General features: G+C 38.7%; 1 protein-coding gene and 1 non-coding gene across 2 annotated transcripts; both read left to right on the forward strand.

Moving 5' to 3' along the window:
* The first annotated feature begins 23,335 nt into the window (after window positions 1–23,335).
* GMPS (guanine monophosphate synthase) lies at window positions 23,336–91,466 on the forward strand. The gene is made up of 16 exons (XM_034997612.1): window positions 23,336–23,845; window positions 43,998–44,179; window positions 48,072–48,186; window positions 53,163–53,260; window positions 56,774–56,877; window positions 63,130–63,323; window positions 63,579–63,744; window positions 66,837–66,988; window positions 67,468–67,641; window positions 69,142–69,247; window positions 71,727–71,842; window positions 74,110–74,235; window positions 79,795–79,910; window positions 83,663–83,793; window positions 84,746–84,918; window positions 86,507–91,466. The coding sequence occupies exons 1-16, from the start codon at window positions 23,819–23,821 to the stop codon at window positions 86,606–86,608; spliced, it is 2,082 nt and encodes a 693-aa protein (XP_034853503.1). The 5' UTR covers window positions 23,336–23,818; the 3' UTR covers window positions 86,609–91,466.
* On the forward strand, window positions 37,757–37,860 carry LOC118007174. The gene has a single exon (XR_004678306.1). It is a non-coding gene; the product is annotated as a U6 spliceosomal RNA (small nuclear RNA).
* Window positions 91,467–113,436: the final 21,970 nt, after the last annotated feature.

Genomic DNA, 113,436 nt, shown 5'->3' on the forward strand with positions numbered 1-113,436 from the left:
GCCCAAACTCGGGGCCGGGAATTGTGTGATGCCCCTGCTTGCGTGGGCCAGACAGAAACGGGGAGGAGAAGGGTTGAAGTTTACGCAGTGTCTTTATCAGCAGGCAAGGGTGCCCCCAAAAGGGTAGGAAGAGACCTGGTTAAATGGAGAAATACGTGTCTCAACAGTGCCTGCTTTTTTATGGCATGATTGAAACTGCTCAGAGGTGCTAGATTTCTCTGTAGTCCGTGTTTTCCAGTGTGGTGGAAGAAATGTAGTGGAACTGGGATCTGGGTAACTAACTCGTTACATTGGGTCGATTGGAATCATAAGATTCCTTCCCTCCCTCTTACTGTTGATAAAAGGTCTTGTAAGAGCCAAATATTAAAGTTTTGTTTCATGTTAACTCGATATATATGCAGTATTGAAATGATAAGAGAAAATAACCTTGGGGAACCAATAGCATTAATTGTATAGGAAATACCTATAAAGTTTTAAATATAATGTTTATTTATATTACATACTATTTTCCATTGGATAACGAATACTGAAAACAACGTATGCTTAAAAGTTAAACATACCAAACCTCACACCATTTAAAAGATAAAACATGTTATTGCTGGCCTCTCCCAAATAGTCAAATGTTGCAATAACTTCTCCATCTCAAAATTTAAGAAGGAAAAGGTTGGTTTCCTGAAGATGGACATTAAAATTTGAATACAAAAAGTTACACATTTATGGGGCACCTGGGTAGGTGAGTGGTTTAGCATCCAACTCTTGATTCCTGCTGTGGTCATGATCTCAGGGTAGTGAGATCAAGTCCCCTGTGGGGCTCCACAGTCAGTGGGGGGGGTCTGCTCAAGATTCTCTCCCTCTCCCTCTCCTCCCCTACTGGTGTGCACACTGTCTCAAATAAATAAATCTCGAAAAAAGTTACACATTAGTTAATTCTCTTTCTTTCTTTTTCTTTCTTTCTCTTTCTTTCTTTCTTTCTTTCTTTCTTTCTTTCTTTCTTTCTTTCTTTCTTTCTTTTTGAGAGAGAGCAAGTGGTGGGGAGGGGCAGAGAGAGAATTTTAAGCTGGCTCAAGGCCAGCAGGGCTTGATTTCATGACCCTGAGATCATGACCTGAGCTGAAATTAAGAATCTGGTGCTTAACTGACTGAGCCACCCCGATGGCCTGAAACTTCATTCTTTAAAGAATGGCTTCAAAGTCCACAAACTTGCTGAAATGTTTTTTTAAAGTACATAGGCATGGTAAGTTTTAGTAAATACTTGTTGAATGATGTATTATATATTAGAAAGTTTACTACTGAGCTATGTAAGTGGGAATTATTTTTATTTCAAAACTCATTACAAATTATTCATACTGTCTCATCCACTTAAATATTGTAAAATAGATTTTTCTGTATTCTTTATCTTGCCCTAGTATCTTTGGGTTAGTCACGATTAAATTCTATTCCATTTTTATATAATTAGAGAATTAGAGAAGAAAAATAAGTTCCATTATTTTTGTAAATAGGATGTATTGGCAAACTGAATCTTTGCTTGTCCAAATGTTGTTGTTGACTTACAGCTTTCATTTTTACTATTATTTTTTTAAGATTTTATTTATTTATTTGAGAGAGAGAAAGAGATAGAGAGAGAGAGCATGAGAGAGGGGAGGGTCAGAGGGAGAAGCAGACTCCCTGCTGAGCAGGGAGCCCGATGCGGGACTCGATCCTGGGACTCCAGGATCGTGACCTGAGCCGAAGGCAGTCGCTTAACCAACTGAGCCACCCAGGTGCCCCTCATTTTTACTATTAAGTTTTCATCAGATTTTATTTATTTGTAAGTAGCTTGTTCTGTCTGGTGTTTGTAAGGTTTTTTTTTTTCCTCTAACTTCTAGATATGTCCTTATTTTTTAAAATCTTAATCCTTCTTGGGTATATTTATCATCTATTGTTGGGTTACATATTATTCCAAATTTTAGCACCTTAAAACAATGATCATTTTATCTCATAATTGCTGCTGGTTAGCTGGATGGTTCTGGCTAAGTATCTCCAATGAGGTTGCAGTAAAGATGTGAGCTGGGGCTTTAGTCATCTGAATGCTTGGCTGGAGCTGGAGGATCCACTTCCAACATGGCTCAATCACATGGATGTTGGCAGGAGGCCTCAGTTCCTTGTTATGTGAGTCTCTGTAGAGCTGCTTAGGTGTCTTTCTGAAATGGCAACTGGCTTCCCTCAGAGCAAGTGATTTATGGGAAAGAACAAGGAAGAAGTTACAATGCTTTTAAGACACAGTGTAAAGAGTCACATACTTCATCATATTCTATCAATCACAAGCAAGTCACTAAGCCCATCATACCCTCAAGGGAAGGAGAATAAAGTTTTACTTCTTGAAGGGAGGAATATCAAAGAACTTGTAGATATACTTTAAAATTGTCATACTGGGAATCAGTGAATTATTTCAATCTGAATATAAAAATCTTTTCTCAAGGTCAGGGAAGTATTCTATTATTTTAAGAATTACATGTAATTTTTATTTCTATATGCAGATTTTAAAGGGTTTTTAAATTGAGAAGTTCTTATGAAGGAAATAGTGCAGCTCTGGCTAAACTCAGGTGGAGGTGCCAATGGAAGGGTATTGGTGTATTATAAATCTCATATATGTACCACACCAACCATGACTGTACTTTGGTCATCCTGCCTTTCCGATATTCAAAACAAACCTCAGTAACTCATCTTTTTTTTTTTTTTAAAGATTTTATTTATTTATTTGAGAGAGAGAATGAGATAGAGAGCATGAGAAGGGGGAAGGTCAGAAGGAGAAGCAGACTCCCTGCTGAGCAGGGAGCCCGATGTGGGACTCGATCCCGGGACTCCAGGATCATGACCTGAGCCGAAGGCAGTCGCTTAACCAACTGAGCCACCCAGGCGCCCCAGTAACTCATCATTTTTAAAAGCCCAGTTAACTTACCAGGAGTCCAGGACACAGGAGTCAACACTGGCTAAAAGTTTCTAAACTAAAACTTGTGATCATACTGACTATGACACAACTAAGAAAATCAACAGACTAATAAAAATTTGTTATCTAAAATCACTCAAAATAAAACAATTGCCCTTGACTTTTTACAGGCCAGACGAGAGAGTCCATACACTAGCTAATATATCTTATACCCATCAAAAGAAGGTGAAACAATTAGTCAATTTTTTAAAAGGCCATTTGGTTAAAGTTGATCAAATTGATCCTTGATATTTATTCTCAAGTTAGGTGCAGAATGACTAAAAAATTAAATACAAAATAGTTTCCAAATGTCTCATGATATTTATGATTGTCTTCATTCTTTATGCCTTTCCCCATCATCTGCCAGAGTTTTGTTTTTGATTTTGTTTTTGTTTTTTTTAAGTAAGCTTTACACCCAACATGGGGCTTGAACTTAGAACTCTGAGATCAAGAGTTGCATGCTCTACCGACTGAGCTAGTTAGGTGCCCCATGCCAGACATGTAAATATTGCTACATGTCTACCCAGAGCTGACATTCAAAAAGAGACCATCTCCTTTTCAGTCAAGTGCTCTCCTATCCTATTTCGACCAAAAGGAGGTTGGAGGTGAGGGACGGGTCAGGAAATTCTGATATGGAATATGGGGTAATCTTGGTTTAACTAACGTGTAAGTAACAATGTAATGCTGGTCATACATAATATATTCTCCATATTTAAACTCTCAAGGCTTTCTGGAGGATCCATAAATAACTGAAATTGATTTCCTTAAACCTGATGTGGCAGTTTTAAAACATAGCTTCCAAAGTCTTTATCACTTTATCACTTCTCCCTTTGAGAGGTGGAGACTGTGTCCCTTCCCTGGAATCTAGGCTCTCCCATTGACCAACAGAATACAGCTGAGATGATGCTGAACTAATTTCCAGGTCCAGGTCTTAAGAATCTGGCAGTTTCCACTTACTGTCTCTTGAGACAATCTCTTTTGGAACTGAGTACTATGCACTAAGGGTAGAACTATTTGGAAAGGAACTAAGGCCCATGGCTCTCATTGCTGGCTGAGCTGCCAGTCAGCAGCACCAACTTGGTTGCCCTGTGTGAGCTACATTGGAAGTGAATCCTCCAGTCGCAAGTTAAGCTCTGCTTGCTGATGCCACATGGAGCAGAAATAAGTCTTCACTGCTAAGCCATGCCCAGGTCGTTGTTTCTTTCTCAGAAGACCTCATGGTAGTCTCATGGGACAGACTGAAACACTTCCCTGCCAACTGAGGCATGCTCTCCCACTAGGCTCTCAGGGTACCTCAGCAAATGTGGAGCAACTCTCACCGTGAAAACAAGACTGGCACTGCATGGGACCTTTAGCCACTACTATTACGAACAGCTGTTCCTTTTGAATACTCAATGCCCTTTACTCACTTCTGGTAATATCATTCTTTTTCCTGGTCTTCTCTGATTGAGGTGTTCTGGTGAAGCTGGTGAAGCTGCCAAACACAAACCCTTCCTGGTGGTAGCTACAATCCCTTCTTGCTTTCAATTGCTCCACTCCATACTTTCCCATTCTCCATTGCAGATGCCTGAATGACCAGAAGGGTGAACACAGGGTCGGTTCTAGGCCTATCAGAGTCCACTGTATGGATTTGCTAAAATTTACCAACCAGTCTCATATTGATGATACGGTCCATTTAGGTTCTTTCTAGTTTGATGGTTTGTTTTCACTATCCCTCTCCATATATATATATATATATATATATATATATATATATATAACATACACACATATATTTTAGAAATAAAATTTCTGGGTGAAATGTATATTTAAAATGTGATAATAGGGGCACCTGGGCGGCTCAGTCCTTAAGCGTCTGCCTTCAGCTCAGGTCCTGATTCCAGGGTCCTGGGATAGAGCTCCACGGGAAGCCTGCTTCTCCCTGTCCCGCTCCTGCTTGTGTTTCCTCTCTGGCTGTTTCTCTCTCTGTCAAATAAAATCTTAAAAAAAAATTTAAAAAAAAAAGTGATAATATTGTCAATAGCCCTACAAAAATTTTTTGTGCCAGTTTACACTGTTTAACTGTGATTAATCATGTCTGCTTGCCCGCATTAACCCTTTACGTGTCAAATTTGTCAGTCTACACCAATATGACAAGTACAAATATGTGATGTTATTTTAGTTTGTATTCTTTTAATGATAAAAGCATATGTTCACATTTATTATATGTATACATATTTTTAAAAATTTCATTTTTAAAATTTCATTTATTTTTCCTGCAATTTGAGGCTGAAGCTCTCAAAAATAAGATATGAATTACATCAGAAAAGTTCTGAATGGATAAAGAAGATGTGGTTCATATATACAATGGAATATTATTCAGCTATCAGGATGAATACCATTTACACTGACATGGAGGAACTCTAGGGTATTATGCTGAGTGAAGTAAGTCAGTCAGAGAAAGACAATTATTATATGGTTTCACTCATGTGGAATATAAGAAATAGCGCAGAGGATCATAGAGGAAGGTAGGGAAAACAGAATGGGAAGAAATCAGAGAAGGAGATAAACCATGAGAGACTCTTGACTCTGGGAAACAAACTGAGGGTTGCAGAAGGGGAGGTGGGTGGGGGGATGGGGTAACTGGGTGATGGGCATGAAGGAGAGCACGTGATGTGATGAGCACAGTATTATACATAACTAATGAATCAATGAACACTGCATCAAAAACTTATGATGTACTGTATGTTGGCTAATTGAATTCAAATGTAAAAAAAGTTCTTATCACATATGATTATATTATTGTTAATATCAACCCAGTTTTTGTTCCTTTGCTGGTATCTTGTTTTTCCATTTGGAAGCTTATGGGATTTTCCTTTTCTTAGAGTTCAGAATTTTCACCACGACTGGATTTCTCTCTTAAGTTTTCTCTCATAACTTTCTTTTTTCTTTTTGTTCTACATTATTGGGAACTTCCAAACTAAGTCTTTCAAAGACAAATTGGAATTTTTTTTTTTTAATTTTTAAGTCATCTCTACACCCAACATGGGGCTCAAACTCACAACCCAAAATCAAGAGTCGCGTGCTCTACCAACTGAGCTAGCCAGGTGCCCTGATAAATTGGAATTGTACAGTTAAAATTTGTGTACTTTGGTAGGGCTCAGGGGAAGGTAGGGATGAATAGGTGGAGCACAGAGGATGTTTAGGGGACTGAAACTGCTCTGTATACGAAAATGGTAATTACTTGTCATAATATATTTGTCCAAACCCAAGAGTCAGCCCTGATGTAAACTATGGACTTTGGGTGGTAATGATGTGTCAGTGTAGGTTCATCAGTTGTAACAAATGTACCACTCTGGTGGGGGATGTTGTTAATGGGTGAGGCTATGCATGAGTGGGGACAAGAATATATGGGTAATCTCTGTACTTTCTGCTCAATTTTGCTATGAACCTAAAATAAATTTTAAAAATAAGGCTATTTTAAAATATGTGAATTTTATCTCATTAAAAAGAAGGACTGTAGAAAATTATTTGCATGGGGATTGGGGGTGGTGGAAGCTTGCTGAATTAAGAACATCAGATTATCAATGACTCAAAACTGATGGGTTTATTGGGGGATCATCTTACCAGTCTTGTTTATTTTGTATATATTCAAAATTCTCCGTAACGAAGAAAAACAAACAAAAAATAAATTGGTTAATAACCATTAATACTTCTATTCGGTCCGTTTCAGAAAACAAAAACAAAAGCAGAGAGAGAAACAGAGTTTTACTGGAAGGATATTGATGGCCTCCCAGAATCAGTAAATGGATGGAGGAACTGGCCTAGCAAAAACACAGGAACTATAGCTCAAGGCTAGACAGAAGGTGTTACAGCTATGGGTTATAGGAAATTTGCCAAAAAAAACTGCTCCTCTGGCAGGCCTTTGATCTCTGAACTTGAAGTTTTTCCTGGGCTCCGTTACAAAAATGAACACCACCATCTAGTGGCCCTTTCCTACACCTATGTGTGGTTGCAGATTTCTTGACTGGTTTTCCAGCTCACTATCATCTGAATTATATCTTCTATATATCCCTCAGAATTTTTTCATTGCTTTTTTTGGGGGGTGGGGAAACAATCAGGTTTATTGTATAATTTATAGAAGTAAAATTTTACTTTACAGATCTGTAAGTTTTGATAAATACAAACTGTTTTGACAAATATTTATGTAACCACCACCACAATCAAAATATGGAAGTTTCATCACTCCAAAAAGTCTTTTGCGCTCATTTGAAGACAATCTCTCCACCCATCCTCCAGTCCCCAAGCCCCCACTGATCTGTTTTCTCTCCCTAGTTTTGCTTTTCTAAAATGTCATATAAATAGAATCATATAATATGTAGCCTTTTGAGTCTGACCTCTTTCAGTTAGCAAAGTGCATTGAAATTGTCGCTTGTATTGATAGTTCTCCCCTCTCCTCACCCCCTTTTTGTGTTTTGACTGAGTAGTATTTTGTTGTATGGATGTACCAGCATGTGTTTATTATCCATTCACTAGTCCAAGGACATATGGATTATTTCCAGTTTTGGCAGTTATGAATGAAGTCACTATAAATACTGTGTACAGGTGTTTGTGTAAACATGTTTTCATTTCTCTTGGGCAATTACCTAGAATAGGATTGCTGAGTTGTGTGATATGTGTATGTTTTAACTTTCTACGAAACTGCCAGAATGTTTTCTAAAGTGGTTGTGCCATTTTATACTCCAACCAGCAACACTTTTTTTTCTCCTCATGACATCTTACATGGTTTTCCAATATTGCCATGTTTTACTCCTAAGTTTTTTCTTCTGTGATTTTGTGGGATTTTTAGAAGATTGGGAAGATGATACCAAAATATTTTAAGTAACATACTATGTTTATTAATTATTTGTAGTGACTAATTTTTGAATTTTTTTTTTTTAAGATTTTATTTATTTATTTGACAGAGACACATAGAGAGCAGGAACACAAACATGGGGAGTGGGAGAGGAGAAGCAGGCCTCCCACGGAGCAGGGAGCCCGATGTGGAGCTCGATCCCAGGACTCTGGGATCATGACCTAAGCCGAAGGCAGACGCTTAACAACTGAGCCACCCAGGTGCCCCTAATTTTTGAATTTTATCTCTCCCTTTCATGATTGGGGTCTTGATGTTGTTTGTTTTCATTTTAATTCTGTTTTAGAGAGTCACATATCTGTTATTTTTCTGTAAAAATTTCCCCATATCTTGTCATGTTTTAATGTACATGGTTTTCAAAATAAGGACAGAGTACATAATGCTTTAGTGAATCATTTCACAATCATATATTGGGTACTCACAATGTGCTAGTCATGGGACCATATTCTGAAAATAACCAATATTTTTTTATGGTGCTTTAACATTTAAAAAGTGCTTTCATACATATTATTTAATTCTATGAAGGTAAAAAGAAATACAACCACCCACAACCAAACATTCTTTGTGTGTGTGTGTGTGTGTGTGTGTGTGTGTGTGTACAGAGAGAAATATGAGAATGAATGATAGGACAGACAAAAGATGAGTTTAACTGGCTAAGAGATGGAGAAAGTTGGAGAAAGAGGTAACAAATGTGTGAGGGGGAGGTTGGGAAGTGGAGAAAGGAAGGACATTCAGTGAGTACTAGATTGGGTTACCATGTTTGTCCCACCCTGAAATTCCCTTGGGTATCCTTGCAATGTCTCTTCACATTTTTTATGGTCTTTGGAAATGCTAATTAACTGGTTACCTACCTTTTCCGACAAGTTATTCCCAGAGAGAGAATTTTACTTTGGGCAACTAACACTACCAATAAGGCAAGAAATCTTAGATAAAACGGGAGTAGGTATGGAAAGGCAAACTTGGTGAAGTCTCTCATTTCAGGAAAAGTGTCTATTCTTGTAACATGTCCTAAGTAAAGTGGGGTCATGCTGCTTTTTTCTAGTCACCTCAAATTTGTGGTATCTTGGTTGAACTGAGGCTCTGAATGCAGAGCTGATTCCTAGGAAGAGGTCAAAATAAAAACATAAAACTATTGGTTACAAATTGAGCTTTGCATTTGTATAAGTATTATTTTTTTTAAGATTATTTATTTATTTATTTGACAGAGAGCGAGCACAAATAGGCAGAGTAGCAGGCAGAGGGAGAGGGAGAAGCAGGCTCCCCGTTGAGCAAGGAGCCCGATGCGGGGCTTGATGCAGGGCTTGATCCCAGGACCCTGGGATCATGACCCGAGCCGAAGGCAGTTGCTTAACCAACTGAGCCACCCAGGCACCCCGCATTTGTATAAGTATTATGATGCCTGTTGCCAGAATACTAAATTCATGGATGTTATGTGAATATAGGTAAAATTAATATATGCAATTTTAATATATTAATATATGAAATATATGAAAACAGCTTAAAATCCTAAACTTAAAAATTCCATGGAGGGGTGCCTGGTGGCTCAGTCAATTAATCATCTGCTTTCAGCTCAGGTCATGATCCCAGGGTCCTGGGACCCAGCCCTGCACTGGGCTCCCTGCTTAGCATGAAGTCTTCTCCCTCTCCCTTTGCTCCTTCCCCCACTCATCCTCTCTCTGTCTCTCTCATTAAATAAGTAAAATCTTTTAAAGAAATTAAAAAATTAAAAACTCCATGGAAAGTGTTATCATTACTTGTGCAAAAACAGAAAGCATACCGCATTCAAAACCCGGAGGACTTCATTTTCTTCACCCTCACTGCAAGCTGTTTTATGAGTTACTGTGTTTCATTCTTTTATTTTTTATTTTTAATACACAAATACTCCAACAGCAATATTACTCACAACAGCCAAAAGGTGGCAGCCACCCAAATGTCCATGGACAGATGGATGGATAAATAAAATGTGATACATACACACAATAGAGTATTATTCAGGCTTAAAAAGGAAGGAAATCCTGTCTCAGGTTATAGCATGGATGAACCTTGAGGACATTATGCTAAGTGAAATAAACCAGTTATAAAAAGACAAATACTGTATGATTTCACTTATATGAGGTATCTAAAGCTGTCACATTCATAGAAATAGAAAATGGAATGGTGGCCACCAGGGTTGAGAGAAGGGGAAATGATCAAGTTTTGCAAGATGAAATATAGAGATCTGCTGTATACAATGTGAATATACTTAGCACTACTGAACTGTTCACTTAAAAATGGCTAAGATGGTAAATTTTCCATCACATGTTTTTACCACAATTAAATACATTACATAAACACCCAGTGAATTTATACCCATGAATTTTGTAAAGGAATACCAGTTAAAAAAATCCATCAAAATTATAGCACTGCAAACAGATGGAAGAAACAGTGGTAATAGGGCCATTACTGTTTTAATATATACCCAGTGATAATTGTGGCTTTAAAGATTATTTGGCAAAGTGTATTTTGAATGCTTAATGAACAATGAAAAGGCTAGAGCCAGTTGGCCTGGTTTGAATCTCAGTCCTCTGGTTTACTGGCTGTATAACCTTATGCTAGTTAATTTCTCTCTCAGTTTTCTCAATCATGAAAAGATGCCAAGGGGATAATGATAGTACCCATGTCATAAGACCATTGTATTAAATGTGCTCATATATGTAATAATTTACAATAGTGCCTTGGCACATGAAGTGTTCTATCAGGTTTATTCAATGGTCTTCTGCTTCAATAAAACAGGATATTTAAAAATAGGAATGTATCATATATGGGTGGTTATTTTTATCATATAATTATTCTTTTATGAAAGGATTAACTGCAAGATTTTTAAAGAAGATTTATTAATTTATTTGAGAGAGAGTGAGAGAGCAAGAGAGAGCACACAGAGGGAGAGGGAGAAACAGACGCCCCGCTGAGCAGGGAGCCTGATGCAGGGCCCGATACCATGCCCCTGAGATCATGACCTGAGCTGAAGGCAGAGGCTTAACTGACTAAGCCACCCAGGCACCTCTAACTGCAAGATTTTTAAACAATGAGATTTTATGGTGTATATTATCTTTTAAAATTTTGACGTGATTTCAAACTTATAGCAAAGTTGCAATAACTATACAAAGAGCTCCCATATACCCTTCACTTACAGAGGGCCTTCAAGTTTTTCCCATTATCCTATGATACCCTTTATAGCAAGAGGATTCAATCCAGGAGGATGTATTTACTCAGCTATCATATCTCTACTCTCCTTCAATCTCAAACAGTTCCTTAGCCCTCCTGTGACCTTCATTTTCTAAGATTACTGTGCTAATTGTATTTTTCTGAGCATTGCACCACATTTCCAGTTCCACATGCTCTTCTAGAATTCTGTCATCTAATCTAGACAAACCCTGTGCCTCGGTTCATGAACAGAATATAGAGAAGTGGACCTGTGTAACTTATGAGGCTAGGTTAGAAAGGCCATACAACTTCTACCTGGCTCTCTTTCACACCCAGACACATATACACACTCCCTGGGATTCCTGAGCTGACATATAGAAAAATCCAGTTACCCTGAGGCTGTGGTGATGAAGAGACCATAGAGAAGTAGACATGTCAAAGGAGCTGCAGCTGTTCCAACCCTCAGCTGTGTGAGTCTTCCAGATCAGGTGTCATTCATGTGAGTGCAAAAGTCTTCACATGATTCTAGCTCCCAGCCTTTGAGCCACTCTAGGTGAGGCCTAGTGGAGCCAGGCTCTGGGCTGGACCAGCTGACAGCTTAGAACTGAGAAGAGCTATCCCCGCTGAACCTTGTCCAAATTGTAGCAAAATAGTGTTGTTTTAAGCCACTAGGTTTTAGGGTGTTTGTTACAAACCAGTAGATAACTGGAACAATTGTAGACCTGTTATTTTGTGGAATGTTCCTCCATTTGGGTTTGCCTGATGTTTACTCACAGTTGGGTTATATATTAGGCAAGACCACTGAAGTAATTCTGTGCTTGGCTCACTGCATCCATCAGATAATGTATGATGTTGATTTGTTCCACTACTGTTGATGTTAACTTGGATCACTTGAATAAGGATGTGCCTTCAGGTTTCTCCACAATAAAATTACTCTTTTTTTCATGTATGATTATTTTGTAGAGAGATACTCTGAGACAATGTAAATAAAACCTGTTCTTGATCTATCTTTCATGTAAGTTTTGCCATCCATTGATGTTTCTTGCCTGAATTTATTATTTCTATGAGGGTTGCAAAATGATGATTTTATAATTCAATTATTCCTTTGACTTTTATTAGTTGACATTGTATTACAAGGAAGGGTTTTCTATTTAATCATCCATTTATTTATATCATCAAAGATTGATGGGCCCCTAATCTAATCAGTGGATGTGATTTGTTTACCATCACTTTTATTTTGATATATTATCCCAGATTTGGCTAGTAAAAGTCCTTTCAAACTGACTTCTGTATCCCTCTGACATGTCCCCATTCTTCTCTGAATACTTCCTTACTTCCTGGCCCAAAAAGATGTTCCTGGTCATCCTGTCCCTGCTTTGCCCCCGAAATCAGCCTTTTCTCCAAGAAAACATGGTTCCTCTTGTTGGAGAATAGTATTTAGAAACAGTATCTGGTGGCTTCTCGGGCTTTTCTGTGGACAGAGACAAGTAAATACAGTAGAGGGTAGTGAGTACTAATGAAAGGGAAAGGGATGTGGGAGGGAGCACAAAAAAGGAAAAGACATCTAACCTAAGGCTTAAGAATTTTGGGGAGGGGAACAGAAATATTCTAGACAGGAGATATTTATGTGCAAAAGGCCTGAGTCAAGAGAGAATATGTCATGTTTAAGGAACTAAAGCAGTATGGCTAGAGTAGAGTGAGGGGGCAGCAGTAAGAGAGCAGGAAACAAGGTAAACAGGGGATAGCCAAATCTCAAGACAAGGACCAAATGAACAATGTTAAAAGTTTTAACTTTATCCTGAGAGCAACGGAGAATTATTAAGAAGATTCCAAGCAAGAGATATATGATCAAAAATCATTTTTTAAAAGATTTTATTTATTTATTTGAGAAAGAGTGAGACAGCATGAGCAGGAGGGGCAGAGAGGGAGGGAGAGAGAGAATCTTAAGGAGACTCCACACAGCATGGAGCCCAATGCAGGGCTTGATCCCATGACCCTGAGATCATGACCTGAGCCGAAACAAAGACTCAGATGCTTAACTGACTGAGCCACCCAGGCGCCCCCCAAAATCATTTTAGAACAGTTGTCTTCAATTAAAAAAGAAACAATTCACATACCATCCTAAAAGGATTTTGAAATACTATATACTTCCTCCCACATTGGGATTAAGTTGGCATCTAATATTTTTTATAAGCTTTAAAGTTAATTTTTTTAATGGGAAGTTTAAAATATTTTACAGTTTGAAAGATGAAATGACCTTTGATTATACCTGAAGTATTTTATGATATGATACTCACCAAATCTGAAAAGTCATGTGAAATTTCTATCTGTGGATTTTATCAAATGTTATCTAAAAAATGTGTTGGTCTCAGAAACCACAAAATTACATTAATAAATATCAACATCACTAGTCTATATTGCCTAAGTTGTTCTGAATTTAGGGCAATTTTCACCCTTAACAAAACTGCGTATGAGACAGGTAAAGGACTTACAGGTTTAAGATTATTCAACTACTCATTAAGAGAGGTTTCCAGACTTCCCCTTTTGCCAAAGATGCAGTAACAGGAACTGGATTTACCCTCTTGCTGAAACAACAACAATAACAACAACAAAAATCAGACAAAATATATGAAACAATGGTTTTGAAATACTGAATATCAAGCATTAAAGGACAGAGATGAGCCCTTCAATTGCCCCAGCTTACTGCCTTGAGAATCTCTATAGACATAAACTTAACAGTATTAATAAACACATTAAATATAAATGGTCTAAATACTCCAATTAAAGGAAATTGGCAGATCAGACAAAAAAGCAAGATCCAATTATTTGCTGCCTGTAGAAAAACACTTTAAGACATAACATAAATGCAGAAACAGGTTAAATAGTTGCAAAAGCTATATCATTCGAATAACCAGTCAAGAAAGCAGACATACTATTTTATTTTATTTTTATTTCTTTTTTAAAGTAAGTTCTAGGCCCAACGTGACACTTGAACTCCAGACCTTGAGATCAAGAGTCGCATGCTCTACCAACTGAGCCAGCCAGGCACCCCAGGCGTGCTATTTTAATATTGGACAAATGTCAGAGTAAAGAATATTACCAGGGATACAAAATGTCATTTCATAATGAGAAAGTGATCAATAACAATTCTAAACATGTATGACCCTAATAACAGAGTTTCAAAATACAAGAAACAAAAACTGATAGAACTGTAAGAAGTTGATAAAATCACAATTAAAGAGATTTTAGAACCCCTCTCTCAATAACTGATAGAATAAATGAACAGAAAATCATCAAGAATATAATAGTCTTGAACAATATTATCAATCAACTTGACCTATTTGCCATATATAGAACACTCCACACAACAGCAGAATACACATTCTCCTTTTCAAGTACACACAGAACATTCACCGAGATCGACTATATTCTAAGCCATAAAACAAACCTCAATACATTTAAAAGGATTCAAATCATACAAAATATATTCTCTGATCACAATGGAATTAACTTAGAAACCAATAACAGGTTTTTGGAGGCGGAGAGTGAAAATGGCGGCCTCCCAATCTCTGCCCCGGAGGAGCCGAGAACTCGGGGCCCCGCTCCTCAGTGAGCCCCCAGAGAAAAGCCGTCAGTCACTCCCGTCTCCCCAGTCTCCGGCCACACTCCGTGCTCACCCGGCCTGCGACCACGCGCCTCTATCTCTGGCACCCGACCCCGGGTGGAGTCTCCAAACCCAGCAGATCCCTGCGGTGCACTCCCGCGCGGCTCCTCCCGGGGGAGGAAGGCAATCACATAAATACTGAGTTATTTCTGTGGAACTGTAACCCTAGTCCTAGAGCACAGAAATGGTCTTGTTTGAAAGTCTCTGTCTATGTCCACAATAGAGGATGTCTTCAGTCCCAGTGGCATTAATTTAAATCCGACCACCATACCTACAGCAGAGAGTTCTAAAGCGTCCAGCGGGGAAGCTGTGTATTCATGACAATGTGGATGAAGCTCTAGTTACACAGTCCGTGATGGGGTTCCACCGCTATCCTGCAGAGAGTCACTGTGGCGTCAGTTCCAAAATAGTAGCCGTTTCACTAGAGAGAGAGCCATCAGACGTTCTTCACGGAGCTCCGCGCAGATGCTGAGCCGGGCTTTGGCTGCTCAGAGCTCAGCTGCCCTGAGCCCGGTCACCCTTGCAGGCGACTCCGGGTCCCGGGGCCCTCACGGTGGGCCTTCCATCCCCCCTGGGGGCCCGATGACCCCGGGGACCCCCTGACACTTCCCAGCCTGCGTGGGCTGTGGGCGGAGCAGCAGGACCAAGAGGGTCCCTCAGGACAGGCCGGCAGCTGGACTCCACACCGGCTAGCATCCGCCTCAAGTGATCATTCTCTTTCCTTAGCTCCTGGAACTCCCTCTCTCTGGATGCAGCTCCCACCCAGCTCTTTGCGACTCTGTCCTGATGGAAGAGGACCAGCTTGCGATAGTAGGAGGTGGTTCTCTCCAGCTCCTTGCCCAGGTCTTGGGCCATCTTCTTGTAGAGGTTGCGAATCTGGCACGTGAAGTTCATTTCTCTGTGCACGCTGGCCAGTTTCTTTTTCATTTCCAAGCACTGAGCTTCCGCTTGAAACACTTTTCGGTCAAGTTGCAGGATGTATTGGTCCTGTTCATCCAGGGGGTTCTGAAGTTTCAGCTTCAGCGGCTGAATTTCCTTGTCCAGCTGTGAAGTTTCCTTCTGCAAAGAGGCTTCCTGGGTTTGCAGGCTGTGGATTTGTCGTGTCAGCTCCACGATCTCTTGCCTTTCTGCCCACAGTCTGGCTCTGTGTTGCTGTTCCCCTTCGGGACTTGGAGGGGACCCAGGGCAGCCAGCATCCTCAGGGACGCCCTTCAGATCCACTGCTGCCCGATGGGCGGGCTGATCACCATTTCCTGCTCCCCTCTTTGGCTGGACTCCCCGGGTCCCGGCAGCGTCGTGCTCTGCAGGGAGGTCAGGCGGGGGGATGGCCTGCAGCCCGGGTCCGGCCCTGGACGGGGACTGGCTGGCTTGATCTTTCGGGACCAGCTCCATGCATGCCTTCGACGGCTCCAGCCTTTCTTCCCCCTCCTTCTCCTGCCCTTTCTGCCTCCATCTCGAAACTTCTTGGTTGAGCGGTTTGGGTCCTTCTGGAAAAGGAGTGTTTTCACTCTGATCCTTCGTTCTTTTCGTCAGAAGCTGTTCTCCATCCTTCTCCGATGTTCTGAGCATGGGTTTTTCCCCAGGGACCTGGGGCAGGTCGGGAGGCTGGTCCAGTTCCTTCAGTGCCTTCCTCAGAAAGTTGACAGTGTCCCTATCCACCAGCCTGCTCAGTTCTGTGTTCATTGCCGACAAGCACAGGGCTTGTAACAAGGGAGGACTGGCCACCACCGCGGGCAGCCTGAGGGTGGCCTCGGCTTGTGTGGTTGGGCCACTCTCCTCACGGCGGGCTCCACACACTTCGTGGCGGGCAGAGCCCCTGTGGCCCAGCGCCTTCACGCTTCTTCGAGTGAGTTGTGTCTTCACTAGGAGAACCAGCAGCACAGTCCATATGAGCACCACGCAGGGCAACACGGGGAGACTCGGGCTGTGTCCCCAGCTTTCAGAAATCAGCTGCAGCGCCCCCCACAGGTGCTCCAACACCAGCTGGCAAGTGGATCTGGCGGCCAAGAGGGGGCCCTCCATGGCTACATCGGGCTCCACAGCTCTGTCTCCAAGTGCCAGAGTCCTGTGGCCGCAACGGACCACTCAGAACCCTGTGGAGAGTTCCACCTATGAGGTCAACGGTGCCCGGCAACCAGGGCAAAGCAGTTGGGCTGGGGGAGGGGAGGCCAGCCAGGTTCCAGAAAACAGTTGCCCCTGACTTTGCCGTGAAGTAGAAAGTTGTCTCAATCACACAAGCCCTGGGGTAGGTGGGAAGGGCTGATCCCGGCCCGGAGCTCAGCCACTCAGGCCCACCTGGCCCTACAGCAAACCTAGGGGCTCAAGGCAGGGCCAGGTCACGTCCGTCCGTGTGCACAAGACAATCAGGGCAGAGTGTTCAGGCCTCCTTCCCGGGCAAGGCCCGTTCTCCTGATCTGAAGTTTCCCTTGGCTTCAGGGACTCCTGGTCCTGTCTGCAAATGTCCCAGGGATCTCCCTCCATTTTTAATTGCATCACGTTAATAGCCTTTTTGATTTCAACACGAGCAGATTTTAGTTCTTTTATTTCTCCAGAAAGAGATTCTGTAGTGTCTTCTATGCTTTTTTCAAGCCCATCTATTATCTTTATAATCATTATTCTGAACTCTAGTTCTGACATCTTACCCCCATACTGATTAGGCCCTTGGAAGTCAGTACTGCCTCTTGTTCTCTTTTTTTGAGGTGAGTTTTTCTGTCTTAGACCATTTTGTCCAGGAAGAATAGATGAATGAAAGAACAAAATACCACAATGACAGCAATGACCCCAGAGAAATATACACTAAACAAATCAGAAGAGATCTTAAACTAAAAAAAAAAAATTGAAATTAAAGAATCAAAAGGAGAATATAACCAGAGGTGAACAGAATAGAGCAATACACTGGATCCTGTGTGTATTTTGGTCTGTTTGTTAGAAAACTAGATCCCAAAATTGTAAAGTAAGAAAAACTTATGTGTGTACAATAATAAAATTAAATACAGTGAAAGGATAGAATGTAACTGTAGAAATGAAAATTAAAAAAAAAAATGAAAAAAAGAAGACAGGAATATAAACAGGTGAACAGAACAGAGCTATACATTATATCCTGAGCGTATTTTGTTCAGTTTGTTTGAAGAAACTACATCTCAAAATTATAAAGAAAGAATAACATATATATACAAAAATAACATTAAATACATTGAAAGGATAGAATGTAAGTGTAAAGATGAAAGTAAAAAAATGACTTTAAGAAAACAAAACAAAACAAAGACAAAAAAGAGAGAGAATACGATCAGATAAGTGAAGAGAACAGAACCATATGCTAGATTCTGGGTGTATTTTGGTCTGTTTGTTAGAAGAAAGTGCATTCCAAAATTGTAAAGAAAGAAAAACTTATAGATATACAAAAATAAAATTAAATACAATGAAAGGATAAAATGTAAGTGTAAAAATGAAAAAAAGATTTAAAAAAAAGAGTTGATAAAGTAAGAAATTGGTTGAATAACGAAAGAGAAAAAAATTAAAATAAAAGACTTCTCAATTTCCTATGGCTGCTATAATAAATTATTACAAACACGGTGGCTTGAACACAGTTCTGGAGGCCAAGAGCATGAAGTCAAGGAGTCAGCAGGGCCATGCTCCTTCCAGCCATTCTAGGAGGGAATCCTTCTTTGCCTCTTCAGTTCTGGTGTCTGTTCTCATTCTTTGGCTTGTGACATTGTCACTCTAATCTCTGCCTCTGTTGTCCCATAGTCTTCCCTTCTGTGTGTCCATCTTCTTCTGTTTGTTAGAAGGACACCTATCATTGGATTTAGTGTGCACCTGGGCAATCTACGATGATCTCTCAAGATCCTTAACTTAATTACATCTGTGTACTCTATATCTAAATATGATCACATTCACAGGCTCCAGGAGTTAAGATGTTGACATATCATTTTGCGGGCCACCATTCAATGCACTACAGAAGTAATACATTCACTTACTATTCTTTTAGTAATTACAATCAAAGGTAAAAAGTATGCCTTTGACTTACTACAGACAAATATAAATTAGAGCCTCTGATCTTTTCCCAGAAAATATGAGGACACTAGAATAACTTCATTTCCTACTCCCACAATCTACATATCATTGCTGAACTATATTTTATTGTATTCATTGTAAGCCTAAGAAGGCAGTGGAATATAAGGAACAATGCAGAGGATCATAGGGGAAGGGAGGGAAGATCAGAGAGGGAGACAAACTGTGAGAGACTCTTGACTCCAGGAAAAAACTGAGGGTTGTGGAAAGGGAGGTGGGTGGGGGGATGGGGTAATTGGGTGATGGGATTTTTAAGGAGGGCACGTGTTGTGATATGCATTGGGTGTTATGCAACTAATGAGTCATTGAACACTACACCCAAAACTAATGATGTACTCTATGTTGGCTAATTGAATTTAAATTTTAAAAAAAAGAAGGCATTATCACTCTGGAAAACTGTATGGAGGTTCCTCAAAGAGTTGAAAATAGAGCTACCCTATGATCCAGCAATTGCACTACTGGGTATTTACCCCAAAGATACAAAAGTAGGGATCCGAAGGGGTACGTGCACCCCGATGTTTACAGCAGCAATGTCCACAATAGCCAAACTGTGGAAAGAGCCAAGATGTCCATCAACAGATGAATGGATAAAGAAGAGGTGGTATATATATACAATGGAATATTATGCAGCCATCAAAAGGAATGAGATCTTGCCATTTGCAACGACATGGATGGAACTGGAGGGTATTATGTTGAGTGAAATAAGTCAAACAGAGAAAGACATGTATCATATGATCTCACTGATATGAGGAATTCTTAATCGCAGGAAACAAACTGAGGGTTGTTGGAGTGGGGGGTGGGTTGGGAGGGATGGGGTGACTGGGTGATAGACACTGGGGTGGGTATGTGCTCTGGTAAGCGCTGTGAATTGTGCAAGACTGTTGAATCTCAGATCTGTACCTCTGAAACAAATGCAATATATGTTAAGAAAAAAAAAAGAAGAAGAAGAAGAAGATAGCGGGAGGGGAAGAATGAAGCGGGGGAAATCAGAGGGGTAGATGAACCATGAGAGACGATGGACTCTGAAAAACAAACAGGGTTCTAGAGGGGAGGGGGATGGGAGGATGGGTTAGCCTGGTGGTGGGTATTGAGGAGGGCACATTCTGCATGGAGCACTGGGTGTTATGCACAAACAATGAATCATGGAACACTTCATCTAAAACTAATGATGTAATGTATGGGGATTAACATAAGAATAAAAAAAATAAATTAAAAAAAAAAAAGAAACCAATAACAGAAAGAGCTCTGAAAAATCCTCAAATATTTGGAAATGGAATAACATGCTTTTACATAACTCATCGGTCAAAGAAGAAATCAAAAAGAGAAATTAGACACTGTTTAGAACCAAATGGAAATGAAAATATGATATATCAGAATTTGTGGGATATCAGTAAAGTAGTTCTTAGGGGGAAGTTTATAGAGCTAAATACCTATATTAGAAAAGAAGAAAGATCTCAAATTGATGATCTCAGATTCCAACTTAAAAAACTAGAAAAAGAGCAAACTAAACACAAAGTAAGAAGAAAGGAAATAAAAAAGACTAAAGTGGAAATCAATGAAACAGCAGAAAAGCAATAAATTAAACTAAGAGCTGTTCTTTGAGAGGATCAATAAAATTGGCAAACTTTTTTCTAGCCAGACTGTTGAGGAAAAACAGAAAACAAAATTACCAATATCAGGAATGAGAAATTTGATATCACTACAGAGTCTAGATTTTAAAATGATAAGAGAATATTATGAATAACACTCTATGAATTTGACAACTCAGACAAAACTGAAAAATTCTTTGAAAGACACAAATTGCCAAAGCTCAGTCAAGAAAAAATAGATAACCTGAAGGGCCCTATATCTTTTAAAAATTTACTTTGTAGTTAAAAACCTTATTACAAAGATAACTTTAGGCTCAGATGTCCTCACTGGTGAATTGTACCTGACATTTAAGAAAGAAATAACACCAATTCTATACCAACTCTTCTGGAAAGAATAATTCTACACAAACTTTCAACTTTATTCTCTGAGGCCAGCATTACCCTGATACCAAATCCAGTTAAAGACATTACAAGAAAATGGCCAGTTAATATTCCTCATTAATAGAGATGCAAAAATTTGAAAGCAAGAGTTAACAAATCACATCCAATATATAAAAAGGAAAATGTATGGGGGTGCCTGGGTGGCTCAGTTGGTTGAGCATCTGACTCTTGGTTTTGGTTCAGGTCATGATCTCAGGGCTATGACACTGGACCATGTCAGGCTCCACACTCAGTAGGGAGTCTGCTTGAGGATTCTCTCCCTCTGCCCTTCCCCCCACTCACTTGCGCACATGCTCTTGCTTGCATGCAGGTCCTCTCTTCCTCTCTCTAAAATAAATACATCTTAAAAAACGAAGAGGAAAATATATCATGATTACTTGAAGCTTATTCCAAGAATATAGGGCTGGTTTGACATTTAAAAATTAACCAATCAATGTAATCTACCACATTAACAAACTGAAAAAAGAAAAACCATATAATAATGTCAACAGACACATCATAAAAAGCATTTGACAACATCCATTCCTGATCAAAACTCTCAGCAAAACGGGGATAGAGGAGAACTTCCTCAACTTGATGAAGGGAATCTATGAAAAACCTACAGCTTATGGATGAAAGACTGAATGTTTTCTCTCTAATATCATGGTTTCAGTGATATTGGGCACAGAAATTTGGGAAGTTTTGTTTTGGACTTGTTGAGTTTAGGGCCCAACATACCACTGAATATCTAACTGGGGATGTGCAGAGCGATATGGATCTGGAGCTCAGAGGAAAGAGCTGTCATAGAGCCTATTAAAGGACATTTTAAAACTAGTTTTGATTTTTTTTAAAGATTGTATTTATTTATTTGACAGAGAGAGACACAGCGAGAGAGGGAACACAAGCTGGGGGGGGGGGAGAGGGAGAAGCAGAAGGCAGACGCTTAACAACTGAGCCACCCAGGCGCCCCAAAACTAGTTTTGATTTTTAAACAAGTACCCCAAAGAAACACAAGTGAAGAGTAAGAAGAGGAGAGGGTAGGGAACGGAAATATTGAAGAAAAGCAACACTTAAGCTTCCTCCTGTAGGATAGATACAGAAAGAGTGGCAAGAAAAGGTGACTGAAACAGTGTCAACTATCATAGGAAAAAAAAGACCAAGAACAATCTTACAGGTGAAAAGACACCTCTATGATACACTGTAAGAGAAATCCAGTTTCAAGAATGAGGGAGGGGTCAATAGAGTCAAAATTTGCAGAAGAACTTTAGATATAAGGATCCTGGTACCTTAGCCATAAGCACAGGTGACCACTAGAATATATTTAATATAGGTATTATCTAGTACAGATGGGCTTTAGCCAATCCTAACGCTGGGACATCACATTCCATTCCATTTCATTCTGGGTAGATAATGATGTAAGCTGAGACTCTCCTATTGGTTACTACACTGTTCTCTTGATTGCTCATACAGACCTACCAAGAGAGCACAGTATCCATGGCTTTAGAAAGTTCAAGTATCCGTTTTTCAACCCCAAAAAGGGTAAGTGAAATACTTTCATTGACTCAGGGGTCCGCTAGGATTTTGGGCCTTTTGTTCCTGATAGTAATAAACTGTCTATCTTTTCCCAGATCAGGTACCCCCTACCTCCTATTCCGAGAGGCAGAGAGGCACATTACCTCACTGAGCCTCACTTTTCTTTATTAGTAAAAAGTGGGTAAGAACATAAATCCTACCTCACTACTTTCGTGAAATAGCTTAGAATAAAATGAGTTTTTGTAAGTCAGGGTTGTCTTACTCTGGCTCCTTGATACCCGGAGCCTGACACATAGCATGAGCTCAGCAAATGGCTGTATCGTAGTAACTGAATATTTGTTAAAAGGCTTTGTGAATCTGGAAGCAGTTCCAAGTGTTATTTATTCTCCAACCGCGATTTAGGTTCCCAGGTCACCAAAGTAATACCTCATCTTGCCGGCTGTCAAGGAGTAGCTGGAAGAACTGTAGCCCCTTCCCCACAAACCATCTAAATAAAAACATAGGGTGCTGTGCAAACAGAGCTTCATGGCCAGTGCCCTGGCCCAGCATCCCACCAGACTGCCGCTCCCAAACCTCCTCCTTATGGAAATTCTGGACCCGCTGTAGAACTTTTGCGGACCTATGTGATCAAATCTCACTTGGACGTCCCTTGAGATGTCACGACGAAACTCTTCACAGTAGCCTTGGCTGACCCCGTGTCCCACAACCTGACATGAGACCGCGCCAATGGCTAGGACCCAGCTCTCCGGAGACTTCCTACTCCGCTCCCCCAGCCTCTCACAGTGGTTGAAGGCCGCCGGCCGGCAAGCCTCCTGCAAGCTCTCGGAGGCTCGGGTTTTTCTCAGAGGTGGGCCTTCACGGCGAGGAGGGGCCGACCGCCTCGGGCTCCTCCTCCTCCCAAGGCCGGTTGCCCGGTGCGGGGGCGGGACGGGAGCCGGGCTGTTAGTTGCGGGCTCCTCCCCCCCAGGGGAGGACCAGAGGGGGCGGAGGCGGGTCAGGTTCCTACTGGGGGGCGGGCTTTGGCGGCGGAGGCGGGGCCGGGCGCCGCAGTCCCTTCTTCCCGTGGACCCGCGGGCCGGAGAAGCTGCGGGTTCCTTTTCCCGGAGGCGGACCTGGGCGGCGGGAACGGACCTGGGGGGCGGGGCCGGACACCGAAGGCCCCTCCTCCCCAGGCGGGCTTATTTGGCGGCGGGGGCATCTGCCAGGTGTCCGCGGTTTGGCTGCCTAGCCGAACGGGCTCTGGCTCCTCCCAGTGGCCGGCCGGGGCGGAAGCAGGAGGCGGGGGCAGCGTGCGCGCTGCTGGTCTCCTCTCCCGCGGCGCTGGGGCCCGCGCTCCGCGGCTGCTGCTACATTCGGCGCCTCGCAGTCGGCCAGCTCCTCTCCGCGCCCGCCCGCTTCTAGACCAGGCCTCCTCCTCAAGCCCCAGCCCGCGGCGTCGACCCCGCCGGCCCTCTCCCGCCCCGTCTCATACCGTGGCCGCCGCTGCCGCGGCCCCGGCCCCGATGGCTCTGTGCAACGGAGACTCCAAGGTCAGTCTTTGGCTTCTGGGAGCAGGCGAGGCTCCGGGGCCAGGGAACCACCGCTCGACCCTCCTCCCCCCAGCCCGTCTGCGCAGCCCTGCGGCCCGGGCAGCTGCGCGTCGGAGAGTCCCCGGTCGGGGCCTGTGGCATGTTTTCTCCTCGGGAGCGGCAGGTGCTTTGTTGATTTTTGTCTTCGTGTCGGGGTTCCTGCGCCCGCCGGTCTCCGGGCGTCGGGGAGGGCGTCAGCTCCCCGCGGCCACGCCGCTGGCCCTCGCCTCCCCCGCTCCGCTGTGGGGCTCGGAGCCCGAGGAGCGTGGCCGGAGGGTGGCCGGAGGGTGGAGGTAGGGAGGCAAGCGGGTGTGTGTGTTTGCTTCCTCAGCCTCACCCCCGTCCCTTCGGGAGGCTGGGGGCCTTTTGTGGACCTCCTGGGGCCCGCGGAAGGCAAGGCAGGGTCGGGGCCTCGCGTGCGGCGTTCAAGCTGTGCTGGCCTGCAGTCTTCCCGCCTCCCCATTTCCCGCCTGTCCTCGGTGAGGCCCTCCCCGTTCCCCAGCGCCGGCCTTGGGGTCCGCGGCGGCGAGGCCGGCCCTCCGCGAGGCCGCGTGATTGCAGTCCCCCGTCCTCCCCACCCCCCGTCCCCGGTCAGGGCCGGTGACCCGAGGGTCGTTCGCTCCGCTGCCCTCCCCCCCATCCTTCTCCGAGGGCTGGAGCGTGGGTCTAACCCCGCCCCTAGTCGCTGGCTGCTGCTTTTGCACGTTTGTTTGCGGTGGATCCGCTCCCCGCGGCGGGGAGCCCTCTCCGGGACGCGAGCCGCGGCCACCGCGTCCGAGGGCTGGGGAAGTGGGGAATCCCGGGGTGTTGGAGAAGTTGCTAACTTGATGTGGGGAGAGCACGTTTGGGTCGCCGCTGCGCTTCTCGTCGCCTCCAACTCACTTTTTTTTTAGACCCTCCTCTTTCGTCTCGCTTCTGAATTGAGCACCTTCGCGTTCACTTCTGTATTAAAATTTTCGTTGGCTTGGAGTTTTCAGACCCTCACAAAGTCGCTTTTGTCAGCGATAAAGTGCATAGTTTTGAATTGGCGATTAACTTGAGCAAGATGTATCTCCTGTACACTGTTTAGAGCCTGGCTTTAAGAAGTTACTTCATTAAATTTTATTCATGTGTATGGGATTTTAAAAGTCAGGTGGGAATTGGTGTTCTAAGTCAGATAGTAGTGCCTCATGCAGGTGGTATTCTCTTTCAAAGGTGGTGTCTAAGTGTCACATATTAGTAGTAGATCCTCTCCTACTAATGATTGCCTAGTACCTCCTAAACATTAAAATACTATTTGTTGAACAAATGAGGAAAGATGATAAGGTAGCGATATGTTCTTTTAAACCGAGAAAACTAATGCGTAGACAATGTGAAACTCTTTTCTCGGGACTCTAAAGGGGAATGAAGACAGTCGAACTTGTTTTTGACCTCAGAAGCTAATGTAAACCTCATTGTGCAGCTCTTTTCTGTACATTAGCTCACTTGCAAAGCATTTTTCTGTTTTGAGACTGATAACTTATCTTTGTGCGGGTAGAGGAAATGACCACTAATAGGAGGACTTAAACCTAATTTCAGACTTTGAAAGATATGTGGTGATTTGAGAAGAGTATTTTCACAAAATTAACTGGCAGCAGAAAGTTCAAGACTCAGTTTCCAAATTTGTGTGTCTTAGGTGTATAGAGCATATATATATATATTTTAAGATTTTATTTATTTATTTGAGAGAGAGAGAATGAGAGAGAGCACATGAGAGGGGGGAGGGGAGGGTCAGAGGGAGAAGCAGACTCCCTGCGGAGCAGGGAGCCCGATGCGGGACTCGATCCCGGGACTCCAGGATCACGACCTGAGACGAAGGCAGTCGCTTAACCAACTGAGCCACCCAGGCGCCCGAGCCTACATTTTTTTTTTCCTAGTTGATATTTTTGTTTTGTTTAACTTGCATTTTAAGGAGAGTCTCAATCAATTTGATATATTTTTGAATATTGCTGATTCAATATTCAATTAATCAGCAGTGAATTGCTGATTAATTTTATTTCAAGGTCCTTTAAAAACATACTCAAAGATGTGTGTTTGTGTGTGTGTGTGTGTGTGTGTGTGTTTGGAGTAACAATTAGATGTGAACTGAATTGGAAGCACTTTCAGGAGGAACCATCAGGGAAATAACATATTTCATCAAATCTATTATTATTTCATGTACTCTTAAGGAGGAAAAAACTCCCTACAGTTAAATGGTGATATGTCATTGATCATAAGAAACATTTCAAGTAAAGAGATGTGTAAACTTGGGATAATATGCATAATAAATTAGGTGAAATAAGGTATGTCTAAGAGGTCCACCTGGAAATCTGATAGGCATCTCTTTTCCATAGTTTACCACTGAACCACCCTTCCCTCTGGAGTGAAATACAAGTACTGTACCCAAGCTTACTTTGTTACACCTATTGTGACTCTTGACAGTTTTGTGTAAATCCTGGTTCATAAATTAAAGTGGGAGGAAAGAGCTGATTTTGATTCCTATTCTGGTACATTTCAGTTTGTATCAGGATTTTCTAAAATGACATTTTTGCATGATAGAAATTAGGGAGAGACCTAACATCTATAAAAACATTTGGGCTGATTAACTATCCAAAGCAGAGGTTATTGTTTTCTTATTTAAGGAGTTGATATAATGTCTTTAAGAAGTTAAGATCTTATATAATGGTTTATTTAAAAGCTTTTTTTTACCGCTACTCAATGTTATATATGAATACTATAAAGGTCAAGTATCAGACATAGTAACTATTTTCTGTTTTATTAAGGCAGGATTATCAGAATATTGTTCTTTGGGCTACTTGTGAAATTTCCCACTTTTTGGCCTTATCTAACCCTCACATTCTTGGTTGGAGCAGAAGTGGGACCTGCTTCATCACCTTACCTAGATGTTGACTAGGGTAAATCATATTTGAATTAAAGGTGTTTTATAAATTGATTGTGATATAGAATCTTTAATGACCTCTACTGTTAAAATTTTAAATTTGGCATTTTTAAATTTAAGGTTTTTGGGGGGCACCTGGGTGGCTCAGTCGTTAAGGGTCTGCCTTCAGCTCAGGCCATGGTCCCAGGGTCCTGGGATCGAGTCCCGCATCGGGCCCCCTGCTCAGCGGGAAGCCTGCTTCTCCCTCTCCCACTACCCCTGCTTGTGTTCCCTCTCTTGCTGTCTCTCTCTGTCAAATAAATAAATAAAATCTTAAAAAAAAAATAAGGTTTTTTTAATAAAACAAGCCAAATTTTATTTTTTTAAAGGTTTTATTTATTTGAGAAAGAGAGACAGAGAAAGTAAGAGAGAGCACGAATGGGGTGAGGGGCAGGGCTGGATCCCAGGATTCTGGGATCATGAGCTGAAGGCAGATGCTTAACCAACTGAGCCACCCAGGTGCCCCTTTAAATTTAAGTTTTTGAATCAGGTTGAAAGATAACAAGATTTTTTTCCTGGGTTGCACTGAGTATTAAACAACTGTCCTTTTATGATAACTCTATAGAACACTTTTTTAAAGGTCAAAGATTTTTTTTTCCTGCTTCAGATTTTGTTCAGATAATAAGATATTCATCTAGGGCTAGGTTGATTAAGTGTCTGACTCTTGATTTTGGCTCAGGTCATGATCTCAGGGTTGTGAGATTGAGCTCACATTGGGCTCTGTGCTGGGGGTGGAGCCTGCTTAAGATTTTCTCTCTTTCTTCCTCACTCCTACCTCCCTCTCTTTCTCCCTCTGCCCCTCAAAAAAGAATCTTCATCTAGAATGAAAGAGCTGTTACAAAAGGAATAGTTTTTATTGTTTCCTGTTCTTAGACTTGGAAGGTTCTGAAATTCCTCCAGGAGCTTCAGATAGCCTTGTCTTTTAGCTGGACCAAATGTAGACTTGTCCTATACTTTTCAAATGTATTTGATACTTTTAAAAGGCCGTTTAATGATTGCTATTCCAAAGGATGCTGTTTAACGTAATGAATACTTCTTTGCTATCCAGAAGAATAAAATTTACCTCTGTTAATGGTGCTTACAATGTCTTCATGTTTCCTTCTAACCTAGACTCTGTTTAGATGCTCAAAATGAATGAAGTCCTCAGGGCTAAAGCATAATTCTGAAGCACTTTGTGAATCAACAGAAAAGTAATCGTTTCATAGGAATTTGACTCTTTGTATAACATGTATAATTCTGAGTTGTGTAGAATACTTTTCTCATGCTTATTGTGGAATAGAGACGTTTCTGTATTTGCTTAAGAATCACAGTGGTTTAAAAAAATAGTTTTACTATAGTAGTAATGTGGTATTACTTGGTTTTCTAGTGGTGGATCCTTGCCATGTTTTGAGGACCAAGGAGATGGTTTATATAGTTATGTCCGTACATTCCCTAATACAATACATTATAATGTGATAGGGAGTGAGGTGTTTGGTTATAGTAGTGTGACCTTATAGTCTTTGTCTAAACTGGGGCACTTAAACATAAAAGGAATTGGTAAAAATAAATTGTAATTTTCTCTAAAATAAAACATTACCAAACAAAATAAGAAATTTTGGTTTTATACAATATAGTAAATAAATGGCAAAACTCCTGTAGCAAGAATGCTCAAATTACTCTCTTTGGAAATCATGCACGGGAACACACAACATCTCTTTCCTGCATATACTTTACAGATACCTTATTCACATTTCCCACTGACGCAGATGATGATGGTCTAGAGGTTTGGTGCATCTTGCAAGCTGAGCAATGGCTGTGGCACTCAAGACTGGATAGAGTTAGCTACCCTTAGATGTCCCTGTCCAGGTGTACTTCATTTTATTAGGAAAGGATGTGGAAAAAGAAATGGTATATGAGTGGTTGGCTTGCAGATTGAACCTAAAGTTAGAAGTGAGAACTCTGTGTTCATTGCACCTGTACTCCACAGAACTAGACAAAACCATGGCAGAAGGTGGAAGTATAAAGTGAAAGTGTAACAAACCCATCCTATGTTACTTTAATGCAGTTATTCATAAGAATGTTAAAAAATGAAGACTATGAGATAAATGGGTGGGTGTGGGAATAACAGGTGTAAATTAGGACAGTCCTGGCAAACTGGGCCATATGGTCACTCTAGTTATAGAGCACGTATTGCCCTGAGTTTGGATCTTGATTTCAACAGTGACATCTATTTAAAATTTGGCTAACATTTAATCCTAATGTGTATATTAGAATAATTATTTCTGAGTTAGTAACTATGCTAAGAGTTTATGAAATTCTTAAAAACTGAGTGTCACATTACTTGTTTTCTAAAAGGTGAGAACCAGCAGTGTTGAAACTGACCAACAGATAAAATCTGCTCTACTCTACCATAACGTTTTCAGGGGATGTTTCCCAAACTTTTAAAGCTGCCTGGACATGCAAAATTCTGATATTCTTGTTTGTCACAGGAGAACAGAATCCATTTTGTCTCTTAAAACTTACTGAGATCTGTGTAAATTTAAGTCACCTTCACATTGTCTGTAATTTGGAAAATTAGTTTTAGTAATTCTTATCCTCTGAGTCTCATTATGAATATAAATCTAAGACTCTGGAATTCTAAAATGCTGCTTTGAACAAATTTTGGATGAACAATTCCTAACTAATTTGGGAAAATTTAGATGAATTATAGATAAATCATTGTTTTGATACATTTATTGGTAATAGTGAACTTTTTATGCTGTAATTTTTTTCCCCCTTTAACATTTTATGAAGCATTTCAAACTGACAAGCAAGTTGAATATTTAGTCAGCATTTAGGTGTAAAACCTAGATTCTACTCTTTATTTTTCTTAAAAAAAATATATATATATTTTTAGGGGCGCCTGGGTGGCTCAGTCATTAAGCATCTGCATTAGGCTCTTGGGATCGAGCCCCGCATCGGGCTCCCTGCTCAGCGGGAAGCCTGCTTCTCCCTCTCCCACTCCCCCCTGCTTGTGTTCCTTCTCTCACTTTGTCTCTCTCTGTCAAATAAATAAAATCTTTAAAAAATATATTTTTATAACCACTTTATTGAGATATTCGTATACCATAAGATTGTGCCATATAAAGGGTTCAGTAGTTTTTAGTATACTCACAGATTTGTACAACCATCACCACAGTTAATTTTAGAACATTCTCATCACCCCCAAAAGAAATCCTCTACCTTCTAGCAATCAGTCCTCCTTTCTCCTGGTCTGCCTTTCTCTCCCAACCCTAGACAACTACTAATCTGTTTTGTCTCTATAGATTTGCCCATTCTAAACATTTTATATGACTAGAATCTTACAGTATATAGTCTTTTGGGACTGGCTTCTTTTATTTAGTGTAATGCTTTCAAAGTTCATCTGTCTTGTGGCATGTGTTAAGTACCTTATTCTTTATTACCAAATAATATTCTGTTGTATGGATATACCACCTTTTACTTACCAGTTCATCAGCTGATGGACATTGGTTTTTTTATACCCTTTGGATATTATGGATAATGCTGCTATGAAGATTCTTGTACAAGTTTTTGCGTAGACATAAGTTTTCATTTCTTTTGGGTATATACATGAGGGTGGAATTGCTGGGTCATGTAGTAATTCTGTATTTAACCTTTTGGTGAATGGTCAGACTGTTTTCCAAAGTGGCTGCAGTATTTCTGTCAGTATTTCTGCAGCATTTCTGTCAGTAGTGCATGAGGTTCTAATTTCTCCACGTTTTTGCCAGCACTTGTCTTTTGGATTATAGCCATCATAGTGGATATGAAGTAGTATCTCATGGTGATTTTGATTTGCATTTCCCTAACGACCGATGACGTTGGACATCTTTTCACGTGCTTATTGTCCATTTGTATATTTTCTTGGGGGAAATGTCCATTCAAATCATTTGCTGATTTTTAAAAGTAGGTTACTTGTCTTTTTATTGAGTTGTAAGAGTTCTTTATTCTAGTTTGACAAGTTTCTTATCAGAAATATGTTTTGCAAATATTTTCTGCCATTCTGTGGGTTTTTACTTTCTTAATGGTGTCCTCTGATGCATAAAAGCTTATAATTTTGATGAAGTTCAACTTATTTTCTTTTGTCACTTGTCTTTTGGTGTTTCATCTAAAGAGCATTTCCTTTTTATTATTATTATTATTATTATTATTATTTAAATTCCAGTTAACATCCAGTGTAATATTAGTTTTAGGAGTAGAATTTAGTGATTTGTCACTTATATATAATTCCCAGTGCTCATCACAAAAGTTCCCTCCTTAATACCCATCACCCATTTAGCCCATCCCTCCTCCTCCCCTCTAGCAACCCTCAGTTTGTTCTCTATATTTAAGAGTCTGTTTTATGGTTTGCCTCCTAAGGGGCATTTCCTAATGACCTTGAATCTTGTATAATTGCCTATGTTTTCTTCTGAAAGCTTTGTAGCTTTAGCTCTTATATTTAGGTCTTTGATCCATTTTTGTTGTGAGATCCTAAGTTATAATTTGGTGGAACATTTTCATATTGTTGCATTATTGTCATGAACTGTGAGATATGGTCCTCCCAACTCCCGACATCTGATTGGGTGAAATAAGGCACCAGATTTACAGCATTAGACTGAGGAGATAACTTTTTAAAAGGTAATTAAAGGTAATTAGGAATAAAAGTACAAACTTTTAATGGATGGTTAATTGGATGCTTAATCCACTTAAGTGGATTTAACCTGATTTTGGTTTTGTAATGGAGGGGCTCTTAGATTTGAGTGAATGTTGGCCTTGTTTTTGACACCATGGCAGAGCTTGACCATCTGGTGCCCCTGAAGGCTGAGGGTAAACAATTGCTTATTGTAACATTGTCAGTTTGTGGAGACACATGGTTTGAAAAAGGTCACTAATAAGTATTTTGTTTTGCTTGTTTTTATTGAGGTAAAATGTACATAGGTGAAGTGTATAGATCTTTTAAGTGTACAGTTTGAATTTTGACAAATGTATATACCTGTGTAACCACTACCCCAATCAAGATATAAAACATTTCTATCACTCCCAAGTTCTTGCATGTCCCTTGGTTCCTCCAGCAGCAACCACTGTTCCCATTTCTATAGCCAGACATTAGTTTTGTCTGCTTTGAACTTTATATAAATGGAATCGTATGGTGATGTTTGGCTTCTTTCATTCAGCATAATGTTTTTGAGGTTTATCTATGTTGTATTACTAGTTCATTTTTATTGTTGTGTAGTATTCCACCGTAGGATATACTAGAATTTATCCATTCACGTGTTGATGGTCATGTGGACTGTTTCCAGATTTTGTGGACATAGATGTTCATTACTCTTGGATAAATACCTAGGAGTGGAATTACTGGGTCAGAGGATACCTTAATAGGTTTTGGTATTTTCTATTTTGTACAGTTTAGAATATTTAGGTTATAATAATCTACTTGATACCTGGAAGAGATAAACACTGGTAGAGTAAAATAAACTTAAAAAAATTGCATCATGGGGCGCCTGGGTGGCTCAGTTGTTAAGTGTGTGCCTTTGGCTCAGGTCATGATCCCAGGGTCCTGGGATCGAGGCCCACATTGGGCTCTCTGCTCAGCGGGAAGCATGCTTCTCCTTCTCCACTCCCCCAGCTTGTGTTCCCTCTCTTGCTGTGTCTCTCTCTGTCAAATAAATAAATAAATAAATAAAGTCTTTAAAAAAAATTGCATCATAATATTTTGTCCTTAAGGGTATTTTAAAAAGTACCTTGTTGAGCTGTATTTTAATGGGAATAGGATATGGTTTGTTGGTAAACAGGCTACTTTTAGATTGGCTTTATAAACATGTACCAGTAGAAATGAACAACTTCTTTATTTGATAATAGCAATCTGAATTTTAAATTCAAAAATAATTTGAGGGCTTCTGGGTGGCTCAGTCAGTTAAGCATCTGACTCTTGATTTCTGCTCAGGTCATGATCTCAAGGTCGTGAGATTGAGTTCTGTGTTGGACTCCACGCTTAGCAGGTAGTCTGCTTGGGATTCTCTCTCTCTTTCTCTGTCCCTCCCCCTGCTTGCATGTGTGCCCATGCACTCTCTCTCTCTAAAATAAATAAAATAAAAAAATAATTTGACAATAAAGCTGATGAAAAAGGATTTGGAAGCACTCGGGATTTTTTTTTTTTTAAAGATTTTATTTATTTATTTGAGACAGAGAGAATGAGAGACAGAGAGCATGAGAGGGAGGAGGGTCAGAGGGAGAAGCAGACTCCCTGCCGAGCAGGGAGCCCGATGCGGGACTCGATCCAGGGACTCCAGGATCATGACCTGAGCCGAAGGCAGTCACTCAACCAACTGAGCCACCCAGGCGCCCAGCACTCGGGATTTAATAAGGCTGGGTTTCTATTTCTTTTTTTTTAAAAAAATGCAACCTTGGCATTGGTGCAGTATTTGCATATAAAAAACTATTTTCAGGTGTTTGATAAGAACTTTTCTATCAGTTTGTGAGGCATATTATCCTGGTATGGTAAATCTTGGGTTCACCAGGCCTACCTCTCCAGAGGTTAATTAATAGTGCCTCTACGTGGTTCCTTTTCCCTTATGTCTTTCCTTCATTAGTTACCCCCTTAAAAAAAAAGATAAGTATGTATTTATTTTTTAAATTTCCAAAGCTAGAGAATCAGTGTAATGTGTATCTTAAGGACAAGGTCACAGAGAGCTAAGCATGATTACAGCCATTTTGAATAATTTTGCCCTGTATTCTTATGCATTTCTGCTATATATGGCCAGGGAAAGCAGAATCATAGTATGTTACCGATTGAGAACCTGCCGTGGGTGCTTTGGTGTTAAACAGTTTTTGTAAAATTTCACCTTAGGTGGTATTAAACATTCAGGACATGTGAACTAATTTTTTGCTGACAAGTTTGTGGGTCAGCTCAGCATTGCTGAGCTCCACTACTTTCATCCTTCTCTTGGGACTACTAGGTTGATGGTGTTTTCATGATGGCAGAAGGACAGGATGGAAGTAGAATCATTAAGATGGCTTGGCACTCTACCATTTCAGCCCTCATTACCTTGGCCAAAACAAGTCTCATGGTTGAGCCCAATGTCAAGAGTGAGGAAATATATTCTGCCTAAAACAGGATGAACTGCAAAGTCATATGAGAAATGGCATGGATATAGGGAATAGTGAAGAATTAGGGCCAATAATACAGTCTGTTACATATAGAATATTAAAAACATGCATAAGTAGAGCAAAGAGTATAAAGTACTAACCAGCTAAACAGATATAAGCATATGGTCAGACTTCTTTCATATACGTGTACATAGAATGAACTACTGTATAACTGTCAACTGTATTCAATAATTGCACCTAGAGGGCGCCTGGGTGGCTCAGTTGGTTAAGCGACTGCTTTCAGCTCAGGTCATGATCCTTGAGTCCCTGGATCAAGTCCCGCATCAGGCTCCCTGCTCTGCAGGGAGTCTGCTTCTCCCTCTGACCCTCCCCCCTCTCATGTGCTCTCTCTCTCTCATTCTGTCTCAAATAAATAAATAAAATCTTAAAAAAAAAAAATAATTGCACCTAGAATTTTTTATATATATCTTAAGAGACTTAGACTTTTTTGAGAATCATATACCACTTACAATTAAAAAAATGTGAACTAAATTAGTTTTGGTATTTTTAAAACTTTCTTCATGTTTAGTCTGATACTTCTAAGTTATTTTTTGACCTGAGTTGTCCAAGAACTGTTTTTCCACACATCTTCCATGCCATCAAGAATTTTGATGATTCAGCAATTCTTGAGAGTGCTCACTTACTTCTGGAATTTTTTTCCAGGCCATTGATGACTCATTCTGCAAGTTTTTTTTTTTTTTAAGATTTTATTTATTTGAGAGAGAGAGAGAGACAGCGAGAGAGGAAACACAAGCAGGGGGAGTGGGAGAGGGAGAAGCAGGCTCCCCGCTCAGCAGGGAGCCCGATGCGGGACTCGATCCCAGGACCCTGAGATCATGACCTGAGCCGAAGGCAGACGCTTAACGACTGAGCCACCCAGGCCTCCCTCATTCTGCAAGTTTTGATGCTAGTACTTCCTTGATCTTACCAGAAGATATCAATGGAAGTTTTTCAGGTAGTATCCAGAATTCAGCCCTTCTTCAAGTAGTTTTTAAATGTTAAGGGGTTGCACTTGTCCAGTGATACTACTAGTAGTAACAAGCCACTGCACTCTCCAGGGGTCTTGCTCAAGTGTTTGTAGAATACATAGAGAAATGACATAGAGAAATGAAATAGAGTTATATAAAGTTTCATAATGTCTATCCTAGGTGAATTTCAGCCAAGCTCAGCTATATTTCTTTTGCTCAAACCTTGGGACATCTTTCTGCTCTAAGGGAAATTTTCTGAGAGACTCCAGGGAATCTCTTTCCCTTGAGGGATTTTATATCAAATTGTACATAACTATGGCCATGGCAGTGACAGCTGTGTCACTGAGCTAATGGAAAATTTAAGATACAGTGTGATTTTAGAGGTGTCTGGCTTCTTTCAGTTGGCATGTCTGAGATTGATTTATCCATGTTGGGATTTTTCAGCCAAAGAGGACATTACCCTCTGTGGGATCATGGGGTGTTTAAACAGCAGTTTAGGTTAAAGATTAGGTCAAGACCTTTTAGGGCTTGGACGGTATTTTGGACTTAATTGAACTTTATTCTGAGGGGAAATAATTGAAGAATTTTAAGCAGGGGGAGGACTTGAAGTCCGATTTCTTTTTTCTTTTTTTAACATAGGCTTGTTAACCAACTGATCAAAGTCAGGATCACCAATAGTGGAATAAAATGACATCGTATCCTTGCCATCGTGTTTTATTAGGAAGAAGCATAATTACATCATCAGTGTAAGATTGTTGCCAAAAAAATGTTTATTTGGAATCTAATCATAAGGCAGCAAATAGATTCTGGTTGAGGCATATTCTACAGAAAGCTGGTCTGAACTTTCAAAAAAATGGCTGTGTCCTAAAAGACCGTAAAAAGGTGAATAGGTAGTTCTGGATTAAAGGAGACAGTGACATGACAGTGTGAGTACAGAGTCTGTGGTTTTTGATAGGGTTCTGGAATTAAAAACAAAACAAAACAAAAAAGCCAGGGGCACCTGGATGGTTCAGTTGGTTGAATGGCGGACTCTTGATTTTTGGCTTAGGTCATGATCTCAAGGTCCTGGGATCAGGCTCCACCCTCAGTGGGTTTGGGGGGGATCTGCTTCAGGATTCTCTCTCTCTCCCTCTGCTCCTCCCCCCACTTGCTCATGCTCTCTCTCTCTCAAATCTGGAAAAGAAAAAAAGCCATAAAGGACATTAGTGGTGACATTTGAGGAAATTTGTGTGTAGATACTATTAGGACTAAGTTTCTTGGGTGTGATTATGTATTGTAGTTATATAGAGGAATGTCCCTGTTGGTAGGAAGTAAGTACATGCTGAAAAGTTTTTTGGGAGAGAAATATCTATAATTTATTTTCCAATAGTTCAGAGGAAGAAGTATATATAGATAGAAATAATGCAAATGTGGCAAAATGTTACTAATTGTTAAATTTAGGTGGACAGTGGGGTTTATCGTGCTATAGATTTTTTTTAAGTTTATTTAAATTTAAAATTTTTTTAAAGTTTATTTATTTGTTTTTAGTAATCTCTACAACTAGTGTGGGGCTTGAACTCACAACACCGAGATCGAGAGTTAACATGCTCCTTTGACTGAGCCAGCCAGGCACCCTATGCCATATTTTCAACCTTTCTGTAGGTTTCTGTAGGTTTAAAATTTTTCAAAAATAAAAAAAGGAGGGTAGAACACAAGCATATGATAAGATCAAGAGCTAGAGAGTCTCTTCCATTTAACCCTTTAATTGTAGGCTCAAACTTCATTCAGTGTTGTATGTGAGGTGATGGTTTCTTAAGAAAAACCTTCAGTTAAGTTTGTTGACATTTCTAAAGTACCTAAGATGTTAGATAATTTTGTGAAGAAAATGTACAATTTTTCCCAAGTTATAGGTATGGTGAGATTAAATAAGTTAATATGCTACTTCAGTAGCCTTTTGGTAATGAAAGGATTATTCTGGGTAGTTGAGTATTTCAGATGACTAAAATGTCTGTGTGTGTGGGTGGGGGGTGGTTCTTAAAATCTCTTTTAACCCTAAGACTTTTATTTTGGCAACTGAAGTCTACTAAAGTGTTTTTTGAAGAGCAACTACCTGAATAAGTTTAGTACTGATGAAATTCAACTTCCAAAATCATTTATATAGCATACTACTACTTTTCTCAGACATCAGCAGAACATTATTTCACTCATGTAAGCAAACTTTCTAAAGTAATAAAGCTTACCTTGTAAGTACCAAAATATTAAAAATTAAAATAGGGCGCCTAGGTGGCTCAGTTGGTTAAGCGACTGCCTTCGGCTCAGGTCATGATCCTGGAGTCCCTGGATCGAGTCCCGCATCGGGCTCCCTGCTCGGCAAGGAGCCTGCTTCTCCCTCTGACCCTCCCCTCTCTCATGTGCTCTCTGTCTCTCTCATTCTCTCTCTGTCTCAAATAAATAAGTAAAATCTTTAAAAAAAAAAAATTAAAATAACTTTGAAGTCTTCCAAAAATATAATGCATATTTACCCACCTCTATAGTGCTACTTGTTTTGGGGTTTGAAAAGGCCTACATTTACCTTCTTCTGCCAGTGTGTCTCTAGGCAGGTGATATAGTATCGGAGTCTCATTTTCTTCATCTGCAAAATAGAAGTACATACCATTATGAATAAGAAAATATGTAAAGCACATGAAATACTAGGTATGAAGTAAATATTAGTTCCCTTTTTTTTAACTGTAAAAATCTTTTTATTGTAAAATAAAACATGGATAAAGAAAAGTACACACAACAAATGTATAGTTGAGTGAATTATAAGTCATGTGTGCTTTTTATCCAAAATATTGAAAGGTTTTTTTCTTTAAAGCCCAGTAATTTGTTAAGCATATGTGTTGGTACAGAGAAGATTAGCATGGCCCCTGTGGAGGGATGACATGCAAATTTGTGAAGCGGTCCATATTTTTCCATTTGCAGCGATGTGGATGGAGCTCTATAGAGAGTATGATGCTAAGCAAAATAAGTCAGTCAGAGAAAGACAAATACCATATGATTTCACTCATATGTGGAATTTAAGAAACATAACAAATGAGCAAAAGGGGAAAAAAGAGAGAAAGGCAAACCAAGATACAGACTCTTAACTCTAGAGAACAAACAGATGGTTACCAGAGGGGATGTGGGTGGGGGGGATGGGTGAAATAGGTGATGGGATTAAGGAGGGCACATGTCCTGATGAGCACTGCATGTTGTATGGAAGTGTTGAATCATTATATTGTACACCTGAAACCAATATTACATTGTATGTTAACTGAGTGGAATTTAAATAAAAATGTAAACACAAGTATATGTTGAGATTGGTCATTCTGGGTTCATAGTCTAATTTTGATTCATAATCTTTTATGCCTTACATAATTTTCTTAATATCTTTTAGTTCATTTAAAATTGTACTTTCCAGTTTTGATCTCTTCTTTTTGGCTTGCTCTTGTAGGATGTTTTTATTCCTTATTCTCTCTTTTTTACTTTGAGTAACTTTGTATAGGATTTGACTTCTATAATTTGTTTCTCTTATATGTGAATATAGTTTTCCTGAGTTTTTAGAAGGAATCTTGATTCAGATAACTTTTATAACTTTATAGAGCCCCCTCTTCTGTTAAAATTATGGCAGCTTGTTCTCTGAGGATTCCTTGCTCTGATTCTTCCCTCTATTTTAGTTTGACACTTCTATTTTCCTTCTTCCTTGCCCTTGTCCTGCTTAATTTTGATTCTGCTCCCAGCAGTTGCTTCTCATTTGTGAGCCTTGTTCTAGAAGGGAGCCCTGGCCCATTAGTTGAGAAAGTTCATGGGGATTAAACTCCTTCCACCTGTTTAAGCCTTACCTTGGGTCTCCTGCTACCCATGTTACTGTTGGAGTATGCATACCTTCTCCCGGTGCAACTGCTGTAGTCGAATTGGCCCCTGTACTTTCTTTTCTTTTAAATAAAGATTTATTTATTTATTTGAGAGAGTGTGCTTTTGTAGGGGGAGGGGCAGAGAGAGAAAATCTTCAAGCAGACTCCCCCCCCGAGCATGGATCCCAACCTGGGGCTTAATCTCACGACCCTGAGATCATGACCTGAGCTGAAACCAAAAATCAGGCATTCAAGTGACTGAGCCACCCACGCGCTCCTGACCCCTGTGGTTTCTAGCGAGTACCTTTTTGGCTATCTTGGAATTCTGTTCTCAAGTTATTCAGTGAAACTCGGTTGTTTCCCCCACAAATGCTGTTACACTAGAGTTTGTGACTATGGTAGTTTGTTCCTACCAGCTTCTATTTGGGGAGATAACTTGTCATTTAGTTTTTGGTTTTGCTGTTCAGTGATACATGGAAATTCAGGAAGATCCAAAAATGATACCATCTTCATCTTATGAGAATCTGTCAGATTATTTTGCTTTATTGTTAAATTAGGGTACTGATATGGTTTGATTGTTTCCTTAATATCATTTATTGATGTCTTAAAAGATATCTTTATGAACATCATTTACTTTATTATGATGACCTCAAGTCAGTTGAGAGGGATGTGAACCTTTTAGGCATTTGTGTTTCTTTTTCTTTTTCTTTTAAGGATTTTATTTTTAGGTAGCCTCTACACCCTAAGATTAAGAGTCACACGCCCTAAGACTGAGCCAGCCAGGCGTCTCTGTGTTTACTTTTTAATTGTATAAATAGATATAATAGATTTTTCTGTTGTGTACTGTTGAGTTTTATTTGTCTCTACTATTGATGTGACTAACAGCTTCTTTTCTCATTAGGGTCCTTTTTCTAATCTGTTAAGGTTTGGAAGTCTATCAAACTTTATAACTCTGTGAAGTAGGAGTAAATAGAGTCTAGGTTTTGAGGGAAAGGAACTTTTGCTTACGTTACTGGTGACCTTTTTGCTTTCCCCTGAGTTGTTGAAGTTTGTGCTGGATAGGCAAGTTGATAGCTGAGGTAGAAAGAATGAGTCAAGGATTCAGTATTTCCTCAATGACCTCTGATATCATATGATTGAACATTTTCAAAAGCTGATAAGAAAACAGTATACATTTTTCTTTTAAAATTCAATTAAGTAAAAATGAGTTGATTTAAAGAAATACAGACAGTCCTCACTATATAATAGTAGGACGACCATAAAAATGATTGTGCAAGCTGAAACCATGCGAAGTAATTTATTTCTTTTTTTTTTTTTTAGAGAGAATGCATGCATGTGCACACATACAGAAGAGTTGGGGGAGGGGTAGAGGGAGAGAATCTTTAGGAGACTCCTCCCTGAGTATGGAGCCTGACACAAGCTTGATCTCAAGACCCATGAGATAATGACCTGCGCGGACACCAGGAGTCCGATGTGTAATGGACTGAGCCATCCAGGCACCCCGAAAATCTCAGGCAGGCTCCATGCCCAGCGCAGAGCCTGTTGCGGGATTCATTCTCACCACCCTGACATCATGACCTGAGCTGAAATCAAGATTTGGATGCTTAGAGGCACCTGGGTGGCTCAGTCAGTTAAGCGTCTGCCTTTGGCTCAGGTCATGATCCTAGGGTCCTAGGATCAAGCCCCACATCGGGCTCCCTGCTCTACAGGGATCCTGCTTCTCCCTCTCTCTCTGCTGCTTCCCCTGCTTGTGCATACTCTCTCTCTCTCTGTCAAATAAATAAATAAATAAATAATAAAATCTTAAAAAAAAAAAAGAATCTGATGCCTAACTGACTGAGGTACCCAGGTGGTCCTTATGCAAAGCAGTTTTATTCAGTGTGAAGATTACAGTGGTTTGGGGACCTTTAAAATATTTTGTTAAAACATTAAATCTTACTGTTAATTATACAAGTATAAGAAATAAAATACTATAACTGTTTAGTATAAGTTAAAACATTAGACACAATGAGAATTGTTTTCTTTGTGAAATATGAATCAAGAGTAGTTTAAACAGTCTTTCCCTTTGCATCTTTTCTATGCCTTAAAACAGTGTTTCCCTTTGCATCTTTTCTGTGCCTCCTTGGCTTTTGACATTTTATCCTTTACAATTGAAATGTCATGAAATACCTCCAAGAGTTTCTTTCTTTTTTTAAAAGATTTTGTTTATTTACTTTTGAGAGAGAGAGAGAGCATGAGTGGGATAAGGAGCAGAGGGAGAAGCAGGCTCCCTGTAAAATGTCATGTGGATTTATTACTGGGCAATAAGGAGGTAACACAACTGTACTCTAGCTATTTGTTTTGCACTGTCCAGTTGCAATAAACTTTAAAAGAAGGGACACATCGGTCAGTGATCATCATATTTGTTATTAATGTGATTTATGGATTGAAGAGCTGACAGAGAAGTTTGTACTTAATGTAATTTCTCACAGCTAATTATGGTAACTGAAATTTGAGCCATGTTATTGCAGACTGATGTTAGTTAACTAAACCTTGGTATAAACCATGATAACTGAAATTTATGCTTGTCAGAATCATGGAAAGTGAGAACTCTGCCTGCAGTGTTAAAAAAAACAAAACAGGTTGTACTGGATTTGGTAAAAATTTTGACAGTGATAAGGGGACACAATAACAAAGTAGTCCTTCAAAACACTTTTTTAAAAAGATTTTTATTTTTAAGTAATCTCTACAGCCAACATGGAGCTCAAACTCACAACCAAGAGATTAAGAGTCATGCGCTCCATCGACCAAACCAGCTAGGTGCCCCAAAACTTTTCTTTCTCTTCTTTCTTTGCTCTGCTCCCCTCCCCCCTCCCCCCCTTCTTTTTTTAAGTAGGCTTCCCACTGGGCTTGGAGCTCCATGCAGGACTTGAACTCACGACCCTGAAATGAAGACCTGAGCTGAGATTAAGAGTCGGTTGCTTAACTGACTGAGCCATCCAGGCGCCCCAACACTTTCTATTCTTTACAAAAAAATAGATTAAGATTAAAGAATTTTAGATAAATTCTTTAAAGAGTAGTATGTATGTTTGTGTGTGGACTAAGGGCAAAGGTCTAAAAGGAAAAAGTTTTAGTATTTCTTGCACTCTAATATATTTTATAAACTTTCTGTATTCTGCTTTTTCTACATTGTTCAGTATTCATATGATTAAAATCTTCATTTTTATGATCTGAGTAATTCTTTCTGGCCTGTGGTCAGTCCTTCTCACAAATCCTCCTCTGTAGATGGCTGTGATTGTTGGCTTTTTTCATTACTGTAGCAGAAGTGTTTGTTAGTGATGTTGTGAAGTCTTTTGTTTTTTCATATAAAGGGAAAAGGAAGAGGCATGGAAAGAATTACATAAGTGTCTGAAGGACTGGCTTATGCTTTTTTATGTGCAAATTTTACAGCTGGAGGGGGGAAAACTCCAAAAATGTTTATTGTAAACATTTAAAACATACTGAAGAAGACATGTATCATATGATCTCACTGATATGAGGAATTCTTAATCTCAGGAAACAAACTGAGGGTTGCTGGAGTGGTGGGGGGTAGGAGGGATGGGGTGGCTGGGTGATAGACATCGGGGAGTGTATGTGCTATGGTGAGCGCTGTGAATTGTGTAAGACTGATGAATCACAGACCAGTACCTCTGAAACAAATAATACATTATATGTTAAGAAAAAAAAAAAAAAGGAAGAAGATAGCAGGAAGGGAAAAATGAAGAGGGTGAAATCGGAGGGGGAGACGAACCATGAGAGACTATGGACTCTGAGAAACAAACTGAGGGTTCTAGAGGGGAGGGGGCTGGTGGGATGGGTTGGCCTGGTGATGGGTATTAAAGAGGGCACGTATTGAATGGAGCACTGGGTGTTATATGCAAACAATGAATCATGGAACACTACATCAAAAACTAATGATGTAATGTATGGTGATTAACATAACATAATAAAATAAAATTAAAAAAAAAAGAAACAAAAAAAAACCATACTGAAGAGTATGAGAAAAATTGTAAATCACCTGTAGCTCATTACTTGGATACAACCTCTGTTAGTATTTTTGTGTGTATCTGTCTCTGTGTTTCTTCTTCATACATGTATATACATTCTTGATGAAATATTTTAAAATGGGATTATATGCATCCTACAAGTGTTTTTCCAGAGTACACACATGTTTTTAAAGTTTTTTTCTTTTTTTAGATTTTATTTATTTACTTCACAGAGAGAGACAGCGAGAGAGGGAACACAAGCAGGGAGAGTGGGAGAGGGAGAAGCAGGCTTCCCGCCGAGCAGGGAGCCCGATGTGGGGCCTGATCCCAGGACCCTGGGATCATGACCTGAGCCGAAGGCAGACGCTTAACGACTGAGCCACCCAGGCACCCCTAAAGTTTTTTTCTTATATAAAATGTACAAAAACAGAATAGAGACTAGACTAAAATGAAGACTGTGTATCATTCAACTGAAGTGATTTCAGTGCATAGGCAAGCAATCTTGTTTCATCCATACCCACCTACTCTTACATTAATCTGAAGCCAGTTCCAAGTAACTATTCCAGCATACATAGTTAAAAATTTTACATTTTGTCAAATTGCTTTCCAGAAAAGTATTATCAATATATAGGTGACAGAAATAAGATTAAAAAACCTTTTTAAAATTCTAATGTTATGGGTTGGATGCATCTGTATATAACCGTTTCCTCATGTAATACAAAAAATCCTAATGAAATGAATTTGAGCATGCTTATACTCTGGCAGCAAACTTTAAGTTCTTCATCAGTATATCCCTCATAGGAATACTGTGACTGTTAGATAGGGTGACCATATAATTTATTGTTCAAGCTAGGATGCTTTTGAGATTCACAGGAGGCCCTCTTAGTAATAATGCCAGTATAACAGGCATAAACTAGGACTATATTTTGGCACAGCTGGGTTGTATGTCCACCATGTTAGATAATATATATAAGATGCATTTATATGTAAAGTGACTATATTACATAGTCAGTAAATGCTGGCTTTTATTAAAGTGTTTATGTATGCCCACGTATGGATATGTATAAAAATCTTCCTTTTAAAAGAAGTGCTTTTGAATTGGCAAGTTAACAGTTTTTGTTTCTGTATGTTTTTGGAGCTGACAGTGACCACTCTTTTTTAAAGGAGCTCTAATTTTTATAACTAAGAGGACATTTGCCTTAATATTTGCAGCTGGAGAATGCTGGAGGAGACCTTAAGGATGGCCGCCACCACTATGAAGGAGCTGTTGTCATTCTGGATGCTGGTGCCCAGTACGGGAAAGTCATAGATCGAAGAGTGAGAGAACTGTTCGTGCAGTCGGAAATCTTTCCCTTGGAAACACCAGCATTTGCCATAAAAGAGCAAGGATTCCGGTAGACCTTACACTTGTATTTTCTATGAGATTGAGCTTAGATTGTGGAATTTTTTATTAATTTGCTTGCGCACTAAATTTTTTTTTTTAAAAGATATATTTTGAGAGAGCGAGGGAGTGTTCGGGGTTAGGGGAGAGGTGGTGGGGCAGAGAGGGAGAGAGAGTCTTAAGCTGACTCCATGCTGAGTGCGGAGCCCGACCTGGGGCTCTGTCTCAGGACCATTAGATCACTACCTGAGCTGAAACCAAGAGTCAGACACTTAAACGACTACACCACCCAGGTGCCCTGGGCACTGAATTTTTTTAAGTGAATATAAGACATGCAGTGGTTTTACAAAAAGTTTTCTTCTGTGGTTCTGATTTTTAAAGATTTTATTTTTATTTATTTATTTGACAGAGAGAGACACAGAGAGGGAACACAAGCAGCAGGAGAGGGAGAGGGAGAAGCAGGCCCCCCACGGAGCAGGGAGCCCGATGCCGGGCTCAATCCCAGGACCCTGGGATTATGACCTGACCCGAAGGCAGATGCTTAACGACTGAGCCACCCAGGCGCCCCTGGTTCTGATTTTTAAAAAATTAAAGGAAAAATAATTTTTAGTTAAAAAGATTGCCTTAATTTTATGCCTTAATTTTAATTGCACAGTTACAAGAATTTTTCATTTGAATATTTTATTTTTTTTTAGGATTTTGGGTCAGACTTGAATTTGGCTATTATGGTCATTCATTCATCCCCGAGTGTTTGATCAAAGGAATATATACAGTGGCTAGAATACCTAAATGAGAAGAATTCTGTGTCCAATGAGTCTCTTTTGCCTCCTATCCCAAGAGACTGAGTTTCTAAAATATGAAGGTTTCTCAAGTCTAATATAAGGTCTAATTCAACAGCTTTTATGCTCAGAACTAGTCAAAATGACAGCCAACTTATATTGTTTCTTCCTTTAACAATTTCTGGTTAATGCTATGCCTTTTCTCATGGAATTGATGGTCTTTGTATATTAAGAGTGTTACCAAAAGCAAACAACTGCAGTTTGTAACTTTAATTGGGTCTTAAACATTAATGCTATATTTCTTTCAAAATACAATATGTTTAATTTTTCTCAAAAGCATAATTTTTTTCCATTAGAGAAATGGTTAACTTTTAAAGTCTTCATAGACCTGTTTATCCTGTGATTCTTGTTTCTGAAATAGAGTGAATTGGAAAGCAGAAAAGACAGGTTGAAATTTAACTGTCCTAGTCTTAGGATACAGTTAAAAACAGTCATCTCTTTTTATTTATTTATTTAAAAAAAGATTTTATTTATTTATTTGACAGAGAAAGACACAGCGAGAGAGGGAATGCAAGCAGGGGGAGTGGGAGAGGGAGAAGCAGGCTTCCCACTGAGCAGGGAGCCCGATGCGGGGCTCAATCCCAGGACTCTGGGATCATGACCTGAGCCGAACGCAGATGCCCAACGACTGAGCCACCCAGGCGCCCCAGTCATCTCTTTTCAAACTGTAGAATTTTTAGAATAAGAAGGGACCCTTGAGTTTCTCTAACGTGACTGTGTCAGTTTGCCAGTGAGAACCAGTTTTAGGGAATCAAAAAACTGTGTGAGAATTCTAAATGTCTCTCTGTCATAACTAAGCTCCTTCATTCCCTTCACCCCAAACAAACAAAAAATCTCCAGCAGACTAACCCAGGCTAAATGTTTAAGAATAGGGTAGCTGGGGGCGCCTGGGTGGCTCAGTCGTTAAGTGTCTGCCTTCGGCTCAGGTCATGATCCCAGGGTCCTGGGATCGAGTCCCGCATCAGGCTCCTGGCTCGGCGGGAAGCCTGCTTTTCCCTGTCCCACTCCCCCTGCTTGTGTTCCCTCTCTCACTGTGTCTCTCTCTGTCAAATAAATAAATAAAATCTTAAAAAAAAAAAAAAATAGGGTAGCCAAATACTTGGCAATAGAATGCTAATTATTTTTCCTGCCACCTGATTATAAACAATTCTTAGGTCCTGCTTGTGTCTAGAGGTTCTTTCTGTGTAGGAGTATAGGAACTATAGCCCTGTGGCTTTGCTTATTATAATCCTGTCTGCTATCTAGTTGATCATCCTTTTCCTAGAATATTAATATTATGAGAGGAAAGACCTCTTAACCTACTTGTTTTTGGAAATTTGACCTGCTTAAAATTGGTATCTGGAATGCCTTGTGGCTTATTGGCTTTGTAATTGCAAGTTAGTTTCAAAATAATTGCAGGGTAGAACTAGAAGACTGAGTGATTAGCTCTTCTTGAGAGTTATTGAGATAAGAATTTTCATAATTGGCTTAAACTGCTTAGGTTTCATCCTTGACTAAGTCCATTCCCTTTTCTTTTTAATAGTCTTAAGAATCTTACAGTCATGAGTTGTTTAGCAGATTAATGAGAAATGCTGGGCAGTCCCATGGTGGTTATCTTTTATAAAACTAAGTATAATGTACTGAAATTCTAGAGGGCTGTTTATTTATGTTTTATAGAATTTTAGCTTATGCATTTTTAAAGAGCTAAGTTGCGTATCTACCCTTAAGGCTAATGCTACACCCCTTTAGGATTGTTATCTTAAAGATGTTACATTTATCATCTGAGTAGGTTGTCTTTAGTCTCTTTTGCAGGAGACAGGCTAACAAACATGATGAATAGCATAATTCATGTTAGCAATACAAAGTTCAAATGGGGCCTTTGAGCTCACTTGAATTGTTATATTTTTTAAAAATGTCCTGTCTTGCTGAATAATTTTTATGAATTTGACTATTATATCATTCTTCTGGATGTATTATAAGCCTGTATTTTAGTTTGTGTGTTTTTATATGGCAAGCAGCTGCTAATTACAAAGTGAATTGCCTAAATTTGTAAGAAGATTTTGGTTAGATCTTAAAATGCATTTTCCTTTAGAAATGTAGATAAATCAGGATTCCTGCAAAACTCAAACCTAAAATGAGTTTGAGGATACCTTAGATTAAGTGATGAGCATAGGTATGCCTCTATTGTATAAGAGGGCATGTGTGGCAAACTGGGAAGCAGGAGTAGTCTGAAGGTGCAGGTTTCTCTGTGATTCCAGTTGTTTGTAGCCATATGAGAGTGAAGGTCAAGTGCTGCTAGATTTTTTTTTCCCCTCTTCCTAAAGAAAACCCAGAAATCTGGATTTTTATGTAAAATTCGTAATATTAAAATGTTCTCAATCTTTTGAGTGTATGCTGAGGGCCAAATTAGATCTATCACTGGCCAGGTGAAGAGCATAGGCCTCAGTTTGCAGCCTTTTCCATAATAACTGTTCGACTCCCAAGTTAACCCATCGAATGCTCTGTAAATTATAATATAGTGAAATTATAATATTGACCTGGGTTCTGAGAGAATGCCATATGGGCAAAATTCGTATGTTAGCTCCCTTTCCTGGGTCTCAGGTAAAATTGTTGGGAACGTTGGATAGGTTTTCAACAGGCAAAGTTAGGTTATTATTCATATTCTGTCCTCCTTTGTTGTATTTTGCTGTGTCATCTAGGGTCTTTCTGTGACTTGCTTTACTCCTTGCTTCCCGGAAGACCTATATTTTCTCCATCTCCCTTTAGAATTCTCATTTACTCCTTCATTAATGTGGAAGACAAAACAAACTCATGCTAAACCTTTACAGCTAGAAACATTAGTATTTATGTATTTGAAGTTTGTACTTATTAACAAGTGAATGTTGAATTGATGGACTTTCACACATTTCAGTAGAGTACAGATGATTGAGCTGTGTAGGAGACTGGATCTGCCACGGTACTGAAAACATAACAAAATCTCTGCATCTGTACTGAGTCTTAGTGCTTCAAGGGAGAGAGGGCATGGACTTTGGGATAAAAATTAGCAGTTAGAGGATTCTTCACTGACTCTCTTCCTTAAATCCACAGTGCTATTATCATCTCTGGAGGACCTAATTCTGTGTATGCAGAAGATGCTCCCTGGTTTGATCCAGCGATATTCACTATTGGCAAACCTGTTCTTGGAATTTGCTATGGCATGCAGGTACATCTGTGAATTTGCCTTAAGAGTTGACTTAATTTATTCTGTTTGTGATTCTTATTGTACTAATATTTTCTGTCTTTAGAGTATTTAGGATATTGTATGAGTTAATTTGTGCATGTTGCGACTGTTTACAAATTGTTATAGCAGTATGGCAGAACCGACCTGAGTGGAAATCTGTTTTTAGAGAAGTAACTATACTACTGAATACAACATAACACTGTCCATTAAAAAAAATTTAGACATTCAAATTTACATGTTACAGAAATAGTACACAGAGCTCATTTATATTTTTACTCAATTCCCTTATTGTTGACATTTTTAAAACGATTTATTTAGTTTAGAGATAGCATGCCTGCATGCGTGCATGAGCCAGGGGAGGGGCGGAAGGGAGAGTGAGAGAATCTCAAGCAGACTCCATGCTGAGCACAGAGTTCTAGGTGGGGGGGGGGGTTGATCCCATGACTCTGAGCCCCGAGATCATGACCTGAGGCAAAATCAAGAGTCGGATGCTTAACCAACTGAGCCACCCAGGTGCCCCTCTTACTGTTGACATTTTTAACTATTTGAGAGTAAGTTGCACACATTATGTCCTGTTACTTGTTGTATTTCCTAAGGATGAGAGCTCTCTCCTATGTAACTACAGTCCAAATATCAAAATCAGGAAGTTAACACTGATTCAGTTTTGCATCTAATCCACAGACTGCATTCACATTTCATTGTTTGTCTCATTAATATCCCTTGTAAGTACCGTGTCCAATCTAGGACCATGTGTTATATTTAGTTGTCATGTCCTTTATTTTGGAACCATTCCTCAGTCTTTTCTTCTCTTTCATGACCTCGACAGTTTAAAAAAAAAAAAAAGACATTCCATTTACTTTATAGATTCTCCCTCAGTTTTGGTTTATTTGATGTTTCCTCATTGTTAGGTTCAGGTTCTGTTCTTTTGGCAGGAGTAGCACAGAAATGCTCTGCTCCTCTCAGAGCAGGTCATTAGGAGGCACGTGATGTCAGTGTGTGCCATGACAGTTTGATCGTTTAGTTAAGACGATGTCTTCCAGGTGTCTCCACTGTATCGTTAATGAGTATGCATACCTTGGAATTGTATCAAAAACAAGAATATATAGGGACTGAGGTCTAGATATAAAACTATTCTTCTATAAGTTAAATGTTTAGAAATCTATTTTGGCTGCTTTGATACCTTTTTAGAGGAGTATAGGTTTATTAGACAAGTAGAATGTGATTACTGAATAAGATGATAGAAAGATAATACTGAGCCAGTAACATGCTAAGTTCTCACTTAGAATGATTTGTTCAATAAGATCTACTTACTAAGGAGGTGGGAATAGAAATAAATACATTTAAGAAAAGTTATCCCTAGTGATTGTAAGCAAAATGATTTTCTAGTTCAGGTTAACTTTTAACATTGTATCTTACTTAACCACATCATCTGAAAATTGAGCTAGCTGGGATAGTATTCCCTGGGTAATATAATTACTAATTGACATGTTATAGTATTTTGCCTTTTCTAGTGTCAGAAGCAAGATAGTTTTTTTTTTTTTTTAAACTCAGAATTCTCTGCTATGATAAGAATAGCCAAATAAATACAATGACTGGATTCACTTGTTTATAAATGATCTTGATCTCTTTTCCCTTTTGCCCACCTTTTGGCTTTAGCCTGTACTAAATGAGACGGGAAGACAGGGTCACAATACAAGTGGAATATCTAATGTGAGATCCTAACTGACCAAATGGAATCGGTATTAATTAAAACATTAGCTTTTTAATTTCCTCATGATACATTGGTCCTCCCTAATTGATTATTGAGAATTCTCTATTAACTTTTGATTTCTTGTATATATGGCTTAAGATGATGTGTTCTTTCTCCCAGTGACTGAGTTGTTTTAAGTCCTTGGATTGAAGATAACTTGAAATTTTAGTAATGGGCAAAACAGAGGGAGTCGTTTTTTTTTTTTTTTAAACAATCTGGTTGAGGGGCGCCTGGGTGGCTCAGTCGTTAAGCATCTGCCTCCGGCTCAGGTCGTGATTCCAGTGTCCTGGGATCTAGCCCTGCAGCAGGCTCCCTGCTTGGCTGGAAGCCTGCTTCTCCCTCTCCCACTCCTGCTTGTGTTCCCGCTCTCGCTGTCTCTCTATGAAATAAATAAATAAAAACCTTAAAAAAAAAAGAATAATTAAACAATCTGGTTGAAATTGCTGTGCTTTAATATGAATATTGTACAGAAGGAGGCTGTCTAAAAGGTAGAAAGTGAGCAGACCAGTATATTTTATCTGGCCCTGGAGCATTCAGCAAAGGAAAAAACAATAAAAATCAATGTTCACATAAGAATGAATATTTTTGTTGTTCTTATACTTGATACAAAAGCAGAATATTAGGGATCACTGGTCTGTAAAACAGCTTTACCAGATTTCATTTCTTGCTAATTGTTCATTATAGTTTTCCACTTTGATTTAGAGGAAATACTGACCCCTAAAAATATGTGATGTATGAAGTTCAAAAGCTACAACAATGGGTATTTTTTTCTCTAGGAAGCAAGCATTTTCTAGTAAAAGGCTCTTTTTGTCCTGTTAAAGTTTTCTGAAAAGCCAAATGGTGGTTATGAATTTGACTTGGATAACAACCTACTTTTGGATTTTCTTATATAGTATCCTAATGAATACATTTTCTTAGAAGAGTCTACATCCTGATTGAGTTGAACTTTGGAAACTGGCTGGTTTTTTTTTTTTAATACACCTTTGCTCTTGGATGTAATGTATTTACATAATTTATTGATCTCCCATGCCAGAGTAGTCAGTATTAATAATGTAGCACAACTTAACGTTAAATGATTTTTAGTATATTGAGGTATTATAACATTCTGTAAGGAAGAGTCTCACAGATATTTTTTTTTTTCAGGACCCCTTATAGTGAAATATGTCTGGAAAATGCTGCCTTAACTTAAGTGCTAGTGACTGTTTCTCCCTTATGCCAGTCCCCCATATAATTGTAAGGCCTAATTTTTCTGTCATTCAGTGGAGATCTTGCGGTAGCCAGAGCTAGGCCTGCTCATGTTAAATATGTAAAACAATTTGCCTTTATGTCCTCTGAACTTACTATTAGGACAATAGAATAGGCTGATCTTGGTCCTTTAGATAGAAATTGTCTTTCCATAAAAAAAAAAAAAAAAAGAAATTGTCTTTCCATAAAATATTGGTATAGATGATACCATCTAGCTAATATGTTGTTTTTAAAGGACTAATAATTCTTAGTGATTGTTAGTTGGGTAAGTTTAGCACCAAAGGTCTCACCCTAGTGTATACTTTTGCCCCCAAGAGCATCCTGAAATTTTAGTTATTTCAGTGTCTTATGTACCATCTTTCCCATTCACTGGACTCTTGTGAGAACCTTTCTAATAGCTTTCTGGGAATTCTTTGCTTTAGAAGAAAAAAGACTGTCTTGCCCATTGCTCCTTTTATCTTTATATCCCCTCACTCAGCGTAAGAAATAGAATATTAGTAGAACTTTTGAAACTCTTTATACTTTTCTCCATTCATGTTGTTCTCTTTTCTTACCAGAGGCAGCACTTTCCCTGAATTTTGTTATTCATTCCCCTTTTTCTCTTTACAGCTTTATACATAAGTTTATATCCCTAAGTAATATATTTAGTTTTGCCCATTGACCTTTGTGGACTTTTAAATTGCGTTGAGTTCCAACAGTTTTAGTTATCTTGATCATTCAGCTGTCTTCTAATTAAGAACAGCAAATTAAGGAAGGTAGAGGTACACAAGGTTCACTGAGTATATAGAAGAAAGCACTTAATTTTTCATTCAGAAGCTTTTAATGACTGCTTTGGGCCACATACTTTGTTAGGCCCCTGGGACTGTGAAGAGACCTGAAGACGTGGGGGAGAGAACATGGTCTGTTTTGGCAATTACTCTAGCTTGAATGGTTTGAGTACAGAATGAGGGGGAAGAAGAGAAGTGACTAGAGGCAGGGGAACTGGTTAGATTGTAGCAGTGTTCCTAAACTGTGTGGTAGTTAATGTGCTGCAGAAAGTGTTTGATAACCTGGGTTTTTTGTTTGGGAAATACTGGGCTAAATGGGTTAGCAAGTTTTTTTCCTGCTGAACTTAACCCAGACCTTTATTGCAGTAAGCTTTATTGTGAATGTCTTAAGAGGAGAATGTAGAGGGCAGCATTTGCTGATGGTTTTGAAGGCTATTCCACTGTGCATTATCCGAATGAATACTTATTAGCCCTCTGCCTGCTTTTTTATTAGGAGCTGGATCAACTTGTATCTTGCATGGTTATGGCAGGTATCTTGTGACAACTGTGTGAAACAGATATACGGAGATGAATCATAGTGATTGCATCAAGGCAGAATTAACGATTGTAGAAATTTTGTGTGTTTTTATTTGGTGTTGGGGGGGAGTCTGTAGGTGTATCGGATTTATACAAATAAATTTAATTGAAAGACCAGATTTTCTTGCTTATGCTCTCTCCACAACATAGCCTTCTGCAGGCTTTCAGACTGTTCCTTTGGGGCCAAAGGTTAAATCATTTGGAGAAATTTGTACCTGCCTAGTTTTAATACCAAAGCTCTTCCTTTCGTCTGCTCTAGCTTTTTCTAAGCTCAGAGTACCTTTTAAAATGCTTTTAAATTAAACCCAGATGTAAGTATTAAATATCTATTTTTAACAAATGAATTAAAATACACTAAATGGAAAATCTGCCAGTGTTTAATAGAAATTAACCTCAGGTCAGATTTCTAATCTAGTTTTGTTTTATAACTATTCCTCTTAATAACTGTATAATTACATATAATAATACCAAGCTGTCTACATTTATCTAACTCTTTATTTTGGGGACACAAACAGCAGATATCCTGAAAACAGGAATATAAATCATTAAATTAGCATAATAAAATGATTGGGTAATTCTTTTGATTCATATTGATGTCAATTTATTTTCTCTTTGAACAGATGATGAATAAGGTATTTGGAGGTACTGTGCACAAAAAAAGTGTTAGAGAAGATGGAGTCTTCAGTATTAGTGTGGACAACACATGCTCGTTATTCAGGTATTATAGATATTTTTAGATGCATAAGAACAGTTAGTAGAGTAACTGACTTAAATTTGGGATTGTTATTCTTCAAAATTAGAGATTCCTTCATTCTTAGACAAATTAAGGCCGTACTAGTGGCCAGAGGTGTAACTGTCATATTTGTTTTCCATTTGAGTGTCAGGGTGGCAGAGGATGGTGGTGATGCTAAGTAGGGGTAAGGAAAGCACTTATGACATAACTTAAAAGCACGTGTTCAGTCTTGGATCCTTGTTTGGGAATGCCAACATTTGTAGTTTTTCCTTTTTACTCTTTGGAGTGTGATTCTAAACATTAATGTGCCCTATGTGGCAAATGGATGTTTTAAACTATCTTGTATCTACCAAATGTGTTTGTATATCTCTTCCCTCATGTTTTTGCTGGGTACTTAGCACACAACCAATTTGTTGGACTCATTATTAAATATGTGTTATGTTTCCCTCCTGCTCACTTTCTCTACGTTGAGCATAACTGTACCTAGCATACTATCTTTTAATATAGTGAATGTATTAATTGATTTTTGTTCTAGGTAACAACAGATGAGGTGCTATAGCTCTAATCTATTTAAAAATTGGTGGATGAGCTATTCACTCCCTTCCTGGAACCATTTATCTTCTGCTTGACTTAAAAAAAACATGGCTGCATTTTCATTCAGTTTTCCAGAGGACCAGAAGCTTTCTTTTTTGGGAGTTTTCCATGTTTTGGGTAAAGCTCATTTTAGGGGATTGTTGATAGGGTTACTCACTTGCTTTTTTTTTTTTAATTTTTAAATAATCTCTGCACCCAGTGTGGGGCTCAAACTCACAACCCCAGAATCAAGAGTAGTATGCTCTGTTGACTGAGCCAGCCAGGTGCCCCCTGACTTGCTTCATTTTGACTTAAATTTCATTTTTATTTTTTTGCTTTTTTAAAGGATTTGAAGTAATCCTACACCCAGCAGGGCTCAAACTTAGAACCCTGAGATCAAGAGTTGCATGTTCTACCGAATGAGCCAGCCAGGAGCCCCTTAAATTTCATTTTTACTTTAAAACTACATTTCCCCCTTACTGCATTAAATCTATAAAATTTATAAAACTGATGTCATTTAGTGAGCCACAGCTACCCCTTTTTGTGTGTGTGTGAATCCAAGAAATTTACTTTTATCTATTTATAATTGAAGTATAGTTGACACAGTGTTAACATTAGTTTCGAGTGTACAGCATAGTGATTCCTCAAGTCTGTCCATTATGCAGTTACTTCTTGTTATCATTTCTTTTAATTGTGCTAATTATTTTTAGTTATAGGTATGTTTTGTTAACATGCTTGTGCCTAAATTAATTTCTAATGAATAGTTTTCTCCAAATTGGACAGATCAGAAATTTTAAAATCCAAGTTATAAACTTATTATCTGAAATGGAGATATCCCAGATTATAAACAAAACTGGCTATGGCTGTCTCCTCTTTAATTTTGAGGAAGAGCAAAAATAAGTATATCTGTTCGAATATTCTCGTTTTCAAAGGAAGATTAATTAAAAAAGCCATGGTGGCTCAAAATAATCTTATGAGCTGAAGCTACTCATTACCAAAATGCATTTGAAATCTAGCACTTACTGCACTTCATAATGGAGAGGTTTTGCTTACATTCTTCTGCATCTAAAGTGACTAGCCTTGAGAACCATTTTAGGAATCATGGTAGTATGTGATACTGCAGAGGCTTTATATCTAAAGATCTGGTTAAAAAATATTTTTTTTTGCATTAAAAAAAAAATTTTATTATGTTATGTTAGTCACCATACATTACATCATTAGTTTTTGATGTAGTGTTCCATCATTCACTGTTTGCGTATAACACCCAGTGCTCCATTCAATACGTGCCCTCTTTAGTACCCATCGCCAGGCTAATCCATCCCCCCATTCCCCTCCCCTCTAGAACCCTCAGTTTGTTTCTCAGAGTCCATAGTCTCTCATGGTTCGTCTCCTCCTCCATTTTCCCCCCCAAGATCCCGTTAAAATTTAAAGTTTTCTGTCTGTCTTCCTAGTTGTAAAATTGTGGAACTCATTCACAACATACATTAATCCTAAGCAACAACGATGACAACAGTAGTAAGCCTGAAACATCCATTTGGCTTTAATGTAGTTTATTTTCTTGCTTTATTTTTAATTTACTTTTTTTTTTTACTTCTTAATATTTAATATTCAGTCCTCTGTCAGATTTTCTCATAATGTAAGAAATATCTTTTTATAGTTGATTTGTTTGAATCAGGGTCAAGAGAAAGTCCACATGTTGCATTTGATGAATGTTACATCTTCTTTTTTTTTTTTTTTTTTTAAAGATTTTATTTATTTGACAGAGAGAGCACAAGCAGAGGGAGAGAGAGGGAGAAGCAGGTTCCCCGCTGAGCGAGGAGCCCGATGTGGGACTCGATCCCAGGACCCTGGGATCATGACCTGGGCCGAAGGCAGTCGCTTAACCAACTGAGCCACCCACGTGTCCCGAATGTTACATCTTCTTTAACCTATGCCTTTAACGTGTTTGGCATGAGAAATAGAGGTCCACATTGCTACTGGGTTGTCTTTGTTTCTAGGCCCTTTCAGTGAATAAATTTAGTCAATATGTATTCTTTTAGAGAAAACAAAATCCGTGTATACTCTTATTTCCATTTAAAATGAAAGTTTATGGGGTTTTATAACAACTTTGATTTTTGTATCTCCTTACTCTGAGGCTGAAAACCTCAATTCCTAATTATTTAATATTTGTTTTAACCTATAACATGCATGTATTTACAGTATATATAGCTGCAAAATAACAATATCAGTATTAGTACTTTTACTTTCTGATATAAAACTACTGAATGTTTAGATCTCTGAAATGCCTTCTCTTAAGATAAATCCTAATAGAGAAAAAATATTGAAATTATTATTTTGTGGCTTCTTGAAATAATTTTTTATGCATGTGGTTATACCACCAACTTTTAAATATATTTTTTTCAGTTTTCAATTTTTACAGATTGCCTTTTTTGAGATTTAATACTCCGTTTGGCTTTATTTATAATGCACAGAATAAATTTAAATTCTAGCAGTGTTGCACTGCTACGTACTTTTTTTTCCCTATTTTATTGATTTCCACATATGGTGAGTTAGTATATTAAAGGAAAAGAACAAACTAGTTGTAAGATGAGTAAGTTCTGGGGATCTAATGTTCAGGCATGGTGACTACAGTTAACAACTGTCTTGTATACTTAAAAGTTGCTGAGAGTAGATCTTAAATGTTCTCCCTATACACATAAAAAAATGGTAACTATGTGATGTGTGATGTATGTGTTAACTAACCTTTCTGTGGTAATTATTTCATTATATATATATATCAAATCATCATGTTGTACATCTTTAACTTACATACTATCACATGTCAATTATGTCAGTAAAGCTGGAAAAAAATAAAGCATAAGATCCCATTGACCATGCCTTTAATTAAGATATTTCTGTGTTGTGTTTTATATTTTGTATGTTTAGGGGTCTTCAGAAGGAAGAAATTGTTTTGCTTACTCATGGAGATAGTGTAGACAAAGTAGCTGATGGATTCAAGGTTGTGGCACGTTCTGGGAACATTGTGGCAGGTGAAAATTTTAAAACTTTTGCAGATTTCATTTTAAAAAACTTCTCTAAAGAGTCTAAGAATATGTTTCTGTATGAGGTACTGTTATTTTTTTAATTTTATTTTTAAAAGATACTGTAAATGTCATAGGATCAACCATTAATTTATGAAGGGAATTTAGTGTTAGATTATTTAGAAGTCACTTACTGGTTTGCTCTGAAATACTTTAAAAAATGTTCGTTCTAATAAAAGTTCTCCAGATGTAAAACACTACTTTTACGGCTCAGGAAAAATTTGAGAATGGTCTATTTTCTAGTGTGCTTTATTCATTGGGTTTTTAAATGCCTTTCTCAGGTGTACATAGGCATATATCTTGGACATCTGTGAAACACCAGACTAAGCACTCGGGACATTTCTCTGAGGCAGGGTTGGCAAACTATGACCTGTGGGTCAGATCTAGCCTATAGCCTGTTATGTTATTGAAGGGTTATAATAAAAGACAGGGACTGTATGCATATGTTCCACAGAGCCTAAAATTTTTATGATTTAGCCCTTTGTAGAAATTTTGCTAATCTGTACTTTAAAGCCATTTTTATTCTCTGCTTTTTCGAGGAAGAGGAATTGATTTTCTGGCAGTTTGTGATTTTTTTTGACTTGCTTATTTGAATAGTTGTTATGTAAATAATTATCAATAATCTTGGAAGTCAGTAAAAAAAAAAAGTGGATTTATCAATAAAGTTCTTTTTGTTTGAAATGCCACACCTCAACAGTAAGTTGAAAAAAGATTTGTCATGGATAAACTGAATTGAGTAATTTGCCTGCAATTACTTAACATAAGAATAGGAATGATCCAGAATGGTTTTCGTATTGAAATGTTTTTACTTAAGATTAACAGTGGTAGATGGCTTATGTATTTGTATTCATTCAACCAATATTTGTGTGCTTTGTGCCAGTAACATTTCCAGGTGCCAAGGGTAAAGTAATGAACAAAGTGGACAAAAATCTCTGTTTAACATTCCAGTTTGGTGAAGGGATGGGACAGCTAATAAACAAATACAGAATATGTCAAGTGTCAGATAGTGTTTAAGTACATTGAAAAGAAATACAGGAAGAGAAGAGTGTTGCAGAATATGTGTGATTAAGGTTGTTACTCTTTTATATAGGATATTCAGGGAAGGTATTCCTATAAAATGATACTGAACATGAAGGAAGTAAGTGCTGACCCTTTTGGATATTTGGCGGGAAGAGGAAGTAGCAGTACAAAGCTCCCAGGATGGGACCATGTTTGAGGAACAGCAAGGAAGACTACATGGTTGGAGTAGAGTAAGCATGGAGGAGAGCGGTAGAAGATGAGGTTAGAGGGATGGTCAGGGGGGCCAGGACACAGGCCATTTGAGGCCACTATGAAATTGTTGGGTTTACTTATGATCTAATTTCAGGATTACCTTGGCTATAGTGAGGAGAAAAGAGAAAGGGTCAAATGTAGAAGTAGGGAGATCAGCTAGGAATCTACTGCAGCAATCAGGAGAGGAGACAGTAGTGTAGGGAATAGTGTGGTAGAGGTGGAAGTGGTCCAGAGTGATTGTTTTCTCATATAGATCTTGTACATATTTTGTTAGATTTATACCTTAGTATTTCATTTATTTGGGTGCTAATTGTTTTTAATTTCAAATCCCACTTGTTCATTGCTGGTATTTAGGAAAGCAGTGAACTTTTGTGTATTAACCTTACATCCTACAACCCTGCTGTAATTGCTTACTAGTTCCTGGAGTTTTTCTGTTGATTTTTTTTCCAGATTTTCTATATAGATAATCATGTCATCTGTGACAGTTTTTCTTTCTCAGCCTGTATACCTTTTACTTCCTTTTCTTATTGCGTCAGTTAGGAATTTTATATGGTGTTGAGAAGCAGTGGGGAGAGGGAACATCCTTGCCTTGTTCCTGATCTTAGTGGGAAAGTTTTGAGTTTCTGTTTAGGTATGATTTTAGCTGTAGGTTTTTAGAAGATAATAAAGTTGAGGAAGTTCCCCTATATTCCAAGTTACAGAGAGTTTTTATCATGAATGGGTGTTGGATTTTTTTCAGATGCCTTTTCTTTCTCTATTGAATCAGATCATGTAACTTCTAAAACTGATAGAGGCCTATTGAAATTATCTATTTCTTGTGTGAGTTTTGGTAAGTCGTGTCTTTCAAAGAATTGGTCCATTTCATCTGTGTTATAAAATTTGTGGACATAGAGTTAGTCATAGTATTCCTTTATTATTTTAGTGTCCATGAGACTTGTAGTGATGTCTCCTCTTTCATTTCTGACACTAGTAATTTGTGTCCTCTCTCTTTTTCTTAGTTAACCTGGCTAAAGGCTTACCAATTTTATTGATCTTTTCAAAAAACCAGCTTTTAGTTTTGTTGGTGGTGGTGGTGGTGGTGGTGGTTGCTGTTGATTTCCTGTTTTCAGTTTCATTGATTTGTTTAATTTTTATTATTTCTTTTGCTTACTTTGGATATAATTTGCCCCTCTTTTCTCATTTCTTAAGGTGGAAGTTTAGGCGATGGAATTTAAATCTCCTTTTTCCTAATATATGTATTCAGTGCTGAAAATTTCCTTCTAAGCACTGTTTTTGCTGTCTTTTGGTGTTCTGAGAGCAATTTCCAGTGTGTGGGGAGAGTTGGGGAGTTTTTCCTACACCAACAAACAATTCTTATACACCAGTATAGTATTTGAGCGGTCACCTCAGTTCATCTCAATTCTGACCCCGTGTACCTGGAGATAGCACCAGATTGCACGGGTTGAGGGCTGCATCCCACAAGACCACCCCCCTTCCCTACCCACATACACTTCAGACACCAGTTACAAGCCGAGGTTATCACCTGTGCCTCTGACTGAACAACCATAGATTGGAGGTTCTAGTGACCCCCTCCTTGGGTTTCAGACACCAGTCACAGGTCCAGGTTACCTGTATTCTTACTGACTGGCTGGAAATCAGAGGTTCTCATGACCTCTTCCTCGTTTCAATTAGTTTTCTAGAGTGGCTTACAGAATTCAGAGAAACATTTTACCACTAGATCCCTGGTTTATTATAAAAGGATATAACTCAGGAAGAGCCAGATGGAAGAGATTTATAGGGCAGAGAATGGGGAAAGACACGGAGCTTCCATGTTCTCTCCAGGTGCACCATTCTCCCCAAACTGCACATGTTCATTAACCTGGAAGTTCTCCAAACGTCATCCTTTTGGGTTTTTATGGAGGCTTCGTGACATAGGCATGGTTGATTAAATCATTGCTCCCTGGTAATTGATTCATCTTCCAGCCCCTCTCCCCTCCTCGGAGTCTAGGAGGTTGGGACTGAAAGTTCCAAGTCTCTAATCACATGGTTGTCTCCCCCTGGTAACCAGCCCCCATCCTTAGGTGCTTTCCAGAAGTCACCTTATGAATATGAGAGATACCTTTAAGCTCTAATCTCTTAAGAAATTCCAAAGGTTTTGGGATCTGTGAGCCAGGAACTGTGAATGATGTTCTTTTCTTTATGTAGACTAAAGTTTCTGACCTTTATCATTTTCCTTTTCTCTAAAGAAATTCTTTTATCCGTTCTTGCAAGGCCCATGTGCCGGCAACAAACAGCTTCAATATTTGCTTGTCTGAGAAAGTATTTTTCTTCACTTTTGAAGGATAATTTCTCGGTACAGAATTCTAGGTTGGTAGTTTTTTTTTCTTCTCTCAACCTTTTTTTAATTTAATTTTTTAGCTTTACTAAGATTAATTGACAACATTGTAAAGTATTTATAAAGTATACAATGTGCTGATTTAATATAGGTACACATAATGAAAAGATTCCCCCATGGAGTTAATTGACACATCCATCACCTCACATATTTGCCTTTTTTTGTGTGTGTGAGAACACTTAAGTTCTGTTTTCTTAGCAAATTTAGATTACACAATACAGTGTTATCCATAATAAGTCACCATATTATTAATTAGGTCCTCAGACTTTATTCATCTTACAACTGAAAGTTTGTACCCTTTTACCACCTCTCCCTATTTCCCCCAGCCAGACCCTGGTGATCACTTTTCCATTCTCTATTTCTGAGTCCAACTTTTAATTTTTTTTTATGATTCTACATATAAGCAATACCATTCAGTATTTGTCTTTGGCTTAATTCACTTAGCCTAATGCCCTCCAGGTTCATCTGTGTTGTTGCAAATGACAGGATTTCCTTCTCTTTAAAAGCTGAATAATACTCCATTTAGTGTGTATATATTATGTGTGTGTGTATATATGTGTATGTATGTTTCCTTGGTTTGTGTGTCTGTATTTATGCCAGTACAGTACTGTTTTGATTACTGTCATTTTGTAATGTAGTTTGAAATCAGGACATGTGATGCCTCTTGCTTTTTTTTCCTCAAGATTGCTTTGGCTCTTTGAGGTCTTTTGTGGTTTGATGCACATTTTAGGATTCCTTTTTTTCTATTTCTATGAAAAAGTCATTGGAATTTTGATAGAGATTGAATTGAATCTGTATATAGCTTTGGGTAGAATGGGCATTTTAACAATATTCTTCTAATCTATGAACATAGGATATTTCTTCATTTATTTGTGCCTTCAATTTCTTTCATCATTGTCTTAGAGTTTTAAGTATACAGATCTTTCACCTCCTTGGTTAAGCTTGTTCCTAAATATTTCATTCTTTTTAATGCTGTTGTAAATGGGAACGTTTTCTTAATTTCTCTGATAGTTTAACTTATAGAAACACAACTGACTTTGGTATGTTGATTTTCTATTCCACAGCCTTACTGAAATTGTTTATTTGTTGTAACAGGTTTTTTTGGTGGAATCTAGGTTTATTTGAGATCTTTTTTTCTTGATGTAGTTATTAATTGCCATAAACTTCCCTCTTAGAATTATTTTTGCTACATCCCATAAGTTTGGGTGTTATGTTTCCATTTTTATTTGTCTTGGGTTTTTTTTTTTTTTTTCCTCTTTTGATTTATCCTTTGACCCATTCCTTTGTCAGGAGCATGTTTTTTAATCTCCACGTATTTGTGAATTTTCTAGTTTTGTTCTTGTAATTTCTAGTTTCTTACCATTGTGGTTGGAAAAGATGTTTGATAGGATTTTAATCTTCTTAAATGAGATTGGATTCTGATATGTTTTGAATGGAGAGACTAAGGAGTTCCTGTTGGATTGCATTTGGAGTGGGGAAAAAAGGGTATAATTGAGTTTTAACTTCCATGTTTTTTGATCCAACCATCCAGAAAGTTGAAGTTTCTGTTTACTTGAAAGGAAAGAATGCAGTCATTCAAGTTTGTAGATTAAATTCAAGATGCCTTATTAAACATAGAAAAAATGGAATGAATATGCAGTTGTATATAGGAGTCTAGACTGTAGAGTAGAAAATTGAGCTGGAGGTATAAATTTGGGGGTTTACCATCATATGGGTAAAATGTAAAGTTATGAGAGTTGTAGATCACTCAATGTATAGAGGAGAGATTTAAGGGCTGTGTACTGGGCAACTTTCATGTGTAGAGATGGATAAGATGAGGAGGAAACAACAAAGATTAAGAAGGAGCAGACAGTGAAATAAATGAACCAAGAGAGAGTGGTGTCCTAGAACCAAGTAAAGAAAATGTGAGGTTTCGTGGTATAATAGAATGAGTATGAATTTGGGAGCCTGCTCAGCCTGATTTAACTACTTAAACAGCTGTAAGTTTCTTGATATCTCAGAGCCGTAAACAGGGGTAATGCATACACAGGTAAAACATGTAGCCTATCATCTTTTGCTTAGTAAATAATTCATAATTTGTCAGAAACACATTACTCAAATCCATGAAGTTACATTTGTGGTTAATAGTATCTAAGAAAGGAATACATAGAATATTCTGACAGGCCTAATACATGAGGTTTTTCTAATACATAAAATTGATAGCAGTATATTGCATATGAAAGCCATGTGGGACTGAGAGCCAAAATTGAGTTATCATTGTATTAAATAGACAAAGTAATCTGGGTGGAGAAGGAAAGTACTATGAAGTAATCTGTGTAGGACTTATTTCACTGTCCTATATAGTGCACTAATTGCTACCTAAGGACTTTTAAAGAAAAATTGTAGCAACGTAGTTTTTATTTATTTATTTTTTTTCCCCCTGTAGCTAAAAATGCACTAAGTTGTATCAGTTTTTGTATTTATAGAGGAAGAAATTGTGAGGAATTACTATGGGTACTTAGTTGAGTCTTCCACATGAAAACATTTTTAATTTGTGATTATTTTCTCTATTAAAGGTATAGCAAATGAATCTAAAAAATTGTACGGAGCACAGTTCCACCCTGAAGTTGGCCTTACAGAAAATGGGAAAGTAATCCTGAAGAATTTCCTCTATGATATAGCTGGGTGCAGTGGGACCTTCACTGTGCAGAACAGAGAACTTGAGTGCATTCGAGAGATCAAAGAAAGAGTAGGCACATCAAAAGTTTTGGTAAGGAATTTACATCTGAAAGTGTACAAATTTATGTCAATAATGCTAGAACTCAGAGCTGGCTTCAGCACCATAGCCCTTAAATGTTGACTGGGTGATCGGATGTTTTGTGAGTTGCACTGTTTCAGAGTGCTTTTTCAATTACCATATCTACTTTGATAAAATCAGTGTTTTTAAAGGTAATGATTTAAGCTGATAGTTTTTATTTTTTTGTTGTTTATTGTACTCAACTTGATTTTTAATTTCACCTTGTAGGTTTTACTCAGTGGTGGAGTAGACTCAACGGTTTGTACAGCTTTGCTGAATCGTGCTTTGAACCAAGATCAAGTCATTGCTGTGCACATTGATAATGGCTTTATGAGAAAACGAGAAAGCCAGTCTGTAGAAGAAGCCCTCAAAAAGCTTGGAATTCAGGTCAAAGGTATTGATGAGCCCCCAGAAAAGTCTATATGTGAGGACTTATTTAACAAATCAGATCTAGCATTATGGTTTGAGTGAGCTCATTGTCTTAACCAAGTATAGGTTTCTAGAGGTGCCTGGGTGCCCCAGTCGAGTGTCTGACTCTTGATTTTGGCTCAGGTCATGATCTCAAGGGTGTGGGAATGAGCCCTGCCTCTTGTTCCGTACTGAGTGGGGAGCCTGCTTGAGAGTCTCTCCCTCTCTGCCCCCATCCCCCGACCCCACCCCCTGCTCTTATGTGCTCACACAGGCACACACACTCTCTCAAATCTTAAAAAAAAACAAAAAACAAACAAGTACAGGTTTCCCAATAAACTTATAATTATGTTTTTTACTTTTACATTATAATTATCTGGTTCAAGAGGGGTCCTAGGATAAATTTTAAAACTGAAATCAATAGAAATTCCAAAAAATCAAATCAATAAAAAAAAATCAATGAAATTCCATCTGTCATTCTATTCTCTTCTACTTGTTCACTCTTTTTGAGTTATCTTTTCCCATCCATAATATTATTTATGTATGAGAATTTCCAAGTCTTCCTACAACAAATATGGATGTACAGATTATTTTACAAACTGAAAGGCTTATACAGAGAAGAGAAGTGGAGAGTCCATAGTCACTTTTTTTTTCTAGTTTAATGAGAAATAATTGACTTACATCACTGTATGAGTTTAAGGCTACAGCATGATGACTAGATTTTGCATATATTTTGAAAGGATTATCACAGTAGTCTCCGCTAACATCAATCTTCTCATATGGGAACAATAAAAAGGAAAAATATTTTTCTTTTTATGATGTGAACTCTTAGGATTCACTCTTAACTTTTCTATGTATCAGCCAGCAGTATTAGCTATAATTGTCATGTTGTACAGTATAGCCTTAGTACTTATTTATATTGTAACTGGAAGTTTGTACCTTTTATCCATCTTCTTCCAATTCCCCTTCTCCTCACCCTCCACCTCTGATAAGAAGTCTGATCTCTTTTTCTGTGAGTTTGATTTTTTAGATTCTACATATAAGTGAGATCATACAGTATTTGTCTTTCTCTGACTTATTTCACTTGACATAATGCCTTTAAGGTCCATGCATGTTGTCACAAATGGTAGGTTTCCTTATTTTTTATGGATGAATAATTTTCCTGTGTGTGTGTGTGTGTGTGTGTGTATACTACATCTTTATTCATACATTGATGGACACTTAGGTTGTTTCCATACCTTAACTATTGCAAATAATGCTACTATGAATACGGGAGTGCAGATATCTTTTTGTGTGTTTTCATTTCCTTCGGGTATCTCTCCAGAAGTGGAATTGCTGGATCACATGGTAGTTTTATTTTTAATTTTTTGAGGATCCTCCAAAAACTTGTTTTTTTTAAAGATTTTATTTATTTTAGAGAGAGGGAGTGTGAGCGGGGCCGGGGGACAGAGGGAGAGAGAATCTCAAGCAAACTCCACGCTGAGCATGGAGGCCAGTGTGGGACTCTTAATCTCACCACACTGAGATCATGACCTGAGCTGAAATCAAGTTGGACACTTAACTGACTGAGCCTCCCCCCAGTAGCCCCTCAAAACTCTTCTATAGTGGGTGTACCAATTTACAATCCTACCAACATTGCACATGGATTCCCTTTTCTCCACATCCTCGCCAGCATTTATTATCTCTTGTCTTTTTGGTGATGGCCATTCTAACAGATATGAGGTGATACCTCACTGTGGTTTTAATTTGCATTTCCCTAATAAGTAGTGATATTGAGCATCTTTCTATGTGCTGTTGGCCTTTTGTATATCTTCTTTGGAGAAATGTCTCTTCAGGTCCTCTGTCCATTTTTTGATTGGGTTATTTGTGTATTTGCTGTTGAGTTGTAGTTCTTTATATATTTTGGATATTAATCTCTTATCAGATATGTCCTTTGCAGTATCTTCTCCCATTCAGTTGGTTGCCTTTTCATTTTGTTGATGGGTTCCTTTGTTGTGCAAAAGCTTTTTATTTTGATGTAGTCCCAGTAGTTTATTTTTGCTTTCCTTTCCCTTGTCTGAGGAGACATATCTAGTAAAATGTTGCTAAGGGGAGGAAACTAACAAAAGCAGGACTTGTGGGGAGGCTCAAGATTTGGAAACATTGGCTTCCCTGTGGGGTGTGGTTCTCTGGGTGAGCCTAAAACAGTTTGGTTGAAAATCTGAGAAGGCAATTCTTTTCCTTAACACAGGAATAAATTGCTGCTATCCCTCCCTATGGGAAGACTGTGGACTTATTCTCTAGAGAGGCTACATAAAAGAAACTTTGGATTTGGGCATATCAATACCAGGCATAGTTGAGGGTGGAAATAAGATTCTACATTAGAAACAGTAGGGTGAAGCAAAAATCTGTATACTGAATGGTGACTCTCTCCCTGCCTTCTGGTGTTTCGTTATCAGAGTGCTGATAGGCAGGAGATTGGAGGTGTCTTTTCTGGGGCAATTGACCAGTTTAAGAGAAAGAGCTACAAATTCACTGGTGTCCCCCAGTGAAATAGCCAGCTGTATTTCAGTGAGGTTCACCAGTTGTTCAGCCTTACTACCAAATAGAGATCTTAGTAAGTTTTTAAGTACCTTGCTCTTTAAAAATAAAAGGATAGTCAGTGATTGCTAAATGTATGCTGATAAACATCAGTTTTTCAAGAGACTGTTTAATTCAGTGTGCAGTTTGGAGGATTTTGATCCCTGTATATGAACCACTACTTTTAGTTCCCTTGGGGCTATGCTTCTTCCTTTGGCTTTTGCTTGTTGTTCTGGTGGGGCACTGAATACAGGAAAGCAACCAGCATAATGTATGATATTATGGCCTTAGATTACTAAATGCCACAGGATTCTCAAAAAAACAAAATTTAGTAAGTTCCTGTGTCTGGACTCTATTAACCGTGGTTTATTGGTAGTTCTGTAATATGTAGCCAAGGTAAAAGATAAAAGATAAAAGGTAAAAGATCGATCTAGATTTTCTTTCTGTAGTTTGACCCATTATTTACGTTTTTTAAAATCTTCTGTTAGTTTTAAAATGTGCTTCTCTTCTCTTTCTCAGTGATAAATGCTGCTCATTCTTTCTACAACGGAACAACAACTCTACCAATATCAGATGAAGATAGAACTCCACGAAAAAGAATTAGCAAAACATTAAATATGACAACAAGTCCTGAAGAGAAAAGAAAAATTATTGGTGATACTTTTGTTAAGGTACCTTTTTAATATCCACAATGTGTACTATTTTTGATGTGAATTTTAGTATTTGTTTTTCCTTGTCCTTATATGAAATAATCAAATTTGCTAATTTTGATTTTTTTTTTTTTGATTAAGAATTTTAGTGTATGTTACTATTATACTGACTTGTTTTTAAAAAATACATATACTTACGTTGCCAGGCTTTTATTTTAACTATTTTAAGAATAGGTGTTTCAGTTGATATTAGACTTTTTAGTTCTTTGAGTATTTCAATGGCTAGTTTTCAGGCTCTTGAATGTTTGCTTATCTTTATGAATCTTTCTAAAGCACATGTTCTTAAAAGAGTTTACTTTGGGAGTTGGTGTGGATTTTATCTCTTGGTCAGTATTGCAAAAGGATTCTGAGAAATCTTGTCGAAAGTATAAATAAAAAAGACTTTGCTATCTTTTTTTAAAGATCTCTTTAAAAGGCTGTTTTACTCCTCTTGGTTATAGATTGCCAATGAAGTAATTGGAGAAATGAACCTGAAACCGGAGGAGGTTTTCCTTGCCCAAGGTACTTTACGGCCTGATTTAATTGAAAGTGCATCCCTTGTTGCAAGTGGCAAAGCTGAACTCATCAAAACTCATCACAATGACACAGAGCTTATCAGAAAGTTGAGAGAAGAGGTAAAAGCTTATGAGAACTTTGCCATAAAGCCTTTCTCCCTCCCCCTCTCCCTGAACCATTTTTAAATGGATAGTTCAGTAATATTAAGTATATTTGCATTGTTGTGACACAGATCTCCATAACTTATTAATCTTGTAAAACTGGAACTTTATATCCCTTGAACAACAGCTACTCTCTTCTTCTTCCCAACCCCTGGTAACCACTATTCTACTTTCTGTCTCCATGAATTTGACTACTTTAGATACCCTATAAAAGTGAAATCATTTGTCTTTTTGTGACTGGCTTATTTCATTTAGCATAGGTCCTCAAGGTTCATCCATGTTGTAACATGTGAGAGGATTTCCTTTCCTTCTTAAGGCTAAATAATAATTTATTGTATGTATATACACATTTTGTTTATCCATTTATCTGTTAATGGACATTTGGGTTGCTTCTACTTTTTGGCTATTGTGAATTGTGCTGCTATGAACATGAGTTGGCAGATATCTCTTGGAGACCCTGCTTTCAGGTTTTTTGTTTTTTGTTTTTTGTTTTTTTTTGTTATATACAAGCAGCAGTATTGCTGGATCATATGGTAGTTTTTGTTTGTTTGTTTTTGTAAGATTTTAAGTAATCTCTACACTCAGCATGGAGCTTGAATTTAAAACTCCAGGATTAAGAGTTGTATGCTCTACTGACTGAGTCAGCCAGCACCCCATGGTAGTTCTATTTTTAATTTTTAAAAGGGACTTCTTAATGTTTCCAAAGCAGTTATATCATATTATAATCCACCAACAATGTTCCACACCTTGCCAACAATTGTTATTTTCTCTCTCTCTTTTTTTTTTTGTAATTCACACTCATTAAGATGGCTACTACCTGTCTTTATTTTAGGCATCTTAGTGGATGTGAAGTGGTATCTCATTGTGCTTTTGATTTGCATTTTCTTAATAAAACTAATGATGTTGAGCATCTTTTCATGTGCTTATTGGCCATTTGTATATCTTCTTAGAAATATCTGTTCAGATTTTTTGAACATTTTTAATTGGTTTATTTATTTTTTTATTACTGAATTGTAAGTGTTCTTTATACACTCTGTAGGTCCTTTATCAAATAGGAGTAGTTGTCTGTAGGTCCTTTATCAAATAGGAGTAGGTTGTCTTTTCACTTCATGGTATCATTTGGAGAGCTTTAATTTTGAAACACTAGTATGATGTTTTCTAATTGCCTTGTATTCTAATGAGAACTAGATCAGAGATGGTGGGTAGGACTGCTCTGATTTATTTATATTTGAAAGGTTTATGTTTAAAATGTGTTTCAAAGAGAAGTACGAAGATCAGTAAAATATTCATCTAATTCCTTACGACACATGGGAGAAGATAGTTTAAGATACGAAATTTTAAGAAATGTCTTTCACCTTAGATTAAAAAATCAACAGGAAAGGCCAATGATATGTTATTCTTTATTTTCCATGTCATTTTCATTACTAATTTGTATTAATTGGCTTTTTCCCTCTGTAGGGAAAAGTAATAGAACCTCTGAAAGATTTTCATAAGGATGAAGTAAGAATTTTAGGGAGAGAACTTGGACTTCCAGAAGAGTTAGTTTCCAGGCATCCATTTCCAGGTAAAAAAAAGGAATTGCTCAATTTGTCATTAGACTTTCATGTTGAAGAAAAATCAATTCAGACAGTTTTGAAATAACTTTTTATCTCGGAATATGTAACTTTAGAGAAAGGAAAGTGTGGGTAGGGAACAAAATTCTTCTTAATATCTATTGTATATACTTCGTTTTCTTACATAATTATTTTCCATTGTATTTATATTTAAATATTACACCACCCCAGTGAGTCTGGCCTATAATGTTGCCATCAGATGAGAAAAACAAGGTATAGAGGTATTTTAATAACATTGCCACACAATTCTTTTTTTTTTTTTTAAGATTTTATTTATTTATTTTAGAGTGAGCATGAATGCCAGCAGGGGGAAGGGCAGAGGGATAGGGAGAGAGAATCTTAAGCAGGCTCCACACCCAGTGCAGAGCCCAACATGGGGCTTGATTTGACAACCCTGAGATCATGACCTGAGCCGAAATCAGTCAGATGCTTAAACTGAGCCACCCACGTACCCCACATTGCCATACAATTCTTAGTGTTAGAGCTGCAATTTATATGTTCTTTCTACTATACCATGATGCCTTCCATGGAAGACAAGGTTAAAACGTGGTTCTCTGCAATCCTAATCCTATGGTTGACTACTTATCTGAATGAATTACTTCTTTGCATAGGGCTGTATGTAACGAATTCATGAACAAATAAAACATACTCAGTTTAAATAGTCATTTGCTCCTGTCATATAGAAAAATAACTAACTGAAGGTGGTATTTATTTAAAGTTAGGACTGAGAGTCTTAAACTGTTTTTGTTAGAAGTTCTTGAGCTTGGGTAAGTCTTGTACCTCAGTTTCTGGTTCTTTATAGTAGTCATTAGGTGATGAGTCGAGAGAATGGTCTAATTAAGCATAGTAAAAGTTAACAATTCTTTTAAAGATTTTATTTATTTATTTGAGAGAGAGAGAATGAGAGACAGAGAGCATGAGAGGGAAGAGGGTCAGAGGGAGCCCGATGCGGGACTCGATCCCGGGACTCCAGGATCATGACCTGAGCCGAAGGCAGTTGCTTAACCAACTGAGCCACCCAGGCGCCCAAGTTAACAATTCTTAAATACTAGTATGTGCTAGGCATTCTGCTAAATATTTTACAACTGTCTTATTTGATCCTCACAATAAAACTACCATTATTCTGCTTTATAGATGAGGAAATTTTGGGAACAGAGCCTAATTTGCCAAAAGTTAATGCAGATTAGGTTTGGAGCTGGGATTCTAGCCCTGACTGTCTCACCTCAGAACTTGTATTCTTAAATATCATATTGGTCTTATAAGCAATCTCACAAAGGTATAACTCGTGGTGATTAGCGCTATTTGTATTAATAAACTTCAAATCTGGGAATTCAAGATGTTCAGTCTCTAACCTGTGTATTGGCAAAGGATTGTGTTTGAATGTAATGGAGGGAGCCAAGTGGTCCTGTGTCCTTGGTCATCATTGCACTAGAGTCACTTGACTTTTAAAAGTCTATTTATATATTGGATATTTTTTATTGTGTAAGATTTCTTTGGTAAAAAATATTTTGGTGCTTTTAAAAAAATAAGGCATACTACTTACTTTAAATAAGCTGTTTATTCTACAGATGAAGAATGAAACTGAGGAATTAATGGAACATGGCTAAGGTTTTGTCTATAACCAAGTATCTCACAGGATACCTTTTCTGTTATAGTAAAGAAGCAGAATCCATTTTTTTTTAGATCCACGCATAACTTATGTTTTCATCCTTTTAAGTATTTGGTAAAATAGAAATACCAGTTTGCATTTTTGGAATTAAACACTGTTGTACTTTTTTTTTTTTAAACAGCATATTCTTCTTCCTAAATTAGATTGGTAGTTGAACATGGGTGATGAATAATAAGGTGGTTCATTACACTGTCCTCTTTACTTTTCTATATATTTAAAAATTCCTTTAATAAGTTTAAAAAAGATGGGTGCATATATTGTGAATTAATATTTATTGGAGAATTTTGTGACACTTAATACATGGGCTACCAAAAATAGGAGATAGAAATCATTGATGTAAAGAGAACTAAAGCATTCTAAAAAATGGTGAGTTGGATGGGAAACTAATAGTTACATTTGAAATAAAAGACTTAAAAAAACTTGAAGTGGAGGGGCTCAGTTGGTTGGGTCTCCCACTCTTGGTTTCGGCTTGGGTCATGGTCTTGGGATCGTGGGATCAGCCCCCCAGTTGGTCTCTGTTCTTGACAGGGAGTCTGCCTGGGGTTTTCTCCCTCTGCCCCTCCCCGTGTCTCAAATAGATAAATCTTAAAAAAAAAATAAGCTTACAATGGTTATGTGTCAGTTATATCTCAGTAAAACTGGAAAAACCTTAAAATGACCAATGGATTTTAATTTTTGGAAGGATTTTATATTTGGAAACTTGTATTTTTATATTTAAATCTAAAATTTATATTAAATACCATTGTTATGGTTCTCTTTAGGTCCTGGCCTGGCAATCAGAGTAATATGTGCTGAAGAACCTTACATTTGTAAGGACTTTCCTGAAACCAACAATATTTTGAAAATAGTAGCTGATTTTTCTGCAAGTGTTAAGAAGGTAATAATTTGCATTGAATTTGTATATTAACAGGAGCTTTAAATAGACATAGCTCATCAGTATAAGGAATTGAATGGATTCTTGTAGTACTCTAGTATCTACAATGAATTTATTAGAATTTCATTTTCTTAAAATTTAGGGTAATTTAACATGTTAAATGACTATACAGAAAATATTCTACAGAGACTTGTAGACTTATCTTTTTAGCCTTACAACAGATAAGATACCTTGAATCCCTAAAAATTCTAGATATGAAGGGGTGTTTAAAAATATTTTAGGGGTGCCTGGCTGGCTCAGTTGGTAGAGCTTGTGACTCTTGATCTTGGGGTCATGAGTTTGAGCCCCATGTTGGGTGTGGAAATTACTTAAAATCTTTAAAAAATATATTTTATATGTATTGCAAGAAAATAAGGGAAAACATTTTTACTCCAAACTAAGGATGAATGTAAAAGTCTCCCAGTCCTTCTGTAGAGTTGGTGCCTAAATTTATAATCTTTGTGGTCTGAAAAACTTCAAGCTAAGAATTTAAAGCGGACCTTGGTTGGTAGTGCTTCCAGGTGTCAGGCTTAGCAATGTAAACTCTTTCTGGGATTGTCTTAAGGCCTTAAAAGATCTCCACATATACAGTTCCAATAAATATATATGAACTTAAAATATTGAAAAATATATATAGAAGTAAGGTAACATGAATGAGAGCTAGTGGAAAAAACTGGCACAAGACCCTCAAACACTTCAGATACTGTAGTTAGTGTAAAGTACGTAGAATTAAAAGAAGCAGTTGATAATGAGAATAAGGTATATGGTAAAAGACTATCAAAATGACTTGGGCAGCTTTGAAAAAAATTAAGTTCTAGTAATGAAAATAACTGAAATTAAAAACAGCTAAAGAAAGAAGTAATGAACTCAAAAACAGATGTTAAGAAATTTTCCAGAAATCGGAACAAAGCATCAAAGAGAAAATATATAGAGAAGAGGTTAAAATAGAATGAAAAGGTCAATTTTAACATATGTCCAGGGGGAGATAAAAGACAAAAGTATTTGAATTTGTCCACACTGGTGAAGACACCATAGCTCAGATTCAGGAAATGTAACACATCTCATTTAGGATGATGAAAAAAAAAATTGACACCTAGTAGGCATACCTATCAAAACTGCAGACTGCCAGAGACAAAACAGCTACAGAAGAAAGATGGTTTATCCTTTGAAGGAAAGACTATTATACTGAAAGCACAGGAAAAACAAGAAGATTTCAGAGTGCCATGAGAAAATAATTGTGAATAGTGAACAGATGAACTGTCTTCTAAAAACTAGGGCAAATGAAGACATTTTTAGATAAACAGAATTTATTACCAACAGTCCATTACTTAAGGAACTAAAGGCAGTGGTTCTCAGCCTGAAACAAACATGGGCTGTATAATAAAAATAATCTCAAATTTTTGTTTGTTTAAAAATATTATAACAATATACAGCTAAAATAGCATATAAGCCACAGGAAATTGATTGCAGTTAAAGCATTCAAAGATACTTGTATTGTTTGCTAGGGGGACAGAGAGATTGATTCTCTTCTGTTAAGTATCCATGTTAACACTTAGGGGGAACTACTAAAAGAAGAAAAATACAGGGTTTAACTTCAAAACCAGTAGAAGGGAAATAAATGAGCTGGGACAAATAGTTTAGAAAAATGTAAGAAAAGACAAAGAAACCTAAAAACTGGGACAAATAGAGGCTACTGAATAAAATGGTAGCATGAAATCCAACCATATTATTAACCCACAATTAATTAAAAGGACTAACATCTCCAGTTATGACATAGATTGTCAAACTGGATTGAGAAGTAAAATCTAATTACAGCCTGTTTACCTAAGGATAGAAAGAGTGAAAGTAAAAGAATGGAAGAGCATATACCAGACAAATACACCAAAAAAGGGAAGTTGGTGGAGACATATTAATTTTAGACAAAAGTGACTTTATGGTAAGAGGTTTTATTATAAGGAAAAGGTTTAACTCATGCGACATATGTCCCTTGCTGCTGACAGGATTAAATCCCCGAAGTATACAAATATAATCTGTGTTTCTTACCCGGATACTTCTCATAGCCCTGGCCCTCAGGAGTGAAATTCTGATGTACTGCATAGCACACACAAGTCAAATATCAAATAGGATCTATTGCTGTAAACCAATAAGTGTAGATGCATAAGACAGTAATAAATACCAAAAGAATACCTTATTTCTTGAAATCTTAAGAAATGTCTGTTTGGTTTTCTCAGCCACATACACTATTACAAAGAGTCAAAGCTTGTACAACGGAAGAGGATCAGGAGAAGCTGATGCAAATTACAAGTTTGCATTCATTGAATGCCTTCCTGTTGCCAATTAAAACTGTAGGTGTGCAGGTGAGTTGTGTGAATTCATTGATCTGTAACGTAACTTTTTGCAGTTTATTCTTTCCACTAATATTGAAATAGGAACGACTTAGGAAAATGAGATATGAAAGTATATACACCACATTTGGAAATGTAAAAAGGTGGTACTTTATAGAGTGTTCATGGAGTGAATAAGGTTATAGGAACTGAAAATTCAGGCTGAGATTTTGTAGTTTGGGAACATCTGTCTTCTCCAACCAAAAGTAAATATTCAAACAATGGTTTGCTGTAGGGTTGACTTGCTTGCTTCTGCCTTGAAGGGCAGGTACCAGGAAGTCCTGTCCTTATGTGTGCTTCTTGGTGTGAAAGTGTACTGTGACTTTAGAAGTATTCAGTGCAAGGCCCCCAGATGAACATGTTACACTATTTAAGTCTTGCTCTCAGCTTGTGTATTCCTTAAACCCAGTGCTCTCTGCGTCTTCAACATGTTCTTTCTTAGCTGTAATCATGTACAACTAACATTTTTGTATTTATTCTTCTGTTTTTCTAATTGTAAAAGCATGTGAGGATAATACAGTTTTCACTTTTTAAAATGTTATTTATAAATAGATTATATTAATTCTCCTTTATATGATCCTCAAGTGAGTTTCTGGGGAAAAGCTTGGGAGGGTAGGGAAGAGGAAAGTTTCTATTCTGTTAGGGCTTTTAGTTAAATGAAAACTAGAAAAAGTGTCAGCAATTCAACTCAAAATGGTATGAATGCCAGTTATTGGGCCTTCCTTACGTGTGGGAAGAAATTAACTCTGTTTTAGAGATTATTCATCTGAAACTTAGTAAGTATACTTTTTTTCCTAAATACATGAAGTTGAGTCATCAATTTAAATTCCTCCTTCTCCTGAATCCATGTAGCTCTCTCTGTAAATGAGGCAATAAAAATTCATTGTTGTCTTCAAAGTATTTTAGTTCATGGAAATGATAGGTCCAGTTATTTTGGAAGGCAGCTATGCTCACCACTATACCACCAACGCAGGTCCAGTTATTTTGAACTTGTTCCCTCTTCCCCCCTTTTTAAAGGCCATATGTGAAAGCTATGTATATTCTTTTTAAATCACTATTAAAATAAGCCTTTCTGGAATTGTAGAAATAATTTTCTTTCAGTGGTATTTGGTTATCATACACAGATTCATTTTGAAATTTATGCTATGATACTTACAGGCAGATATTCTCCTACTACATAAAAATAGAAGGACAGATAAGTTATTTGATTTGTAAAAGTTTTTCCAGTCCTAAGTAGATCTCTTACAGAGGACTTCCAACTCTATACTAACTCCTGCTAGGTGGGAAGTTGAATTAGTTCCCCATTCCCCTCCTTAGATAATTATTATAGGTAATAATGTTAGATGAATAGGTGTTTGAGGCAATTTGTTAGATGAATGACTTCTTTAAAAATGAAGCTTATTCAGGCTCCACTACTTTTACCATCAAAGTAAAAGTTTTTTTTGTTGTTAGATATCTTACTTTCTTCTAGTCTTTTATGCTTTTGAAGGTGAGACCCTTGGAAGCCCAGAAAAAAAATCATAATTAGTGGTTAGTATAGCGATGAAACTTATTTTCTAAATACCAAAATAAACCATACTTGTAAAAAAAAAAATTCAGTACATTTAGGATAATTTTCCCTCTGCCTATTCTCCAGTTGTATTGTATGTGTCCTTCCAGAAACACTAATTTTAAAAAGAAAAGAAAAGGAATTATAGATGTGTATTGTCATCTTTTTCCTTTAAACTTGATGACATGAATTTCTTATCTTTGCGTGCCATTACAAGTAGATTATTCTTAACTACTGCCTTGTATTCCATGTATGGTTATACCATAGTTTAATCATTTCCCTACCAGTGGACATTTAAACTATTTCAGCTTTTCACTATTATAGGCATTTCAGCAAGTAATATCTTATTCTTCAAGCAGTTATTCATGCTTCTGTAAGATCATGTCCTAAATTAGGAACATGTACACTTTAAACTTTGATAGATACTATCAAGTTAGCATTCATATAATCTGAATTCTCATATTCTCAGTATAGTGGCTGGTAGGTAGTTAGCTAATGAATCTTTTTAAATTGCTTATTTTAGTTTAACTTTTGCTTAAAAAATTAAAAAAAAAAAATCACTTGGGTTAAAAAGGACAAAGGAGGGGCATCTGGTGGTGCAATTGGTTAAGCATCCTACTCTTGGTTTCAGCTCAGGTCATGATCTCTGGGTCATGAGATCGAGCCCTGTGTTGGGCACTGCACTCAGCGAAGAGTCTACTTGAGATTCTTTATCCCTCTGCTCTTCCTGCTTGTGCTCTCTCTCTCTCTCAAATAAATAAGTCTTTAAAAAAAATAAAAAGGACAAAGGGAAAGGGAATCAATATTACGTTTTATTCTTTTATTTTTAAGTTAACTTTCAGTGGTTCATTTTTAAAGAAATTTATAGTAAATGTTTATGAAATTATTTTTATCTCTGACTTAAGAATACTTAAGAATATCCACCTAATAAACATGGGTAGATCTTTTTTCATTTTAATAGTTGTGTGTGTGTGTGTGTGTGAATATAATTGACACACAATGTTACGTTATTTTCAAATGTACAGCATAGTGATTCAACTTCTCTATATGTTATACTATGCTTGTTACCATAGGTGTAGCTATCATCTGTCACCATACATCCCTATTATAAAATCATTGACTGTATTCCCTATGTTGTGGCTTTTATTCCTGTGACTTAGTTAACTTCTAACGGGAAGCTTGTATCTCTCCCCCTTCACCCATTTTGCCCATCCTCCCACCCCCCTTTCCTCTGATAATCATCAGTTTATTCCTGTATTCATAGGTCTGATTCAGCTGTTTATTTGGTTTTTAGGTTTCATATATGAGTGAAATCATACGGTATTTGTCTTTCTCAGTCAGACTTACTTCACTTAGCATAATATCCTCTAGGTCTATCCATGTTTTGCAAATGGCAAAACAAAACAAAACAAAAATCTCATCCTTTTTTATGGCTGCATAATATTTTCTCTCTGTGTGTACGTGTGTACATATCACATCTTCCTTATCCATTCATCTGTTGATGGACATACTTTGGTTATTGTAAATAATGCTGCAGTAGGGCACCTGGGTGGCTCAGTTGGTTAAGCGACTGCCTTCGGCTCAGGTCATGATCCTGGAGTCCCGGGATCGAGTCCCGCATCGGGCTCCCTGCTCAGCGGGGAGTCTGCTTCTCCCTCTGACCTTCCTCCTTCTCATGCTCTCTGTCTCTCATTCTCTCTCTCTCAAATAAATAAATAAAATCTTTAAAAAAAAAAAAAAAAGTGCTGCAGTAAACATAGAGGTGCATGTATCTTTTCGACTTAATCTCTTTTTTTTTAAGATTTTATTTATTTATTTGAGAGAGAGAATGAGATAGAGCATGAGAGGGGGGAGGGTCAGAGGGAGAAGCAGACTCCCTGCTGAGCAGGGAGCCCGATGCGGGACTCGATCCCGGGACTCCAGGATCATGACCTGAGCTGAAGGCAGTCGCCTAACCAACTGAGCCACCCAGGCGCCCTCGACTTAATCTCTTCATTTTCATTGGGTATATACCCATTAGTAGAATTACAGAATTATTGAATCATATGGCATTTCTATTTTTAATTTTTTGAGAAACTGTTTTCCACAGTTGCTGTACATTCCCACCAACAGTATACCAGGGTTCCTTTTTCTCCACATCCTTGTCAACGCTTATTTCTTGTCTTTTTGATACTAGCCATTCTAACAGGTATAAGGGGATATCTCATTGTGGTTTTGATTTGCATTTCCCTGATGAATAGTGATGTTGAGCCTCTTTTTATGAGTCTTTTAGCCATCTGTAGGTCTTCTTTGAAATAGTATCTATTGAGGTCCTCTGTCCGTTTTTTAATTGGAGTGTTTGGGTTTTTGGTGTTGTGTGAGTTCTTCACATATTTTGGATATTAAACCCTTATTGGATATATCATTTGCAAATATCTTCTCCCATTCAGTAGGTTACCTTTTGGTTTTGTTGATGGTTTCCTTCACTGTGCAAAAACTTTATTTCAGTGTAGTCCCAATAGTTTATTTTTGCTTTTGTTTCCCTTGCCTCAGACATATCTAGAAAAATGTTTACTATGGCTAATACCAGAGAAATTACTGCCTGTGTTCTCTTCTAGGATTTTTGTGGTTTCAGGTCTCACATTTAGATCTTTAATCCATTTTGAGTTTAATTTTGTGAATGGTGTTAGAAAGTGGTCCAGTTTTATTCTTTTACATGTAGGTGTCCAGCTTTCTTAGTACCATTTATTGAAAAGACTTTTTCCCCATTGTATATTCTTGCCTCCTTTGTCATAGATTAATTGATCATGTAAGTGTGGGTTTATTTCTGGGCTCTCTACTCTGTTCCACTGATCTATGTGTCTGTTTTTGTGCCAGTATCATACTGTTTTGATTACTATGGCCTTATAGTTTATCTTGAAATCTGTAATTGTAATACCTTAGCTTTGTTCTTCTTTCTCAAGATTGCTTTGGCTATCCAGGGTCTTTTGTGGTTCCGTACAGATTTTAGTATTATTTGTTCTAGTGAAAAATGCTGGTGGTATTTTGATAAGGATTTCATTGAATGTGTAGATTGCTTTGGGTAGTATGGACATTTTACAATAGTAATTCCTCTAATCCATGAGCATAGAATTATATCTTTCCATTTGTTTATGTCCTCTTCAGTTTCTTTCATCAGCGTTTTATAGTTCTCAGAGTTACAGGTCTTGTACTTCTTGGTTAAGTTTATCTCTAGGTATGTAATTCTTTCTGGTACAATTGTAAATGGTATTCTTAATTTCTCTTTCTGCTTTTTCATTTTAAGTGTATAGAAATGCTACTGATTTCTGGGTATTCATTTTGTATCCTGCAACTTTACTGAATTCATTTATTACTTCTAGTAGTTTTTTGGTGGAGTCCTTAGGATTTCCTATGTGTAGCATCACGTTGTCTTCAAATAGTGACAGCTTAACTTCTTTACCACTATTGATAGCTCTTATTTTTTTTCTTCTCCGATTGCTGTAGTCAGGACTTCCAGTACTACATTGAATAAAAGTGGCAGGAGTGGACATCCTTGTCTTGTTCCTGCTCTCAGAGGAAAAGCTCTCACTTTTCACCATTGAGCATGATGTTAGCTGTGGGTTTTTCATATATAGCCTTTATTATGTTGAGGTAAAACATGGGCAGGTCTTGTCTGCCAAATTAGGTGTGCTGGCTATATACATTTGTGCGGATGCTTGGAATGAAATCCCAGTGGGCCTCTGGCATGTGTTGAATAAAATTTTAAAATTTCCACAACACTTTGTGTCTGAACTGATTTAGATAGAATTTAATATGGGATTTTAATTTAGAGTTTATATCATTAGAGAAATATTTGTATATACTTTTATTCAAACATGTTTTTGTTTAAAAAAAACAAAGAAATTATTATTGGGGTTACCATGCATGGAATATTTTCCAGTCCATCTTTTGGCTTTTATAAAACCATTAAAAATTATTGACTGTATTTTTTTTTGTTTTTTTAGGGTGACTGTCGTTCCTATAGTTATGTGTGTGGCATCTCCAGTAAAGATGAGCCTGACTGGGAATCTCTTATTTTCCTGGCTAGACTTATACCTCGCATGTGTCACAACATTAACAGGTATGTTCTGCAGGGGACAAGGGGTGAGGTGAAACGGAAGGGTGTATTTTTTAAGATCTTCCCACTTTTGAGAGACCAAAGACTCAAAAGTATAGATACAGGCATGCACATAGGTAACAATTGAGCAGATACTTAATAATACCTTGTGTTTTGTTCCTTCATCACAGTGCCATCATCTGCTTATTAAAAAACTTTTTGCTCTTGTTTAAACAAAAAATAGGAAGGATTTTTTTTATTAAGTATTAAATATTAAAGGCACTTTTAAAACCTGTCTTCCAAATTAGGAGCTTATGCTAGCTGTTGGTTTTATGGTAATATGTTTTCTTCCAGGATTTCTTCTACTGGAAGGAATATGTATGAGTTATAGAATTACCAATAGAGACTTGGTTAATTTAGTAATAATCCCAGGAGAAATCACAGAAAAGAAATAGGCGTATGCCAGATATCATTAAAATAACTACATGTGGGATTTATTTTGAATTTATTTTTTTCAGATCCAGTTTTTCTTTCACTTGCATGGTAATTCTAATGTTGGATATATCAACAACTGATTTATAATCTTTGTGTAATGGTCCATTGCAGTGTCCCATATAGAGTTCAAAAAAATCTACCAGATTGCTGATTAGATGTTCTAGTTTCACCATTGTCTACTCTTTTTTCATTTTCTTCATGAGTATTAAGCAATTAACAACCAAAAAGAATTACTTGAGGTTTCAGTTTACTCAAGTTTGCTGCAGGAATTAGGAACCTACCTATTGGTGTTCACCCAGGAGGGTGTGTATAGTTCTAGAACTGCCTGTTGATATGTCCTTTGAGACAAGGAGTCAGAGGGAAGCCAGTTTTTTACTGGTGGGAACATGCCCACTAAAAGGCTAATATTATTACGGTGATGAATCTAAGGCTTGCAGATAGAGAAGCACCATCAATATACTGAAAAGAGTGAATTATTAATAAATAATGGTAAATTTGTAATCACCTATTTTGAATGGAGATAATTGCCTTGGTTAAAATAATGGTTCATTATCTATCTTCTAGAGAATGCTTAATGTCTAAATAAACTTTTTAGTCATAGAGAACATTCCCTTTCCCTAAGTTTGACTCAACTGCTTCTGTTTTTCATTTCACAACATTATTAGTTTCATCTCCCTCTCTCTTTTTCTTTTGCCACAGGTCCCTCACCCTTGCTTAAGCTTTCTCTGTCCTTTTATATGCTGGTTTCTCTGCCTGTTTTCTTTTTCCCTCATTTGCTCCTCCCTCCTTTCCCGAATGTCCCTCCCCCCTGCAAAAAAAATAAAGTCTAACAACCAACAAACAAAAAATAGATTTTTAAAATATGAACCTAGCAAGCCTTTAAGAGTCTTGGTGAATTTTAGATTTCCTTGCCAGGGTCTGTTTTGGGAATTGGAATTTAAACAGTTAAAACATTTTTTTCTATTTTTGCCAAATTTTTTCTTAATTTGCATTGTGGACTCTTTGTATAGAGAGTGTCCACTCCAGTTTTACTGTCCTGTACAATGTGAAAGAGTACTTATTCCTGTACATTCTAGGAACACTCTTATTTGTAAGAAATAAGACAAAAAGAGCGAGTTCATGGCATTCTTTTTCCTAGTTGATTTTTCCTCGAAGGATCATTTATGAACTCTAGGGACTGTATTGTTTAGTAGAAGTGTGGTATTTGAGGGACACCTGGGTGGCTCAGTCGGTTAAGCGGCTGCCTTTGGCTCAGGTCATGGTCCCAGGGTCCTGGGATCAAGTCCCACATCAGGCTCCCTGCTCGGCAGGAAGCCTGCTCTCCTTCTCCCACTCCCGCTGCTTGTGCTCCTGCTCTCACTATCTCTGTCTCTGTCAAATAAATAGATAACATCTTTGAGGAAAAAAAAATGCAACTGATTTAAAAAAAAAAAAAAGAAGTGTGGTATTTGATACATGGGACAAAAACTTGCTATATGTATGTTTGGGAGGAGGCAATGAATTAGTTGGTGGTAGTTTGGTTTTGATCTGATGCTGTTTTCTTCTGTATGTTTTTATTCCAAGTACATATTAAGAAAAAGGAAAAAAGCATTATTAAACTTCACCATGGAAGTTGCCAAGAGAGATGCATTTTCTTTGGTTAAGACAGATAGGGCTAGGGAAAGGGGACAGTTAGTTGGGAGCTGGTTGGAGTCCAAGTCGGGAGAGGTAGGATGCATTCATACCTATATCCTGACTGCCCCTTGTTTTCTGGGTGAAGGTTGTGGAACAGATCCTCCCAACCAGTGGTAGGATTTCTCTTGAGTTGTAATTATCTGATCCTAATTTCTTCAAGCTGTGTTCTTTTATTAAAGTTACTTTTATTAACGCCTGCAGTGCATCTTCCTATCTTTCAAACAGATGTTTACTTAAGAAGTAGTGAGTTATTCCTTTTAGGAGCAAATAGTAGGATATCAAGTTCTATTTTGGTAACATTTTTAATAATGGGGAAATGAGAATCAATCTTTGAGATCAGTGTTTTGCAAAGTGAAAAAGAATTTAGTCAAATAAGTTTAGGAAATGCACTGTAGCCTTATCTTCGAGGTTTCTAGTGCATATTAGCATATAGTTTCTGAAGTTCTGGCATAAAACAACCTATTTATTTGTTCAACTCAGTGTTTCCCCAGGCTTATGTATATTTATTTCTTAGGGGTACTATAACAAATTATCACAAACCAGGACGCTTAAAACAAATTTATTCTCTCGCAGTTCTAGAGGCTAGAAGTCTAAAGTCAGGGTGTTAGCAGGGCCACGCTCTCTATGGCATAAGGCTCTGGGGGAGGATCCTTCCTTGACCCTTCCTAGTTTCTGGCGTTTACTGGCAATCTTGGGCTTGTGGCAGTATAACTCCAGTCTCTGTTGCCATCTTCACATGGCCCTCTCTATTTTGTCTGTTTCCAAGTTTTCCTCTTCTTAGAAGGACACCTTCAAAGATTTTTGCCTACCCTGATCCATTATGACTTTATCTTAACTTGACTACATCTGCAAAGACCCTATTTTCACCTATAGATTCCAGATGGACATGAAGTTTGGGGGATATGTATCAATCCAGTACATCATATGAAAAGAGGATTGTGATAATCACATATATCTTTGTATACTCTGAGATACTATTTTTCCAAAGAATACACTTTCAAGAAGGTACACAAGAACACAGACCCTTCTATAATCTTATATCCTGGGGGACCTGGATGGCTTAGTCAGTTAAGCGTCTGACTCTCAATTTTGGTTCAGGTCATTATCTCAGGGTTGTGAGATCGAGCTCTGTGTTAGACCATTCGCGGGGTGTGGAACCTGCTTAAGATTCTCTCCCTCTGCTCCACCACCGCCCCCCCCCGACATGTGCATGCTCTCTTTCAAAAAAAAGTATATAATCTTATTTTTAAGATTTTATTTGAGAGAGAGTGAGTGAGTATGAGTGGGGGGAGGGGCAGAGGGAGAGGTAGAGGGACAAGCAGACTCCGCACTGAGCATGGAGCGTGATGCAGGGCTCAATCCCAGGACCCTGAGATCATAACCTGAGCCAAAGTCAGATGCCAGAGCCACTCAGGCACCCCTATATATATAATCCTATATCCTGTCTTACCCATGTGGTGATTTGAAGTGGGTAAGAGAGGGGCCTCAGAATTAATGGAAAGAATGGTAGTCTATGTTCCTTGAATTAATGGAAAGAATGGTAGTCTATGTTCCTTGCTTCTTCTACTAAATTGTCATTTCTCTATAATTTTCACCTCCCCTTCTAGAGTTGTCTATATATTTGGCCCACCAGTTAAAGAACCCCCTACAGATGTCACTCCCACTTTCTTGACAACAGGGGTGCTCAGTACTTTACGCCAAGCTGACTTTGAGGCTCATAACATTCTCAGGGAGTCTGGTAAGTTGTTCATTTTATTACTACATGCTCTAACTAGAATTTTGAAATGTGGCGTTATGATTGCTAATTAGGAGGATGCAAGTTTGAGTTTTTAGATGCTTTTATTTTTATTATTCATTATTTATTTTATTATTTATTATTCATTCATTATTTATTCATTCAGTTCTATGATACTGCCTGCCATACAAAATTTTTCACCTTTATGGTCATTTGTGGATATGTACATGTAAGCAAAAATTTGAGTTGCCTGACTCCCATTGTTCCCAGCTGAGGTTATACAAGGTGATATTCTTTTTGCTCACTCTTAAGTGTCCTTTTTGTAGTCTATTTAGTAGCATGTTTTTTGCATTTCTTTGCTTATTTCTGATTTTACTGTTTGAAATGTCCCCCAGTCATAGGGCTGAGGTGCTTGGGTTTCTGAGCACAGGAAGGCTGTCATGTGCCTTATGGAGAAAGTATGTGGGTTAGATAAGCTTTATTTATGTATGAATTATAGTGCTGTTGCCTATAATTCAGTGTTAATGAATCCAGAATAAAAAAGGTGTCCTTAAACAGAAACATACATAAAACAAGGTTACGTATTGACTGGTTGATGAAAATGTTGTAACCAGAGGCTTGCAGGAATCTCTTTATTTCTTGTAGGGACAGTGGTTTACAATTTGCTAATTCAGTGTTTATAGTATAGACCATAACTACCTTGAGTAACAAGAATGGACTTATATATATATTGCATCACTGTAACATCACCGCAATCATCAAATTCTACTGTTTGTATTTGTGGTTGAGTTTACTTAAAGATATGACAGTAGTTGGAAACAATGCATGATGACAGTCTTAACTGGTATGTTTATGTATGTGATTTTAGATATTACCTGGGAGGATTTAGTGGGACTGGGTTAGAGTGCTTTTTCCATGGCATGATCATTGGGTTCTACGTGTTTACTTTTTCTAGGGTATGCTGGGAAAATCAGCCAGATGCCAGTGATTTTGACACCATTGCATTTTGATCGGGACCCACTTCAGAAGCAGCCTTCATGCCAGAGATCTGTGGTTATTCGAACCTTTATTACTAGTGATTTCATGACTGGTATACCTGCAACACCTGGCAATGAAATCCCTGTAGAGGTAACTTACATATTTTTCTCATGTACATTTTTAATATCTCCTACATTTTATAATATGGTGACTGGAATAGACTATGACAAAATTGATATTTCTGGGGTTGGTTTTCTGTTTGTAAGATTGGCTTTTTTATTTTATTTTTTAAAGATTTATTAGCATGCGTGTGCGTGGGATGGGGGGCAGAGGGAGAGAGGGCCAGACTCCCCACTGAGCATAGAGCCTGAAAGGGGTGTGTGTGTGGGGGGGCTCTAGGCAGAGCTCCATCCCATGACCCTGAGATCCTGACCTGAGCCAAAATCAAGAGTCAGACTCTTAACGGACTGAGTCACCCAGGCACCCCTAGGCTTTTATTGTTTTTTTTTTAATCTCCACATAATTGATTAAATAAAGCACTTGGTGTTATAGTCAACTAATGAACCATTGAACATTATATTAAAAACTAATGATGTACTATAACTTGGCTAATTGAATTTAAATTAAAAAAATAATTATTGTAGTTTTCTAGAAAAGATCTTAAATTTATTATACCCCTCCAGATGTCTGATTACTATGTGGAGTAACCACCTCTAATCTTGCCAACCTCTACTTTATAAATTGTATTTTCCAAATAAAGGAGAAAACCCTGGTAGTGAAGAAGAGTTTATTAGAAATATGGATGAGATTTGATACCATGATGGCTAGACACCCATGAATTGCTTAATGCTCTGCCTACTACCAACTATTTTTTTTTTTTAAGATTTTATTTATTTGAGAACAGAACGAGAGAGAGCATGAGTGGGGGGGAGGGGCAGAGGGAGAGGGAGAAGCAGGCTCTCCACTGAGCAGGTAGCCCAATGTAGGGCTCCATCCCAGGACCCTGGGATCATGACGTGAGCTAAAGGCAGATGCTTAACCGACAGCCACCCAGGCGCTCTGACTACCAGCTATTTTTGATCACCATCTCCCTCTCCTGTTCTCTCTCCCCTGGAGTGTTCCAGAGCAGCTATTTGCATAGTAGCAAATGAAATCAAAGTGAGACTTTATTAGGTGGACCTCTGCTCTGTACTCTAATGCAAGGCTCTGGTTATAGTTAGATAGCTAGGTTGGGGTTTGTGGCTTAGAGTTTGTTTCCCCTTAGGCTCAAATTTGCCAAATCTCTGTCCATTCAAGTGACCAGGCCTTCTTCTCCTCTTGTACACTTGGTAGTGGTTGTTATTACAGTGCATTATGTGCCACTGCGCTGGCCGTGGACTTGTACGTTTCAGCCACAGAATATATGTGAAGCATTGGCTTTTAATATATAGTATCACATGCTTGGATGTCACAGCAATTTCAAATTGCTATAAATGTTTCTAAACACTTGTTAGGACAAACATAATTTGCAGACTGGTAACTGTTTGCAGACTACGCTTTGAGTAGTACTGAGTTAATTCACTTAAATCTATAGAAGGAAATTAGGTTCACTACATAAAATTAATCAGAGACCATACTATATACACAGAAGAGAATAATAAAAGTAGATTGCATTTTAATTATAAATGCAAGCCTTCTAAGTATGTTGGACATGCGCTGGATCCTGGCTCTTCTATTTATGATCTTTGTTTTATAACAGGTGGTGTTAAAGATGGTCACTGAGATTAAGAAGATTCCTGGTATTTCTCGAATTATGTATGACTTAACATCAAAGCCCCCAGGAACTACCGAGTGGGAATAATAAACTTCTTGTTCTATTAAAGTATTGTGTTCAGTTTAAATTGATTAGAAACCATTCCCAGTATTGACATGTGGTACTGTGAAAAGAGTTACTGGAGCGGCTGCATCACATCTGAGTTCTCTACAGCAAAAATCTGCGGCCTGAGAGCTGAGTCGGGGATCACTAAAAGGGACTGAAGTGTTTGTACGGGTATAATCAAAGCACCATTGCCTACACGTATCAGACAGATTGGCACTGCTTTTGCCTTTGCCTCACTTGTTCTTTATGTATAAACTTACTGTTGCTATTAATGTCTCTGTCAATGAAGATATATGAAGGTGGGTGAGTTTGGGGGTAGTAATAGGCTTCTGTCCCCTTGCCAGTTTCTAAGAGCTGTTAGAAAACACGCGTTATTTACCAGTGTGACTTAGTATGTATGTCTTTCAGAGAATTTGAATTTGCTTATAAGTAACCTTACTCCTCCAAAGGTGGGGGTGAGGGATGAACATACCAGATAAGGTGTAGGTGGGCTGTTCCAACCCTTTTGCAGGACACTGGAGCTATCAAATGTAAGCTCCCTTAAGATGGAAAACACCAGGAATTTGTTGAAGTACTTTAGAATATTATGACATTGCAGCCATGGGAGAAAGAAGCTACGAATGGTCTTGGTTTAAAATGTTTTCAAATCCTGTTCCACATAGATGCCATGGTGTTCACTGTCAGCCTGTTCATTAGTGAGGAGCTTTATCCCCCCACCACCCACCCATGTTGCCAGCTCCCAAAGCCTTGTGAGGAAGTTTCTGTTCTCTTTCCCGGAAGAGGCCGTCTCTGGTGTAGCATAAAGTCAGAGTTTTGATCTCATTTGGTCAGAGGGCCAGCTCTGAGACCACAGAAACCATTACACATGCCCACAGCTTAGACTATCTAGTAAAGAGTTGTAAAATGAACTCCTTAGATGTAATCTGTAGGCAGGTTTATTACCTACTGTTCAGAAGACTGTAACCAGTCTTGGTGCATGCAAGATATTGCCACACCTTGTAATCCTCTATCATTTGTAGGATTCAAGAACTTGTATAGGACTCTTTGCCATTGCCACTGGTGTCTACCAGATCCTTTATAACATTCGTATAAGCACTATAAAAATAGTACTAGACTTAAATTCTATAACCATTTCTCAATATTTTAGCTGTTGTTACTATTTAAGAACATTAAAGAGTTTTTCCTTTTTTTTTTTTAATTGAGGTGTAATTGACCTATAGCAGATTAGTTTCTGGTGTCATGTTTTTCTCATGCCTCTTATGCATGTTTTTCTCATGCCTTCTCATGCCTTTCTCAGGTTGCTGCCTCTTATTTTCAAGATCCTTTGTATTAATCAAGTACAAAATTTTGTTTGGGATTCAGTATTAGGTAAATGGTAAAATCATGCATGGCAGAAGTCTACTTTTTATTCTGGCTGGCCCAGAGGACAAAAAAAACTGTATTGTCAGACCAGCAAGGGAAGAGCTTCTGTCTGTTGTAATGGATATCTGTACCCGAAACAAAGGAGTGTTTGACTTCTACAGAACTTGAAAGGTTCATTTTCTGTCCTGATGATGAGGTATTCATACTAGCCTTTTGGAAAGAGGATGTGTAAGTGATCTGGCTGTTGGAGTCATGTTATCTTAGAGCTGGAATAGACAACCTCTAAAAGGCTTACAAATATTTACATTTTTGTGAAAAAATTCCTCTTCTAGCAGAAGTTTTCGAGCAAATAGGAAACTAGGAAGAACATATAGTGAGAGTGTTTTCTTTCTCTGTATGTTCTATGGAACACTGCTCCACTGAGCTGATCCTTGTCAAAAGGGTTAGATGGTCATGGAAGTTGGGAAAGTGCTGTTCGCTTTTCCTTCTATCTTGGAAAGTCATGGTGTACATTATATTCAAAGCTCTGAGAAATTTTGATGTGAAAAACAGTTGTTAAACTTTCTTAACTTGATGTTTTCCTGATCTTTGTCTGCTAAACTCTTTTTATAATCCTTAATACTGGAAAAAATGGTCTCTCCAAAACACATCCTGACATGATATAGTAAAAAAGTTAATTTTGGGGGAATTTTGAAATTCCCTAATATTTTGAACCCCCTCTTCCTTTGCAAAGCACTTTTTGCTTTGTGTCATACAGTATTACTCTGTATCTTCACAGTATGTCATCCAAGCAGCTGAGAAAAGTTAAGATTATAGTCCATTTTACATTAAGGAAACAAGCTCAGCTTAGTAATGGTTACCTAATGAAATTCAGAATGAAATATGATCCTTGGTAGATTATGACTGCATTCCCATCAAATTAAATATATTTTGTTCCTTCGTACTGATTAGGAGTAGGTAGGCAGGTCAAAGCATCATTTATTCCCCAAATTGGCAGGCTTGCCTTGAAAAGGTACTTGCCTTTCAAGTACCCAGTTTCACCTTAATGGTGCTATTTTAATCATCACCTGTTTTAGAAATAACATGACCTGGCATAATTTCGGAAGGTCGGTCTTTAGATGTATCTGGGAGATGGGTTACACTGTTTTTCCATCTTTTGCTGCCCCTTCATCCTGAGGTAGCTGCCTTCATGTAGCCAAACAAGCATCATAAAAGTTTTTTTCTCACTGTTTGGGCTTATCTCCTGATAGCCTATTTTACTGTATAAATGAATCAAATCCCCTAAGAATGAGGGCATTCAGATTAGGTAGGTGGGACTGTCCATCTTCAATGCTTTTGTGCTGACGCTAAACAGCTGTGTGAACGATTAAGTAATTTGTTTCTTTATCTGTAAGATGAGACAGTTGGGTTAAATTTACATGAAATTCAGTCATAAATTTTTCATAAATAACAAGGAAAAGCATAGCAGGAGACAGAATGGAGAAATTGAGGGTTTTTTTTTAAGTTCTTTTAACATTAGATATGACCTTACCCCAGTCAAAGGTAAACATCAAAATACAGTGTAAAGTCAAATATTAATTACCTTGTTTTTTGAAGCTGTAATATAGATCCGCAAAATTTGACTACTTGAGAATCTTCTGTTGTGACCATGACACTTGGAAAATATCCATTAATAGAATGAAAAGTCTCCCATAATCAGTTATCTGTAGCTAATTGTTGGCAGAGCTGGAGCTAGAATCCAGGCTTTTCTGTTTCTCTCTATTGAAGAGGTAATCCTCTAAGGCCTTTAAAGACAAGGCTTAACAGGAAGTTCTCCTTGTATAGTTGACCCATCAGGGATAAATGTATTTCTAAAGTGTAAATCATGTCCTTACTTACAATAAGTAGTTTCTGTCATGCCCAATGTTATACCCCTCTTTCTTTTTATTATTCCTCTCCACTACTCTCCATACCCTCCTCCTCTCTCCTACTGTTTCCTGAATTTTCATTGGAATGTGGTAAGGACACACTTTAGCTATTACCTCAATGGGTATTCCTTTCATTGGCCCAAATTCAGAAAGTATTAGGGAACTGAGTATAAGCTGGATCTCTATACCCTTGGAAATTCCCCCCCGCCCTTGTTCTTACTGAGGTAGTTTAGCCGTGCAGGTGATAGAGGGAACCAGGGTATCCGTTTTTTCTTTTTTTTTTTTTTTTTTAACCACTGCAGGGCTTTGACAATAGTAACGGTGGTATCCTTGGCTCTTACGTTCCTGACCATTTCATTTAATGACAAGTGAAGAGATTCGGAATCCCTCCCCACCCCCCCGCCAAGAGTGCCAAAATGCCAGGTCTCAAACATAGTCTTCTGTATTGAAGAGGCCCAGGTATTCTACCCAACTCTGACCTTTTGTCAGTGGTTCTCAACCCTGGATGCTTATTATTACTACCTGAGTAATTAAATCTGTATAATGTCTAGACCCCACAATCAAGTCAATTAAATTAGAATCTTCGCAGAGCCCAATTATTGATAGTTTTAAATCTCTCCGCTCCAAAGAAATACTACTGAGGAATATACCTGGCCTATCTAGTTATGGCTTAAAATCTTAGTCAAGTCTATGAGAGAAATGATAAGAGGAGGCCACAGATAATGTATTGCTGAAGACGTCCTAGCTAAATTACTTCAGAACAAGGGACCAGACTGGAATTGATCCTATGTATACTGTATGGTAGGTCAGACACTCTGAGGGCGTTTGGTCTACAGCTGACGTAAATGTTAACCCTTGTTGAGGTCCATGCAACAACGACCTAGGCGTCTCTCAGCCTCTCCTCACTCCTTTTGCTTTTTGTCACAGAAAAGAAAGCCATCCCTATGCTGTAGCCACCTCTCTGAACTTGACTGTAGCTAGATCATGAAACACACTGAGCTCTTCTTACTCCACCAACTGAGAAATCCTTCTGGAGCTGTGTCATTTGGATATAATTTGTCAGCTGGAGAGTACCTACCTGTAACCTATGTTCCCGGAATGAGAATTTTTTGAACAGTCCCATTTTAAGTGACCTATCATTAGTGTCTTTGTTCACTGGTGGATCCCATGGCATCTTTTGACCTTGGTAAGGGCTCCTTGATTAGCAAAATTGGGAGACTTTGGGGAGAGTTTGGCTCTTTCTTGGGTATACGAAGTTCAGTAGCTCTGAAACCTTCTAAGTTGTCCACGAAGCCTGAACCTTAAGTAATCCAAGTGGAGTAATGCCTTTGGAGAATACAGATATTTAAGGTAAGTAATTTTCTGTCTTTGAACCTACTGTGACATTGTTACAACCTTATGGTATTAAATGAAGAAGTGAATGTAACCTTTTGAACAGATTTTTTTATAAAGAAGTATTTTGTTAATTGGAATAAGTAGTATAGTTGTGAAATCACTATGTAATTGTTTATGGTATACTGATACATTCTTGTATGTTGTGGTAATGGCATAAAATAGCTTTGCCAAATCAATATGAATGACTTTAATGCCTTTTGTTTTCAATATACTTCATAAAGGAAAAATGATGACTTTCATAACTTGTCATTAAGCTTCAGTGTTTATGAGAAAGTCAGTGAAGGACAGACATTACCAGGGTACGGGAAGTAAGAAATTGCATATACTGTCAGACGTTTCTGGATAATAAATTTAATCTATTTCTCTTCTATATAAGGAAGGGTGTCAGGGTTTTGCCCAGAGTGTAACAGTGGACATGGTAGAAACAAAATATTGGGTAGCTTTTTAAGTGAATAGCTAGAAGGGTGTGTGTATGTGTTTCCAAAATTAAAGTCCTATACACACGCACCACTTATTTGACTTCTTGCATATTTATTTATATTTAACTCTGTCCTCAATTTCTTAAAACATACATTACCTTTATTAATTTGATACAAAAGTTGGATCCTGTTTGTTGTTTGGAAGTATAAGAGTTGATCAAACCCATCAAAGTAAATGTATTAAGTTGCTAATATGATGATGAGAGGAAATAAACCATGTTTAGGAACTGAACTCAGTAATTACTTTCAGGTAACTACATTGCTGTGGTATGATTTCTTACAGATCAGTGGCCTGGTCTGACCTGCTATTTGAGAAAACTGTATTTTGAAGATTCAACTAACTGTAAAGGTTTTGCTGTTTTAACATGGCCCAAAACAAAAATATTACTGAGGTTTTATCTTGAACTCTCAAAAATCTGCCATTCTACATCTTATTTTTAAAAAAATATTGTTATCAAAATTATCTTACATCATAGCTAACCTTTTTTTTTTTTGGTAGATTGTTAGTGAATTATTCTGAGTTATAAGACATTAGATTCTAAGAAACACAGCTAAAAATCTCACTTTAACCTTACTGTTATCCAAATAATGTGTCAAATTTTAATTAAATCCTTTTTTCACATTTTAGAATGCTATTCCACTTAAAATTGCATATTACTGTTTTTTTTTTTAGACAATACCTAACCTGCCCACACATTTTTTTTTTTAATTAACACCACAGAGAAAACGCTATTTTAAAAATTCCTACTAAATGTGGCTACATTAAATAGTGGAGAACATGAGGGCCTTTTGTCAAGGTGTCTTTACCTAATTGCATTAGGATGATTGATACTTGTTCATAATAAGAAAAAAGTTTCAACAGACTAAAATATATTTAGCTAAGTGCAAGCAAATTCCATCTTCTGATTCTTTTCAAAAGCAACTTCTATTACAGTGTGGGTGATGAGGATGTAATGAATTCAACTTGTTTATAGTGCTTATTATAGTTTTGGGGGAATAATAGTAATATATATATATATATATATATATATATATATATATATATCATGACCATTTTTGTTAAAGAATCTGCTTAAAAATTTTCAAGCAACTCACAAGTGGAATAGTACAGCTAGCACCCTCTACATCTTACTACTCAGATTCGAGAATTAAAATAGTGCCTTTCCTTAATTACTGAATAAATCATATAGCACATAGTTGAAATTACCCCAAAGTTGATAATAAGTACCCAGAGATTTTTAAGTAAATGCAGTATCTTGGAATATTTAAAAATAATTTAATGTTTATGTTGTGGGCTTAGCCTGTTTTCAGATTTTTGCTTAAAGAGAAATTTACCATTGAATAGGAAACAGTTTGAAAGATCTTTTTACCTTTTTCTTTTTTCTTTTTTTCTTTTCTGGTCAGGCTCTTAAAGCACCTGATGTGAATTTAGTGTGGAGTTTTTCAAACTTTCTCCTTTCACAGTTCCATTTAGTGTTATTTTGGTCTAGGGTTGCTATAAAAAAAAAAAGTAATAGTCCCATTTTTTTAAGTGATGGTAATGTTCAAACAACTTAAATATTTATGCCCTAACAACATAGTAACCACTTGAAAAATATCCTTTGAAAGAATATATTTTCATTCTTAAATAACTGGAGATGGTTACTAATGGGATGCATGCATCTGTTGGGGACTGTGCATCGTACTGAACTTTGCATACATTGAACACTGCCATCTTCATTTTCTGTTCCATGCTGATGCTTATGCAGTCCTCTTTATCACAGCAGCCACTGAAAACTCAGCTTTGCAAAGACATGACATCATTGGAGGAAATGGAGCATGATGCTGTGTTGAAACTGACCTGCCACAAGCTAGTAGCTTATCTTGTGTATATGTGAGTTTGCTGTGGTGGCTCGGAGTGCCTCAGTGAACAGTTTGAGAACCACTGTGTCTGAGTTTTTATTTTATTTTTTTCCCCCTTCTCAACTTCAAAGGATATATTTAAAAAAACTTGTATCCTTAAAATTGATTGTCTTTCTTGGTTTTGATGTTAAGAGTTGGAATATTTTGCAAAAAGATATTTTTAAATCTCAACATCTTTTTTTGAAAGGTCCTTTCCTTTTTTTTTTTTTTTAAGATTTTATTTATTTATTTGAGAGAGAGAATGAGAGACAGAGAGCATGAGAGGGAAGAGGGTCAGATGGAGAAGCAGACCCCCCGCTGAGCAGGGAGCCCGAGGCGGGACTCGATCCCGGGACTCCAGGATCATGACCTGAGCTGAAGGCAGTCGCTTAACCAACTGAGCCACCCAGGCGCCCTAAAATCTCAACATCTTTTTATGAGTGCAGAAATAAGATTTGGCGTATGTTACATAATGTACACATGCATAGAATCTGCCTAGATCCAAGTTTGATGTATACTTACTTTGGAGCTTGCTTTGTCTGGTAACAGTTGTTACTATAAAGACTTCCTATACTTTTTAAGTTGAGGATATATACCCTTTATACTGTAGAAGTGAATATTTTATTTTATTTTTGATTTTTTTAAAAGATTTTATTTATTTGACAGAGACACAGAGAGGGAACACAAGCAGGGGGAGTGGGAGAGGGAGAAGCAGGCTTCCCGCTGAGCAGGGAGCCCGATGCGGGGCTCGATTCCAGGACCCTGGGATCATGACCTGAGCCAAAGGCAGATGCTTAACAACTGAGCCACCCAGGTGCCCCGAAGTGAATATTTTAATGTACTGGATTTACACCATGCCAAATATGCTATCTACACATTTGTTCCTATATTGATTTCTCTTTGTAAAGCAAGGGGAAATAGTTACATACCACATACACTTAAAAAAATTTTTTTTTGGTTATGTAGACAATGATGGCCATCCCTTGAATGTTTTTAGAGTTTAGAGATGTGATTAGTTAAGACAGAGGGAATTAACATTAATCACATCACTTTGGGAATAAATTGAATTTAAAGCTTAGTAAAAGAACATGGCTATCTTGTATATAGTTTCACCTTTCTTTGACTTCTTTACTCTAGATCTCAGAAGAGAACCATTGTAGAAAATGTAAAAATTTTCTGAGAATTGGGAATAGGAATCTATTATGAAATCTTAGAGTATTAATGACATAGAATAAGATTCCTAGTTCTGTTGTTAGAATTAATTTTGGGAATTTATTTTAGAAATATTTCTTCCTAATTCTGATAAAATATCAGCCTGAAATTCAATAAACTTGGTATATTTCTGATTGCACATAGCTGTGTCACCTTGGGCAAGGCAGCAATCTCCTGGGCAATGGTTAACTCTAATGTAGGAATAATATTACTGGGGTGGGTCAAGTGAAAGAATGTAGGAAAAGTGAATACATTATGAAAATATGCTTTATCTGTAAAATGCTAGTGTAAGCATAGTCTGTTATTTGAAACAGATGGCAGTGCAGATGAAACAAATGATGTGGGCTTAATCCCGTTGTGCTCAATTAGCTGGGACAATTCAGGTAAGTTTACCACCATGTCAGATCTCCAGATTGTGAGGGTGGGGTGATATTGGGATAACCTACTTTCAACTACGCAAGGGCTATGTATGCATCTTTATGAAGTTTATGCCACTTGATATTAAAGAAGAGAGGGAACAAAACTGTCTCCCAATCTCCAGCCTTGCACTTGAAAAGTACAAAAATTGGGTGTCTAGTTTTCTTTCTGTTCTGATTCTAGTGGTGTATGCAATAATGTAATATTTGTCCCCTCTATCAATCTCATAGTTGGGGAAAGAAGTTTGGAAAAAAATAGAAGTGATAAGTCAGCATGTGAGTAATTACCGAATTAAATATTCAGGTAGCACTTTCCATAAAATGTTGAGAGGTGAGGGAGAACACCTGAAGCTCGTGACGTTCAAGTGTTTTATGTCACGCCCTGGATTGGAGTGGAGTCTGGGTGGTAGGTTCCAGAGAGGTAGAAAGTATGGACTATTCCAGATAGGTAGAGGCCAGGAAGAGCCACAAATGAATAAATTGTGACTAGCATGGGTTGTTTGGGAGGGTAGAACTGGAGAGTTGGTGTAAAATTGTGGAGGACTATGATTCAGCCAAGGGATTGGGTTGTGTCCAGTTAGGGGTGTGTGCTGGATAAGCCAGAAGAGCGAGAATAGCTCCACTCTGTGGTAGCCCAGCTACCTCGTGAGACAGTCACACCAGCCCTTTTCCTTTGCCCTTTTCTCCCTCTCTCTGCTACACTATGGTCGGCTAGTCAGTCATACAGACGTTACCCAGGCTGTTTATATGGCTCAAGTGACCCGCGTCTTTCTGAGACCATCGACAGCCTAACTCTTGCCCACCAATCTGGCCTAACTGCCTTCTGTAGCCAGGCCGATCCACTTGTGGGTCCCTCATGTCCCCTGCTGTTCCACTTCTTACCTTTGTCCCTACTGCTCTCCCTGCCTGGAGTGCCAGCCCCAGGCCCCTATGCCCCACTCTGCAAACATTTAAGTCAGCTTTCAAGACTTAGGAGGGTTTCTTTCTTTTTTTTTTTTTTTTTTTTAAGATTTTATTTATTTATTTATTTGACAGAGAGATAGCGAGAGCAGGAACACAAGCAGGGGGAGTGGGAGAGGGAGAAGCAGGCTTCCCGCCGAGCAGGGAGCCTGATGTGGGACCCTGGGATCATGACCTGAGCCGAAGGCAGACGCTTAACGACTGAGCCACCCAGGCGCCCTAGGAGGGTTTCTTTTACAAAAACTTCTTAGTTCATCCTCATGTCTGTAGGATGGAGTACTCGTCTTCTAAGCTCCCACTACCTGTTGAGGAATTCCAGGACTTTATTTTATGTCTTATTTCTATTTTACTTGTTTATATTGTCTACAACCAGACTATAAACTTCTTGAAGGCAGGATCAGTGATTTACTCACCTTTGAAGTCTTAGAGCCTGGCTCATAAAATATAAAAATGGAATGCTTTTTAAAGACCTGCAAGAGGACAAGGCTTACTTCAAAGGAATAAATGTCTAATAGTAGAATTCCAAGCATCAGACACCTAAGTGAAGAAACTAAACTCAGCCAGGTAACCTAGCCTGTACCCCTACTTTCATACTTGAAATCACCAAATAGGAAACTACTTATATTTAAACCTATGTTTAGCTTCAGCTGTTGGTGCCACAGCCCTAGGTGCACTTGCTGTGCTTTTAAAAATTACTATTTTAACTTTCGGCAGACAGTCTGTTTTTTTGACAAATTCTGTTTGACTTGTAAAGTAAAACATGAATGCTTGGAGAACAGCATGCAATTACTAGGGGTTTGCTCAATTTTTTCTTTTAATGAGGTTGGGTGGTTAAGGGCCTGCCTGTGTGGGAAGCAGAAAACCACAGAATTCTACGAAGTTGGTGGTAGTCTTTGACGTCAGGTGGTCTCAACGGTTTCCATGGTGCTTACGGTTGGACCGGCCAAGTGGCAGTTCAGGTTTCTCTTAGAAACTGTTCTTCCCTTTGGCTCTTCTTTGGACATCTTGTAAGTATTCTTTTTGACAAAGCTAAAAGAGTTTGAGAAAAGATGAGACAAGTCTGAGGATTTTAGTGTTGTTCTTCAGCTTCTGTTGTAGCAGGGAACACTAGTTCATTACTCACAAAAATCCTAATGGTATTAATCTTACAAGGTTTGTTTTTGGGTATGGAAGCTGCTGACGGCCAGGCAAATGTGAGGCAGCCATGGGCTGCGTTTATTTTGTAGTTTAATGGCAGAAGAGTGAGAGAGATGTATTATCCATCATCATCATTACTTCAAATATTCTGCATTTATTTAGTAAGAGGAGGGTATAAATAACTTGACATTTGCTATCCTCCCAGCACGCAGGAGTTCAATCGTGGCGGTAACTATGGATTGAGCACCTGTTTTGTGCCTGGCACCGTGCTGGACTCCAGAGAACAAGGCTCCAAACCTGGAGGAGGTCATGTCCTGTTCGATTGCCCTGGCTCCTCACCATACCCGACCCTCCACATACATATCCGGTTTGCTCTTAAATGACCCCCTCCTTCCAGGACGGCTCTTCAATCTGCTCCTTTCCATTCCGGGCTTCCACCACAGTCCAGCCCTCCGTTTTCTCTGAACTGTGTTACTGCAGCGGCAACTGAGGGCTTTTCTCTACCCTTCGATTCCTCTCTCTCTGAACTAGCACCTCCATTTCAAAACACAGATCATGGACTCAGAAAATCCTGGTCACCTTATTTGTCGGTTCAAAGTACATCAATAACCTATGTCCAGGGAATGACACCCTGGCTGCTTTAGCTACCACATCATCATTTTTCCAGCTTTATTTTCTAAAACGATCCTCTAGCCACCCCTCAAACTTAGGCATCTTTCTGCTCCTGTGTGGGTGTCCAGGTTGTGCTCTACCCAGGCTGGTGTGACCACCAGATGCCATGAAGCCAGCTCATGCGTTAGGCCTAGCTCATGTCACTTGTAGGAGCCTTCCTTGGTTCCTTGAAGGCAGAGCATTTGCTCTCTCCTCGTCGTTCCTGTAGCACATTATGTACCTCTGTATGATGGCATTTATCCCATCTGCTCTGCTGTTCAGTTGTTTGCTTAGTTCCCATACTCAGTTGTAAACTTTGTGAGGGGAGACGACGGGTCTTGATTTTTGGGTCCCATTGACACCCATCATGGTGCTTGGCCCACAGCAAATGCTCAGCAAATGCTTGGTCAGTGTTATGTTCTGTGTTTTATATGTGTTTTTAATTGCTTGCTATTTGGTCAGCAAGCTCTTAATTTTCATAAATTACCATTATCTGTGCTTAAAAGAGGAACTGGACTATCATCATCCAAACTTAACAGGGGTTGGGTAGGGAAGGTCAAAGGTAGCCTGTAGGTGACAAGCAGGTCAGCTTCAGAGTAGAAGCAGCGTGGCATAGGGAGATTTCCTGAGGTGGTTTCTCCAGCATTATCAGTTACCAGCTATATAATCTTGGGGCAAGTTACCTCATCTTTCTGAACCTGTTTCCTCACTTGTAATGAGATGCAGATATTGCCTGCCTCCCGGGATTGTTGTACAGACTAAATAAGGTGTTTGAAATGCAGACCCTATGCAGTGCTGACACATAACGGTTTCCTGGCAAGTGGTCATACGTACACACCGCCTCTTCTGCCCACAGCCTCCGCTGCTTCGCTAGACTGGTTTTGTTTTGTATGACCTTACGCCTTCCAAGCTACAACTGACAGGCACAGAGACAGTCAGCCTGTTCAAAGACCGGCCAGTGACCTGAGATGGCCTGGCACGAAGGGCTCCTAGATAGTTGACCACTATTTCCTGCCTTTAGAAATAAAGTAGGGGATTCTGAAAGAACGAGTTACGTAGGGGTGTAGGAACTTAAGGTAAGTTAAAGTTGGGTTTTGAGAGGCTGTGTTGGCCCTGTGCAAGGTAGTTATGAGTAAGTAGGGGAAAGTGGTCAGGTGAGGACAGAAGAGATGCACGGATGCAGGGATCCTGTACTGGGGCAGAAGTTGGGGGCTGGGGGTGGGAAGAGATGGCAGGCTCAGTGCTGAGTAGCTCTTAATAGCTTTCTGGAAGGTATGAGTGGCCCTCTGTGTCTTGCCACAGAAGACAGAAGGGCTGGCGTCATGTGACATCTGGGCTTTGTTGCTCTTACGTCCTGTTGTCCTAGGGCTGTGACAGGCTTGCTGGTCAGGCAGGCTCACACAGGAACTGCACATTTGATGCCTGGTGCCCTTCTCCAGACGGGCAGTCACCGAGGGATTGTCTGCAGTGTCCTTTCTGGGTCCTTTCAGCCCTGGCGAGGCACGACAGGAGCAGTCTGTACTCCCCGGGGAGCTTGAAGGTGGTCACTTGTGGCACTAAGGGTGCAGGGCACTGGGCTGGTAGAGCCCACCCCAGACTCCTGTGGTGGACAGGAGCTTGGCATTAGGAGCCAAAGGAACTGACTCAGACAGGAGTCCACAGACTGCCGCCTACAACCACGGTTAAATGCCACAAATGTTGAAAATTTGAACAAGGGGGAAAAAAAATCTTAGTTCAGTTTTGCAGTTTAGGCAATGAAATTGTGGGCTAAAACAATCCATCCATTCCGGTCTAATAGTTCAGAAATAATAATGAGATTTACCTAAGGGTCCTCTTTGCGCAGTAAAGGTTAATCACACCCCAAATCTCCAGCTCCCTCTCCCACCTTCCAACACCCAAGTTGAGGCACAATCCTCTTTACCAGCTTAGTTTCTGAACCAGCCTGGAAAAGAGTTCCTATTTTATTTTTTAAATTTATTTAAAGATTTTATTTATTTATTTGACAGAGAGAGAGAGAGGAATCACAAGTAGGCAGAGTGCGGCAGAGGGAGAAGCAGGCTCTCCGCTGAGCAAGGAGCCCGATGTGGAACTCGATCCCAGGACCCTGGGATCATGACCTGAGCCGAAGGCAGATGCTCAACGACTGAGCCACCCAGGCGCCCCAAAAGAGTTCCTATTTTAATTGGTTCCTTTCCCTTTTCATCTTTTAGCACCAGAAGTCAGCCTGTCTCAAATACATTTGCAACCAGATGTCTGGGAAAAAATGAAGTCAATTTTTGTTTTAAGCAATTAATCAGTTACCATTCTTCTGGAGCTTTTTGGCCTCTAGGAAAAACAAAAATAGGGTGTATAAATTGGTGGGTGCAAGCTGTTGGAGCTCATATAGCGTGACTTGGTACAATAATTTAAGTTTATTGTTTTAAAGATTTTATTTATTTGAGAGAGACAGCAACAGAGAGCACAAACAGAGAGGAGAGGGAGAAGCAGGCTCCCCACTGAGCAGGGAGCCTGATGTGGGCCTCGATCCCAGGATCCTGAGATCATGACCTGAGCTGAAGGCAGACATTTAACTGCCTGAGCCATCCAGGCATCCCATAATTTAAGTTTAAAATGCTTATTGATACCTATTCATCCCTCAGCTATGCAAGCCTAATTATTTATACTCTCTGCTTCCTGTCTTCTTACCGCCTGACATAGCTACTGAACTGCTTGTTATCATCTTGGTCATTAGGAAGGAAATAAGAGGGAAAGGCATAGAAACACAAACTGGTTAATTTTCTTTTCTTTTTTAAAGATTTTTATTTGAAAGAGAGCACAAGCAGGGGGAGTGGGAGTGGGAGAATTAGGCTCTCCGCTGAGCACGGAGCCCAGCGTGGGGCTTGATCCCAGGAGCCTGAGATCATGACCTGAGCCGAAGGCAGAGGCCCAACTGACTGAGTCACTCAGGCACCCGGTTTATTTTATTTCTTCATAACTTGAGCTTATAAAGAGGTTTTGTGGCAGAAGAAATACTGTTGGCCTCAAGGTTATATGTATCAGATCATAGACACTGATTTTTCAATCTTTAGAGGTCTTCTGGGAAAGCAGAATTTAACTTTTTAAACGTTTGAAGAAAAGACATTTAATGCCTTCAAAAGCTAATTCATTTAATTATTTGTTTAACCATTCAACTTTTGAATGCCAACTCCATGGTGAATCATCTCATGACACTTGAACAGAAGAGAATCATAAAATGGTTCTCAGATACTTTGATTCTGCTTCATATTTTAATCTCTCTCTAGATAGAGCTATGAAGAAAGTGATATTTCTGTTTTAAACCTATGCAGCTTTTTTTGATGATGACTCCTGGGATCTCAGTGGTAGGCCTGGATGAGACAGAGATGAGCTTCTGCTATGAGGGCCTGGGTGAGTACACCTAACATGGTTTAGGATTATCCCCAATCTCCACGTGTCCATGAATCCCAACCTCAGAATGGGAGGTGATCGCAGACTGAAGTGGCACCTAAGCAGGAGCAAGGCTCTGCTACCCTAAGTAGGGCTACAAGAGAGGCAGGGTGTCCAGTGGTGATAAACATCAGACTATGGAGAGTCAGACCTGATCGCATTACTATGTGCTATCTTTATCACAACGAAGGAACAAACATTGGTACATTACTATTAACATTTTTTATTCCTATTTCACTGGTTTGTCCCTAATGTCCTTTCTCTGTTCCAAGATCCTATCCAGGATACCACTGTACATTTAGTTTCATGTTTCCTCTGCCGCCTCTTGTCTGTGACAATATGTAAGACTTTGTTTTTGATTACTTTGATTTTGAGGTGTGCTGGTCAGGTATTTTGTTGAATATGCCTCCATTTGTTGTTGTTTTTAATACTGGCTTTATTGTTGCAGAATTCACATACCATAAGACCCACCCATTTAAAGTGTACAATTTAATGGTTTAAGTATATCCACTAAGTCGTACAACCATTTCACAGTCAATTTTAGAACATTTTCATCACCCCCCAAATCAGCCCTAGAATCAGCCATTTCTTCAAGGAGTCTGGATTCTTTTGTTGGAGAATGGTATTAGAAACCAAGATCTGGGTGCTGGGTGTGCTTGTTGCTATTGGGGTGTGTGTCACTGTTTCTAGGCCCTCTCAGTGGACGAAACTAGGAAATATCTGTATGTAGTTTAGCCCATGTATATACCCATGTCTATAATTATTTTGGTATCCATGCCCAATGTTGAACATGACTTCGAAGTTAAGATCACTTTTAAAGAAATATACTAAGAAATGGGCAAACACCTCAAGAGAGGTTTAATGTTTAAACATTATGGCTTCTTAGTGTAAGATAGAGAACCATTTGTTCCATAAGTGGAAACAGTGGTAAAGAATCCTCTACCTGACATAATTACTTCCCCACATTTAACCACAAATGCAATCTTGTCCTATCCATCAGAAGACAACTCCCATCACACCATGTAGCTTCTATTCTCAGGGCCTCTGGTGGTTCATTCTCTTCTAGGTGCAAGTCTTCAGGGTCTGGTAACCTGAGGACAATAACATACTGGCTAAATGAATTAAAGCACATCCATGTGATTATTAAAATTGGTGTTACATAAAATTGTAATCATAAGAACTTTTAAGATATTTTTGTATACAAAACATTATTACTAAAGGAGACTTTCTGCAAAAATGTGCATACAGAAATATAAGGATATTCACTGAAGTGTTATTGGTGTGTTAACTCAGCATAGTGAGATTAGAGGGGACTTGGTTTCCCACTTTTTGTTTGAATTTTCTAGATTCCCCACAATTAACACAAGCTACTTTCATAGTAAGAAAAAAACTCCCCCAAAGTAGATGCTCTTCTTAGAGGAAGGCCTAACAATACTTTAATTAGACCATAATTTTGCTTAACTGTAAACTAAAGAAACCAGGAATAGGACTTTTAAGTGAGATTAATGGATTAAAAGTGGTTTTCAGAGCCTGGGAGAATATGAGAAAGGATAAATCGTGATAAAAGCAAAACTTACTGATACTTGACAAGGGAGTATGAGTTCTCTGAAAGTCCAAGAAAAAGTGCAAAAAAACACCACACAAAAGCAGTTGCCTAACAGGAAACCTCCAGCTTGTGGTTTGGCCTGATGCCCTTGTTGAACTGGGTCTTTGAAATCAAGTATGCCTAGGGAACCTGGGCACCTTGTAAGGTGAAATGAGCTCCGTGTTATTTAACTTGCTTAAATGTAAATCCACAGCTAAGAAGCCACAGAGCTGGGGCCCTGGATTGGAGAAGGGAAAGCTCTGAATCATCCACCTATGGGAGATGCTGTTCCATCCATTTCATAGAAGGTAAAAACAGTGGCCCTGGAAAGGTGCACATGAAGAGGAATGAGTATGGGGGCTTATATGTAATGGCATACTTGGACATGCATTGTTTTTTGTCTTTGGTTAGTTTCTTGAATTTTAATGTTGGATCACTGTCACTAATTAACATGTGGCTAGTAGTTGCCCAAACCAGGGAAGTTTATTGAGGAAAGCACAAACTGGTTTATAATTCATCCAAACCGACCTAAGCCTGGACAAATTCCTTTTCTATTCCAAATATCAAATTTGGTTGTCAGTTAACAGTTAAAAGAAGATTTCATAATTTCTCAAAATTATTAAAAAACATCTTAGTTTATTCATTTAGATTTTGTATTTATGATGAGATTTTAAACCAAGATTTAAATGAATATTTATTTTTTTAAAGATTTTATTTATTTGACAGAGAGAGAGAAAGCACAAGTAGGCAGAGCAGCAGGCAGAGAGAGAGGGAGAAGCAGGCTCTCCACTGAGCAGGGAGCCAGACGTGGGGCTCGATCCAGGACCCGGGGAGCATGACCTGAGCCGAAGGCAGCCGCTTAACCAACTGAGCCACCCAGGCGCCCCTTAAATCAATATTTAGAGACATATTTCTATGTCATAAATTTCAATTGAGCACCCATTAAGAACAAGTACTAAAAAATTTGCGGATTGAGTAAAAAGGGTACTAAATAGAACTTTTATTTTTCTTATTTGTATTTGTATTTTTTTTTTAAAGATTTTATTTATTTATTTGACAGAGACAGTGAGAGAGGGAACACAAGCAGGGGCAGATGGGGAGGGAGAAGTAGGCCTCCCGCTGAGCAGGAACCTGATGCAGAGCTCATCTCTCTCCCTGCATCTACATTTCTTTTTATTCTCAATGCAACTTCAACTCTGAAGCTTCCTCTTTGTGTGACAGACTTTTTTTTTTTTTTTTTTTTTAATTATATGAATCAGACCTCATAGGAAGCTTCTCATTTGACCACCAGCAGAGCAGGGCCGCTGACCCAATCAACAGGTTTAATAAATTAGTACTTTCCCAGTCTTGTTCTTTTGGATCCAGCTTAGCCATCTAGGTGTTATCCTAACCCAGTTTCTCTCTGGTTTCTCTCTGGGCTCCTCTTTATTCACCCTAAAGCCCTTCCAATTACCATCAACAAAGGAACTAACATTTTTTTTAGGGCCCAGATCCTCACTAATTACGGGCACTGATTAGCTGGTCCTTGTGAAGAATTGGCCAGCCAAGTTTTGCCCTACCATTTGACTCCAATCTCACTAGTCACCCCAGAGGTCTTCTAATTACTACCATCAGCAAAGGAACCAACATTTTCCAGTACTCTGTTCCTCATTCAGTGTAGACACCATCAGGATTGTCTCTGTGAATAAAAACATTAGCTAAGTTTTATCTATTTCACTGCAGTCTCCTCTATAGCCACTGTAAAGCACTTCCAATTGTCCTCAACAAAGGAGCTAACACTTTGCCTGCACCAGGTCCTCACCCAGTGTGAGCCCTGCCTGGGTTGTCTCTGTTAACTGAGGTTGGTCACCCATGTTTTGTCCTACCGCAGTTTTGCTCCACATCCTCCTTCACTCATGCAGTTATCATTAGCAGGAGGGCCAACATTTCCTGGGGCTCAGTGCTCACTAGTGTGGGCCTCACCTGGCCTTTTGGATTCAAGCATACTGTAATAAAGAAGCACCTCCTGGGACCCAAGTCTTTCCTAATTAAGATGCTAGTTCTCTACATCCTGGAGAAGACTCCCTGTCCAACACCTCAGCTGCTGTCCTATTCCTGTTCCATGCTCAAAAATCCACTCACCAGTATTGACAATTGTCAGTCCAATGTCCCTAGATCTCGTTTGGATTCCAAACGTCTGGACGTGCTCCAAATAGCCCCATAGATGATACTCGGGTAAAACTAAGACCCTTGTTAAATATCCGTTGTCCAGCAGCTTCTCCCTTTCCTTGTACCCTCATATCTCCTCTCATTGCTTTTTGACATTCTCGTCTCTTTCCCTTTGTCTACATGATTTTAGAAGTGACACCAGAGACTCTCTCCTGTTGGAGTGAAATGAGGCCATTCTCCTCAAATTCAACAGAACAGTTCCTCATGTTCTGGTCCCAGCCTCCGAAGAGGAAGTGGCCACATTTCCTATAGTCTTGGACTGCTTCATGCTTCAACTGTTTCTTATGGTTTTGATGGCCATGTGTGTCTCATCCCCTTACCTTCTCTTTATCATGAGCAAAGAAAAAACCAACACCCCATCTTCCTGTCCAACCCAGCCTACTTCACTGAATCTGCAATTATCCTGTGGCAGGGTTTGCTGCGTTTCCAGGCAGGGGACCAAAGGCTTTGGTCCAGAGTTCCCAAGGGTTTCAGCAGGTGGTGCTGGGGAGCAGCAGCTCATTCTTCAGGGAAGCTAATTTTGGTCCTGCCTTTGGTGGTGCTTTCCTCAGCCAACTGGGTCAGTTTCAGTCATTCAGCAAACACTTAAAGGGATCCTAACAAGCTCAGTTCTGGAAGATGACTAAGAGACATGGAATCAGCGCCCAAACACCTCACATCCCTTGGGGAGGCCTTTTGAGAAGGACTTCTTGAGAAGTCGATTTCCAAAACACAGACGTGTCTTCAGTTCCTAGGGGGCAATGTTTCTCTGGCTACTGGGTTCCAGCAGACCCCACAACTCTGTATTCTACTTTGACCTTCACATTGCTGAGGCAGCTCCTCGGTGCCAGTGGTCCTAGTGCAAGCTCCGTCAGAGTTTACTCAGTCTCCTACTGGTTGCTGTTGAGGAAGCAGTCATCTTTTAGGTTTCCCTTTAAGATTTTGTTGTTGTTTTTTTGGTTTTTGTTTGGTTTGTGTGTGTGCTGTTCTCTGAGACAGGAGAAAAGATCCTTAGATTATCTTTGCCTCTAGGGAGCACTTAAATTCCCATTGAGGTGCTCCAGGATCCCAGGGTAGAGCTCAAGGAAATACTTACGGAATCTCAGGATCTGCAGTGGTCTCTGAAGTGTGGAAATGTGGCGGAGGTCATTCAGCCGATCAGCAGCCCCACCCTCAACACCAATTTACTTTCCGCCTCATTTTTTTCAGACTAGGTTTTCATACTTAGAGTTTTGATGGCCACTGACAGCCACCCAATGAGTGGATGCTTTGAAAGGACACCCTTTGTTATCCAAAGCTGTTCTTCGTTAATGCTATGTAATTTTGTAATTGGGAAAATTACAAAATTTAACATTAAATGAAAACAGTGGGGCACCTGGGTGGCTCAGTCGATTAAGCATCTGCCTTTGGCTCAGGTCATGATCCCAGAGTCCTGGGATTGAGCCCCAGGTCAGTCTCCCTGCTCAGTGGGGAATCTGCTCCCTCTGCCCCTCCCCCGCTTGTCCTCTCTCTCTCTCTCTTTCTCAAATAAAATCTTTTGAAAAAATTATTAAATGAAAACTGCAAAATACAAAATTATATTTACCCTATCATCATGCCTGGATAAAAACGTGGATGCTCGGCGCCTGGGTGGCTCAGTCGTTAAGCGTCTGCCTTCGGCTCAGGTCATGATCCCAGGGTCCTGGGATCCAGCCCTGCATCGGGCTCCCTGCTCAGCGGGAAGCCTGCTTCTCCCTCTCCCACTCCCCCTGCTTGTGTTCCCTCTCTTGCTGTGTCTCTCTCCATCAAATAAATAAATAAAATCTTTAAAAGAAAAAAAAAAGTGGATGCTTATACACCACATCTGGAAGGGAATACAAAACAGTCATGTGGTGTGTTAGGAAGGTGCGTTTGTAAGTGATTGTATTGTACAAATTTACTTGCCTTTGGGGATTACAATTTTTCATTAATTTATGGAAAACATACAACATAAGTGGAAAATAAACGGAGTAAGTGGGAGAAGGAATTGAAACAGGAAGATGAGAACTGCCAGGGAGGGTCTTGTAACCGCTGCAGCTCTACAGACCAGAGCGACCTGGTGACGGGGCTGTGAGGTAGGAAGAGCCACCAGCAGACGTGATCCTGAGCCCCAGCTCAGTGTGACAGCTGTGAGCTGGGCCTTAGCTATGGTGCTGTCCTGCTGAATGTAAATAGTTTTACAAAACCTCAGTATCTGCCAGGGTCATTCTGTGTCCATGGTGAAGGGAGACAAAAACAAGACCACTCTGTAATCATGTCTGAGCACAGATGAAAATAAGAACCTGGTGCAAGAGTATTTAACTGTCCCCTCGCCTGGCTCACACGAGTGGCCACTGATCTGCTCCTCCACCAGTTACAGCACTTGCCCCCTGTTCTGTTCCTCCTCCCTGCTAGATACAGATGATCAAAATAGCCAAGTACAGAACTGCCCCATTACCTAAGAGCATCCAATCCAGAACGAAACCACATTTCTTCACATCTTCCCCAACATCGATCCCAAGCCCTGGTCATATGATAAGTCCTTCCTAAGAAACTCTTACCAAGGGGTCCTGTGGCTTTCCATGCTGGCAAGTATACCATTTTGATTATAGTTATGTTTCTGGTGGTCTTTGGCAGGAACCCTTTAGCTTCCTCTGGGTTCTTGAGCCAGGAATTCAAACTTGCCACAAGGTGCTTTTACCTATTCGATGGAGAAGAAGAGAGGCTCTGGAAGAAAAAATGAGAAACTGCATGTGAAAGTACATTACCAACCAGGGCAATATTCTATATACCCTTCTTTGAAAACATGATATTCTCTTGCTGCCACAGCTTTATGTATGCTCCTCCCTCTGCCTGGAAAAAACTTTCCCCAATCGCCTTCAAAACTCTTATTCTTCCTTTGGCTCTAGGTGCCAAGGATACTGGTGTGTTCATTTTTCATTGCTGCTGTAACAGATTACACATTTAGTGGCTTAAAACAACACAGATGTATTACCTTCCAGTTCTGGAGGTCAGGAGTTCCAAAATGGGTTTTGCTGGGCAAAAATGAAGGTTTTGGCAGAGCTGTGTTCTTTCTGGAGGCCCTACGAGAGAATCCATTCTCTTGCCTGTTGCAGTTTCACAGGGCTGCCTGTGTTCCTTGGTGGGTGGCCCCCTCCTTCATTTTCATAGCACTGGCCTGATAAATCTTACATCCCCATCGCTCCAACCTCTGTGTCTGTTATCACATCACCCCTCTGATTCACCTGCCTCTCTCTTTCCCTTCTAAGGAGCTTTGTGATTACACTGAATCATATTAATCCAGGATAATCTTCCCATCTCATGGTGCTTAACTAATCACATGTGCAAAGTCTCTTTTGCCGGGTAAAGCAGCGCACTTCACAGGTTTCAGGGATTAGGGCGTGGACATCTTTAGGGCCATTATTCTGCTTATCTCAATTAGGGGAAAGAAATGAAGGTCCTACATTCTGCTAGTGAGAGACTGGCAATAAGAAAATGAGAAAATTTATTGTGACGGGTGGTCTTGCTATGAAGAAAAATAAAGCAGGGTGAGGGGCTAGGAGGTTCCTGAGGGTGCTGGGACTTTCCATACAACAGGCTGAGGTATACTTAGAGCTAGCCGTCCTTGTAAAAGGAGGGAGTCTATACTCTGTTTAGAAGGGCAAAGTCAGCATCCAGATTGGCCCTACCTAATTGTGAAACCCTATTATTTTTACTATTAAGTTGTAGGGAGTGAATGATATACAGGAGAAAGCATTGCACAAAAAGTCAAGAATTTAATACTTGAGTCCTGGTTCAATTACTCCTTGTGTTCTTGACCAGAATTTAAATATTTGGTGGTTGTATTAACCCAGATTATCCTAAAGGACTCTTTCCCCTAGGATATTTTTTAAGAAAATCATGTAAGTAAATACTGTGGTTCCCTTACTCAGAGTAGTCATTTGAATTCAAAGTGCCCGGCAATTTATAACAAAAATAAATAAGAAATACTTCTTATAGGAAAACCTTAGATGACAGTCATTATCATGCCGCCTATGAGTTGTGAAGATTTAAAATTATTATGCAGTGATAAATGGTGGGTGGGCCTCTGAGTGCGGAGGGAAGGGACATGTTTGCTGGATTCTGTGCTTTTTTTCTCTTTTTAAATTTTTTTTTTTTTTTTTTTTTTTTTTAGTGAGCTCTATGCCTAATGTGGGGCTTGGACTCAGGACCCCTGAGATTAAGAGTGGAATGCTCTACCGCCTGAGCCAGCCAGGTGCCCCTGCGCTCTTTTTTTTTTCTTGTTAATGCAAACTGTTCCTTCCTAGCCTTTCCTCTTTCACCGTTGGAATCCTAATCGTTTCTGTGTTTTTTTTTTTAAGATTTTATTTATTTATTTGACAGACAGCTAGAGAGGGAACACAGGCAGGGGGAGTGGGAGATGGAGAAACAGGCTTCCTGCGGAGCAGGGAACCTGATGCCGGGGCTCGATTCCAGGACCCTGGGATCTTGATCTGAGCTGACGCTTAAGGACTGAGCCACCTCAGGTGCCCCTGTTTCTGTGTTCTTTCCCCTCTCCCTCCCCTTTCCTCTTCCTCCTCTCTGTGCCTCTCCTGTCCCCTCTTTGCCTGCAGTGACTCATGTTTGTTCATGTTGTGTAGTTTCTTTCAGTTACTTGGTGACTTGAGTTAATAAAGGTTGGCCTTTGTACAGTTAGCATCCTTTTACATTGCTAGGGATGCTGTAACGAAGTACCACGAACAGAGTGGCTTAAATGAGAGAAGTTTGTTGTCTCACAGGTCTGGAGGCTGGAAGTCCAAGATCAAGGTGTTGACAGGGTGGGTTCCTTCTGAGGCTGTGAGGAAGAAGCTGTTCCAGGCTTTGGAAGCTTCTGGGAGCTCTTGGTGTTTTGATAGCAATCTTTGAGTCCCTTAGCGTATAGAAACATCATCCTGATCTCTGCCTTCCTGTTCACATGGCATTCTCCCTGTGTATGTGTCTGTATCTGTGTTATAACGATAACAGTCATATTGCCTACCCCTAAAATGACCTCATTTTTACTTGATTACCTCTGTAGACTCTCTTTCCAAATCAGGTCACATTCTGAGAGTTAGGACTCCAACATCTTTTGGGGGGAACACAGTTCAAGACATCACAGCATCTAAGGGAATATGTATGTGGCAACCAGGTGTCTAAATGGTTCAGTAATTACTAATGTTATGGAGCATTTACTAGGCTGGGCACTTTATGCAAGTTATCTTCTTAAAATAATGAGATTGGTGCTATGTCGATCCTCATTTCACAGATGAAGAAAGAGAGGCTTAGATAAGTGACCTGCTCAAGGTCACACAGATTATATGTGGCAATGGCAGATTTCAAGCTTAGGACTGCATCTCCACTATCTGAACTTGTAGCCATTATGTATACTCCCTCCAGATGGACCACTGGACCCAGGAAAGAAAAATGCTCCATGCTCCGATTTCATTTTTATTAAGTAAAACCTGTTCCCCTCTTTCTCCATTTCTGCCAGTAAAATTGAACTCTATAGGCTAGTTTCCACCCCCTCTTATTGTTTAAGGTATTATTTTGATGAATTTTAGCAATCTTACAATATCCTGTAACATCAGCACAATCTAGATATAGAACATACTTTTCCTCCTGGCCCTTTACAGTCAATCCCTGTCTGCCACCCCCAGGGCCAGGCAGCCCCGGATCTGCTTTTTGTTATTATAGTTTTGTACAGGCCTGGTTTTAGTTTATAAGTGCTAAGATCCTAAAAAAACAAAAAACAAACAAAAAAACCCAGTCTTCATTATTAACCAAAGGAGTTTGAAAAAGAGAAGCAGCAAATGCTTTTCTCTCCTACAGTTAAAGAGGGAGAAATAACTTTTTGTTAAAGTTGTTAAAATAATCTGACTTGGTAAGAGTTAATTTGATAATATTCACAAGATTATTAATTTTCCTACTCTGTTTAAATACTTCATTCATCTATTTTGCAGTTTGAATTCACCTTTTACCCATGCATAATTTTATAACATCATGCATTTGTCATTTGGAAAATACTGGCTTATTCTTATGCAGGTCTTCCAAATGTAGCAGATTTCATTATACAATAAAAGAAAATCACATTTGTTAATGTCACCACTGATCTCATCAGAAAAGTCTTTGGGAGTGAGAAATTGTCAAGTTCGTGGTGATAATCACAAGTTTTCAAAAGTCCAGATTCCATCTTTGAAACCTGAATTTTATTATTAGCAAAAAATACTGTCAGGGGGCGCCTGGGTGGCTCAGTTGGTTAAGCGACTGCATTCGGCTCAGGTCATGATCCTGGAGTCCCAGGATCGAGTCCCACATCGGGCTCCCTGCTCAGCAGGGAGTCTGCTTCTCCCTCTGACCCTCCTCCTCTCATGCTCTCTGTCTCTCATTCTCTCTCTCGCAAATAAATAAAATCTTAAAAAAAAAAAAAAAACTGTCAGGTGTTTGTCTTGAAGTGGCAGGCTCACCGTTCATTTATGAGAAAACATCTACCAAACTCAAATGTGGAAAACCTAGTTTATCAGCTATTTTTTTTTTCAGATTTATTTATTTATTTGAGAGAGAGAGAGAGTGCACGTGGAGAGAGGCAGAGGGGGAGGAAGAGAGACAAGCCGACTCTAAGCTGAGCATGGAGCCCTGGGATAGTGACCTGAGCAGAAATCAAGAGTCAGATGCTTAAAGGAATGAGATCTTGCCATTTGCAATGACGTGGATGGAACTGGAGGGTATTATGTTGAGTGAAATAAGTCAAACAGAGAAAGACATGTATCATATGACCTCACTGATATGAGGAATTCTTAATCGCAGGAAACAAGCTGAGGGTTGCTGGAGTGGGGGGTGGGGTGGGAGGGATGGGGTGACTGGGTGATAGACACTGGGGTGGGTATGTGCTCTGGTAAGCGCTGTGAATTGTGCAAGACTGTTGAATCTCAGATTTGTACCTCTGAAACAAATAATGCAATATATGTTAAGAAAAAAGAAAAGAAGAAGATAGCAGGAAGGGAAGGATGAAGGGGGAGAAATCGGAGGGGTAGACGAACCATGAGAGATGATGGACTCTGAAAAACAAACTGAGGGTTCTAGAGGGGAGGGGGGTGGGAAGATGGGTTAGCCCGGTGATGGGTATTGAGGAGGGCACATTCTGCATGGAGCACTGGGTGTTATGCACAAACAATGAATCATGGAACACTACATCTAAAACTAATGATGTAATGTATGGGGATAATATAAGAATAAAAAAATTAAAAAAAAAAAAAGAGTCAGATGCTTAACCTACTGAACCACCAAGGCACCCCTATCAGCTAGTCTTTCAAATAAAAACGGTAGGGACACCTGGGTGGTTCAGTTGGTTAAGCATCTGCCTTCGGCTCAGGTCATGATCCCGGAGTCCTGGGATCGAGTCCCACATCGGGCTCCTTGCTCAGTGGGGAGTCTGCTTCTCCCTCTCCCTCTCCCTCAGCCTGCTGCTCCCCCTGCTTGTGCTCTCTCTCTCTCTGATAAATAAATAAAATCTTGAAATAAAAAAAATAAAAATGGTATTCCACATGCAGCTTGCACATCAAACTGATGCACAAGTGTTTTCCCTTGAGGCAAATATCAACCTTGGGTATGAGGCAGAAGGCCTCTATGTATACTTCCATTTCATGCCAAAGAATACATAAGAGACATATGCTCAAGGAATGAGAAACAATAAAATGTAATTGTATTTAACTCCTGCCTCCAAGACATTTGTAAGTGGAACTGGCTTCTCCCCACACACCTTCACCGCCTGCTGATGAGGAATGCAATGACTACTAGTAGTTCAATGCCACTACCCTGATTCATGCTAAAGAGCCAACGGTTTTATTCATCATTGCTTTTGCACTATCACTGCAAATGTTAATACACTTTAAAAAATGCAAAAAGTGTTTTAATGTTATTATGAAACTAGTTTTGACCTCATGAAATTCTTGAAAGGGTCTTTTTGGTCCTCCCAGTGATATTTAAACCACATTTTAGAACTATTCTTCTAGTGGAAAAAGCAAAAACCAGAGTGAGCCACTAATCAAACAATATATTCTCAAACCAGTAACATACATGTGATAGGCTACAGTGTTATATAAAGTAGATATATCAAAATCCTCTGAACACAGAAGAGAGAAAACATCAGCAAAAGTCACCCTATATCCATGAAAATATAATT

Source organism: Mirounga leonina, unplaced genomic scaffold, assembly GCF_011800145.1.
Source record: "Mirounga leonina isolate KUSES-001 unplaced genomic scaffold, KU_Mleo_1.0 Mir_115, whole genome shotgun sequence".
NCBI lineage: Eukaryota > Metazoa > Chordata > Mammalia > Carnivora > Phocidae > Mirounga > Mirounga leonina.

Bases quoted from the DNA above. Each gene is read 5' to 3' on its own strand.
- GMPS (XM_034997612.1), top strand. From the start codon at position 23,819: ATGGCTCTGTGCAACGGAGACTCCAAG. The intron at 56,878-63,129 runs GTGAAAATTTTA...TCTCTATTAAAG, and splicing joins TTCTGGGAACATTGTGGCAG to GTATAGCAAATGAATCTAAA. The intron at 74,236-79,794 runs GTGAGTTGTGTG...TTGTTTTTTTAG, and splicing joins TTAAAACTGTAGGTGTGCAG to GGTGACTGTCGTTCCTATAG.